General features: G+C 38.7%; 2 protein-coding genes across 7 annotated transcripts; one reads left to right on the top strand and one right to left on the bottom strand.

The window, feature by feature from the left end:
* The first annotated feature begins 15,620 nt into the window (after positions 1-15,620).
* Positions 15,621-61,112, top strand: SUZ12 (SUZ12 polycomb repressive complex 2 subunit). Of its 6 annotated transcripts, XM_038548183.1 has the most exons (17): positions 15,621-15,805; positions 16,066-16,152; positions 18,413-18,459; positions 18,544-18,608; positions 23,020-23,088; positions 33,006-33,055; positions 36,265-36,350; positions 38,806-39,037; positions 39,973-40,066; positions 45,610-45,715; positions 49,719-49,896; positions 52,707-52,798; positions 53,014-53,157; positions 54,006-54,163; positions 54,557-54,755; positions 55,776-55,855; positions 58,739-61,112. In XM_038548183.1, the coding sequence occupies exons 2-17, from the start codon at positions 16,104-16,106 to the stop codon at positions 59,082-59,084; spliced, it is 1,995 nt and encodes a 664-aa protein (XP_038404111.1). In that variant the 5' UTR covers positions 15,621-15,805; positions 16,066-16,103; the 3' UTR covers positions 59,085-61,112. The 6 variants fall into 6 exon arrangements, with proteins under 6 accessions (XP_038404111.1, XP_038404109.1, XP_038404110.1 ...); XM_038548181.1 differs by having other exon boundaries at positions 15,621-16,152; XM_038548184.1 differs by lacking the exons at positions 15,621-15,805; positions 16,066-16,152 and adding an exon at positions 17,154-17,332.
* A 15,354-nt stretch (positions 61,113-76,466) lies between these two features.
* CRLF3 (cytokine receptor like factor 3) lies at positions 76,467-121,950 on the bottom strand. Its single transcript, XM_038548180.1, has 8 exons — positions 121,765-121,950; positions 107,281-107,488; positions 104,029-104,116; positions 103,364-103,541; positions 100,308-100,530; positions 99,294-99,426; positions 79,198-79,310; positions 76,467-77,938 (listed from the first exon to the last, which is right to left on the bottom strand). Exons 1-8 carry the CDS (start codon positions 121,879-121,881, stop codon positions 77,682-77,684), a joined length of 1,317 nt encoding a protein of 438 aa, XP_038404108.1. The 5' UTR covers positions 121,882-121,950; the 3' UTR covers positions 76,467-77,681.
* Positions 121,951-126,687: the final 4,737 nt, after the last annotated feature.

Raw genomic sequence — 126,687 nt, 5'->3', positions numbered from 1 at the left:
CCTTCGGCGTGGGGAGGCGCGGCGGCCTCAGGCTTCGCGGCCCCCGCGGCCCCCGCTGCTCGGCCGAGGCCCCTCCCGGGCCCGAGCGCCCAGGGAGCCCCCCTGCCCCTTCCTGCAGGCTGGGGGCGGGGTCCGAAGAAACCCCTCCAACTTTCCCTCGGATTCCCCCCCTTTAAGTCCTTTATCGGGCCGAGAGGGTCCAAGGCTGGAGCAGTTTCGGAGGGAAATTTCCTTTATGGGGGGTGGGGAGGTGTCTGTTTCGAGCGTATGGTTCATTTTCACTGGCCTTTCGTCGACTGTGCCCCCCCACCCCACACACTCATCCTCCTCCATCCTCCCCAAACCGTCATCACGAGTGGGAGTCAATTTTTTTTTTTTTGGGGAGTCAAATTTTTAATTTACGTTACTACGAATCTGAAAATAGTTTTCACAGTGAGTCTGAGTAATATATTACGATTATATCTCCTTTCCCATCAGGCTTTTAAAAATTCTTTTCCGTGCTGTTAATCAGTCTCGATTCTTTGTTTTCTATGTATCTATCATTAAATTTTCCCAGTGGGCTACCCAAACTGTAAATTGCCATTCATTCAATCTCATCAGGTAATATGTCTGTTGTTTTCTTGGAACTATGCCTCCCGTTCCAATCACGTGTTGCTCAGTAGGCCAACTGCACAGCTGTTGTTCGGGGATTTCCCTTCACCATCATCCTGGGAATATTCTGCTTCATTTTGGGAGTCCCTGTGTCCTTGGATTCTGTATCTTGCTTTTCTCCGTCATTTTGATACAGCACATCTACCAGTAGCTTCCTGAGAAAAGATATCAAAGAGGTTGGGGGTTTGGGGTTTTTTGTTTTTGTTTTTTTGAGACTTTGCAAGTCTGAAAATATCTTTTTTTAAGTTTATTTTTTAGTAATCTCTACACCAATGGTGGGGCTCGAACTCACAACCCTGAGATCAAGAGTTATGTGCTCCTATGATTGAACCAACCAAGCGGCCCTGAAAATATTTTTCACCTCCTCACTTAACTGATGTGATCATTTGTTTGGGTATATAATACTAGGATGGAATTCATTTTTTCTTAGAACTGTGAATTGTCTACCTTCCAATTCTACTGGTGAAATTCTTCTTCCTTTTTTTTTTTTGGTGAAATTCTTCTATACATGACCCATAAGGCTATGTGTATTACCCTATTGTTATTACTATTTTTGGAAGCTTTGATAATCTACTATGTTTGATATTTTGAAAATACACAATGATATGCCTTGATATGCATATTTTCATTCTTTGTGCTAGATATTCAGGGTCCAGGGATGGAGTCCTGCAGGGAGCCTGCTTCTCTCTCTTCCTATGTCTCTGCCAAACTCTCTGTGTCTTTCATGTCTTTCATGTCTTCCTATGTCTCTGCCAAACTCTCTGTGTCTTTCTCTGTGTCTTTTAAAGATTTCATAAAATCTTTAAAATCTTTAAAAAAAAAATTAACTGAGGGTTGCCTCGGTGGGTGGCTCAGTCAGTTAAGCTCTGCCTACAGCTTGGGCCATGATCCTAGGATCCTGTAATCGAGCCCCACATCTCATCAGGCTTCCTGCTCAGTGGGGAGTCTTCTCCTTTTTCTTCTGCCCCTACCCCTTGCTTATGCTCTGTCTCTCTCAAATAAATAAATAAAAATCTTTAAAAAAAAAGATGTAAGTGAACTATAAGCTTCCCAGAAATCATATATATATATATATATATATATATATATATAATATATGTATATATGATATCATAAGATTGGTAATTAGCAGAAGATCACAAAGTTTTCTGACCCAAAATATTTTAGGTTATGATCCCATTCCAGAGTGAGAATACATGATCTAGCAGAATTTTTTAATTGTGTAGAGAAAATAGCCCCAAAAAGTTTCTTTCTTTCTTTCTTTCTTTCTTTTTTTTTAAGATTTTTATTTATTCGTGAGAGACACAGAGAGAGAGGGAGAGACAGAGGCAGAGGAAGAAGCAGGCTCTCGGGGCAGCTCCGGTGGGGCAGCAGTTTAACGCCGCCTGCAGCCTGGGGTGTGATCCTGGGGACCCTGGATTGAGTCCCACTTCAGGCTCCCTACATGGAGCCTGCTCTTCCCTCTGCCTGTTCCTCTGACCCTCTCTCTCTCTGTGTCTCTATGAATAAATAAATAAAATCTTTAAAAAAACAAACAAACAAAAAAGAAGCAGGCTCCCCACTGGGAGCCTGATGTGGGACTTGATCCCAGGACCTGGGGATCATGCCCTGAGCCAAAGGCAGATGCTCAACCACTGAGCCACCCAGGTGCCCCTGAAGTGATTTTTCTAAGGCTACATAGATATTGGCTGAGCTAGGATTAGAGGACCGAGGTGTCCTGACTCACACTTCAGTGTGTCTTTCCTCACAATACCTTCTATATTTACCTAGAGACAAGCTCTGATGTCCGCCAAGCAGTAGAGAAACAACTTTATGTTCTTATGTTCCTTTTTTTTTTTTAATTTTTTTTTTTATTTATTTATGATAGTCACAGAGAGAGAAAGAGAGGCAGAGACACAGGCAGAGGGAGAAGCAGGCTCCATGCACCAGGAGCCCGATGTGGGATTCGATCCCGGGTCTCCAGGATCACGCCCTGAGCCAAAGGCAGGCGCCAAACCGCTGCGCCACCCAGGGATCCCTGTTCCTTTTTTTTTTATTGAGTAGTTCAACAAACATTTATTGGGTGCTGGTCCTACAATAAGCCATAGATAGATGCATAGATGAATTAGACATAAACTAATAGGGTAGACAAGCACATATGCAGTGTGGGTAATTTATTCTATCAAGGAATATTGAGGGATGTTTTTATGCCAGAAATAACATCTGAATTAAAGTGATAAATGTGTAGAATTTTGGCAAGGGAATGGGGGAAGACATTCCAAGCATATTAAGAAGGTGTAGAAATAAATGTTTATGGAATAATGCTGAACCTAGGATGACAGAGAGTAAGCAGTATGGCCAGGAAGAGAAAGAAATGAGATAAGAGGATAGGAAGGACTCTGATTTGCAAGGCTTTTCCCTGAGAAATTAAGGGTATTGATTAACTTTGCAAAAGGCTCTATCACAGTTTTGTTTGAGTCAGGAATCAGTAGCTTAGGCATTTAAAAAAGTGTTCAAACTTATGGCTTTCTAAACCACTTGTTATACGCTATACCTCCCTCTGAAATACTTCTGAATTCACAGTGTCAGGAAACATTTAGCCCAGTATAAAACAAATTCCCCAATCCTGTTTGGCAGTTTTATGGTGAACTCATTCTCTCTGTTCATGTTATATTGTTATTCCTTCTTCTGCTCAGACACTTCAGTAAAATTTTAAGATTTCTAAGCAATTAAAAGTAGCTTCTAATGAGAAAAAAAAGGAACTCTGCCTTAATGGAGTATATACACAACATAATTACAACCATACAAATATAGTTGATAATAATACAATTTTCTAGGGGCCAGTAAAGTGAGAAACCTGAAACATGCCCCTTATGGTGGGGACTTACGTTTAACTAAAAAAGAAGCTCCCAGTCTAGAGAGTGAGCTCTGCCAGTAAGGAGGAGGCATCACTGTTAAATGAACTTTAACTGGGGGATCCCTGGGTGGCTCAGTGGTTTAGCGCCTGCCTTTGGCCCAGGGCGCAATCCTGGAGTCCTGGGATCGAGTCCCATGTCGGGCTCCTGGCATGGAGCCTGCTTCTCTCTCCTCCTGTGTCTCTGCCTCTCTCTCTCTCTAGGTCTATCATAAATAAATAAATAAATCTTAAAAAAAAAATGAACTTCAACTCATTTGCTAACCCCATTGCTTCTCCCTCACCAGTGATTGCTGGGAAGGGCCAGAAGCAGTGCTGTGTATGCTTTAACTTAAAAATTTGGTTGTCATATACCTCCTCCCTGACATTTCAAAGTTCCTGGGAAAATGAAATCAGCTCTTTCTCTTTTTATTGTTTTTTAAGATTTTATTCATTTATTCATGAGAGACACACAGAGAGAGAGAGAGAGGCAGAGACAGAAGCAGGTTCCATGTAGGAAGCACGATGTGGGGACTCGATCCTGGGACTCTGGGATCATGCCCTGAGCCAAAGGCAGATGCTCAACCGCTAAGTCACTAAGGCATCTCTCTCTCTCTCTCTTTTTTTTTTAAGATTTTGTTTATTTATGCATGAGAGACAGAGAGAGAGAGAGAGAGGCAGCGACACAGGCAGAGGGAGAAGCAGGCTCCGTGCAGGGAGCCTGATGTGGGATTCGATCCCAGATCCCAGGATGATGCCCTGAGCCAAAGGCAGACCTCAACCGCTGAGCCACCCAGGCTTCCCCACATCTTGGTTTCTTTAGCATTTTATCATAACAAAAGGAACCAGGATTACTTAGAGAAATGGGTGATGTAGAACTGGGGTAAAGAATATATTAAGATGAGACTGGTACTTCTCAGTACAAAAAAGTAAGGAATTGCTAAAAGAAAAAAAAAAAAAAACAACGATGGGGCTATGCAAAGGGACAAAGGAACCATTTAAAAGATCTCAAAAAAAATAAAATAAAATAAAAGATCTCTTGAAGGCCGAAGAAGGAATAATTTGAACAAAATAATGTAGTATTAGATATAGCCCAAAGTGTCAAATAAACATCCAATAATTCATACTGATACAGATAAATTATTGAATTATAAAACAAAAATGAGGGAAAAGAGAAAAATCTTCTGTATGAAAGAATTGGAAATAATTTACACAGATACTCCCCAATTAGGAAGGTGGAGCTTAATTCACCACCACAATCACTATCACCACACTTGAATATGGGCTACAACTTGGGGACTTGCTTCTAGAATACAATACAGTAAGGGGAGAAAAAGTAACTTTACAGTGGAGGAGCCTGTCAAATACTAAGTTGGTCTAGTGATTAAGATTAATAGCATTAATGACAATCATGTCGATAGGATGTGCCCTAGATATGATGTGATGGGAATGGATCAGAACTTTACATCTCTGATCTTTTGCCCCAAAATCTATAACCCAACTCTTACTATGAGAAAAAACATCAGAAAGGGGTTCCTGGGTGGCTCAGTCGGTTAAGTATCTACCTTCGGCTCAGATCATGATCCCAGTGTCCTGGAATCTAACCCTGAATTGGGCTCCCTGCTCAGCGAGGAGCCTTCTCCCTCTCTCTCTACCACTCCCCTCTGCTTGTGCGCGCGTTCTCTCCCTCTCTCTCTCTCTCTCTCTCTCTCGCTCGGTTAAATAAATACATAAGTAAATAAAATGTTTAAAAAAAAAAAAGGAAAGAAAAACATCAGACAAACCTAAATTGACGAACATTCTACAAGATACCTGACCAGGACTCTTTAAAGCTGTCAAGGTCACCAAAAACAAGGTAAGTATGAGAAACTGTCACAGGTCACAGACCACAGGAGACCAAGGAGACATGAGGACTAAAAGTAATGTGGTATCCTGGATGATAGATGGGTAGATATAGGTAGCCTATATAGATATAGGTAGATATAGGTAGTTGGGTAGGTAGATATAGATATAGATATAGGTAGATAGACATAAATGGTAACCTTTTACCCAGCAGATAATATACATATTATTTAAACATTCAGGGCAGCCCCCGTGGCCCAGTGGTTTAGTGCCGCCTTTGGCCCAGGGCGTGATCCTGGAGACCTGGGATCGAGTCCCACGTCAGGCTCCCTGCTGGGAGCCTGCTTCTCCCTCTGCCTGTGTCTCTGCCTCTCTGTGTCTGTCATGAATAAATAAATAAAATTTTTTCTCTTAAAAAAATAAATAAACATTCACTAAACATTTAAAGTAATCTACCATTTTAGGCCCTGAAAAAAATTCAGTGAATTCTCAAAAACAGAAATTATACAGGCCTTTTTTCCCCTATGACAGCAGAACATGAGATTAAGAAGAGATTGGTTGAGGAAATTATGGAACACAAAAAAAGGAAACAAGAAAAAGAGGCCTAACTAATTTTTTGATGCATCTGGGTAGCAGAAAGCTCATATCTTTTTGTATTCTCAGTATTTTTCAGATATTTTTGTCTTAATTTGTGAAAGATGATTTTTAAATTCTTGCATAAGTGCAATATTAGCTTTCCTTCTTATTTCTCATTCTAAATATTGTGCAGTTCACCTTCTCACTGGGTATTCTGACATCATTTGACATGTTTTGAACTGAATTTGTAATCCCTTTCTGTTCTATTGGAGGAGAGGTAATGCTATTTGCCTTTTGTTTATTCATCATTCAGGAACCAAAAATGGAACCCAAGCTATATACTTTTACAGAAAAGGAATATTAGTATACATTTTTAAAAATTAGTATAAATTTAACTTTGGTACAGCACGAGATTTCTGTGACTTTCTTAGAATTAAAGAACTGTGATAACTTGAACCATAAGCTATATAATTGTTTCTTGATTTTTTTCTCAATGTCTAATTTGATTATGTATGTATGTATGTATTTAAGTAGGCTCCCTACTGGGAGCCTACTTAAAATGCAGGGCTTGCACTCAAAACCCTAAGATCAAGACCTGAGCTGAAATCAAGTCAGATGCTCAAACTACTGAGCCACCCGGGCACCCCTAATTTGATTTTTAAAAAGTTCTTATTCCCCTACCTCTGAAATTTATGTCTATCTCTCTAGAAGGATGTGTCTTAAGAACACTGTCTATCCGAACATCCACTAATGAAGAACTTTGTTTTCAGTGATTATAGTGTAAAAACAATAGATGATTTTGTTTTTGCTTCCCAAAAATAAAATTATAATGTTGGATATGATTTTCCAAATTATACATGACCCATCCTCAGCTTCCAGGGATTCTAATATGGGCAAAATCAGTGATCTAAATCAAACCTTCATTTTAGATTTGAGAAAACTGAGGTCAGAGAAGTTAAATAACTTTCTCAAACTCACTATGAATTAGTGATTAAGTCAACTCTTGATTCGTAGTACAATATAATGTTCTTTCTCCTAAGTTTGTTGCAAAGTGGAACTTGAGGAAAAACTTGATTTTAAAAATAGAAATAGAGGCAGACTAATTTTTCTCGTACTAAGAGAAATCTCTTCAAAGAAAGCCCAACCAAATAAAAATTCCTTTGGTTTCTCTGTGTTAATTTGATCCTGACTCTGCAAGTTAATTTAGAAAATTAATTTATCTTGATAGAAAGTAGAAGTTGGGATCCCTGGGTGGCGCAGCATTTTGGTGCCCGCCTTTGGCCCAGGGCGCGATCCTGGAGACCCGGGATCGAGTCCCACGTCAGGCTCCCGGTGCATGGAGCCTGCTTCTCCCTCTGCCTGTGTCTCTCTGCCTCTCTCTCTCTCTCTCTCTGTATGACTATCATAAATAAATAATAATAATAAAAAAAAGAAAGTAGAAGTTCTACTCCTCCAATCCCTCTTTCTCTTTACAGTGCCTCAGTGATAGAAAATGGTTACAGAATTCTGAGTTCTATTGTTGAATGATTTTATAATCTCAAGGAATTTCTTCCAGGCACATAGAGTACAAACTATCCTAGTGACAACATATAACCCGTTGTCCTTCTATCAAAAATAGTTAGTAAATCATCCTGCGGTCTCTTCTGTACACCTCTTATTCAGCTCAGTCATGAAGGTGGAAACTTTCTAAAACTAGTTACATGAATAAGTTGTTAGAACCTCCCATGCTAAAAATTAGGTTCAAGTGCTAATAAGCTCAGGCAATATGGAATGACAATGCGTTTTAAGGATTCACAGCAAAAAAATAAAAATAAAAAAATAAAATAAATAAAATAAAGGATTCACAGCAAATTTCAAATCGCTACAGGGTCTAAGGAAAAATCTTCCTACAGATTACAATTAAGAGATAGGAAGCCATGAGTATAAAGAAAAAATAGTTTACCAGTAATAACAGCCAACATTTCCCCAGAACTAGTTCCACTGAATAGCGTGTAAGCAGTAATACAATCCTGAATAGAGTAAGGTGCCTGAAGGTGTTTTTTGTATGAAGCACATGAAACATCTCAAAGAACATTGGATTTCTAAGCTAGGACACAACTCTTCCACAGATTCTCTTTCAACATGTACTTTTTTTTTTTTTTAAGATTTTATTTATTTATTCATGAGAGGCAGAGAGAGACAGAGAGAGAGAGGCAGAGACACAGGCCGAGGGAGAAGCAGACTCCCTGCAAGGAGCCTGATGTGGATCATGCCCTGGGCCAAAGGCAGATGCTCAACCCCTGAGCCACCCAGGCACCCCTCTTTCAACATGTATTTAACCTCTGGTATGATCTTGGCAAATTACTTTAAATTCTGGGATTTCTTTCTTCAAGTGTATGGAGGCTTAAACTAGATACTATCTAGCCAGAAGCATTTCAAATATAAGAAATTAATTTTTAAACAGTAATTGCTAAATATATCCTTCAAACAAAAATCACATCATGGAAATAACATATTTGTAGTAATAACTAGCTAAAAATAAAGGTCCCTCTCATCTCTGAAGTTGTTCTGACTAGCAGTAGTAATTATAATAGTGAAATGAAAATGAATTTATACTTTAAATGGAAATGCAGACTCCAGCAGTATTATAGAAGTGATTATAAGACCGAGTTATACTGACATGATTTATGGAGGACACCTATATAGTAATGCTTTTTTCCTCAGAAAAATTTTTAAAAAACCATTTATTTTGGAAACAATAAGCTTATACAAAGATTAGAGGTAATAATAGCAAGACATTTTTTTTTTTCTGGGCAGAGCATGCATAAGATATTCACAGACTGATTTTTTTTCATCTATATTTAATTACTATGAAATGAAGTAATCGCCATTACTCTTATCATAGGTTTGTTTTAATGCTGTTAATTTTTGAAGTGAATATAGCCCAGAAATACATTATCAGTGCCACTTTAACTTATTGTTTCTTTTTACCAGACTTGGAAAGACAGCATAGTATAATGTGATGTTTTAAAAAAAAATTTTTTTTAAACAACCGCAACCATTTTTTTCAATTAAATTATAAAACAGATAAAAGCAGAATAGCTGGCTTGGGTGCAGAGCCTGCGATGCTGCAGTCTTGTCTTTTCCCTGGGGTAGCATCTTGAAACTCTGGGGTTTTATTGTACTAGAAAACACATGGGTTTTTGAGTCCCCTGTAACTGCGTTCAAATATCAGCTGACTGCCTTACAAACTGTGGGATGATGAGTTAATCTTTTTGAGATCCAGTTACTTGTATGTGAGGTCGAAGATAGCAACTAACGTTACTGCTTATGAGTGCTATAAGGGTAAGATGCTCAATAAATATCAGTTCACTTCTGCTTTTGTCTGAAATTAAACAAACAACAACTTATTCCACCATTTAAAAAAATGGAAATAGCTGTCTCCAGATTCAGCTATCCCAAAATTCAGATTTAGATATTTACAATTTGTCTCAGGCGGATTTTCCTCCCTCGGGTTATTAGTGTCAGGTTTCTTCTTGTCCCAGGGGTTCTAACTATGGCCTACTACCATCCTTATTGTACCTAGTTAACTCCTAGATAAACACACACATTCAAATCAGCAGTTTGCTACAAAAACTCAATAGTACACAGTGAGCACTCCATGGTTCTCATGTTTTCCTTTTCTACACAAAGGAAACAAAAATTAACTTTTGATTTTTGACTTTAAATTTCAAGTAGAACTGTTAAAATTATTCCTTTACACTAACTTTTATTAGGAAGGCTATTGCCCCATTTGCAACAACATGGATGGAACCTGAATGTGTTATGCTAAGCAAAATAAGTTAGAGAAAGACAAACACATGATTTCACTCATATGTGGAATTTAAGAAAACAGATGAATATAGGGGTAAGGAAAGGAAAAATAAAAGTGGAGAGGGAGGGGGGATCCCTGGGTGGCGCAGCGGTTTGGCGCCTGCCTTTGGCCCAGGGCGCGATCCTGGAGACCCGGGATCGAATCCCATGTCGGGCTCCCGGTGCATGGAGCCTGCTTCTCCCTCTGCCTGTGTCTCTGCCTCTCTCTCTCTCTCTCTCTCTCTCTGTGACTATCATAAATAAATAAATTAAAAAAAAAAAAAAAGAATTGCTAAAAAAAAAAAGTGGAGAGGGAGGTAAACCATAAGACTCTTAAACATAGAGAACAAACAGTGTTGCTGGAGGGGAGGTCGGTGGAGGAATGGGCTAAATGAGTGATGGGGATTGAGGGCACTCATTGGGATGAGCACTGGCTATTACATGTAAGTGATGAATCACTAAATTCTGCTCCTGAAACCAATACTACACTATATGTTAACTAACTTGAATTTAATTTTTTCTTTTTTAAAAAATATTTTATTTATTTGAGAGACAGAAAGAGAGAGTATGAGCAGGGGGAGGGGCAGAGGGAGAGGGAGAAGCAGACCCCCACTGAGCATGGAGCCCTACAGGAGGCTGGATCCCAGAACTCCGAGATTATGATCTGAGCAAAGGCAGATGCTTAACCATCTGAGCCACCAAGGCACCCCTTTCTCTAAGAACTTATCAGCAAATACAACTTTTTAGTTTCCTTAAAGCAGGATTTAAACATTTTTTTCTGATACAGTATTTATTGGCTTATCTTAATAGTCTCAACACTCAACCTTAAGATGATGGGAATGGATTGAGGATAGAAAGATACTGTACAATTTAAAAAGGAAAGCTGAGGGGATCCCTGAGTGGCACAGCGGTTTGGCGCCTGCCTTTGGCCCAGGGCGCGATCCTGGGGACCCGGGATCGAATCCCACGTCGGGCTTCCACTGCATGGAGCCTGCTTCTCCCTCTGCCTGTGTGTGTCTCTCTCTCTCTGTGACTATTATAAATAAATAAAAAATTTAAAAAAAAATAAATAAAAAATAAAAAGGAAAGCTGATATCTAGGTTATTTTTCAGCAAATGCATTCAATACTGATGATTATCTCAGCAGATCAGAGGTAATATTTACTGATCTTTCTTGACCTAGAAATGACATGTGCAGTATATCTCTAAAACTCTAGTTTCATGGCATGATGGTCAAGAGGGAGGGCTCTGGAGATAGGCTCTGGAGATTCTGGGTTAGAATACTAGCTCCATTACTTACTTTGGGCAAGTTATTTAACAAATCTTGCCCTCTTCCCCATCTATAAAATGGAGATAATAATAATTGCCTACCTCAGAGAGTTGTGTGAGGATTGAATGTGTTAAGAATGTTAAAGACGGGCAGCCCGGGTGGCTCAGCGGTTTAGTGCCGCCTTCCACCCAGGGCATGATCCTGGAGACCCTGGATCGAGTCCCATGTTGGGCTCTCTGCATGGAGCCTGCTTCTCCCTCTGCCTGTGTCTCTGCCTCTCTTTCTCTCTGTGTCTCTCATGAATGAATAAATAAAATCTTTATTAAAAAAATGTTAAAGACTTAAAATACTGGGGCGCCTAGCTGATTCAGTCAGAAGTGCCTGTAACTCTTGATCTTGGAGTTGTAGGTTCAGGCCCTATGCTGGATGTAGAGATTACTTAAAAATAAAATCTTAAAAAGAAAAAAACTTAAAATATTGTCTCACACATGATAAGCACTCAATAAGTATTAGTTATTTATATTGTGCACTATCTATATTTGTGCATTTGTCTATCTTCATTCATCAAAACTCATTGGATGAACCCCTATTTAATGCCAGGCACAGTGATAGACACTTCAGTTATTAAGACAAATCACTCATCATCCCTACACCTGAGAGCTCACAGCAAAGCAGAAAGAAAAAGACTTGGTGCTTAAACACAGGGGTTAACTTGAATCAGATTCAAGGAGTCTCTAACTGAAGATAGTATTTCCTTCAACTACTAATATCAATGACAAATTGCAGTAGTGTTAGCAGTGCCTGTGGCTTTGTTTCCAAGGAAATTACAGATATTTCCATATCAACTTACAGTTCTTGCAGGTATCTCAAAATATTATTTGCCCTCATTACTTTGAATAATGGCAGTTATTAGATTGATCTGCTGCTAGATTTTAGCTAGTGCCTTCAAAAAGAAGCACCTACAGGGGCACCTGGCTGGCTCAGCTGGTGGAACATGAGATTTTTGATCTCCAGGTTGTGGGTTTGAGCCCCACATTGACCATAATGCTTACTTAAAAGAAAAAAAAAAGCACCTACATCACAACTTTATTACTATTTTGGTAATGGTGTTTGTAATTGACCTTCTTTATAATCTGATAGATATTTGTGCATTTTTATTTTTATTTTTTGCATTTTTATTTTTTAAAAGTTTTATTTATATTAGAGAGAGCACAAGAGTGGGGGGAGGGGCAGAAGCCTAATGCGGGGCTTGATTCAGGGCTCAATCCCAGGACCCCAAGATCATGACCTGAGCCAAAGGCAGACACTTAACCTACTGAGCCACACAGGCACCCCATATTTGTACATACTTAAAAAAAGAGGCCCATAGGCTTCATCAGACTGCCAAAGGGTCCATGGCAAAAGAGGTTAAAAATCCCAGCACAGAAGTCTGTGTACTGAGAAAGTGAGGGCACTAATGAAAGAGTACACAATAGGGAGGAATACAAAACAATTTTTTTTTTAAGATTTTATTTACTTATTCATGAGAGACACAGAGAGGCAGAAACAAAAGCAGAGGGAGAAGCAGGCTCCATGTAGGGAGCCTGATGTGGGACTCGATCCTGTGTCTTCAAGATCACACTCTGGGCCGAAGGCAGGTGACAAACCACTGAGCCAACCAGGCATCCCACCAATTCTGTTTTGTAAGAGAAGCTAGGTGGCCCTCATTTTTAAAACAAACTTCAACAAAACCCAGTCAACTTTTGAGGTACTAAGAATAACTTTCTTTTGATTTCGAAGGTACACAGAAATTAGAGTTTAAAAACCTGCATTCAAGTCACAGCCCTGCCACTAAATGAACATGTTATTTCTCTGAGCCTATTTTCTCATCTGTAAAATGAAAATAATGCCAGCTTCATAGGATCGTTATGAAAAAATGAGATAATATATGTAAAAGCATGGAGTTCCATGGTGGCTCAGCAGTTGGGCACCTGTCTTCCGCTCAGGCCATGATCCTGGGATCTGGGATCAAGTCCCGTATCAGGCTCCCTGCAAGGAGCCTGCTTCTCCCTCTGCCTATGTCTCTGCCTCTCTCTCTCTCTCTCAGTCCATATCTCTCCTGAATAAATAAATAAAAATCTTTTAAAAATACATATAAAAGCATATAGAAAACTATAAAGGCTAAAACACTTGCTATTCTTCTTTCCTTGCCCACATATCTAATCCTGTGCTAGAAAATATATAGACATATATATAAAATATATATATCACACATATAAAGGACGATGGCCTTTGCTTTTTAGGATTTTACAGTTCAATTCCAGATATGGCATGAAGGCAAAAAAGAAAACCCTGGAAAGCAAGTTCAGTATGAGGTAGGGGACTATATATATATATAGTACATATAAACATATATATAGAGGGAGGTACAGATATATATATACATACACATATGTTTTTATATATGTCATTTATATAACACCACAAAACAAATTAGCTGGCCACAAAAACAACTGTGTGATGACCTCTAAACATTTTACCTATGGAACAAAATGTAAGCGGGCTATAAAAGATAACTCATCAATTAACTCTACCTTGTCTGAGGTAATAGGATATTTTCAGTATCCTACGTATATTCAAGACAAAGAAAACCAAAAATTAAAATTTGTTACTATGCCTCTTCCACAGATGGTTGGCTTGGATTCTCATGACCAGTACTGGTTAACTACTGTACACCCAAACCGTGCCCATGCCGAAACCAAGAATGCTAACATGCAGTTCTTATGTGAAATACCCTTTAAGAACATCCCAACTCCCTTAGCTCCATTTCTCTGTTTATCAAAGACCAATGATGACCTGTGACTTGCTTTTTCTTGAACTGTACCTGTCCCCCACACTCTCCTCCAAAGGGAAAACCCTGTATAAGTGATGGATCATTGGCTGGGTATATTTATTGTTAATAACTTTGCATTCTGCTTTATAACTTGATTTTTTTGTGATTTGTCTGGTGTGATTTAATTCTCCAGAACCAAATGATGAAACCTCATTTTCTAATCCTGCAGTGCTTAGCTTGAGTTTACCAAGATCTAAAACTCCACAAACCTCTGTGGGGTGGCATTAATCAGGAAAGGCTTACTTCAGAAATCTAAAAGAGAAAAAAAAAAAAAAAACACTTTTTTGGGGGAAGGATGCAAATTTTTTTTTTTTTTTTTTTAAGTGGAGAGTACAGAATAGTACAACAAATGAGCGCATTCTGGACTTTTTAATCTGACTGAAAATATAGATTATACTTAAAAATCAGCAACAGGTATACCTTATTTCGGTATTCCTGAAATGGCAAATTTTATCTTAAACCCATTATTTGTAGAGCTCATTTTCTTAAGTAGCAAATGCCTGGATTAAAAGCAGTACCTCAGATGTTTGACTAACTGTCCCAGAATCACTGGTTTTGTAAACAGCGTTTGCAGTTCACTTTTATAAAGGTCCCAAAGCAGACGTTAGAAACATGTTAAAGTATGATATGGTTGTGTTTATAGATTGGGATTTTTGAAGATAATGTTTCATTTTAATGCAATATAAGATCACAGTATTTGAACTGTAGGAACATCTTAGAGATCACCTCGTCCAACCTGAAATTCAAATCTTTAGGAGTGTTAGCTCAACTCCAAACCTGTCTGTTACGAGGAGACAAAACCGGGCCTAGGCATCTATCTTATTGAGCAGGACCGGCAAAACAACGGATTCCCTCTTAACTTTCGGAGCGCAAAATGAATAGGTTGTCAAGGTTATACGTACTTTAAAGAAATCGTCCACTTTTCCCCTCTGACCACTCCTACGGTGCCCGGCGGGCTGAAGGGGGTGGGGATCAGATATCTAGGTTTTGCTTCCAGCACGTTGAGAAGCCACGACTTTCTCAGTAACGATCCTGAAGCTTCCAATCACCCACCAAAGTTAGTCTTCCTCGTTTTATAGGCGATTCCTGTGACATGGAAATCGCTCCCCTTGGTGGAGCCCGGTGGCGTCCGAGAGCAGCAGCCGCAGCTCCCCGGCGGCCGCCCTGTCCTCTCAGGGGCTTTGCGGGCTGGGATCGGGCCAGGGGTGGCTTGGGGCACGTGGTGGCGAGGGGACCGGAGATGGGTCCCCGCCCCGGGATCCCCTCTGCCGAGAATCGACCCATCCAACTCCCGGCCTGGCCCCTTCCTGCGAAGTTAGAGACTCGATGGTCGGTAATGGATCTGAGTTCATTGAACAGGCCCCGCGCCCCCAGTTCCTCCGAGGCCCGCCTCTCTTCAGAGGTCCTGTACCCCCTTGGGGGCGGCGACTGACGACGCTCAGAAGGCGAGAAACGGCTCTCCAAGCCGCTCGCTGGGTCCCTCTATCCCCACAATGCACCGGGGCCAGCAGGAAGGCCGCTCCGACCCCTAATTTTCCCGCGAATTCAGTTCAAAGAGGCGGCCGGGCCCGCGATCGGCAGCGCGCACGGGCCAACCAAGCCGCGCCTCCGCGAGAAGCGCCTCCGCGTGACTGACGGGAGAATCCGCGGGCCAACGGGCTGGGCGGCCGGGCGGCGCGCGCTCCCGCCGGCCAATCAGGACGCCGGGCGGGGGAAGTGGGCGGAGCGAGGCCAGGCTAGGGTGAGCGGCCTCCGGAGCGGAGCGGGGCTCTCAGGAGGAGACACTTTTTTTTTCCTCCCTCCTTCCCTCCTCTCCTCCTCCCTTCCCTTCCCCTCTCCTCCCCTCTCTCCTCCTTCCCCCCTCGGTCCGCCGGAGCCTGCTGGGGCGAGCGGTTGGTATTGCAGGCGCTTACTCTCCGGGGCCGCCCGGCGGGTAGCTGGCGGGGGGAGGAGGCAGGAACCGCGATGGCGCCTCAGAAGCACGGCGGTGGGGGAGGGGGCGGCTCGGGGCCCAGCGCGGGGTCCGGGGGAGGCGGCTTCGGGGGTTCGGCGGCTGTGGCGGCGGCTACGGCGTCGGGCGGCAAATCCGGCGGCGGGGGCTGTGGAGGCGGCGGCAGTTACTCGGCCTCCTCCTCCTCCTCCGCGGCGGCAGCGGCTGGGGCCGCGGTGTTACCGGTGAAGAAGCCGAAAATGGAGCACGTCCAGGCTGACCACGAGCTTTTCCTCCAGGCCTTTGAGAGTGAGTGTGTTTGAGGCTTCGAGGGCAGGAATACCCCGTCTTCCAGCATTAGGGGGCCGGGACACTCGTACTGGGCCCCCTTCCTCGCCGGGACCCGACTTGATTGGGGAGTGGAGGGAGGAATTGAGGGTGCCGGTCCCGCTCGAGGGATTACGGTCAGGGGGGCCCCAAGTCGAGGTAGGGCCTCTGGGGTGCAGGTGAGGTTCTTGACTCCCCGAAGATTAGCGCACGAGCTTGGGCAGTGGGGCCCCACGTTAAGAGCAGCCTCCTTTTAGATGAGAAGGTTACAGTTGGACTGAGGATGCCGTCAGATCCCAAGACTAGTTCTTGATTTCTTTCATGTCTCTTCTTACTCTGGAAGTACAAGTGTTTCGGTTGTAGGTTTCGAGGGGCAGAATTAAGCCTGTGAAGTGATGAGTGCAGTAAAATCGACCAAATTGTCATTTGTCTGAAATGCTTTCGCACTAACTTGGTGCTGCATGTTAATATGGCACCTTTTGATGCTTCAGAACCTTTCAGATCTATCCGCCCATTCCATGAGTACATAAACTGAGTCCGGTTGTGCTTAAGCACCTTATCTTGAGACGACCTCGGAAATCTGCCCGTTGTACTTGTCTTAATTACGGGACGTTTTCTTGTGTCAGTTTTGGCTTTTAAGGTCTTGTTTAAGGGGCGAAACTATGACTTGATTTGGAAAGGAAGCCAAGGTGTCTGGAAACAAACAATAGAATTTATTAAAATCAGCATGACTGTAAATAATTTCAGCTGTCCTTTAATGAGAATTATACCCTGATTGTTTTCCTTTTTGCTTTTGTGTACGTTTTATAATTTGAATGATCGCTAATAGCTAAATAACAAACTTGGAGAAACTCGGCTTTACCGCCGAATGTCTTTATTTACAATTTTATTGTGGCATATGTTTAAGGCATGGTATCAGCTGTGCTTGAAAAGACGTATTACATTGTTTAATACCCTTCTTTCATTCTCTCTGATTAGTGCTTCATGAAATTCTAATTGGAATTCAATACAAGGAATTTCAGTTTTTATTGAAACGAATATTGAACCTGCTTGAGAGAGATTCACAGTCTTTCTTTTGCTTAATCTACTTTGAAAAATCTGGAGTGCTTTAAATTGGAAAAATGGTGGAGAACTGAAGGCAGTGATGACAATAAACATACATGTTTGTACCCCTTCTAAGTTATCTTCTCCTTTTCGTTTGACAGTAAAAACTAACTGAAGATTAAGTGGAAATTTAAACATTTCTTTCTGTTATGAGAAGACAAATCTGCCAAGAAAGTTTAAGCTATTTTGCTTTCTGATGAGTCTACCTTAGAGGAGTAAGCTGTCCTTAAGTGCTAGATTTTGTCAACAAAACAACTTGATTCTTCTCTAATATTAATCTTAATTTCTGGGAAATTAAAATGCTGTTTACTGATATAGTCAGTTATCTTTAGTTCATTTTGATACTTCTTTATTTAGAGAAATGTAATACTGCTAAATCATTAAGGGAACTGGTATTGTATTTGTATATAAAATATATTTTTTATGTATAAAGGCAGAGGAACTTTAAACAACATTAAAAAGCCTAGGAATCTGTCAATTAATTAAAAAATACATGTTCAGGTAGTGTTTACGTATTGGAATATATGTAATATATTCAATATAAGTATTGAGCAAAATAGATAAAAACTTCAAGTATAACTAAATATTCATTGGAAATTTAAGCTACAGTTTGCATCGCAGTTCTTTCAGTATGGATTCACAATCATATCTGCATTAGGACATCTAGGAAACTGTTTTATTCTGTTTTGGCTTACTACAAATTTTTTAAAAGACCAGTTAAAAATCGAAAATATCATTTTGTTGTTTAGCATCAATAAGTTCTTTTGCTGAATCCGGCTACCTTGTTTCGGCTACTTTTTGGGAGAAGATGAGTAACAGTTTAAATTAGCTAAATAATCAGTGTAATTACTCTTCAGTTCTGCATACAGACTAGTTTAAAAAGTTAGCTACCTTAGAAGTGCAAGGCCTAAGCACAAGATTGAGGGAAACCTTTAATTTAAAATAAATGTAGATGAGTTTTGTGAATATAAGACATAGATTGAATGTTTTTTGATCTTACTGTGCGTACCAATTTTCTTGATGTCAATATTTAGTACATGATTTTCATACAGGTGATTGGTTTACATTGGTTATAACACTGACTGGACTGGTTATTTTCTTGAGAACTTAAGTAATCCTTTTGTTTCCTGTTACCTAGAACCAACGCAGATCTATAGATTTCTTCGAACTCGAAATCTTATAGCTGTAAGTAGTCAATAAAATTAATGAATATTTTTTTCATAAAATTTCATGCATTTAATTTTAACATTTCTAAAACTTTTTTTATAGCCAATATTTTTGCACAGGACTCTTACTTACATGTCTCATCGAAACTCCAGAACAAACATCAAAAGGTACATTTTGTGAATCTTATTTTGAGTTGATCAAATGATATTAAAGTTGTGTTTTAAAGTACTGTTTCTAATTAAAGATTAAATATGAAGACTGAGGTGAAAAAGTGGTTGAATTGGTTGCCAGGTGATTTTTTTTCTAATAGTATCATTTTTATAAATCCCAGTTTATTACCATTTTTTTTTTCCTAATAGGAATGATTTAGTAGTGGAGTGAATGAAGTAATTTTACTGAATAATGTTTTTACTTTGTGCTATGAGTTACTTTCAAGTTTGGTAGAAGTTGGGGGTTTAAATATTGAAGGGCTCAGGGAAATATCTTGAATAAGTAAATTTAGGTTAATTTTTAAACATTTCCTATATGTTCTAACAATAAAGAATTTGCTTCTATAATGATAGGTTCAGAAAGTTTCATTTTATGTCTTCGGTGGTGATCTTTCTAGGAAAGGAAATATTTCTGAAGTTAGTAAGTTGTGAGTGTCCTTAAAAAACAAGATAGTCTTAATTATCTAGTCTTCAAGTGGAGTCTGGAAGTGTCGATCAGAGCTTATTTTTGTTTGTACATGTAATATGTAACCATATATAATTATGGAATGCTGGTTTCTTACCCTACATGAAAGATTATTGAGTATATCAAATGAACAATTTTAAGTTTAAAGGAGAGAACTTGTATTAAGCATTTGGTATTGTTAGTCTTGATTCACTAAAACCATTAAGCTATCCTGATAGACTTCGAAACCAAACTCCTTTGGAGACTCCTACTGATTACTAAGCATCATGTTTCCATAGCAAGACTTGGCTTAGCTTTATAAATATACCTAGGTGTATTTTGAAGGATTAAAATGGTAAAACCATTTGTCTTCTGGTAATCTTTCTGAACAGGGAGAGTGTGTGCGAGCGATTGCGTGCTTGTGTGCATTACATTTAATAGATGAAGCTTGCCAAGAGCCTAAATAACTAGGAATAAGGTGATGGATTAGGCAAAAGAATTAAATTTGTCAGCTTTTTGCCTGTCTGTGCCATTATTTGATCAATGCCAGGGTTTAGCAGACTTTTTCTGTGAAGGACCAGATAGTAAAGGACCTTGTGATCCAGGAGGCAGAATTCAGTTTATTAATTAGAATGTAGGTAGGTACTTATGCAAAAAAAGAGAAAACAAGTGTCTACAAATTTTTTATTGATGAAATTCAAAATATAATAATTGAGTACAGTATTTTGTAAGATCTGCCCACTAGTGAGAAGTGTGAGATTCTTATTTTTGTAGAATGGGAGGAAATGACATTTACCTTACTTGGGGTTTAGAGTTAGTGTTCTCTATCAAATCAATTGCAAATATTTATCCATAAAAATGATTCTTAGCTCACGGCTATGCAGAAACAGACAGTAGGCCAGATTTGGCCTATGGTCCATAGTGTGCTGATTTATTCTATAAAACTAGGAGAATTTTATTAAGAGGTAGTTAACTCTTTTCTCTAGTATTTTTAATAGGGAAGATCAGTTATTTAGGATGCCGCCTGACTTCAGTTTAAAAGTGATTAAGTTTTTTGGGGGGTGGCTGGCTGTCCGTAGAGCATGCGATTTTTTATCTCAGAGTTGTAAATTCAAGCCCTATATTGGGTGTAGAGATTAAACATTTTTTTTTAATGATTAAGTTTTTTTCAAAGTAAGTTTGAGTTAATCCATAAATTAAAGAAATACATTTAATGTATTAAATTAACATAAGTTCATTATTTTCCTGTCATGTTTGTTTATGGGGCTATTTGTCTCATTGGATACATTTCCGTTGTCTGCTCATATAGGTGGAGACAGTTTTAAAAGCTTGGTAGCAGAGATTACTTTTCTTAATTTATTGCTCCTTAGGGAAAAAATTGTCTTCTGCAGAAATTTTGCAGCAGTTTACCAGACAAGAAACATGTGAATCCCATAGTTTATTTCCATGCAAAAATGCATTAGGAGTCACTTAATACTTTTGTTATATACTTGGCTTATAAAAGACATTAGAACTAATTTTTAACAATTACACAGCTTGCATCCTCAAATGAATGCTGTTCTTTTCAAAGTAGTTGGTGACTTCGGAAGGTGGTGAATTTAGCCTAGTGATTGTGGTCTTCGTTAAACATGTTTTTGGGACTCCTTTTATAAAGTTGCTTTTAATACGATCCTTTTGCTCAAAATGATTTTTGGAACTCCGTTTTTACTGTTATAACAGCATAATACCCGTTGTTGGAATAAATATAGCATTCCCTTTGAAATCATCCACTCAGTTGTGATATTAATTCTGGTATGTTTATTAAACTCTCCTTGTACTTTAGTTTCGCTTTATAGAGGTATTCAAATTCTATAGACTAACACAACATTGATACAGTGGAAATATTTGTGAGGAGAAGGCCATCTTTTATTGAATCCATTTTACTAGATTTCATGTAAACTGTTCCTGAATCCTCCGAAGAAAATTTCCTGGAATTTCTTGGATTTTAAACGTATTCTCCTTTTTTGATTATCTTTTAATAATCATTTCCCTTATTAAATCTGGGACTGTTGCAATACCTTTCTAAAGAACAGACATACTTGGTGCTGAGAGTGAGGCTGCTTTTGTATAGTTGCTTATGTGGTTTTGGTTTTTTCCTAAGGAAGACTGGATTGCCTTTATGATCTTACCTATTTCACATGGTTGTTAATATTCAACTTTCCTGTGAACTTCTCCTATGCACACCTCCATAATTTTGGAAGAGATGAACCTTGTGACTTAGAGTCTTAACTTTTCTTTCTACAGGCAGGATTTCTTCTTAATCATTACATAAACATAAACATATTATTCTTAAAAGTTTCCAGTGACTTCACAACCTTCCTTAATAGTACATTTTCAGTATTTATAATGTAACGTTCTTTGCAACTAGCCTAAAATAATTCTACATTTTCCTTCTTTCTTCTCTCTTATCTGTGGAGAATGAAAAATGTATTGCCATCCTTCCTAAAAAGTACTACTTACTATGCTCTATTGGATGAAACTTTAATATTGAAGTTTTCAGTAACTCTAAAGGTAAAGAGAGAAGCTTTTTAAAAAAAAAAAGATCCTTTGTTAATGGAGGCTGATTTTTCATCTGAACTGTAGATTGCATCTATTCTGCTCTTCCTATTAGTATTCTACTGTAGTTTATTTACATTAACATTTCTCTGTGGGTGATGAACATAAGGAGGGCATGTGATGTAATGAGCACTGGGTATTCTATAAGACTGGTGACTCACTGACCTCTACCTCTGAAACCAATAATACATTATCTGTTAATTAATTGATTTTAAATAAACTTCAAAAGAACATTTCTCTACTGATAATTTTTTATAATAGTAGTTGAGTACAATAGTTGTTATTGAGGAATGAGCATATTAGTAATTTCTAGTATCTGAATTCAAGCTTTATAAAGTAATTTATGTGCAATACATTAAGCTATTCATGTCTTAAGTTTGAAGAAAATAAGTATAAAAAAATACTCGTTTCCAATTAACAAATGTGGGTCTAGATTTCTAGCCTCTGTCTATAGGACAAGTATAATAGACCACCGTAAGAACTAAGATAAGGCTTGTTTTAGAGTCAATTCATTCTGAAATTGCTTGGGAGCATGTGGAGGTTATTAATTTAAGTTTCTATTTTGTGGAAAATGTACTTTTTTCCTCTTAAACTTGTAAAGTTAAAAGCCAATAATCGTATGATTTGATGAGTATTACCCCTAAACTTCAAAATTTTTCCATGATGGTTGTTGATATAGCCATCTCTTTAATATGACATATCATTTAATTTTAGCCATTGCTAGTAATCTTTGGCGATTTCTGTTAACTTCAGATATTTTTAATAAAATATCTTTTTTATGTAATCGTGCAACCACATATTTTTGTCAGCTTACTTAATAGAAATAGATGAATGTTTCAAAATATATATGGTTTGCATTTGTTTGGTTCAGTCCAACAGATGCTTGAATACTGTTCAAATGTAAGGTACTGATGCAAGCACTATGTGGCTTTCCTTGAAGAAAAGCAATCTCTGCCCTTCAGGAACTTAGAGTCTAGGAGGAGAAATACTATATTTATGCAAATTAACATTAATGAGACTAAATGTCAAAATAAATATAAGCCAGGTGTCATAGGTAAGGGGAAATCACTCTGGTTTGGGAATAATTACAAAAGGTTTTATGGAAAAGATAGCATTTGAGATGGGACTTGAAGGCTTGTCTACTGTATTATAACATATACTGTCTCAATGTAGTATTCATTGTTATGGCTAATCATCCACAATTTATCTTATTAAAAATAATCAAAATCAGATTTCCAACTTGCCTATTACGGTGACAATGAAGTGTAATCTTTTTTTTTTTTTTTTCCCAGTTGAGAAGTGATTATTTTGTTTATCTGTTTCTTTCAGGAAAACATTTAAAGTTGATGATATGTTATCAAAAGTAGAGAAAATGAAAGGAGAGCAAGAATCTCATAGGTAAGATAACCTATCAGTTTACATTTAAGTGACATACTTGAGGAAAGAGGAAAAAATTATAGTGATCATTTCTCTAGTGATCACCCCAATATTGTAAGGAGTTAGAAGAAACCTTAGAGGTCAGTTGGTCCAAACTCATACATAAATCAGGAATTAATAGTTCTCTAGCATATATGGCAGAGATCCTTAAGCCTCATCTTGAATACCTCCAGCTCTGGGGACTCACTTTTCTTAGGCAGTTGTGTTCATTATTGTTTATCTCTATTACCAGATTCTTGCATTTTGACTCAAAATTTCTATAACTTATGCAGTTGGTATTAATCCTACTACCTCATGTAAGGAGGGATGGAGACTCATATTTATGGTACACTTACTCTATGCTAGATGGTATGCCAGATGCTTCACAACATGACATTTCTTCTAAATAATTGTCTTCAAATCTGAAAGAGCCTCTCATTCCATCTTGTCCTTCCCCATATTTATACCTTTCAGTCAAAATATTCCTAACTTAATATTTGAAATATGTTCATCACATAAGTTTCAGAAACTTGACCCTTTGGACAGAATCTATTTATTGTATGTTTTCAAATGTAATAACTCAGAACTAATCCCTAAAAGTTCTGACTAGCCTACTATCTGCCTAAGCTAGATAGTGTGCTTCCATTTTTTCTTTGATAAGTAAACTGAAGAAAGTTGAGTATCATTCTAAAGAGATACAGGAACTTGGGTGGTATTTGTTTATTCATTGACAACTTTCAGGGAGAATACAAAACTAAAAGTACTAGATTTTTTAAAAATGAAGCTGGTAAAATTGCCGTAATAGATTTTTGTCTCTTGAAAATTTAAATCATACTTTACCAATTTAGACAGGATGTACGCTGACTTGATACTTCATTTATGGTTTCTTATTTTAGTAACTGGTATAAGATGTCATTTTTGCAGTTGCTTATATTTTAAGTTTGGCTTTTGAATTCAGTTATTTTGTTACTTGAATTGAAAAATCGCATTTTTAATTACGTGTCTTGCATTCTTGTAGGACTGAACTGTAATTTATATTTCCATATCTAGGCAGTCTTGACTTGTAAATAAGCTATGATGGTCCATTCTAGAAGCTGAGATCCCAAATCTTTACCTAATCTATTACTGCTCAAGGAGTACCTTACAACATAGGACTGAGAATGTTGTCAGTATGTGTACACTCTGTTGCTTGAATTTCTGTTCCAGATTCCTTGTCTGATCACCTACCCTAGACAGATCTCTTGGGATCCTCGGGGCCTTTTTTACTAAAGTATAAGCTGTAGTCAGAACCTGATCTCTGAGCTTTCCTAATTCTTTTCTCCTGAACATTTTAATAGTTTGACCTGTAGGTCTTTCAGGGTTTGTGTAGGAAGGAAAAATAAACCAAGAAGAAAACTTAGCCCTTTTCTTGATCTTCCCCATCAAGGTTCTATCATTATCACTGCTAAATCTACTACTATCTCAGTGGGACGTTGGCTTTAATAAATACTACTTTGCTTTCCTTAGAATGTGTGTTGTGAGGGAAACACGTAATACTGGTCGGTTCTCTGTGAATAATCACTCACTAAATAATTTTGTTCCTTTTGACCCGGTGCGTTCAACAGCTAGGCCAGTATTGTAACAGGTATTTTTAACTCAGAAGTTTCAGAGGGTTGCAAGAATTCTTTCCTGTAATTTTGAAAAACAACTTTTTCAGTCTTCAGGATCCAGTTGAGATTAGTGAATTGGCCATTTCAACCCCCTAAGATTGATCTCTTTCTCTCTGTCTCTTTCTCTTAAAATAAATAAATAAATAAAATAACAGCCCTAACTATGTTGGAGCTGACCATGCTTAATGCCCAAGAAGGCACTTTAGGCTCCAGAGGTGTTGAGTTATTGTGCTAAGTGCTTCAGCATCCCCCCACAAGATCTTTTATGAATTTCTCGGTGTCACTCCCAGAGTCACTAAAATGAATTGGGAGATTGCTTCATTTTAAGTTTACCCTTAAGGCTCTGTATTATTAAATTACTTCAATGTATTTTTCATCTCCAATTAGGCATAATCCTGTTGTTCCATTAAACTTATCACAGGATTGTAAGAAGTTCCCTAGACACCCAATATGTCATTCTGGCACTATAAAACTTTAAAAAAAAAACTGTGGTCAAATTCTCTTACAAGAGGACAAAATTAATCTTTGTTTTTCCTGACATCAATTAGTAGAAGTTAAATCATGCACAGAACATATCTGTCTTCCATGTATATTTTTTATTCTGTACCATCTCCGATCTTAATTCAATTTAGTTGGATCCTAGATTTGTTCAACAGCAATAGTCTGGGAGTCTTCCATTGGAACTCATATTCTTTGAGCACTTCCAAATTTGTAATATCTTTACTCCTAGATCCCATGTATTTCATTCTCCAGAGTTCAGGGAAGTATCGAGATATACAAATGTAGTACTATAGCCCCAAAGTTAGAACAATCAACAGCCTGACCTATTTATGTCATTTGTAGTAACTTAAAAACCAGATCAAATTCCCAGCATTATCTGTGCAAAATGAAGTTGGTGTTCAAGGATTTTTTATTATTTTATATTCTAGAGCTACTATTGTCTTTGCTCATCACAGAAATGGGCAGAACTTATTAGGAGAAGCAACTGATGGAGAAAAAGGGACATTTCATAGTTTTTATTTCCTTAAGATGTCAGTCAATTTGTGGCAATAAGCCATATTTGACATTTGTAACCCTACCATCTATGAAGATTATTTCGTTTCTTGAAGAGAATGGCTTTCTGAAAACTTCATACCCAGTTAGATTTTAGAAATTCATAGTGGTTGTACCTTTAGTCTCAAATTTTTCCTGCTGTTTCTTGCTTTTTGGTGTGATAGGGTATATTTCAAATGTCTTTATTTTCTTTTTAGAATGTTTGGTGTAATTCCTCTTCAGTTCTTATTTCTGGCATTCCAATTTATTGTGGGTTTCAAATTTATTGTGGGTCTTGACCAAGTACTATGGCTTGCTGGAATAAATCACTGGTCTGTCTGTAATTTTTTATCCTAGCAGGATCCCAGGAGTCTTTTGTGCTATTAGTACTACCAGTTTTAGAATTCTGTAGTCATAACTCCTTTAACTTCAAAGTGCATGAGCACTGGTTGAAAGGTAGCATGAAGAGATTTCCAAATTGGAGTTGCTTCCAGAAAGTATTTCCTGGGGCCAAGTGAGAAGCAAAATGTCTTTTCTCTCTTCGCCTTAATCATCATCCATTCCTGGTCCTCTGTTAGCAGCTAGAAAAATCCCCTCAAAAGATACCAGCACTAGAGCTTTTACTAGGGACATTTTCAAGCCAGTATTTTAGTAGATAACATAAATTGCCTTTCATCACTTCTTATTGTTACCACCAAAGCTTTTGAATTAATAATCTTTATTTTCTAAGCATCTTTTGTATAAAGAAGTCCAGATCTTTTTTTTTTCCCCTAAGAGTCCAGTTTTTTTTAGTGTACCAGGTCCAAAACTCTGTTAAGTGCTGGGGATATAATAGCAAAACTCATGAAGACTTTGCCTTTCTGGAGGAAAAAGATAAATTTCATAATATGTACAATTGTAAAATAATTGCTAGGAAAGAAAAATATAGGGAAACAATGTATGAAGCAGGTGCACCAGCTCTTGTTTGAGATGTTGGATTTGGGAATAGTGATGGTCAAGAGCGCTTCCTTAAAAAAAGGAGCTGAGATATGAAGATGAATATAGGAGTAAAATGGGGACCAAGAGGGTGAACAGATAGGTGATTCTAAATAGACTATTTCAGGTACGACATTTGAGGCCAGAGTAGCCGAGTAGAAAGAATAAGGAGAGTGGCATTAGATAAGGCTAGAGCAGATGGCCATGGCCAGATAATGCAGAGCCTTGTAGGCTATTTAAGCATATTCGTCTTTATCCCAAGAAAGTCATAAATTACTTTAAATAGATATATTGAATTAATGGCATTTCCCTACCATTCTCTTTTGTAGATTTAGCTGCATTTTTTAAATTTAAGGCTGCTTCTTAATTGTATGTCTTTTCTACCATTCATAAGATCTGAGATGTTTCTCCCCTTTCTTTTTTTTTTTTTTAACAATCTTGTATTGGACACAGGTTTTGAAACTATTTTAAAATCAGCATCTTTGGGCAGCCCTGGTGGCTCAGTGGTTTAGCGCCGCCTTCAGTCCAGGGCGTGATCCTGGAGACCCGGGATCAAGTCCCACATCAGGCTCCCTGCATGGAACCTGCTCCTCTCTCTGCCTGCATCTCTGCGCCCCCCCCCGCCCCCGTCTGTCTCATGAATAAATAAATAAAATCTTTTTTTAAAAAATCAGCATCTTTTCATGTTTGAGTTTTAGTTGTTTCTCTTTCAGAACCTGAGCTATGGATTCTTTTTACATACTTACTCCTAAAGGTGCCTTATCAGTTGCTACTGAGCATGTCTGATTCTTAAAATCTTAAGTGTTTAAAAACAGGTTTTTATGATGTTTCTGTTTATATAATCTTTGGGTTTACAATAATTCCTTTATGTTTTGTCTTATTATACTTCTAGAAAGGGATTTATTTATTTGTAAAGGACTCCCTCCCCTCATTCAACTTTATCTTCTCATTACAAAATGTTTCCCATTCTTGTGTCTGAATCTTGGAAGAGAGGCTGGATTCCCAGAATAATGGGATTGAGGTAGTCACCAATTTCTCCGTTTATTTATTTATTTACTTATTATTTTTTTAAGATTTTATTTATTCATGAGAGAGAGAGAGAGAGGCAGAGACACAGGCGGAGGGAGAAGCAGGCTCCACTCAGGGAGCCCAATGTGGGACTTGATCCCGGGACTCCAGGACCACTCCCTGAGCCAAAGGCAGGCGCTAAACCGCTGAGCCACCCAGGCATCCCAGTTTCTCAGTTTTATGCATGATAGCATTAAATGTATAAGAAAAGTTAGGTAACTAACTTCTAAGAGTGTAGACGCCAAATAGCTTATCCTATTTTGAAGTAATAGAGCCATAACTCTAGAAATGAAGCCTTAGATTAATGTGTATAAATTAGAGGCACTAGTCTTGGTCTCTTTCCAGCCTGAAAACTTGGTCTTTCAGTGAGATCTGGCTATTCTTAAAATTTGAGTTTCCTCCATGGATGTCATCTCAAAATATTAGTCCCTTATGAGTTTAAATTTACTTAACCTCATTCTGCAGACAGCTTTAGAGTTGTTAGAAGTTTATGCTTGGAATCTTACCTCAAAAGTTTAGATTCCTCGCCTAGTTTCCTGTTGCCCCATTGCTTGCTTTCTCAGAAGATATGGATAGGGAATATATCACAAAGATGAACCAAATCCTTATCTGGTATCTGATCTTGATGAAGTTAGATCACGTGCAGCCTAAAACCAAATAGGCCTGACCAGTCTTACGTGTTTCTTTGCCTTCCATTCTAATTCAGCTTTAACAATTAAGATGTGAATATGGTAGCCACATGAGAGGGAAGATGGTAAATCAGAAAGGGAAAGAAAATTGCCCTTTTTTCTTGAATGAAGCCACCCTGGAAGAGAGCAGCTAGGCCTCATTGTTAGATTTTATTCTAGGTACTTTTAGGAAGGGGAGTTAGAGGGAAAATTGTGCATAGTAAATCACATTCACAAAGTTGTTTTTTAAGTTAGTTAATTGAAGTAGGAATTAAATATATATATTTATACATGAGAGACACACTGAAAGGTCTGGAGACATAGGCAGAGGGAGAAGCAGGCTCCCTGCGGGGAGCCCCATGCAGGACTCAGTCCTGGGACCAAGGCAGAGAGACGTTCAACCACTGAGCCACCAGGTGTCCCTGGAATTCCTTTCCTTTTCTTTTTCTTTTCTTTTCTTTTCTTTTCTTTTCTTTTCTTTTCTTTTCTTTTCTTTTCTTTTCTCTTTTCTTTTCTTTTCTTTTCTTTCTTTTCTTTCTTTTCTTTCTTTTCTTTCTTTCTTTTCTTTCTTTCTTTCTTTCTTTCTTTCTAGACAGAGAGAGAGACAGAGACACAGGCAGACAGAGAAGCAGGCTCCGTGCAGGGAACCTGACATGGGACTCGATCCCGGGTCTCCAGGATCATGCCCTGGGCAGAAGTCGGCACCAAACTGCTGAACCACCCGCCTGCCCAAAGAATTCCTTTTCTTAAAGAAAGTGTTAGAATGATAGCCTAATGTGCTTTTATCTCTTTTAACTTAGAACATACCATGTAAAACTGTGTCTCAAACCACCTGTGGTGAAGGACCTTTGTGTTTAATTTTCCATCTTTCATAGATCGGTATTTTTGTAAATATACTTACTGATCACAAGCTTGGATGTTATGGGAATGTTAAATTTCTATAAACTGTTTAAGTCTTACTCTTAGCTTCTTACCTTGTTGTGGAGTGGTAACACGTTCCCCTAGAGACCTCAGTTTGCTGACCACATGTTGAGTGGCACTACTTTAAATTATTTTCTGTGGTAGATCAATCTAAAATGCTTCTGGCATTTTAGAGTTGGAGCTTAGAACCACATTTTCTATAAAAACAATGTAAATAATACTATAAGCCCTACAGTGTAATGGCTCATGATCCCTGACCTTAAAAATCTGTTACTCTAAGAGCACCTGCCTGGCACAGTCGGTAGAGCATATGACTCTTGATCTCTGGGTCATGAGTTTGAGTCCCACATTGGACATAGAGTTTAATTTAAAAAAAAAAAAAAATCTTACTCTGGGAGGACATCGCTATTCTTATGAAAAGTATTTGTTGAGTGCCTTTGTGTAAAACACTGCTAGGTATAGGGACACTGATGTAATAAAAAGATTGTCAAAAGGGAATATGTGTAAAAAAGTGGTAAATACAAGTACTTGAGATTAAGCTGTGATCATTAAGCTCTGAAATGTTTGGGGATGGGGCCATTATAGAAGAGGGAGAGAGTACTTTGATGGATACTTTATTATTTTATGCAAGCCTGATAATCTTAAGAGAGGTCATTTTCTCATTTTATAGATAGAGGTCACAGCTACTAACTGGAGCCAGAACTTAAACTTGGATTTTTCTGTTTTACCATTCTGTCCTGTTTTCCTCTGTAGGGCTTTAGGAGCCATATTATAGATACCAATTAAAAGATTTGGCAGTTGGGGACTCACTGGAAAATTTGAAGAGAGGAGTAATACATACAGAATGGGGTTTTAAGAAAACCTGGCTGCGGTATATAGGTTTAACTCAAGCAATTAAGAATAGGATAGATTGGTTGTGACTAATGGATTGTCTTCTAATATGTGGAAAATACAGAATGTTCCTCTTTGTCTTCAGTTATGTTTTGGAGTTTTGCTAATTCTGCTTTGTAAGATGACATTTATGGAACTATTTTTATAGGAGAACGCTAGTCATCTTTTAGTAAATGGCATGTAGATTTTGTAGATGGCAGATATACTTTTTATTTATTTTTATTTATTTTTAAATTTTTTTAATTTATTTATGATAGTCATACAGAGAGAGAGAGAGGCAGAGACACAGGCAGAGGGAGAAGCAGGCTCCATGCACCGAGAGCCCGATGTGGGACTCGATCCCGGGTCTCCAGGATCGCGCCCTGGGCCAAAGGCAGGCGCCAAACCACTGTGCCACCCAGCAATCCCCCAGATACACTTTTTAAAAGCAGCTTTGGGTATAACTAACATTCAGTAAAATACACCCACCTTAAGTATATAGTTAGTGGGCTTTTTTTTTTTTTAAAGATTTTATTTATTTATTCATGAGACACAGAGAGAGGGGCAGAAACATAGGCAGAGGGAAAAGCAGGCACCATGCAGGGAGCCCGACTTGAGACTTGAGACACAGTCCCGTGCCAGAGGCGGGGCTAAACCACTGAGCCACCCAGATTCCCCTATAGTTACTGTTTGGACAAATGTATACACTTATATAACCATAACCAGAATCAAGATATAGAAATGTTTCCATCATTTTGAAAAATTCCTTTGGGCCTCTACAGTCCGCTTGATATACTTTTTGAGGTATGAGTTATATGCGTTTAGATTCAGTCTCTTTGGTTCTGAGTTTTGACAACTGCACACAGGTAACAACCACCACAATCAAGATAAAGATTTCTAAAAATTTCCTCATGCCTCCTTTTATGGTCAACTCTCCTCTTCCCCACTTTTTTTTTTTTTTTTTTTTTTTAAAGATTTTACTTATTCATTTGAGAGACAGAGCAGGAGCAAGAGGAGGGGCAGAAGGAGGGAGAGGAGAAGGAGAAGCAGACTCCCCGCTGAGCAGGGAGGCTGACAATGGAGCTTGATTCCAGGACCCGTGGATCCTGACCTTAGCTGAAAGCAAACCCTTAACCATCTGAGCTACCCAGGTGCTCCCCTTCCCACTCCTTATGTTTTTAAAAAATATATCTGATTCATGTCAAAAAGTAATATATATGAATTTCCTGTTTTTAAGAATCCCATTGTGTGGGCAGCCCCGGTGGCGCAGCGGTTTAGCGCTGCCTGCAGCCCAGGGCGTGATCCTGGAGACCCAGGATCAAGTCCCACGTCAGGCTCTCTGCGTGGAGCCTGCTTCTCCCTCTGCCTGTGTCTCTGCCTCTCTTTCTCTCCCTGCATCTCTATGAATAAACAAAATCTTTAAAAAAAAAAAGAATCCCATTCTGTACCATTTTTATTTTGTTGATGTTTAAGTTCCAGTTATTCTTCATTTTCCCTCATACTTACACTTTCAAAACCCTGCTTAGCCCTTTCCATTTCCACCCTCCCATAGTCATTTTGTCCTCTGCTAATATCCTAGTGTGCGTTTCTTAGTACTGTTCTGGAAATGCCCTTTGAGACCCCCTATCCTGTAGTTTTTTTAGCGTGCAGTTCTTAGCTTACCTGAGTAAGAAGATAGAGGCACCGTCACATCTTCTGTTGAAGGATCATTGTCTTCTCTAAGAAAGAGAAGGATCTTGGACAGAGTTAGAAAGCTAACTTCTTTATAATATATTCTTATTTTCAATCATTACTTGCTCCTTAAAACTCTCTTGCCTCAATGTCTTTACATAACTCTTCCTCTCTGATTATAAGAATGACTAGATTGTCACCATCATTTTAAAAAGTACAGAACCGTACCCTTATTGATCCTTACTGCCTTTTACACTAGTACATGTTTTAAGTGAGAAATCAGTATTGCTTCCATTTCCCCAACATCTGTTCTCTCTAGACCTCTATAATCTGACATCTGTCTGTATCACACAGCAAAAACTATGTTCTGGAAATTTATGAATGGTTCTTGATCAACTAATAGATTGCTCTCTTTTGCAGTTTAAAGATACTACAGAAGCCTGTGGATGTTTCTGCTTATTTTGTCTCATCTTAATAGTTTTTCCATTGTTAGTTGATACTTTTCAAAGCAAAAGGATCCATGTAATTTATGCTTCATTTTCCATTGCTTCTAAAACTTAGTGAAAATGACATGTTGAAACAATAGATCACAAATCTATAGCAGATCTCGAATTGTATATTTCACCCTTAATGGAAGAAGAAAGTGTTGATTCCTGCATCATTTGCTAGAGGATTGAATTTTCATAGCTTTAAAATATTTAAACACTTTTGCCTGAATTCAGCTACCTTTACCAAAATTTTCTTTTGAGATGTGAGAAGGGAAATGTTTCCACTTTTTATATGTAGAGTACTAAAGCACAGTAAATTATCTTGCCTCTCATTTGGTGATCTCTTTTTTTCTGACTGACTTCTTTGGTTTTTTTTGTGTGTTGTAATGTTTTGTTTTTGTTTTTGTCTGTAGACTACATGGAGTCATAGGCTTGCACAGAGTTGAGAATAAAAAGATGAAGCATTTATAAATTAGCTGAAGTAACTTAGATTTAAAGTTTAGGGCTATTTTTATTATAGAACATTAAAGTGATAACTGTTTTGTTTGTTTTTTTAGCTTGTCAGCCCATCTGCAGCTTACATTTACTGGTTTCTTCCACAAAAATGGTATGTACTTAAAAGTAAATATATTGGCATTTTAACAGCAAAATGCCTTTGCGAATATAAAAAAGGAAATTATTTTTTTGTGTGTAAATTTATAAAATTATACTTAGTGGGAAAAAATACTGATTCTGATAATTCAGTTTCTCTTTAGTTGACTTCAACAATTCCAGTTATTGCTTTATATAGTCAGCGATGAGATGTGGAAGATGTAACTTTCACCTCTTTCAACTTTTAAAGTAGTGTTCTTAAATTTTAGTGTGTGTAGAAACATTCTGGCAGTTTGTTTAAAATACTATACCTGGACACAGATTCGGATCTAGTAGGGTTTTGGTGAACCTTAGGAGTCTGCATTTTAATAAAGCACCAGGATAATTCAGAAGTAGTTGTCTGTGGAACAAATTTTTAAAAACTGTCTTTAAAGGTTTTTGTAGCTGGACCTTATACATAAAATCTTGATATAGCCCGGTTTCCTTATTGCTTTCCTGCTATTTAAATTTTAAGTACATTTTGAAATTGTTAAAATTATTCGGTGTTGTGTGTGATCATTCTTGAAGGTAATTGTTTGCTGCATGTGGCTTATATCTAAAATGAAATTCCAACTCTTATCTCTAAACCAATACTTTTTATTTTTGAGGACACTAACTTGCTTAAAAAAAAAAAAAAAAAGGCAGCTACATAACATTATGTTACCCAACTCAAAGTCCTTCCAGAGTTTATAACTTAGAAACTATGGGAAAATCTTTTCAGTACCATTTCTTAGATTTTGCAATTTTTTATTTCCAATATTTTTAAACTTTAAATTAATTGTCTTAGAACCTGAAATAGGTGAATTCTCCACTGAGTAGAATCCTTTCTGTATGAACATTTTTAGTTGATGGTATTGCATCATATATATATTTTTTAATACAGTAATAAAACAATACAAATAACCACTGCTACCAATGGGATATATCAATATGTTAGATATTTCACAAAGAAAAGTTGATACTTAACTAAAAGAGGTAAAACCATGCTAAAATCAGTTGGTTTCAGAATGGAGAGAAATGCTACCTAATCCATCTTTAGTTATCATTTAATGGAATGAAATCTTTTAAGAAAACATGTCAAGGTGATCATCCTTAGTATTTAGTAAGAAACAAAGTTTAGTAATAATATGGTTATATTAGAACAATTTAATAACTAGTCAGGTTTTTTATGTAAGAAGTTTGAAATCTGGTTATCTCTTAGCAGCTAATGTAATGTAACTTCTAGTTTTGCCTTAGATTTGATCCATTTTTATATAGAAATAAATTGAACAGCATTTTTATGTCTTTTTCTAAATTACAGTCGTTTTATAGAGTCCTTATTTCTAATCATTTCTTATACTTAGTTTTCTGTGGTACTTTTAAAGTACATGGACTCTAATACTTTGAAGCTTATAGTTTGAATATTATAGGTTCATTAGCCTTTTGTTCCCAGGGATGTACATAAAACATATGTAAGTTATCCATAACTGAAATTGATGATGGATATTTATTGAATATTTACTAATTAATATTTATTGTTACTTGATTAATATTTAAGTTGAATTAATTTTAGTTGAAGTAGTTGAAATTAATTGGAGAGTAGTCTGATCAATTTTTTTCCGTCTACATGACAAAATATAGAGTTCAAAATTGCTCAAATTCACTTGAAGTTCTTATTTTTTCTTGATGTTACTGAAGTAAATGAGAAAGTAAACTCTGTTGATACTTCTGTTTCCAGAAAATAATTTCCCATTATAACTTTGAAAATTAGTGGAAGTTGGGAAGAAGCAGCTATATTGACTCTCTTGTCTAATCAAGGTATATTTGTAGTTTTTTTTTTAAGAAATAATATTTTTAAGAAATCAAGATAGAAAACCAACATCAAGACCCCTAAAATCTGATTATTTTTCCTTTTGTTTTTAAATGAAGACCTTTGTTTAGCTATTACTACTTGAAACTGCTTAGAAATAATACACAAAGATTATTAGGGTACTATTTTTGTGGTGAGTATGGTTTGGAGAGTATTTTTGTTACTGCATTTTATTTTTTTATTTTATTTTTTGTTACTGCATTTTAAATACTGAATTTTTTTTTCCCCTGTATTAAAGTTCTTTTTAATCCTGAATACAACTTTCAAAGAGACTGATTCAAATGTATTTTATGCACACACCTTGATACAAAGAATGGTTTTAAGTAGAAAAAAGCATCCAAAATCTCAGAACAAAAATTATTTTATTTTTATGTTAGTGGATTTATCTACTGTAGTAGTTTTATATATTATTGAAACCTAGTGATGATCGATTAAATAGTTTGAACTATTAATAATACCTTTGGGATTAAAAGCAAGTTATAGAGAAGTACTCTAGAACTTAATTTGCAAAAGCTTTTGTCAGTAAATTGATAATTAAAATTAAAATCCATAAACTTTGTAAATCGAGAGATTCCCCTAGGTAGTAAATAATATCCTAAGCTTAGCTGTCCTGCTTATTAGGCTTTAGAGAAATTCTAGGGAAAAGATAAAAAATTAGCTACCTTTCTTATGAAATGATAATATAATTGTTTATGTAACTTTTGCATGAAATCCATATTTTAATCCCTTTGATCACAAGTCCTAGTCAAATCAAATAACTTTTTGGTTTGATACCAGTGTGCGTTCAAAATGAAACATACATAATAGTGTAACTAGTTCAATTTACGTGTATCTTAAACTAAGTAATTTTTCTAATAGATTTTGGGACAAGGAAAAAAATATAAATGTTTATTTTGTGTATGGTTGTCTTTCTTGAATATTTCATTTGTGTTTTCTGCCAAGAAGCTTTAACTGTATTTGTCAAAAATACTTTTGACTGGCAGTTTATTATAGTCTTATTATCATAAATGTTAAATCTTTATAGCCATGTAATCAGTAAATGTTTTTAGTGTTAATTAAAATAATTGGACATCTTATTTGATCAAAAGAAAATCACAGTATTGTAGGAAGGTAATTATAGTTGTATCGTGAAAGGTTTATTTAAATGACTTTATATATAAGGACTTAAAGAGTTTGCTGCAAATTTGGAACTGATTTGGGGGGGAAAAATGAGTAAACTTCTGAGAAGTCATCATAGGAATAGGAAGTCTTTTTGTTTTCCCAGACTTCTTAGGAAAATGAATACAACGTTTATATTTTTAAACAAAAACATTTTAAAGTATTGATTTTCTATTTAGATAAGCCATCACAAAACTCAGAAAATGAACAAAATTCTGTTACCCTGGAAGTCCTGCTTGTGAAAGTTTGCCACAAAAAAAGAAAGGTAACATATACAATATTGGTAGATTATGTGGAATAATTTTTTAATTATGTTCATGCATATATATTGTGATTTTAAATCTTGAAAGCCTTTTTTTAAAAAACAAATTTTTTTTTTTTTTAAGATTTTATTTATTCATGAGAGAGACAGAGAGAGAGAGGCAGAGACACAGGCAGAGGGAGAAGCAGGCTCCATGCAGGGAATGCGATGCGGGACTCGATCCCGGGTCTCCAGGATCACACCCTGGGCTGCAGGCGGCACTAAACCGCTGAGCCACCGGGGCTGCCCTAATTTATGTATTTATTAGAGAAAGCATTTTGGAGGTGAGGACAGAGGGAGAGGGTGAGAAAGAGTCCCAAGCAGACTGAAACGAGCACGGAGCCCAAGGCGGGGCTTGATGGCACAGCCCTGAGATCACAACCTGAACCGAAACGAAGAGTTGGACACCCAGCCAACCAGCTGTGCACCTGGGTACTCCAAACCTTGAAAACTTTTAAATATGTTGATGGCTGAAATTTTAAAACTGATAGTCTTAGTGCTCCAAACCTTGAAAGCTTTTAAATATGTTGATGGCTGAAATTATAAAACTGATAGTCTTTTTTGTCAACCTCCCAGATCTTCGTGTTTTTTCTGGACTGGCTGAGGTATCTGCATAAAACTTTGTCCTATAGGAGTTTGATGATGAAGGGAAGAAGGTATCTTTTAGCATATTAAAACATAAATTCAGTTGCATCCCTGTCACTTCAGTCTCTTAGCTTATGTTTTAGCAATTTGTACCAATTAAAATGTAAATAAGGGCTGAGAGTTTTTCCCAAAAGGATTACCTTTTGTAACATTACTCTCGGGCAGAGAAATTCTGTTGCCATTATTATCAGCCATTGACCTATTAATACATTGCCTCAGATTTTTACTTATAAGGTGAAATCATTTCACCATAGAAACACATGTTAGGGTAGTTAAATTTCCTCACCAACCCACTAAACCCCACAGATCTACTTTTAGTAGCCTCATGATCTTGGGTATTTTAAGATTAGGAATGACCTGTATAGGGGCACTTGGATGGGTCAGTTGGTTAAGTGTCTGCCTTTGGCTCAAGTCATGATCCCGGGGTCCTGGGATTGAGTCCTGCGTCAGGCTCCCTGCTCAGTGGGGAGTCTGCTTCTCCTTCTGCCTTATGTGTCTGCCTTTCTATGTTTCTTATGAATAAATAAGTAAAATATTTAAAAAAAAAAAAAAAAAGGAATGACCTGTATAGAGGTTCCTGTTGCTGATGTTCTTCCAAAATCATAGTAAAGTAGCACAGGGCTTGAGCACTTTTAGAGCACTGGTATAGAGTAGACTAAGGTGATGATAGACAACAGCGTAAGTATATATTTAAAATTTCAAAGTTAAGAAATACCATTCCCGACTCCCATGCAATCCCCATACAGATGATAAGCAATGATGGTGAACATTCTTGAAGATGCAGGCAAAATAAGTGAATAAAACTATAATGTCCTTTTTGTGTTTCAAAAAATAGGTGTAAACATTTGCTTGGAAGGATATATACAACCAGCTGCTAATATTAGTCATCTTTGGAGTATAGGACCTAGGGGAACTGGGGGAAACTTTAAATATTTCTCGTTTTATACTCTTGTAAAGTAGATTTTTTTTTTTAGATAATAAGAATGTATTCTGTTTTCAAAAAGAAGCTACCATTTGTTATAAAGGTCTTCACATCTTCCAGTTTTTCAGCTCTTTAAGCATAACTACAGTTCTGTAATTACAAAACATTCATAAGATGAACATAATTGCTTCTATTAAACATTTAAATATATGGATTTACCGTTTTATAACATTGATAGTAGTGTTATTATAATGCTTTTCATTTCTAATGGTCCTATCAGTTATTTTGTTAAAATAGAAAATTTAAGGCAAAATATTATTAATTTATATGATCTTAACATTTTAAGCTTGGTGTTAATTCCATATTTCTAATTTAAAATATTTCAAATGGACCATCAGCTAAATATTAGATACACTGTATCATTATTTTCATTATGTTGGAGAAATCTTCAATTGTTAATATTTGAGATATAGCTATTCCAAATTTTCTTTTTGCTTTGTCACAACTTTCAGAACTATAGTTAGGATTTTATTTTATTTTTTTAAGTTTTATTTTTTAAAGATTTTATTTATTCATGAGAGACACAGAGAGAGAGAGGCAGAGTCACAGGCAAAGGGAGAAGCAGGCTCCATGCAGGGAGCCCGACGTGGGACTTGATCCCAGGTCTCCAGGATCAGGCCCTGGGCCGAAGGCAGACGCTAAACTGCTGAGCCACCTGGGCTGCCCTATGGTTAGGATTTTAGCATACTATTTGGTTAATGATGTTTCCTATATCTGTGATTAGAAGTTTTATTATAATTCTTATAATAATTGCATATGCACAAATATAATTTCGTAATCTTTGCCTTGCAGGATGTAAGTTGTCCAATAAGGCAAGTTCCTACAGGTAAAAAGCAGGTGCCTTTGAATCCTGATCTCAATCAAACAAAACCTGGAAATTTCCCGTCCCTTGCAGTTTCCAGTAATGAATTTGAACCTAGTAACAGCCATATGGTGAAGTCTTACTCATTGCTATTTAGAGTGACTCGTCCGGGAAGAAGAGAGTTTAATGGAATGATTAATGGAGAAACCAATGAAAATATTGGTAATTTTTATTTTAATAGTTTTATTTTAAATTTTGCTTTTCTAAGGAAGAAATTGGTGCAGAGCTAGAGGTAAATTGCATGCATTCTGAAGTCATGAAATGACCTTTATTTGCAAATCCTTTAAAGTCTGATGAGTTAATTAATTTTAGGGTAGATTACTCTGAATCTTAAACAGTTGGCTGTTGTGCTGTACTAAGTATTTAATCTGTAAATTTCTCATTGTTACATGATGAAACCTATTTCATGTGGTAAAAAAAATATCTTGAACACTGGATGGAGAAGACTAGTATTTCAAATTAGTCTCTCAGCAAAACAATGAATTCATTTCCACACACACACAACATTTATTGTGAAAAAATTTGTGTGTATATGGCTGTCAGAAGAGTTTTATATAGTGAACATCTGTCTACCCTACCACTTAGATTCAGTAATTAAGATTTTATTATATTTACATGTCATATATCTATCCCTCTCTCTTCCCAGCAGTTCTGAATCGACCTTTGACATAATCATTCAACTAGCATATAAGTGCTAGGAATACAAAGATCATTAATACATCCAGTCCTATCCTCCAGAAGCTCACAAAGCCGACCTAGAGTGTAGAGATAAATATAAATAATTAAAGAAAAATGATGAATAGTATAATAGAGTTATATGTGAAATTCAGTGGAGAGGCACGTGGTGGAAATAACGTTTGAGCCTTGAAGTATCCATTGAAGTTCTAGAAAAGTAACTATAAATATGGATTGTTTTTTTCTTCTTTGCCTAGTAAGGACATACACTTATGATAAAACATAAAATTGAAGAGTGTAAGTCTGGACATTGTATCACAACTTAATTGTATTTTGTACCTAATTTGGGATAAGAGACCATGTCATAAATAAGACCTTTTTGTCTGAATATTTGACTGATGAGAAATGTTTGTGAAATTCAGATGTCAATGAAGAACTTCCAGCTAGAAGAAAACGAAATCGTGAAGATGGGGAAAAGACATTTGTTGCACAAATGACAGTATTTGATAAAAACAGGTAATGTTGGACAAGTGAGGTTCCCATAACATTCTAGAAATGTTTTTGTTCTGATGTGTAATATAGTGGTGATACCTCTTTGCCTTTGTTTCTTTTTATGCTTTAAAATGAAAAAAACAAGTTTGTAAATACTGAATTCTTCTGTCACATAGAAAGCAATAAACATAGATGAGTTGCTATTTGAATGGCTCAGTTAAGATTGTTTATTAGGCATGTATTTTCTCAGTGTCTACTCTCTGTCAGACACTGTTCTAGGCAGTGATAAGGCAACAAGATCCCTGCCTTCATGGAGCTTAATTTCTAGTGGAAGAAACAGACCACCATCCGAAAATTGTATCAACTAATGTCACTCATTGGTGAATGCTCTGAAGAAAAATAAAGAGAACAAATGGTTGTTGTATAGAAAGGTCTAGGAGAAGATAGTATTTCAAAGAGACCTGAATGAAGTGGGCCCTGTGCAAATCTTGAGGTTATGTATTATAAAATTAAGGTAGAAATCTGTGTCGTCACAGAGGAGCAAAGAACACCTGAATTTGTTCTCATCTCTCCCACATCCTAGGTTTCACTGGGAGTGAAGCATCTTAGTGACAGTAAAAGGTCTAGGAGGCAAAGGCAGCATTCTTTTTTGAGGAGATCAGAGAATGGATCCTGTAATGTGCCATGAGTTCTTGTTTCAGGCTACTTGCTGGTAGTTAACACAGTTCACTGATAGGTATAGGAGAAAGAGGCAAGTAAAGCAATTAGTACATTCCTCCTACTTTTTAAAAAGTATGAGATGTTGCTTATTAGCTACTAGATAAAGTTACAAGGCTTTTAATAGGAAAGCAAAGATGGTTAGGAATAATGCCATAAATTCTGGCTACGTATTGCTGTATTGTCTTAGAATAAATCCTTTAACATTACTGTTAGAATATATGACTTAATATTGAACCAGTATAGTGTCTTTTAAAGTCAGAAATTTATAGGTCAGAGATTTATTTATTTTTTTAAGATTTTTAAATTAAATTTATTTATTTGAGAGAGTGACAGAGCAAGCATGAACAAGGTTTTGAGGGGATAGGCAGAGGGAGAGGGAGAAGCAGACTCCCCTCTGAGCAGGGAACTGATGCGGGGCTTGATATCAGGACCCTGGGATCATGACCTGAACCAAAGGCAGATGCTTAACCACCTGAGCCACCCAGGCGCCCCAGGACAGAGGTTTAAATGGAGAACAACGGAGACATGTTCTAGGAGATTGTAGTTAATGTCTATGGGAGAAGCAACTAGGATGTGACACAGTGGGCTTCATTGTGTTCATCAGTGTTCTATTTTAGGCAGCATGAGGGGGAGTGTTGTGTTCTTTTTTTTTTTTTTTTTTAAGATTTTTATTTATTCATTCATGAGAGACATAGGCAGAGGGAGAAGCAGGCTCCATGTAGAGAGTCTGAGGTGGGACTCCAAGACCACGCCCCTGGCTGAAGGCAGGCACTAAACCGCTGAGCCACCCAGGGATCTGCGTGTTGTGTTCTTTTTAAAATTCTTTCTACCTTACATGTATTAGCATATTCCTTATACCTATAAAATATTGGTTTCTAATTAATGAATAAATGTGCCAAGAAGAAACCGTAGTAGAATTTTTCTCCAATGATTTTGAAAATTTCTAAACTATGAAAAAGTCAAACAGTATAGATCATTGATACCCACATGCCCTTCACCTAGATTCATCAGTCATTAACATTTTACCACATTTGCTTTATTTGTGTGTATTTTATTTTTGTGCTTAACTGTTTCATTGTGACGGTCTACTTCATTCCTCCTAAACACTTCAGTATGTATCTCCTAAAAACTAGGAATTTCCTTCATAACCACAATACACCTGTCATACTCACGAACTTGAACGTAATGCAACAAAGACTATCCCCGGTTGACCACAGTAATGCCCCTTACAGATGCTCCTCTCCACCCCACCCCAAAGGTTATGATCTGTAGCAAGTCGCCCTATCTATTCAGTCTTCTTCAGTTCTCCAAAATTGGGATAGTTTTCCATTCTTTTATTTCTCTCTACCTTTTGTGACGCTTTTTATTGTTGTTAATTCATATATTGCCTTTATTTTTTTTTTACATTGAAGTATAGTTGACACAATATTACTTTCAGGTGTACAACATTGTAATTTCAAACATTCCATATGTTGTGCATTGCTTACCAGGATAAGTGTAGTCACCATAGAAACTTATTACAATATTATTGACTATGTTCTCAATGTTTGTACTTCTCACCCCTGTGATTTATTTATTTTATAAGTTTTTACCTCTTAATACCCTTCACCTGTGGTGTTTTTTTTGTTGTTGTTTTGGGCTTTTTTTTTTTTTTTAGGATTTTATTTATTTATTTGACACAGAGCGTGTGAGAGCACAAGGAGGGAGAGCACAGAGGGAGAGGGAGAAGTAGGCTCTCCGTTGAGCAGGGATCCTGACCCGGGGCTCCATCCCAGTACCCTAGGGTCATGACCTGAGCCGAAGGCAGACTGTTAAATTGACTGAGCCATCCACATATACCCCTCTTTCATCTATTATGTTTAACCCCCCACACTCTCCTCTGGCAACCACTTGTTTGTTTTCTGTATGTATGAGTGTGTATCTTTCTCTTTTTGTTATTTGTGGCACTTTTTAAAAGTACAGGACTATAGTTTTACAAAATGTCTCTTAGTTAAGGAGTAGATTTAGGTTAAATATTTTGGGCAGGATACACTGAAGGGTGATGTGTTCTTTGTGTACATCACAGACACAGGTAAAATTGGGTTTGATCACTTACTTGGTTAAGGTGGTGGTCATATTTCTCTATTGTAACAGTATCTTTTCCCTTTAATACATAATCTCTGTGGTAATCTCAGTTTCAACTGGGTCCATTTTCTCCCCAACAACATTTCACCCGGTAGTTTAGCATCCATCAGTGACTCTTGCTTGAAAAAATTATTCGTATGGCAATTGCCAGAATGTTAACATTCTATCATTTCTTCTATTTTTATTGACATTTTTTTCTGTATATTAGAAGAGCATTCCTTTCCTCCACTTATTTATCAGTAATTTAATTAGTATTTTTTTCTTAATCAGTAACAAATTCCATTTTTATCCATTTTTCTTTAATCTGCTCATGTTGTTACTCATTTTAATGTTCAAATTGTTCCAAATTTAATCAGGAGATGCCCCTCTAAACAGGGTCCTTTATGTCTTTTTTTTTTACTTTTATTTACTTTTTGTTTGTTTTTCCTTATTTTCTGAATAGTAAGATATTCCAGGCTTACATTCTCTCTCTCCTACTTCTGCTCTAGAATTGGCCATTTCTTTTAGTCTTGATTTCTTTTTTTCTTTTTTTTTTTTTTCCTACTAAGATTTTACTTACTTGAGAGCATGTGAGTGCATTGAGGGAAGAGCCAAAGGGGGAGGGGGAGAGAGAATCTCAAGCAGGCTTTGTTCAATGTGGTCCCTGACATGGGGGTTGGGCTTGATCTCTGAACTCTGAAATCATGACCTGAGCCAAAACCAACAGTCAGATGCCTAACTGAACTACCCAGGCACCACAGCCCCTCAACCCCCATCTTTTTTTTTTTTTTAAGGTAGGCTCTATACCTAGTGTGGATTTATTTTTTTAAGTAATCTCTACACCCAGCATGGGGCTTGAACTCACAACCCCACAATCAAGAGTCACATGCTCTTCTGACTGAGCCAGTGAGGTGTTCCTAGCTTGATTCCTTTTAATGGAGGAAAAGTATTTACAACCCAAGATCTGAGGAGTTAGATGTGTAAAAAGTTCTTTTTATAATCTCAGAGAAGTTAAAGTCTCCTTAAAGAATGACCACAATTCAAATGCCATATAGAAAAAGTATGAAAAAAATGAGCAAAATTAAAAACGTATTCTGAAAACAATGGAAGTCCTCATAAGCTAAGTAAAAAATAAAATGACAAGGGAGAACTAACTTCAATTCATACTATAGATTGATGTCTCATTTCTTTAATATAATAAGATCATCCTCATTAAGAAAACTACCACAGCCCAATAGAAGAATGAGCAAGAGATAAAAATGGTTACAAAAAAGGAAAATATATGTGATTTTTAAACATTTAAAAGATAAGACATCTAAAACATTTAAAAGTACACTGAGATGTCATTTTTTCACTTACCAGTTTGGCAGAGATCAAAAAACTGATAAAGCACTGTTGATGAGGCTGTGGGGAAAAAAGGGCCTCCTCATGCATTACAGGTAGGAGAGTAAATTGGATTGTAGCTATCAAATGTTCGACTGTAAAATAGAATATTACGTAGCCATGTAAATGCATGAGGGAAGCATCGTTTCAGCTTAGAAATATATGGATGTGTTATTACCTATACAAATACATAAAAATAGCTTTTTAAAATGTTAAGTTGAATAGCTTTACTGCTGTACTGTTGAAGTAGAATAAATTCAAGGTGCACAGCATAGAGACAAAAATTCTTAAGTCTCAAAATCATTTGGTGTTACAATCAGACTCAGAGACATACTACCCAGATTCAGTTGCTAGCACTATTTACTATGTCATCTTAAGGCAAGTTGCTTAATCTCTCTGCCTCAGTTTCTTCTTCTGAAAAGTAGAATACTCTATTTCATCGGTTGGAAAGATTAAATGAAAAGTGAAGTCTTTCAAATAATGCCTGGCACATAGTAAGCACTCAATAAATGTGAGCTGTTATCACCAAACAGAACTGTTCCAAGACTGATGGAGAGAAGCCAGATTCTTGCAACATACAATTAATTGTTGAGCATGGTTGAAGAATGGTGTTTAGGGTAGTAGTGTTACCAGTATTTAAAGGAATGAAAAAAATAATAAGCTGTATGTAAACACACATATATGTACACATACATTAAAACTATATTGTGAAAAAAAAAACTATATTCGTGAGTATGGGCATAATTCTTTGATTCAACTGGTATTTCATTCATTTATTCATCCATGAAATGTTTATTGAGCACCTATATGTGCCAGGTGCCCCTGGGATCTTATTACCAGAATCATAATCATCAAGTTTACTGGTCATGAATGAAACTCAAGAATTCTAGTTCAAGTGTTTTCAATAGTTAGAAATGACAGAGGCATAATTCTTTGTGGTTACCTAAGCCAAGTATTCGAACACTTTTTATCCCTTTTTTTTTTAAAGTATAAAGCTTACACTTGTGCTTTATACTTAATGTTTAAAATTTACCAAGTTTTAAAAAAATTTAAAAAATTAAAAAAAAATAAAATTTACCAAGTTTTGAGGATTTAGGCATCTATTATACTTTAGTATGATAAATTACATCTGAGTATCTACAATAATGAAATAATTCTTTAGTAATAATAGTTCTTAGTGCAGATCATTAAAATTGCTTTTGTCAGGAATGGAGAGTAGGTATATTTCAAAATTCTGTTGGGTATGTAAGCTAGTTTATAAATTTAATTAACTGCTTTTTAGTATAAATCTAAAGATGTAGAATTTAATGTACTTACAGTAATACACAGGTTACTTTAAAGTGTATGTGTTTGTCTAACAGGCGCTTACAGCTTTTAGATGGGGAATATGAAGTAGCCATGCAGGAAATGGAAGAATGTCCAATAAGCAAGAAAAGAGCAACATGGGAGACTATTCTTGATGGGAAGGTATGGACTGCTTAGAAGGTGGAGCACGTTATAGTCATGAACTCCCATTTTTGATTGATGTTTTCTTTCCCAAATGCAAATTTATGTTGGAAGTAAAAGAGTCCTTTGTTTATATACTTTGAAATACACAAGTAAAAATTACCTAGTCAGAGTATTCAATGGAAAGCACTGTCCTTGGATCCAGACTGCCAGGTTCAAATCTCCACTCCTAGCTATGTGGCATTCTGGCAAGTTTTTTAAGCTTTTGTGTGTCAGTTTTCTCATCTGGAAAACGAGGCATAGAATTGATGGATTAAATGAAATAATGAAATATGCTTACCACCGTGCCTGGCATAAAATAAGTGCTCAATAAATGTTAACTACTATTGTACCTGAAACCAGTACTACACTATGTATTAACTAACTTGAATTAAAAAACAACAACAAACTAAATCCTCTTGATGGTAATAGCAGGCAACATGCAATGACTAGTAATACATTTGTCAAGAAATCTTCAGAAGTTGGATGAATCATAATTAAAGTAACTTTTTAAAGAGACTTGGTAAAGAATAAATACATTTCTTATCTTAGGTAGGCCGACTCAACAGAATCATGATGTCATTTATTTCCAGATATGTGCCATCACAAGCAAAATCCTAGGAGTTTTTTAAGCCTTAAAATTAGTCTCAAATTCATGTAGGCATATAATAGTATGTAATTAATAGTAAAGAATATTGTAGAAGTTTTCTAAGAATGTTTACTTAACAGTAAACAATACTGTAAAGATAAATAGAACTTAAATTGTATGGTATAATAAACATAGGAATAGAGGAAGCATTGTTTTTAAAATAGTTTCATGTACATTTGGATTTTAGTCTGTGATAAAATTGGTATTAGATCTGTGTGGGAAAGACTTCTCATTCATTGTGAAAGAACTGGTCTCTAGCCATCTGGAAATAAACTTAGACCTTATAAATCCCAAAAGACTCATACATGAAATGTAAATATTAACATTACATAACTTCAGAAAAAAATGTAGGTGAATATTAATATAATCTTAGTGTGCAGAAAGCCCTTATAAGTATAATGCAAAACAAGAAAGTGTAAGATAACTTACGAAAGTGAGTCATTTCTCCACTACAAAAATCTAAACATTAAAAGCAAATGATAAGCTGGGGAAAAATTAACATACAAAAAGCTAATACAATGTATCGTTTTATAAACCAACAAGAAAAATAATCTAATTAGAAAAATGGTTAAAGAGCAATCAGACAATTCTTGAGGCAATAATTGTAGATTACTAGCAAGCTTTTAAAAAGATATTCAACCTTATTAGTATTCAAAGATGTGTAAACAAAATCAAAGATAGTACTTTACTGGTTTGACAAAAAGTTTGGCAGTTTCTAGTTGGAGGTGTGAGGATACATAGTCTCACGTAATGCTTCAATGTGAGAATAACTGGGGACAGCCTTACTGGAGGGCAGACTGGCAACATGGATGACATTTTAAATTGTGTGTATAGGCATTAGCAGTTAAGACCATTTCCTCAGTATTGTCATGAGGTGTAGTAACTGAAAAGATGTGGGTAACAGGTCTTGTCAAAAATAGTGAGAAACCAGAAATACCTTAAATCTAAAACAATAGTCTTTAAAAAGAATAATACTTTGACACGAAGATTTCCATGGTATTTAGTTTTTAGTAAAATAAATTAGTAAAAAAAACTAAAACAATTAGTTTTACTTTAATAATATACATATTTCTACTTTTCTAAAATTAATGGTGGTTTCCTCTAGGTGGTGGAATTTTAAATTTATTTTTTTATATACTTATCAATAGTGTTTGAATTTCATGCGGGTGTTCATTGTTTTAAATTTTTTTTTTAAGATTTTATTTATTTATTCATGAGAGACATAGAGAGAGAGAGGCAGAGACACAGGCAGAGGGAGAAGCAGGCTCCCTTCGGGGAGCCCGACATGGGACACGATCCTAGGTCCCCAGGATCAGGCCCTGGGCTGAAGGCAGCACCAAACTGATGAGCCACCCGGTCTGGCCTTAAATTTCTTATTTAAAGTTTAAGGTGTGTGTGGTTTTTTTTTTTTTTTTTGGTTTTTGGTTTTGGTTTTGGTTTTTGTTTTTGTTTTTTGCTGTTGTTTTTTAAAGATTTTATTTATTCATGAGAGAGGCAGAGTCACAGGCAGAGGGAGAAGCAGGTTCCATGCAGGGAGCCTGACATGGGACTTGATCCCGAGACTCCAGGATCACGCTCTGGGCTGAAGGCAGCACTAAACCGCTGAGCCAGGGATCCCTGGGTGGCGCAGCGGTTTGGCGCCCGCCTTTGGCCCAGGGTGCGATCCTGGAGACCCGGGATCGAGTCCCACATCGGGCTCCCGGTGCATGGAGCCTGCTTCTCCCTCTGCCTATGTCTCTGCCTCTCTCTCTTTCTCTCTCTGTGACTATCATAAATAAATAAAAATTTAAAAAAAAATTTTAAAAAAATAAAAAAATAAAAAAAAATAAACCACTGAGCCACCCGGGCTGCCCTAAAGTTTTTATTCACAAGAAAATAAGTATTCTATAATGTGAGTTACTGGTTTTTCCCAAGAAATTGAAGGAATATGAAATGGATATCCTTTTAAAGTTAGAGCATTTAGATTTTTTTTAAGAAGCTTTGTGGTATTCTTCTAAATAAATGTCCCATAATTTACTAAGTAACTAATGCTATTTTAATGGATAATTCAATTATATTAATTTTTTTACATTTTCACAAATGTAAATATACTAGTACATGTATCTTTATGCATTGTATTTTTTTCAAAACTAATTTATAAAAACACACTTTTATTTCATCCCTGTCCAAAATTATAGTTTAAAAAGAATGATTTGTAATAAAGTTGTAGGAATTTAGGCTTGTATGGCAGTAAAATAAACAGGTTTCTGTGGAATAGCATGAATGCAGACTTTCAGAAGATTATTGGATTATTGAAGATTTATTCTGTATGAATTGAGAAGTAAAAATAGAAGGAGGAGAGCTGCTGAGATACTTTAGTAATAAGGTAGTAGAGTCTACCTTATCTATACTTAGTGATTATATAAGAGAAACAAAAAGAAAAATAGGGGCCAGATGTAATTCTGAAGTTTTTAGGTTAGAGTCAATAATAGGAATGATAATATGAACAAAATTAATTATACCTCGGAAGGAAAGAAAATAGATTCATGTCTAAACATATTTTAGTTCAAGGCAACATTAATGTCACTCAAGTGGCAATGTCCAAGAGGTAGTTGAGGTACAAAGTTTTAAAGCTTAAGAAAAAAAAAAAAGTTTTATAGCTTAGGTATAAAAGAATGGAGGATCAATTTGGAATCATCAGCCTAATAAGGTACATCCATGGATAGGTGACCAATTAGGGTAGATGGCTAAATGTTACCTAGGAATTAAGGAGACCATGAGTAGAGTCTTATCATAAGTGATTAGAGGTTGAGGTGGAAAGCCAAAATAGCTCAGAGTCCCAGAACCCAAACAGGAAGAACAGGGGAAGTTGTCATTGAAGCTGAAGAAGTCAGGGAAAATTACTAATTGCTCTTAGTGTTCAATTTACAAAAACAAAGTAGTCATCTAACTGGCAGGCTTTGGTTACCACAGGTTTTTTTTTTTTTTTTCTTTTTAAAGCCATTTCTCATTGATTACCAACATGTAAGAATAGGAAGGTCTCCCATGTGAACTTGGATTCCTGACTTCTTTTGAAAAAAATTCTGAAAATCTGGCTATGCTGGCACTGTTTGCACATGGCGACAATTAATCCCTGCTGTTAACTGTCTGCCACTTTAGGCAACCTGAGCTCTCCAGTACTTCAGTCTGTCTTGAGCCCATATATGTGCTTTCCTTCCCTGGCCATATCTGTAGGCATTGTAGGCTTTCAAATCCACATTAATTTATCATAATAGATATCAGGAGGTTTCTTTTGTTCTGTAATTTCTTTCAATTCATTATGTGAAACCTTCACTCTTTTCATGTTTTCTTTTTTAGAGGCTGCCTCCATTTGAAACATTTTCTCAGGGACCTACATTGCAGTTCACTCTTCGTTGGACAGGAGAGACCAATGATAAATCTACAGCTCCTATTGCCAAGCCTCTCGCCACTAGAAATTCAGAGAGTCTTCATCAAGAAAACAAGCCTGGTTCAGTTAAACCTACTCAGACTATAGGTAAGAAAACATTGCTATCAAAATAATGCTTTGCAGGGGCACCAGCTGGCTCAGTTGAAAGAGCATGAGACTCTTGATCTTGAGATTGTGAGTTTGAGTCCCACATTGGGTGTAGAGGCTACCAAAAAAATAAACAAACTTTATGATAATAATAATAGTAGTGCTTTGCAGAATTAGGACTTGGCTTCAGATTCATTTGTTTTCCTTTTGTTCTAATAATTATTCTTAGGGAAATATAAGCAGTTCTTTATGTTTTGTGCAGATGTGTCTGGGAATTTTTTTAACTTTAAAACCATGATGAAATGCATAGTGTATATATATAGTATGTTACGTGTCATGTGTTATATAACCCCTCCAAATGAAGTCTATAGATAGCTTCATGTCAATTTAGGACAAGTTTTTTTCCACCAAATTTCTCTTAAGCTCATGAGAAAAACAGTTGGTTTTCATACCTTTTTAGATTTTGGAACTGCAGATATATAAAGAGTTTTAGAACTGTATGCTTTTTTATAATTCATATAAAGATTTGTATATGTTTTAGAACTGAATTAAGTATTTCAGAGTGTTTTTTTACAGTTTTAGGGCTAGAAAAGTATCATCATAACTTGAATTTTACCAGGTTAAATTTTGCAGTAAATTTTTAGAGGAAAAACACTTATAAATGGAGATAATTCTGCTGAGTTAAGGCCCAGGTGAGCTGTAGTGTTGTTTGTCATGTTGTATCTGCCTCATAAGAACACTGCCTTCAAGTGAGAGCATCTGTATGTTTTTATCCAACTCTATTTAAAGAAGACAAAGTTTAAGACCACTGTCTTGGCCTGGGTGGGTCAGCGGTTGAGTGTCTGCCTTTGGCTCAGGGTGTGATCCCGCAGTCCCAGGATCAAGTCCCACATCGGGCTCCCCTCAAGGAGCCTGCTTCTCCCTTTGCCTGTGTCTCTGCCTCTCTCTCTGTGTCTCTCATGAATAAATAAATAAAATCTTAAAAAAAAAAATACAAAAAACACCCAAGATGTGGGTGCTGAGTGTACTCATTGCCTCTGGGGTGCCACTGCTTTAAAGATTTTATTTATTTGAGAGACAGATAGGGAGAGATAGAGTGAGTGTTAGCATGCATGAGGGGAGGGGCAGAAAGAGAGAAGCAGACTCTGCTGAGCAGGGAGCCTGACTTGGGGCTTGATCCCAAGGCCCTGAGATCATGACCTGAGCCTCCCAGGCTCCCCTATTTGTTTTTAATGAAAGTAGTCATATTTATTGTTTTCACACTCTCTTCCCTGAGCACATATTCCAAGGGGCCCTAGTTGTTGGGGGTGTAATACGTATGTGTTTAATAAGCTTCACCATATTTTAGTGAGAAAACTGATTTCCGGATGCATGGGTGGCTTAGCAGTTGGGCGTCTACCTTTGGCTCAGGGATTAGCCTAGTGTCCTGGGATCAAGTCCCACATTGGGCTCCCTGCATGGAGCCTGCTTCTCCCTCTGCCTGTGTCTCTGCCTCTCTGTCTCTCTCTTTCATGAATAAATAAATAAAATTTTGTTTTTAAAAGAGGGATTCCTGGGTGGCTCAGCGGTTGAGCATCTGCCTTTGGCTCAGGGCATGATCCCAGAGTCCCAGGATTGAGCCCTACATTGTGCTTCCTGCATGGAACCTGCTTCTTCCTCTGCCTGTGTCTCTTCCCCTCTCTCTCTCTCTCTCTCTCATAAATAAATAAAATCCTTAAAAAAAAAGACAACTGTCTTTGACATTGACCACTCATGTCCATTCATTGTGTGCAATTTTCTGTTATGTCAAAGAGACTTAAGAAATGATCAGAGGCACACCTGAGTGCCTCCGTGGTTAAGCAGCTGCCTTCAGCTCAGGGCATGATCCCACAGTCCCAGGATCAAGTTCCACATCGGGTTCCCCTCAAGGAGCCTGCTTCTCCCTCTGCCTGTGTTTCTGCCTCTCTGTGTCTCTCGTGAATAAATAAATAAAATCTTTAAAAAAAAAAAAAATGGGCAAAGATTCCCAAGTAAATTGTGGTCTGGGTACTTCTTAAAATACTCTGTGGCCAAATAGGTAAGTGTTTTGAAACTGAGAAAGAAATTTCATACAAAACTGTACATATGAAATGGTTACTTATGTCAGGGAAAATATAAACATTTTATTTTTAAGTCTGTAATGAAATATACCAAAATTATTAATAGCCATCTTTTGGATTTGGAGTGATACTAATACAATCATTATTTTTTAAGATTTTATTTATTTATTTATGAGAGACACAGAGAGAGAGAGGCAGAGGAAGAAGCAGGCTCATGCAGGGAGCCCAATGTGGGACTCGATCCCAGGACCCCAGGATCACACCCTGGGCTGAAGGCAGTGCTAAACCGCTGAGCCACCCGGGCTGCCCAGAGATGGTTTCTTAAAAAGAAAACATGGCTCCTGCCAGTAAGACCTTAATGACTTGAGGATGAGAACAAAAATTGTGTTAAGTAGGGCACCTGGGTGGCTCAGTCAGTGAAGTGTCTGACTCTTGGTTTGAGCTCTGGTCATGATTAGAGTCATGAGACTGAGACCTGCATAGGGCTCCGCAATGAATGTGAAGTCTGCTTTGGATTCTCTCCCCCTCCAACTTGTGGCACATGTGTGCCCGTGCTCTCTGATTTTCTCTCTCAAATAAATAAATCTTTAAAAATTTAAATTTAAAAAATTGTGTTAAGTACCATAAATAGAATTCTTTAAAAACTTTAATGTTTAATTAGTTTTATAAGATAAATTATTTCACTTTTTATAAGCAGGTATGTGCATTAAATATAAAAGTATATATTTTCAGCTGTTAAAGAATCCTTGAATACAGACCTGCAAACAAGAAAAGAAAAAGATACTTCAAATGAAAACCGGCAAAAATTAAGAATATTTTATCAGGTAATATAGCTGGCCTTACTTTTTTAAGTAATCATGAAATACCTTTGTTATTGCATGTTGCATCTGAAATACTTTGGCATATTTAAATGAAAAGAATGTCTCTAATTTGGTTTTCTCTTTTTAAATTGTTTTAACTATTTCTAAAGGTGATACTGAAATAAAATATCTTGAGATGTTTAAATTGGATATTTGCTGTTTTCTGTTTTTTGTTAAAGTTCCTTTATAACAACAATACAAGACAGCAAACTGAAGCAAGAGATGACCTACATTGCCCGTGGTGTACTCTGAACTGCCGCAAACTTTATAGTTTACTCAAGCATCTTAAACTCTGCCACAGCAGATTTATCTTCAATTATGTTGTGAGTAACCTTTCTTATTTTTCTTACTAATAATATATGACAATCTGAATTTCAGAAACTGCTTCTTGGGACGCCTGGGTGGCTCAGTTAGTTAAGCATCTGCCTTTGGCTCAAGGTTATGAGACTGAGCCCCAAGTTGGTTTCCTTGCTCAGTGGGGAGTCTGCTTTTCACTCCCCCTCTGCCCCTTCCCCTCACTCTTGCTCTCTGTCTCTAGCTCTCAAATAAATAAAATGTTTAAAAAAAAAAAAAATCTAAAAAAAAAACCCTATGTTAAGAGTACGCTTACTATGATGAGCACCAAGTAATGTATAGAAGTGTTGAATCACTGTGTTGTACACCTGAAACTAATACAGTACTGTATGTTAACTATACTGGAATTTCTGTATGTTAACTATACTGGAATTTAAAAATAACAAACTGTGCTTCTGCACAAAATGCCAAAATCTTTGCATTTGATAGATTGCTATTTGCATTTGATAGAATGCTAAATGCATGAATTATAGTGATATATTTTACACATATTTGCATAGTGCACCTGTACTGACTTACATAATCCTCACGCCAGCTCTTTGAATTAAGTAGTAGTTTCTTCTTACTCAAAACAAGAATAATTTGTATAAAGTCACCAAGCCAATAAATGTCATAGCCAGGATTTTAACACAAATATTCTTGACTCCAGATCTTATTCTAACTTCCCTTTCACCATTCCAGTGTGTGTGGCTTATTTTAGTTTTCAAAACATTAAGAGCCACAAATACTTTTTAATTAATTAATTAGAGTGATAGGTATTTAGGGTAGGGATAATTAATATTTCCTTATTCTAAGCATCTTGCCATTTTTGTTGCAGTATCATCCAAAAGGTGCTAGGATAGATGTTTCTATCAATGAGTGTTATGATGGCTCCTATGCAGGAAATCCTCAGGATATTCATCGCCAACCTGGATTTGCTTTTAGTCGTAATGGACCAGTAAAAAGAACACCTATTACACACATTCTTGTGTGCAGGTAGGTTAAAAGGTCATAGAAAAAAAAAAACCTATTATCTGACTTTTATTGATGATGCTGGAGGCACAAAGGAGGGCTAGACAGAGCTGTTTAGGGTGGGAATCATTACTTCAAATTATTATTTAGCTAACTGTCTGGGATGGTATACTGCTTTATAACCCTCCGCAGTCTCTGTAGTGATTTTCTCAGTTCTTCTTTAGAACTTTTTCATGTTTTAAATATTAATGTCACCACTGCTACAGTGGCTAGAAGGATTAAAGAATTCTCCCAGTGGAAGTTACTGTGTGCATGCCTAGGTAGGAACCTGTGCCAGAAGAGGAATATACTCTGAGAGGTGTGAAAAAGAACCCTATCCCTGTCACTTAATGTTACATCAGCCTTTCTTTTCATCAGACCAAAACGAACAAAAGCAAGCATGTCTGAATTTCTTGAATCTGAAGATGGAGAAGTAGAACAGCAGCGAACATACAGTAGTGGACACAATCGTCTATATTTCCATAGTGATACTTGTTTACCTCTCCGTCCACAAGAAATGGAAGTAGATAGTGAAGATGAAAAAGATCCTGAATGGCTAAGAGAAAAAACCATTACAGTGAGTATTACTATTATCACCATTGACTGTGATTTTAGAATCTTAAAATGAAGTGATTCATGTTTAAAAACAATTAAAAAACAATTAGTTTAATACAAATTAAACTCTTGACTTAGTGTAAAGGAGCCTGTTCTAAATGAAGGAATTCAGGAATCCACAATGTTTGTAGTTGTGTCATTTAAACAGCGGAAGGACATAAAGATTTTCTTCTTGTGATTTTATATCATGTTTTTTGTTTTTTTGGAAGTAGGTAACTACTTCATAACTTAGAGATTCCCTTTAAGATTACTACTTAAGGGGCACCTAGGTATCTCAGTCGGTTAAATGTCTGCCTTTGTCCTAATCTTGGGGTCCTGGGATTGGGCCTTTCATCAGGCTCCCTGCTTGGCAGGGAGCTTGCTTTTCTCTCCCCAAATCCTCTTGCTTGTGCTCTCTCTCTCTGTGTCAAGTAAATAACTAAAATCTTTTATTATTATTATTATTTTTATTCATGAGAGACAGAGAGAGAGAGGCAGAGACACAGGCAGAGGGAGAAGCAGGCTCTATGCAGGGAGCCCAATGTGGGACTCAATCCCGGGTCTCCAGGATCAGGCCCAGGGCTGAAGGTGGCGCTAAACCACTGAGGCACCCGGGCTGCCCAAATAATTAAAATCTTTAAAAAATAAAAAGAAAATTACTGTTTAAAAGTCGTTTGAGGGCAGGCCTGGTGGCTCAGTGGTTTAGTGCCACCTTCAGCCCTGGGCCTGATCCTGGAGACCCGGGATTGAGTCCCATGTTAGGCTCCCTGCTTGGGGCCTGCTTCTCCCTCTGCCTGTCTCTCATGCATAAATAAATAAAATCTTAAAAAATAATAATAATAATAAATAAAAGTTGTTTGATTTTGCCACTTTGTTGTATAAATAAGTTGTAATATTGTTATTTACAAAAATTCTGTTTTTGACATTCTGATAATTTTCTTAGAAATACCAATTTTGTTTATTCTATACTAATAGTTTTTTGTGTTTTTTTTTTTTTTTTAAGCAAATTGAGGAGTTTTCTGATGTTAATGAAGGAGAGAAAGAAGTGATGAAACTGTGGAATCTCCATGTCATGAAACATGGGTAGGGTATTTCTAAATTTAAATACTCCATTTCCTTTATGCTCTTGTTGCCACTTCACATTCTATAAATCTATGTTTGAATCTTACTTAAAATTTCATTGGCTTAGGGCTGCCTGGGTGGCTCAGTCGGTTAAGTGTCCAACTCTTGATTTCAGTTTAAGTCATCATCTCAGGATAATGATACTGAGCCCAGTTGTGGGGCTCTGCACTCAGTGTGAAGCTTGCTTAAGATTCTCCTTCTCCCACCCCTAAAAAATAAAATAAAATTCCATTAGCTTAGATACAGTGTGCTGTAAATATTACCCTAATCCAGAGTATTGTAACTGCATAAAGAAAAAAAGTAAAAAAAGAAAAAGAAAAAAGGTGTCAGCTCTAACAATAGTTTCCATTTTTAATAGGAAAAATGAAATTCTTAAAAATAACCTAACCCTTTTTTTAATTACCTAATTTTGATTTCTTTTATTGCCAAAGATTAGACAAATATGTCTCTTGCTTCATGCCTGGAAATCCTGAAAATTACTTTTATCGCACTTTACCACAATTTTTGAAAATTGTATAATTCTGGAGAATAAAATATAATAAGTGCCTTCTGATTTCTTACTACTGTTGCACAGAGGTCATGGTAGAACAAGTTCTTGTGCCATTGTGGCTATCTACCTTCCAAAACATTGTTTTTCCTACAGATCTGCCTCCTTCCCTGTGTAAACTATTTGCCTGTCAATACACAGATTTTTCTTCTATACCTTATTATTAGATATTCATTTAAGGCTTTCTTTTGTAGTGCAAGCAGCCAAGGTTTTTTTCATTTATAATGAAATAAATGAATAAAATAAATGGTAAGAAGCACTTTTGTTTCTTTACTCTTAGGGAGTATGTACCAATTCTTGGTGCATAATTTCCAACCCATCTGAGGTGCATGGGCCATCGCCTTTTTTTGTATACTGCCTCAAGCTAAGAATAGTCTTCACATTTTTAGGGGATTGGCAGGGAAAAAAGGAAGACCACAGATCGTATATGGTCTGCAAAGCCTAAAATGGTTACTTATCTAGCCTTTCACAGAAAATGTTTGCCTGACCCTGGTGTAGTCGTTAAAACTCAGTTAACTGAGTATGTATGTATGTGGAAGCTCAGGTTAAGTCTGTTTTTTCTTTTGTCCTGATATGTCAGCTTTAGATGGAATTTTAGTCCTACTATTATTTATTGAGTTCCATTTTCATTCCTTAATCTAACTCTGTTAGCATAACAATTATTTTGGGTTCATGATATACTACTAGCATAAAGTGGCAGGTAGTTGGGTAAACTTTGAATTTGAAAATATCTGTAGGCAGGCCTTAAAGACTTTATTGGACCCTCAGTTTCAGTAGGTAACTGAGCAGCCATTCTGTTTGGTTTAATTTGATTTTTTCAACTTTTATTCATTGTGGGTACACTATACTTGATTTCTAGCAACACAACCACACTGTACCACATTTGTTGTGACATCTTCAATTTTTTTTTAATGTAGCTTTTTTTTCTGTTTCATTGAAAAATCATTGGCATACATCACACATCACTGTGTAAGTTTAAGGCATGCCATATGATGGTTTGATTTACATCCATTGTGTGAAATGATTACAATAGATTCAGCTAACATTTTCTTTTTTTTTTTTTTTTTAATTTATTTATTTACCCATGTGCAACACAGAGACAGACAGAGACACAGGCAGAGGGAGAAGCAGGCTCCATGCAGGTAGCCCAATGTGGGACTCGATCCCGTGTCTCCAGGATCACGCCCCAGGCTGCAGGCGGCGCCAAACCGCTGTGCCACTTGGGCTGCCCTAGCTCACATTTTCTCATACAGATAAAATAAAAAGAATAAAGAAAAGACTTATTTTCTCCTTTCATTGAGAACTCTTAGTATTTACTTTCTTTACAACTTTCCTGTATATCATACAGAACAGTGTTAGCTATTATCCTCATGTTTTCTGTCCATTATATCCCTAGTACTTATTTATCTTATAACTGGAAGTTTGTACCTTTAGAACACCTTCCTCCAATCTCCCCTTTCCCCACTTTCTGCCTCTGGTACCCACAAATTCTCTTTTTCTATGAGTTTTGTTATTGTTTTTATTTTTTTTAAGTAATCTCTACACCCAGCATAGGGCTCAAACTCATGACCCAGAGATCAAGAGTCGCACACTCCAACCAAGTCACCTGTTTTCAGATTCTGCATATAAGTGAGACTTAGTGTCCTTCTGTTAGATTTATTTGTATAATGCTTTTAAGATCCATCCATATTGTCACAAACGTGGCATCTTCGTTTCTTTAAAGGCTTTCCGTGAACTGAAAATGCAAAGAACACTGCTTCTGAAATAGGAAAATATGTCAGACTAAAGTGTGTGTGTAGAGAGTTAATGAGAGTGGTGCTGGCAGGAGAAAATGCTCTGTATTTTTAATACGGCTATATGCCATTTCATTAGGACAAACAGAAATGACATCTGTTTAAGTTCTGGTTAAATCTCTTTAGAGGTGCCTGGGTGGCTTAATCAGTTGAGTGTCTACCTTCGGCTCAGGTCATGATCCCCAACATCCTGGGATCAAATCCCACATTGGGCTCCCTGTTCAGCATAGAGTCTGCTTCTCCTTCTCCTTCTGCCTCTGCCCCTCCCCGCTGCTTGTTCTCTCCCTCAAGCTCTCTCTCTCTCTCTCTCAAATAAAATCTTTTTTTTTGTTAATATCTTTAAGTTTTTTAAATGGTAAGTCCATTCAAGTCATGGATGGAATTTCAGATTCACTAGTTTTACTAATTGTTAAATCATCACTTACTGGTCTATCATAGTACCATGTTGTATTTGACATGATGCTTTATATCACTATTGATGTTTGTGTTATTTTTATTAAATAGGTTTATTGCTGACAATCAAATGAATCATGCCTGTATGCTGTTTGTAGAAAACTATGGACAGAAAATAATTAAGAAGAATTTATGTCGAAACTTCATGCTTCATCTAGTCAGCATGCATGACTTTAATCTTATTAGCATAATGTCAATAGATAAAGCTGTTACCAAGCTCCGTGAAATGCAACAAAAATTAGAAAAAGGAGAATCTGCTTCCCCTGCAAATGAAGAAGTGACTGAAGAACAAAATGGGACAGCAAATGGATTTAGTGAAATTAACTCAAAAGAGAAAGCTTTGGAAGCAGATGGTGTCTCAGGGGTTTCAAAACAGAGCAAAAAACAAAAACTCTGAAAAGAAAAAACCCAACCCCATGTTATGGACAAACACTGAAATTGCGTTCTAGGGAATTCAGCCTCTAGGAAAAGTTTTGTTTTTGTTTGTAATCATAGGTTTCAAACAGGCACTGTTAGATGAAGTAAATGATTTCAACAAGGGTATTTGTGTCAGGGCTCGACTTCACTTCATCATGCAGCATTATATGTATGTCCATTTCATTGATGTCATTACAACACACTCTGAGCATGAAAAGCAATACTTCAAAGAAAGTATTTTTAACTTCAGCAATTGTCTTATGAAATATATTGAATTGAACTAGGAATTATTTCATATATTTAAATTATAATGTTTTTTGCATTTGTGACTGGCCATTTTTCTACTTTGTAATTGTGAACCTTTTCTTGGGGAGGGAAAATTGGAGTGTGATTCCTTTTTTAGAAATTGAAGATATTTTGAAATTATGTTGCATTATTATTTGCAATCAAACCTTGATCCTTGAGTTTGAAATCATTTATCAATTTGGAATGAGAAATTACAACATTAAATTCTTTACAAAGGTTCATTTACAATTTTAAAATAGCACTTCTTCATCTTATGCCTGTTTGAGAAAATGTCAGTTTTTCATATTGTTGACAGTGAAATGTCATGTTGGCTTACAAGGTTACTGACCATTTTGTTTTTATGTGGATACTTTTACTGCATTGCTCACCCAGTATATTGTTTTAAACTTGAACATTTGCTGTTTTGGGGTGGTTTTTGTTTGTTTGTTTTTTGGGTTTTTTTCTTTTTTCAGTATGGTAATCACATTGAAATTTCAGCTGTCCACATCTTTTCATTATAAACCAAGGGAAGAATGAGTTTGGGATTTTTAAGATGCCACTTTCGAGGAAGGAAATATTTTATAAAAATGAACCAGAAAATGTTGTAACTTTTTTTTCTTGCAAGGATGTCTTTGTAATGTATTCCATGATTAGAATATCCAATACAGATAAGCTGACTTGAATTGTTGTGAGCAATTTTGCCCTGTGATATATGTGTTTTATGCACATATTTGCAGTTGGATTTTCTCCAACAGAAAGTGGTTTCACTACTGGCACATTGACAAGCACCAATAGATTTTTATTCCAACTCCAAGCACTGTGGTTGAGTAACATCACCTCAATTTTTTATTATCCTTAAAGATAATTGCATTTTCATATTCTTTATTTATAAAGGATCAATGCTGCTGTAAATACAGGTATTTTTAATTTTTTAATTTCATTCCACCACCATCAGATGCAGTTCCCTATTTTGTTTAATGAAGGGATATATAAGCTTTCTAATGGTGTCTTCAGAAATTTATAAAATGTAAATACTGATTTGATTGGTCTTTTAAGATGTGTTTAACTGTGAGGCTATTTAACTAATAGTGTGGATGTGATTTGTCATCCAGTATTAAGTTCTTAGTCATTGATTTTTGTGTTAAGAAAAATAGGAAAGAGGGAAACTGCAGCTTTCATTACAGACTCCTTGATTGGTAAGCTCTCTAAATGATGAGTTACAGTAAACTCTGATCATGCCTCTGGATAGTGAATCTTGAGCATTTCTCTCGGGCTTTAATTTGCTAAAGCTGTGCACATATGTAAAAAAAAAAAATAGATTATTTTAGGGGAGATGTAGGTGTAGAATTATTGCTTATGTCATTTCTTAAGCAGTTATGCTCTTAATGCTTAAAAGAAGGCTAGCATTGTTTGCACAAAAAGTTGGTGATTCCCTCCCCCAAATAGTAATGAAATTACTTCTGTTGAGTAAACTTTTTATGTCATCTTATAATAAAAGCTGAAAAAATCCCTTTGTTTCTATTTATAAAAAAATGCTTTTCTATATGTACCCTTGATAAGAGATTTTGAAGAAATCATGTAAGATGATAAAGCATTTGAATGGTACAGTAGATGTAAAAAAAAAAATTCAGTTTAAAAGAACGTTTGTTTTTACATTAAATGTTTATTTGAAATCAAATGATTTTGTACATAAAGTTCAATAATATAAAAGCTGTATTCTGTTTTGGTTTTGGTTTTTATTATTATGCATTGTTAATGTGTGTACTAAAATTTTAATTTGGCTAGGATAGTAAGGATCCAGAAAAAGCACACCCATTGGTCAGAGTTAATAAGAAATTAAAAAATCAATGCAAAAATCCTACTTTCAGTTCTAGTAACATCAGTTCAACTGCCATGTTATTTATGGTAATACTTAACCATTTTTATAGTTCAGAGTAATGTCAATGTTAACCTAACAGCTATCCATCTTTGGTTGTGGATTTTTTTCTTTTCTTTTTAATGAAAAAGATTTTATCTTGGCCTTCACAAAGCTCTTAGAGTGGGATATAAATGAGAATTATAAAGTAAAATGACATTGTATAATAAAGTTATATACAACATTCTGTGAGGTTAGTAGTTGCTGACGTTAACTCTGGAAGAGTTAGGGGAAACTTTACAGAGGAGCTGAAGACACTTGCTTTATTTACTAGTAATAGCATGTTGCCTGTCACATGCTTTTGTGTATTCTTTGAGCTGAGTGCCTCTGCTTCCAAAGCTCACTATATGTTTCTTGAAAGCCATCTCACTGACCTTAGTACTGCCCAATGGTTTTATTTTTATTTTTTGAAGATTTTATTTATTTAGTCATGACAGACACAGAGAGAGGCAGAGACACAGGCAGAGGGAGAAGCAGGCTCCATGCAGGGAGCCCCACGTGGGACTCGATCCTGGGTCTCCAGGATCACACCCTATGCTGAAGGCGGCATTAAACCACTGGGCCCCCGTGGCTGCCCACTGCCCATGGTTTTAGTTGGTGCTTAGGTATATGGTGACATGAACTGAGGGTTTTATTTTTATTTTTTTTAACTGAGAGCTTTTTTTTTTTTTTTTTTTTTTTTTTTTTTAAAGATTTTATTTATTCATGAGGATCACAGGCAGAGAGAGAAGCAGGCTCCATGCAGGGAGCCTGACCTGGGACTTGATCCCAGGACTCTAGGATCACACCCTGGGCCAAAGGCTGCGCTAAACTGCTGAGCCACCCAGGGATCCCCTAACTGAGGGCTTTAAAAGCTGTGCTAAGAGTTGTGATTTCAGGCAATAGGACACCAACCTGTGTTTTTGGCGAGCCATGGCTAAGAATTTGGGAGGGGAAAAGCTCTGCACAGGAAGAACCCATCACTAGGAGAGTGTTGTAGCCTAGGTGAAACCCCCAACTAGTAGGACACTACCTGCCATGAAGTAAATGCCTGAGCAGTCTTCGGTCAGTCGTGGTGCAGGACAAAGGAGCAACGAAGCCAGGAATAAAGTTTCAGAAAGGAAGTAGTACTCCTGCGGCATGGAAAAAGAGGAAGATGGCAGCTTCAGGGTGGTGAGAGGATAGGAAACGGGTATAAAGTGTTGAGTACACGGGAAATGAGTTGGAGAGGTTTATCATGAAGAGTGTGTGAAAAATGGACCCAAGGCACAGAGACCAGCAAGGTTAAGAATTCTGGGGAGAGGGCCACCCATATTGGGCTCCCTGCTTAGTGGGAAGTCTGCTTCTCCCTCTTCCTCTGGCCCTGCCCCTGCTCCTCTTTCAAACAAATGAATAAAAAAATTCTGAGGAGACTGCATGGGAGGATTGAGCATGATCTCAGACTAAGAAGCCAAAGTTATCAGAAAAAGGAATGAGCAAGAACACCCATGGATTCAGCTTGCTGTCAATAGAAAGAGGTTTCACTACTGGCATATTAACAAGCACTCAAAACCCTTCTGGTGGCAAAATTGGTACAATGTTTATTTTTATTTTTTTAATTATTTATGATAGACATAGAGGGGGGGTGCAGAGAGACAGGAGGAGGGAGAAGCAGGCTCCATGCCGGGAGCCCCACGCGGGACTCGATCCCAGGACTCCAGGATCGCGCCCTGGGCCAAAGGCAGGTGCCAAAACGCTGAGCCACCCAGGGATCCCCTGGTACAATGTTTAGAGAGCAATCTGGTACTTTCTATCAAAATCACAATGCATTCGGCCTTTGTCCTAACAATAACATCATTAGGTAGTTATCCTACAGAAAACCAGAACATATACCAAATGACAAATTGTCATCACTGTTGAAAACATTAGACACAAGTCATCGGTCGGGAATTGGATACATTTTTCATACAATCCATTTAAGTGGAATACTATGCAGCAATAAAGGATCAAGAAAGGTTTTGTTGTTTTGGTGAAACAATGTGGAGCAAATGCCAAGATAAAAGGTACACAATGGTTTCTAGTATGCTCCAAATTTAATTGAAAAATTAATATGTGCCTATATTTGCTTAAGTTACAGAGTATGTCTAAAGGATACAGAGCGCAGCTGGGTGGCTCAGCAGTTTAGCGCTGCCTTCGGCCCAGGGCCTGATCCTGGAGACCTGGGATTGAGTCCCATGTGGGGCTCCCTGCGTGGAGCCTGCTTCGCCCTCTGCCTGTGTCTCAACCTCTGTGTGTGTGTGTGTCTCTCATGAATAAATGAATGAATGAATAAAATAATACACAAAAACAGCTGATTTTAGGGAGAATATCTGGAGAAAACAGACGAGAGGTAGGCTTTTCACTTTGCCATTTTTGAGATCTCAATTTACTAACTATAAGAATTTTAAATTCTTAAAGTTTTTATATTTAAAAATTTAATATAAAAAATTAAAACAGGGCAGCCCCGGTGGTGCAACAGTTTAGCGCCGCCTGCAGCCCGGGGAGTGATCCTGGAGACCTGGGATCGAGTCCCACGTCAGGCTCCCTGCATGGAGCCTGTTTCTCCCTCTGCCTGTGTCTCTGCCTCTCAGTCTCTCAGTCTCTCTCTCTTTCTCTCTCTCTGAATAAATAAAAATTTTTTTAAAATAAATAAAAAATTAATCCAGAAAATAGAAAAGAGTTCAAGAAAGATGATGTCCTCACTGTGAAAAAGGCAAAAGGGATAAGTGCCTGGCACAGAGCTTGCAGCACAGTAAATTTCTATTAAGTAAAGCAGGAAGTTCATTGTCAAAAATAGTTTCTAAAAATTCAATTTATATAGTTAAGTAACATAACATTATGCCACTCCTAGAAAAGTGAAACACATGAGGTTCTATTGATTACACCAAGTACCATATTAAAGCAGAGATCTTACCATTAATGGCTTCTGGGTTGTTGTAAGAATAAAAAAAATATTCTTGCTGACCTGATTTCGTTTATCTTTCCAACCTTATCTCATGTACACAGTAACCCCCTCCAACCAGGTGGAGTACCAGGTCACAGCGGAATTCAAGTACAACATTCACTCTGGTGTCCTCAGTATGGAGCCTGTGGTCCAACTCCTGGACAGTCTTCTGTTCCTACGTCCTAGCTCCTAAGAGGGTAAGGTCGAGTTTTAGGAATAAACATCCACTCAAGTACATTCTGAGACAAATAGGAAATTGTTACTTAAGTGTCACATGGGATCGCGCTATAAAGCTGATTCTAGAGAGCGGGGTTGATACTTCTCAGACTACTGCATTTTACCATCTTTTCCCATTTTGGACTGCCATCCTACCCACAGGCAGGTGCCCCATCTATTTGTTTTTTTGTTTGTTTGGTTTTATTTTTAAGATTTTATTTATTCATGAGAGACACACACAGAGAGAGAGGCAGAGGCACAGGCAGAGGGAGAAGCAGGCTCCATGCAGGGATCCCGACGTGGGACTCGATCCCAGGACTCCAGGATCATGCCCTGGGCCAAAGGCAGATGCTCAACCACCGAGCCATCCCAGGATCCCGCCCCATCTATTTGTGTCCAAGATACTCCGTCCTTTCTCAGGAGCCAAAGAGCTTCTATCTGCCCTTCCAGCATGCTGCCCCCTGCAGCCATTCTCCGTCTATTAAATGTATACCAACACTTTGTCCCAAGCACTGGGAATGAGGTGTTGAATAAAAAAGTCTCAGAACATGTTTCAAGAATTCTCCCAGGGCCTCATGGGGTCAAAACCAGGATCACTTTACTCCTTCCTTCTGTCTCTGAATGAACAGATATTTGCTTATAACTGCAGAGAATGGGTGAAGTTATAAAGGTGTCAGAAGGGATCCCTGGGTGGCGCAGCGGTTTAGCGCCTGCCTTTGGCCCAGGGCGCGATCCTGGAGACCCGGGATCAAATCCCACGTCGGGCTCCCGGTGCATGGAGCCTGCTTCTCCTTCTGCCTATGTCTCTGCCTCTCTCCCTCTCTCTCTCTCTCTCTATCATAAATAAATAAAAATTAAAAAAAAAAAGGTGTCAGAAGAAAACCTTTTTATATTTTAACACTTAAATTTATGAATCCCCTAGGTACACTCCCCAAACTACAGCAGGGATCCAATCAATCTTAGTGCAATCTTTCTGCGCTAATCCAACTAAAATTTTCTTTTAGGTGGATTCTGTCTATAATCCTTATTTCTCTTATTTGTGGGATTGGTTCTTCCGTGAGGCTTTGTAAGAGGACCACAGTTACCTAATTAGGTAATTAGGTAACCCTAATTAGGGTTATGGAGACTTATTTTTCATAAGGACTTCCTGAGGTCTTACTATCTTACTATGGCTTTTGCTTTAGCTAGGCATAAAGATGAATAAGCCAGACACTGTTCCTGTCCTCATGAATCTTAAATTCTAGAGAGGGAAACATTCAATCATTTTTCAATAAGCCTTGTTCCAAAGTATCTAATCTCCAGTTTGTGTCCTGGGGGACATGGGATGGTATGGATACTACCCTCTGAGTGGTGGAAGAAGAACTGAGACTTGACAGGCTTAGATGTGAATGCCAACTTTGGTGCTTTTGCAGATTCAAAATGCAGAAAGTTAAATACACGGAGTTGTTTTCCTCAACTGTAAAATGAGATTAAAATGCCTCCTTCATAAAGATACCTAGCGCAGTAAACTGCTCTTGGTTAACATCCCCATTTCCTTTCCTACAACCATACAGTGTTGCCAACTTCAAGTCTCCGTTCTCACCTCCAGAGAGAATCACATGCTGCATTGTATAAGCTTGCTTCTTCAGCTATTTTAAGAACACAGAAGAGAGAGTCTCCGGATATTATATAGACAGAGTCTAATTCTACAAAACAAGTTTTCTAACATTGCCTTATGTAAGATTAATGAATAGAAACGGCATAGAAAGGTCAATTTTGTTTTAATCAGTATTCAATTCCATGAGATTAAAAGCTTTTATGAGAGGTTTGTTTTATTTTACTGTATACAGTTTTTGTCTTTTAAAAAAGACTGGTCTTCGTTGAAAAGAGTTTATCAGGGGACCGCCTGGGTGGCTCTGTTGGTTGAGCGTCCAACTCTTGATTTTGGCTTAGGTCGTGACCATCAGAGATTGAGCCCCATGCTGGGCTCCATGCTGAGCGCAGAGTTGGTTTGTCTCTCTCCCTCTGCCCCCCTCGCACCCCACTCGCACACACGCGTACGTACACTCTTTCAAATAAAAATCTTTAAAAAAATTTTTTTTAATTTTTAAAAAGTATTTTTCAGATGGCCATATATCAGGCAATGTAGGTAGGGTGTTGAGTCGACCTAAGAGTTGTATACTTCACAGACCAGTAATACACATTTTTCACATTTCTGACTTTTTTGTTCTGTCTGGTAAGAGGATTTGCAAACAAAACAGTCAAACCTGATTGACATCTACTGGCATTCTCATTTTATGAAAGTACCAAAAAAAGCAAGAAAGTTTATTATTTCAGAATAAAGGACAGTCTTTTCAGTAGAACACATTTAGATTTGCAGAAAAATCATGGTGGGGGCTGACTCTGAGTTACTGTGGAGCAGCTACTCCCAAATCTGCTTTGGTAAAAAAAAAAAAAAAAAAATCATTTTGTTTCTTAAAACACACACACACACCCCCAAAAAAGAGTGAGCTCCACCGATCCCAATTACATTAAAATTTTTGCTATTTTTAAAAGTTCTCAAAATAAAATAAAATAAAATAGGGGATCCCTGGGTGGCGCAGCAGTTTGGTGCCTGCCTTTGGCCCAGGGCACGATCCTGAGGACCCGGGATCGAGTCCCATATCAGGCTCCCGGTGCATGGAGCCTGCTTCTCCCTCTGCCTGTGTCTCTGCCTCTCTCTCTCTCTCTCTCTCTGTGTGTGACTATCATAAATAAATAAAAATTTTTTAAAAAAATTAAAAATTAAAAAATAATAAAATTTAAAAAATAAAATAAAATAAAATAAAATAAAATAATAAAATAAAATCTCTCCAGGCATTGGTAATGTGCAGCCAGGGCTGCGAACAACTGCCATGGAAGATACTGGACCTCAAGGAGCTTCTAACCTGGCGAGTTGAAAGCCGGGATCACAAACTGAGATACCCACAAGGTCAGCAGGGAAGTGGGTTACGCAGCTGAGTGTTACACCAGCTCGGGAAGACCGGGAATGGATGTTTTCCAGGGACAAAAAAATGTACAACGTGCAAATGAAGAGGCCGCGGAATCGCGTCAGCCTCGGCCGCGCCGCAGCAGGACACGACAGGGCACTGGCTTCCAATCCTGAGGGACAGGGATCTCCCGCCCAGGGTTCTTAGCCAGTCACCACCAATCAAGGGGACAAAACAGTTAGAAGTTTCCAGGTCTCCACTTCTCAAAACTTTCACCCCTTGGGGACTGATTCCCAGGCAACGGAGGAAGCTGCACTGAAACGCTGGAATAAGCCAACAAAGCAGCCCTGGACTAGTTGGGACCGAGGGGTGCAGCCGGGGGAGCCGGCGGGGCGACTGCAGTCCGGGCGCCGCCTGAGGTGTACCGTGTGGCTGCTGCAGCCTGAGGAGGAGACGCGTAAGTGACGGTGTTTCTGTCAGTCACAGTTGTCACAATAGCTAGCTGTTACCAATAACTGCTTGTGTTTCATTTCTTTTTGAAAAAAGAAGTTTTTATTTATTTGAGAAAGAGCCCAAGCAGGGGGAGCAGGAGAGGGAGAAGCAGGTTCCCCGCTGAGCAGGCCCAGGGCCCCGAGATCATGACCTGAGCCCAAGGCAGACGCTTAACCCACTGAGCCACCCCGGCGCCCGTGTTTTATTTCTTGATCTTGGACTAATCCTTCACATATAACAGAGGCCCTCGGATGCTTACTTTTTAACCTCTCTACAGAGAAACCCCTCACAAGGACTGTATTTACTGTTTGTCTCTACTTACTGTTCTATTTTTGTATTTTTGATATTAAAATCTGTGATATAGCTTCAAAATTTATGCTTCTCTGAGAAAATAGAGTACAACATGCTTTCTCTTTTCCTCCTGCTATGCATAACTAAAAACCCTGGAAAGGGGCACATGGGTAGCTCAGTCAGTTGAGCATCCAACTCTTGGGTTTTGGCCCAGGTCATGATCTCAGGGTCCTGGGATCAAGCCCCACACTGGTGCTGTTTAAGTCACAAAGATTGTGGAAGTTTGTGTTGGAAGCCCTAGTAAACTGTAACAACTACAGAAAAGATTGTGTCCTTGGCCTGTCCCATTCTGGCAAGGGCCAAGTGGAGAGCCTAGACTTCTACACTCATGATGCTGTAATGAGACACCCCAACACCTCTGCCAGATAGTGTCAGCAAAGACCAAAGAGGCAAAAACTTTCACCCACTGGGCACCAATGAAACCAACCACTTCCATGGTGAGAGAGGAGCCTAGACCTCCACCCCCACCAGCAGTAATAAGGTTATCTCTCACTTTCTCTGATATGAAGGCCAGAAGAAACCTAGTGGAGAGTCCAGACTTTTACCGCTGCCTAGAGTAATGGGGCCACCCCACTGCATCGTCAGTGGAGATCACACAAGGAATTGAACTCTCAGGCTCATGCAACCAGTAACAAGACATCTCTTCTTGGCTGTCAATGGAGGCCAAGGGGAAGCTACCCTTCCAACTCCACATGGTAATAATGAGGCAGTGCCCTTCCTCCTCAATCTTTTCATGTCGGACAAGTGTCAGAAAGCCAGCTGAAAGATAATGTTTTGTTTTGCTTTTTTAAGATTTTATTTATTTATTCATGAGTGACACAGAGAGAGAGGCAAAGACACAGGCAGAGGGAGAAGCAGGCTCCATGCAGGGAGCCCGACGTGGGACTCGACCCCGGGTCTCCAGGATCATGCCCTGGGCTGCAGGCGGTGCCAAACTGCTGTGCCAACAGGGCTGCCCCAAAACAGAAGGTTTAAATACGATCCAAAGTCTTAGAACATTACACAGAATGTCCAAGCTTCAATAGAAAATCAATCACTTGCCATACCAAGAACCAGAAAAATCTCAAACCTAATAAAGACAGACAATAGATGCCTATACCAGGCTGACAAAGATATTTGAATTATCTGACAAAGATTTAAAAGCACTGCATTAGAGTTCTCCAGAAAAACAGGACAAATAAGTGAATATAGAAGTGGAGAAGTCCCAAGATCTGCTGTCTGTAAGCTGGGAACCCAGGAAAGCAGCTGATGTAGTTCAAAGGCCTGAGAGCCAATGGTATAGATTCCAGTCCAGATATGAAGGCCCTAGAACCAGGAGCACTAAGGGCAGAGATCCAAGTCCTGGCCTAATAGGCAGAGATCAAGGTCAACTTTCCTTCACCTTTTTGCTCTATTTAAGCCATAGCAGACTGGATGAGGCCCAACACATTGGGGAGAGCCACCTGCCTTACTAAGTCCATCAATTCAAATGCTAATCCTTTCCAGAAACACCCTCACAGAACACTCAGAATGATGTTTTAATTAGCTATCTAAACATCCCTTGGCCCAGTGGAACGGATGCATAAGACTAACCATCCCCAAAGTCATGATTACAATGTTTCAACAAGCAATTTATGCACAAGCTTGAAACAGATGAAAAAAGAACCGCCTCAGCAAAGAATATAAAAAGTCTAGCCCAGAAATAGAACATGCAAAGACAATCCAAATGAACATCTTAGAAGTGAAAAATACAATAACCAAAACAACAAAACAAAACAAAACAAAAAACCAATAACCAAAACAAATAACAAAATTTAACAAAAAAATCGGTAGATGGGCCCAACAGTAGAATGAATGTGACAGAAGACAGACTCAATGGACTGGAAGTAGAACAGGAAGTAGAACAACAGGAATCACCTAATACAAACGAGAGAAAACCAACTTCAAACAAACAAACAAAACTTCAGGAATCAGTGGGAATATATAAGAGATGTAAAATTTGTGTCACTGGAATCCTAGAAGGAAAGAAAAAGAAGGACAGGGCTGAAAAAAGTACTTGAAATAATGGCTGAACACTTTCTAAATTTGGCAAGTTACATAAACCTAACAATTCAAGAAGTGGAAGAATCCAAACAGGATAACCTCAAAGAAACCCGTACAGAGATACATCATAATTAAACTTCTAAAAACTGAAGGCAAAAATATATATATTGAAAGCAATTGGGATCCCTGGGTGGCGCAGCGGTTTGGCGCCTGCCTTTGGCCCAGGGCGCGATCCTGGAGACCCGGGATCGAATCCCACATCGGGCTCCCGGTGCTTGGAGCCTGCTTCTCCCTCTGCCTGTGTCTCTGCCTCTCTCTCTCTCTCCGTGTGACTATCATGAATAAATAAATTTAAAAAGGAAAAAATGTTTAAAAAAAAAAAAAAAAAAAAGAAAGCAATTACAGAAAAATGACACTTTATCTACAAGGAAAAACAAAATGACAGTGGATTTTCATCAGAGGACATGGGAGGTAGCATAGTATTTCTCAAGTATTGAGATAAAAGAATTGTTGGGGCACCTGGGTCGCTAAGTGTCTGACCCTTTTTTTTTTTTTTAAGATTTTATTTATTTATTCATGAGACACACACACACACACACACACGCAGAGACACAGGCAGAGGGAGAAGCAGGTTCCATGCAGGGAGCCTGACTTAGGACTCGGGGGGTCTCCAGGATCACACCCTGGGCTGAAGGCGGCACTAAACCGCTAAGGTCCCCCCAACCCCCCCACCCCCGCCTGCCCTGACTTGATTATCAGCTCAGGTCTGGATCTCATGGTCATGAGTTCAAGGCCCACCCCCACCCTTCACCCAAATAATTGTCAACCTTTGATCTCTACTCAGTGAAATATCCTCCAGGAATTAAGGAAAAATCAAGATATTCTCACATAAAGGAAATCTGAGGATTTTTCACCAGCTGACTTATAAAAGAATGGCTACAGGAAGTTCTTGAAAAAGAAAGGAAATGGAACAGAATGAAACTTGGAATATCATGAAGGAAGAAAGAACGCAGTGAGCAGAAATACATATATATACAATAGTCATTTCTTATCTTGAGTTTTCTGAAATATGTTTTATGGTTAATGCAACATTGTCTGATATGGTTCTAAATGTATATAGAGAAAATATTCAAGAAAGAAAATTGTGCTGTAAACGGGGAAGGATAAAGAGTGTAAGGATCATTTCACCTGATCTGATAAAATGATGACATCAATCAACTGTTTTATAATCCCTGCTATCCAAAAGTGGACCATTCCTATGAAATTTTTCACAAGCTGAAAGGGTGTAAAGTTAACAATATCCCCTGCTTTCTGAAAGTTCACATTAGACCATTTCACTTTACAAAAGACCTACATTAGTACCTGTTTTCACAAATGCAAAGAAATCCAAAGAGGACTTCTGCATTTATGAAAAAAGCCATTAGTATACTAATGTAGATGTATGTATACCTACATATATATCTGTATAAATACACACACACAACATATATATGTAATATATAAAATACATATATATCCATTCATGAATATACATATGTGTATATATGGTATAATACCATATATTATTACCATAAGTAATAGGTAATACCTATTGTAATAGGTAATACCTATTACATATGTATATATGTATATTTTATATATTATAATACATGTGTATATTATATATGTGATATATAATATATATATAATATGATTAAAAATACCTAGTATTTTTAATACCTACAACAATTACTAAAGAACCTACAAAAAGACACTCAAAACACTTCAGACAAATCAAAATGGAATTCCAAAATATGCTGAATCAACCCACAAGAATGCAGAAGAAAGAAAACCAGAGAACAGAAAACAAAAAAGAAAAATGGCAAACTTAAGCCCTAATATATCAAGAATAAAATTAAATGTAAATGGTCTAAGTAGACCAAACAAAACTCAGAGACTGACAGAGTAAATTAAAAAAAAAAAAAAAAATGACTCAGCTATTGGCTATCTATAAGAAACTAACTCCAAATATATTAATATAGAGAAGTTGAAAGCACAGTATGAAAAATATATATCATGCAAACCTTAATCAGAGGAAAAGAAAGGCTAGATTAATATCAAATAAAGTGGACTTTAGAGGAAAGAAAATTAACAGAGACAGAGAGGGATATTATGATAAAATGGTCAATCCACCAAAAAGATATAGCAATCCTAAGTGTATATTCATAAGACAAAAGAGCTACAAAAACTGATAGAACTAAAAGGAGAAAGACAAATCCACAATTACAATTGGTGACTTTAACACTCCCCTTTCAAGAACTGATAGAGCAACTAGATGGAAAATCAGCAAAGATATAGAACTCTACAAAATCAAAATATTTTACCCATTAACAGAATATGCAAGTCTTTTTAAGTGCCCACAGAACACATAACAAAACTGACCATCTTTTGGGACATAAATCAATAAATGTAAAAGAATGGAAATCATATAGACTGTTCTCCAAACACAATATAATCAAATGAGAAGTCAGTAACAGAAAGATAAGAGGAAAATTTCCCAACACTCAGAAACTAAATAGCACATTTCTAGGAAATCCATGGGTCAAACAAGAAATCTTGAGCGGGAAAACAGAGTTTAGTAATTCTGCAGGATACAAAATAAACATACACAGACACATTATATATTAGGAATGAGCATGTGGAAACCAAAATTAAAAATACAAGATCATTTACAGTCACTAAAACAAAACAAAACACTTATGTGTGAATGTAACAAAACGTGTAGAATTTGTATGCTGGAAACTACGAAATGCAGATAAATCAAAGACCTAAATTGATGGAGAGACATACTATGTTCATGGATTGAAAAGACTCAACATAATAAGGATGTTGACTCTTCCCAAATTGATAGACAGGTTTAATGCAATTCCTATCGAAATCCCAGCAAGATTTTTTAGAGATAGAAACATCATTCTGGGGCACCTGGGTGGCTCAGTGGTTGAGCGTCTGCCTTTGGCTCAGGTTGTGGTCCTGGGGTCCTAGGATTGAGTCCTGCATGAGATTCCCCGTGGAGCCTACTTCTCCCTCAGACTATGTATCTGCCTTTCTTTGTGTGTCTTCTCATGAATAATAAAATCAAGAAAGAAAGAAGAAAGAAAGAAAGAAAGAAAGAAAGAAAGAAAGAAAGAAAGAAAGAAAAGAAAGAAAGAAAGAAAGAAAGAAAGAAAGAAAGAAAGAAAGAAAGAAAGAAAGAAAGAAGAAAGAAAGGAAGGAAGGAAGGAAGGGAAGGACAAAGAAGGCAGCAGGAAGTAAGAACGCCTTCCGTCCTTCATGGACTTCGAAGCATTAAAGGAAGGAAGGAAGGAAGGAAGGAAGGAAGGTTTTAAAATTTACGTGAGAAGGCAAATAAACTGGAATAGGTAAAACAATTTTTTTACTATGCATTTATGTATATATGTATGATTTTCTAAGTAATTTCTACACTCAACATGGGGCTCAAACTCACAACCCCAAGATCAAGAGTTGGATACTCTACCAACTGAGCCAGCCAGGCATCTCATTAAAACAATTTTTAAAAGGATGAATAGGGCAGCCTGGGTGATTCGGTGGTTTGCTGCCTGCTTTCGGCCCAGGCTGTGATCCTGGACCCCCAGGATTGAGTCCCAGATGGGGTTCCCTGCATGGAGCCTGCTTCTCCCTTGCCTGTGTCTCTGCCTCTCTCTCTCTCTCTCTGTCTCTCATGAATAAATAAATAAAATCTTAAAAAAAAAAGAGATAATGAATAAAAGATCAGTCTACTGGATTTTAAAACCTTATGTGTCTCCAGTAATTATACTGTGTGGTACTGACAGAGGGGCAGACCCATAGATCAAAGTTAAAAACAGAGAACTTAGAAAAAGACTCACATAAATATGTCCAATTAATTTTTGACAAATGTGGGACAACAATGGAGGAAAGACAGCCTTCAAGGGTGTCTGGGTGGCTCGGTGGGTTAAGCATCTGCTTTCAGCTCAGGTCATGATCCCATGGTCCTGGGATCAAGCCTCGTATCAGGCTCCTGCATAGCATGGAGTCTGCTTCGCCCTCCCCCTGCTTGTGTTCTCTGTGTGTGTGTGTAAAATAAATAAATGAAATCTTAAAAAAAATGAACTATTAAAACTTAACAGTAAAAAACCAATCTAATTAGAAAAATGGGTAAAAGACATTTCCACTGGGATGCCTGGGTGGCTCAGTAGTTGAATGTCTGCCTTCAGCTCAGAGCAGGATCCCAGAGTCCTGGGATCAAATCCCACATCAGGCTCCTCGCAGGGGAGCCTGCACCTCCCTCTGCCTATGTCTCTGCCTCTTTCTCTGTGTATCTCATGAATAAATAAAATCTTAAAAAAAAAAAAAAGATATTTCCACCAAAGAGAATTTACAGATGGCAAATAAGCATGTGAAGAGATACTCAACATCATTAGCCATTAAAGAAATGTAAACTGAAACCACAGTGCAAGACCACCACACATTTAGCAGAATGGCTCAAATAAAAAGTGGTGACAACCAATCCAGGGAGGATTCAAAGAATATGTTGCTGGTGGGCATGTGAAAATGGCTTAGCCCCTCTGGAAATCAGTTTGTCAGTTTCAAAACACACAACATGCAGCTTTTCTGCAGCCCTCAGACCTTCACTGCAGCCACACATACCACTACCACCACCATGACACACTGTTCTTACCTCCATCAGACAAGTGCTTTGTCTTCTGCCTCAGAGGACTTAGCAAATTTCCACTCACCTTTTAAGGTTGACTTTGCTCCCTGATCTTCAGGCAGATATGGTCAGCCCCCTTCCTTTCTTGGTGCTACTCTAGCAATGGTAGCACCTTTCTTGGTGCTACCATTGATCCCGTGGTTGATTCTTACCTACACCTGAGGCTGTCCCCTTAGTGTCCACTCCTCCAGGAAGCAGGGGCTCCAGAGTGAATCAGGTCTAGGCTAGGATCTTGACTACACTAGTCACTAGTCATGACCTTACACAAATTAGTTCACATCTCTTGAGCCTAAGTTTTATTGTCTGAAAAGTAGAATAACAAAAACAGTAGGGGATCCCTGGGTGGCTCAGTGGTTGAGCATCTGCCTTCAGCCCAGGGCGTGATCCTGGACTCCGAGGATCAAGTCCCACATCGGGTTCCCTGCATGGAGCCTGCTTCTCCCTTTGCCTGTGTCTCTGCCTCTCTCTCTCTCTCTCTCTGTCTCTCATGAATAAATAAATAAAATCTTTTTAAAAAAATTTTTAAAAAAAATTTAGCATTGTGCCTGGCATATAATAGGGGCTCAATAAATGCCGATTCTTATAATTGCTATAATTCTCATCAGTCAAACACTCTCATCCCTCCAAGCACACAAGCCGATTTGGAATACTGAGCTCCTTTATCTGTTTAAACAAAATGAGTCAGCTGTGAACAAAATCTTAAGTTCACAGTCCAAGGGAAAGAAAGCAGGGGCGGCTGGCTGGCTCAGTTGGTGGAATGTGAGACTTGATCTCAGGGGTTGTGGGTTCAAGCCCCATGCTGGGTGTGGAGACTGTTTAAGAATCTTTTAAAAGAAAGCAATATTTAAATTAGCTTCAGAGGACAAATATTACAATCCATGAATATCTAGAATTAAGTTAGGTTTTAGTCATTTCTGTGAAAAGGCAGATTCTATAGGTATAGATTTAAGATGCAACTCTCCTACGGAGGATAAGAAATAAAGATGTTCAATAAATACTTGACAAATGAAAGGAATGAGATGAAGATGTTCTGGAGAAAATAATCTATTTGCATTCATTCAATGCAACATTTACTCTACACATGTTATGTATCAGGCACTATGCTTGGTATCAGATGCACAGAATATGAGAAAGTATAAGTAACTTGTCATGAGTTACAATGATATCTGCATTAAAATGACTGGAGACAAGGAGTGCCTGGGTGGCTCAGTTAGTTAAGCATCTGACTGAGGGTCATGATCTCAGTTCCTGGGTTCAAGCCCCACATCAGGTTCTGCGCTCATTGGGAAGTCTGGTTCTGCCTCTCTCTCTGTTCCTCCCCCAGTTTGTGTTCTCTCTCAAATCAATGAATAAAATCTAAAACAAAAAACAAAAAAACTAGAGACACAAGAAATCCTTTTCTCCCTCTACTTAAAAGATTAAAATTGGATTCATCAAATCTCACAGAAGAAAAAATACACACATTTAACTTTTAGTTTTTTATTTTGTTTCAGACAGCTGGACGAGGCATCTACATTCTAGCACATCTTCTTAACAATCACTAAACAAATGAAAGACGGCTTACTTATATATAAAAAGGCAAGGGAAAAAGGTCATGATTGTCTAACAGGGAATTTGAATCCCCAAATAAATTATCTTACAAAAATATCAAACTTGCTTTTCCACATCTCTACTGTTAAAAATGAAGGGAAAAAAATTCACATTAAAAAAAGTCTGCAGGCTGGTATAGCAAGATAATCATTTTTACATACTAAGTAAGTCCTTCAAATAAATATTTTAAACAAATTTAAGTTTTTCAAAAAAATAGGTCAAGTATTTACCCTATATTTGTTTGGTCCACCAGAAGACCGTTTATAAAACTGACATTAAACTGGACTGTATGTAGCTCATACCCTATGAGTAGTAACATACATATCACTGAGGCTGGGTATGCACAAGTGCATATTACATATATGTGAATGGCTACTGCTGTACATACTACTTTCATAAGTAGTTTTACCCTGTAAAAATCCTATAGCCTATCACGAATCAAACTGCAAGGAAAGAAAAAAGAAAATACTTTGCCTATTGTAGACACTTGTTCAGTAATTGTTAATAACGCAAAAATTATCACACTTTTGGGACTTAAAGATTACTGAACATGAGATAAAATTCAATACTGCTGACAAATACTTGAATATGGAGAGCATATTCACCACTCAGGTGGAGAGCACACAAGTGAACGTATATTATAGAACTCTGGTGTCTCGCTGGTCTCTTCCTATTGCTTGATCCTAGAGTTTTACATGACCTTGGATCCTTAGAAGATATAAATTTAATCAGATAATGTTAAGTTTTTCTGTTCTAACAATCAACTTTCCAAGAAGTACACAGTGGAAGGATATAGGGCTTTCTGTATCTCCTCATACTTTAAAGGCCAATTTCATTTTTTATCGTGATGCTGTTAATTGAAATTAACACTATGCTACAAGGAAGGCTGACCATACTACACTTTTGTCCATAATAGTCAAATCTCTTATTACTGATATATTCCAAAATAAATCCAGTAAACTATTTCCACTTCCAATGGCTTAACTACGAGATGAATCTAACAATTTTTTTAAAACCAATTACAATTAAACTGAGCTGGGGACAGTACGTTTAAAACCCTGTAAAACCACAGCCAATCACTCAAAAATCTAGAATACCAACACTTTCCATCCAGGATAGAAAAAAGAGCATCCAAAATAAAGAGAACAACAGGACTGCTCAAGTAACCAATCAAAAACCACTTCTCTGTTATTTGAGCTAATAGTTACTCGAAGCTTGAAGTTTCCTCCTTCGTTATTATTGGTGGATCCTAGAGTCACAGCTTCAATGTCAAATGTGACAGTGGACCCAGAGGTAACTGCTGGCAACTGATTAGTCATTTCTTTTCCATTTACAAAAACTGCACCTAAAATGTTAAGGTAAAGAGTCATTTACACATGAACAATAACAAAAAACTGAAACGGATTCAAGATGACTGATATCACAGGTCATTTCCCAACTCAGATCAAGAAAACATTTTAGAGTGCCAACTGGTCAAAAAGAATGCATTTCAATATGATAATTAAACCCCATCCCCAAGGCAGGAGAAAAAGTTAAAGCTTTAATCACTTCTTAGAGTTTGGTCCAGGGTTCTAATGTTTTAGAATAGAGTTCCCCCACATGGACAGCATCAAAAGAAACATAACTCAATTACAAGATTAGATCTTGTGGAATAGCAACATAGTTGAATATGAAATAAACAAGAATCTTGTTCTACTATTGATTGACCCATACCACAAAATATTAACACATCTCAAGAGGGGATTTTATTATTTTTTTTTTTTAAAGATTTTATTTATTTATTCATGAGAGACAGAGAGAGGCAGAGACACAGGCAGAGGGAGAAGCAGGCTCCATGCAGGGACCGCGATGCGGGACCCGATCCTGGGACTCCTGGATCATACCCTGGGCTGAAGGCAGGTGCTAAACCGCTGAGCCACCCAGGGATCCCTCAAGAGGGGATTTTAAACGTATAATTACTGTAGGTGTGACTGGGTGGCTCAGTCGGTTAAGCGTCTGCCTTTGGTTCAGGCCATGATCTCAGGGTCCTGGAAAGGAGCCCTGCTTCGGGCTCCCTGCTCAGGAATCTGCTTCTCTCCTTCCCCACCCTTCTCATACTCTCTCAAGTAAATAAATAAAATCTTTAGAAAAATAAAATTAAATAAAAAATAAAAGTGTGATTACTATAGAGTAAGAGGTCAAAGAACTCTAGGGAGATAGAACAAATTAACTAAACCTTCGTTTCAGTTCATCAATCGATGTTGAATTTAGATGACCTACACACACAGAATCCAGAGACAGACTGCCTGGTCCAAATCTCAACTCAGTTACCTCTAAGCTATGGGAGTTTAAGCTGGTCACTCAACCTCTCTGTGGCTCAGTTTTCATCATCTATAAAATGAGTGTAATACTTCTCCCTACCTCAACAAGTTGTTAAAAGGATTAAATGATTTATTATTTGTAAAGGGAATAGAATAATGCCTGGTACACAGTAGCCATACAGATATATCATAAAGACTTAAACTTTCTCATCTCCTGCTACAAATGTGTGATGTTATGACAGGTTCATATCTTATTACTGTAATTCATGTATTTCAAAAATAACACCAGTTATTTATCTCTTACCATTTGTACTAATGCACACTGCTTGATCACGCTGCAGAGAGTCATATCCATTCTGTTTTTCTGCACACACTCCTATACTGTCTCTTCTGTCTGGCTGTCCCACAGTTTCAACTCTGTAAACATGGAAGAAAGGTCGTTAATTTTTTTTAAAACATGATATCTAACAGTTACTAAAGTTAAAAAGAGTAATCTCATCATAATTGCTCTTAATAATAGCTAACAATGATTCAGTACTTCCTAAATTCCAGGCATTGATCTAAAAACTTGTATCAGTCATTTAACTGAATTCACCGAACAACCCATGAGGTAGGTGTTATTATTACCATACCTCTTTTATACATAAGAAAAAACACGATTAAAAAGAAGCTAAATAACCTGACCCTGAGCACCTAGCTGAATGCTGGACCCAAAATAGGAATTCAGGCATTCTCATTGTAGGCTCTGGAGTAACTACTTACAGCTATGACAATGCATTCCCATTTTATGTTCCAGCTCTAAACAATAGAAAATGTGTCATACTTGCCAATATAGAAACTGTTATAGTTTCTAGTGACTGTTAACTGCCATCACCATTCAATGTGAGAGTCTATGCAGTTGTTTGATTACTGTTATCAAATATTTAAAGTCTTTAAGAATAGACATTATAATTTGTATAAAATGGATAATACAATTATTAACATATTTTGCTTGGAGAACATCATATGTGGAAGGTTTAAACATTTCTTTGTGTTTTAGTCTCAAAATACATCATCACGCACTCTGGAAATAGGAAACTTACATATAGTCAACCTACATCTCTTCTACCAGATGCATCTTTCCCTCTGTTCCAGAAAGCCAGACTTCACAAGGACAGAAAAAGAAAAACTAGCAAGGAACAGAATGTAGCTTTACCCAAGGAAGATGGGATTATTTATACTTGGCATGGCTTCAAAATGTCTTTTGTTGCAAAGTGGCAAACATGCAGGATCAAAATAAATAGTCGGCGGGTTTCTGAAGTCATTTCACTTCTAAACCAGCAGTCTTAAGAAGTGTGCGGAAAAGGAGAGCCATGCCAGCAATCCTCAGTCCCAGTCCTCCTACCACAGAAACACTGCTGTTAACAATGAGATACAGACCACAATGGCTTTATGAGATTCCAGAACCCAGTTAAGAAGCTGCAGTACCCCAGGAGCACCTGGGTGGCTCAGTGGATGAGCATCTGCCTTCAGCTCAGGTTGTGATGTGGGGTCCTGAGATCGAGTCCCTCATCAGGCTTCCTACAGGGAGCCTGCTTCTCCCTCTGCCTATGTCTCTGCCTCTCTCTGTGTGTCTCTCTCATGAATAACTAAATAAAATCTAAAAAAAAGAGAGAGAGAGAGAAGAAGAAGCTGCAGGACCCCAAGGGAGCACAAGCTGAAAACAGTGGCATTGAAATGGGTAAAAAAAAAGATTTCACTTTCCCATGTCAGTCCCTGTCCCAAGCTACATAGCTCAGTGCCTGGTAAGAACTACCCCAGCTTCTGACTTTTCCTTTGGAATGGGGAGAGAGAAAGGAGTGGACCCTGCATCCAACGTTCCAACTCTTCAGAAGGTTGCCTGAAGGGCTGATTTCCGTTGTGTCTGAATGCTTTTAAGACCAAAGAAATGGAGGGGTGGAATCCAACAGCCAGTACGACTTGGTGTGATTAGAAGCAGGTGCATAACTTAAGGCTTCTCTCCTTTGGAAGAAAAGAGAAGAGCTGCATGTGCTTCTGTATCAGCTTTACACAGGGCTGCTCAAGGAAATGGTATCTGTCTGACTGCATGTAGGCACTGCTGGGGAGTTGGCAAGCTCTGGATGCCTGGTAGCCACTGAGTACAAGAGAACAAGGCTGCTTGCTGCTGTCACATCAGAGAACAGGCAGCGCCACACACAGGCACCAGAGGGAGCAAGAGATTACAAGCTCCTGAAAGACCCACAAACCCAGGGAAGTAACATCCTCCCAAAGAAGGTTGCAGAGGCCCCCCACATCTCTAGCTGAGTTCATTTGTAAGGCTCTTTTCCTGTACAAAATCAAGTCATAAAAACTGGGAGAGGGGGCTGTTTTCTCAGATGTATAGAGCCTAACACAAAACTATAAGATATATGGAGAAACAGGGAAACACGGCCCAAACAAAAAACCAAAATACACATAGGGGTGTCTGGGTGGCTCAGTCATTTAAGCATCTGCCTTTGGCTCAGGTCATGATCCCAGTGCCCTAAGATTGAGCCTCACATGGTACTCCCTGCTCAGCAGGAAGCCTGCTTCTCCCTCTGCCTCTGTCTCCCTCTGCTGCTCCCCTTACTTATGCTCTGTGAAATAAATAAATAAAATCTTAAAAAAAAAACAAAACCAACAACTAAAATAGATCTCAAAAAAATTATCCTAATGGGGGTGCATGGATGGCTCTGTCAGTTGAGTGTCCAACTCTTGATTTTGGCTCAGGTCATGATCTAGGGGTTGTGAGATCAAGTCCCATGTTGGGCTCTGTGCTCAGCTCGGAGTCTACTGGAAATTGTTCCCCCTTCCTCTCTCTCCCCACACTTGAGCTCACATGCACTCTCTCTCTCTCTCTCTCAAATAAATAAAATCTTTTAAAAAATTATCCTAATGAAATAGAGACATTTGAATTACCTGACAAGCTATTCAAAACAACTCTCAAAGATGCTCTACAAGCTCAAGAAAATAAAACATGTGTAAAATAAGAATACCAACAAAGAGATGCAAAAACAACAACAACAACACAGAACAACTAAACAGGTATTTTGGACCGGAAGAATAGTAACTAAAAAATTCACAGGAGGAGTGCAACATCACACAATCAAGTAGGAGAAAGAAACATCAAATTAGAAGACAGGTCATTTAAAATTATCCAAGAAAGGCTGCCTGGGTGGGTCAGTTGGTTAAGCATCTGTCTTCAGCTCAGGTCATGATCCCAGGGTCTGGGATCGAGCCCCGCATAGGGCTCCCTGGTACGTGGGGAGCCTGCTTCTCCCTCTCCCTCTGCCTGCTCTTCCCCCTGCTTGTTCTCTTGCTTTCTCCCTCCCTGTCAAACAAATAAAATCTTAAAAAAAAAAGAAGTTACCCAAAGACAGGGACAAGAGAAAAAAAAATGAAAAAGAATGAAGAAAAGTCTAAGGAACTTATGGAGAAGAGAGAAAGGGGCAGAATATTCATTTAAGGAAATAATGGTTGAAAATTTCCAAAATATGGAGTAGGCAATGGACATCTAGATTCAAGAAGCCTAATGGAGCAATGCTTGGGTGGCTCAGTGGTTGAGTGTCTATCTTCGAATCAGGACATGATCCCAGAGTTCTGGGATAGTCTTGCATTAGGCTCCCTGCAAGGGGTCTGCTTCTCCCTTTGCCTGTGTCTCCGCCTCTGTCTGTGTCTCTCCTGAATAAATACATAAAAATCTTTTTTTTTTAATTTTTATTTATTTATGATAGTCACACAGAGAGAGAGAGAGGCAGAGACATAGGCAGAGGGAGAAGCAGGCTCCATGCACCGGGAGCCCGACGTGGGATTCGATCCCAGGTCTCCAGGATCGCGCCCTGGGCCAAAGGCAGGTGCTAAACTGCTGCGCCACCCAGGGATCCCAAAAATCTTTTTTAAAAAAAAAAAAAACCATTTTATTTATTTATTCAGGAGAGAGAGAAAGAGAGAGAGAAGAGAGGCAGAGACACAGGCAGAGGGAAAAGCAGGCTCCATGCAAGAAGCTGGATGCGGGACTCCATCCCGGGACTCTAGGACCATGCCCTGGGCCGAAGGCAGGTGCTAAACCGCTGAGCCACCCAGGGATCCCCCAATACATAAAAATCTTAAAAAAGAAGAAGAAGCCTAATGGACACCAACTAGGATGAACTCAAGAAATCACATTGAAACACATTATAATCAAATTGCCCAAAGTCAAAGACAGAATTTTTACACCATCAAGAGAAAAGCGATTCATCATATACAAGGAAGTTCACATAAGACTATCAGTGAGGGCTTCTGGGTGGCTCAGCTGGTTAAGTGCCTAATTCTTGACTGATTCTGGCTCAGGTCATGATCTCTGGGTCATGAGATCGAGGCCCCGTGTCCATCTCATGACCCTGAGATCCCTGCACTCAATGGGGACTCTGCCTGTTCCTCTCCCTTTCCCTCTGTCCCTCCCCGTTCTCTCTTTCTCTCTCAAATCAATCAATCAACCGATCGATCAATCAAATCTTTTTTTAAAAGGCTATCAGTGGACATCCCAGGTGGCTCAGAGGTTTAGTGCCACCTTCAGCCCAGGGCGTGATCCTGGAGTCCAGGATTGAATCCCTCATGGGGTTTCCTGCATGAAGCCTGCTTCTTCCTCTGCCTGTGTCTCTGCCTCTCTCTGTGTCTCTCATGAATAAATAAATAAAATCCTAAAGAAAAAAGACTATCAGTGTATTTCTAAGTAGAAACTTTGTAGTCAAGAAAGGAGTGGAGTGATATATTCAAAGTGCTTAAAAGGGAAAAAAACTCTGCCAACCAAGAATACAATATCAGGCAAACTGTCCTTAAAAAAGAGGAATAGGGAACCCTGGGTGGCGCAGCAGTTTGGCGCCTGCCTTCGGCCCAGGGCGCGATCCTGGAGACCCGGGATCGAATCCCACGTCGGGCTCCCGGTGCATGGAGCCTGCTTCTCCCTCCGCCTGTGTCTCTGCCTCTCTCTCTCTCTCTCTCTCTCTGTGTGACTATCATAAATAAATAAAATAAAAATTAAAAAAAAAAAGAGGAATAAATAGACATTCCTACAAAAGCTGAGGGAGTTCATCAACACTAGACCTGCTTCACAAGAAAAGCTAGAAGGTAAATACACAGATAAATATAGAACACCGTAATACTATAATAATAGTAGTGGGTAAATCAGCCTAAAATACATTGTTATAGGGATTCCTGGGTGGCGCAGCGGTTTGGCGCCTGCCTTTGGCCCAGGGCGCGATCCTGGAGACCCAGGATCGAATCCCACGTCAGGCTCCCGGTGCATGGAGCCTGCTTCTCCCTCTGCCTGTGTCTCTGCCTCTCTCTCTCTATATGACTATCATAAATAAATAAAAATTAAAAAAAAATACATTGTTATAACTATAAGATGTTTTATGTAAGCTCTACGGTAATCACAAGTAAAATACTTACAGAAGACACACTACAGAAAATGAAAAAGGAATAAAAACATGTCACTACAAAAAAAAATCAATGAAACACAAAAGATGGCAATGAGAGAGGAAAAGAGAAACCAAAAAGCTACAAGATAGCAAATAATGACAAAATGACAATAGTAATACCTTAGCTATCAATAATCTTTAAGTCTAAATGGATTAAATTCCATCTATGTATTAAGCTCTATCTATGAAAGTTAGAATAACTGATAAGTATAAATATTCAATTATATTTTGTCTAAAACAGGCTCACTTGAGATTTAAGGAGAGGGTGGGAAAAGATATTCCAACAAATGGTAACCAAAAGAGAACAGAGATGGCCATACTTAAATCAGACAAAATAGATTTTTATGTCACAAAATAACAAAAGAAGCAAAGACATTATATAATGATAAAAGGGTCAACTTACCTATAAGATACAACAATTATTAATACATATGCACCTAATATCAGATCACTCAAATATATAAAGCAAATATTGACAGAACTAAAAGGAAAAATAGTTACACAATAATAGGATATTTCAATATCCCATTTTTGTTTTGTTTTTGTTTTTGTCTTAAAGATTTATTTATTTATTTATGATAGGCATAGAGAGAAAGAGAGGCAGAGATTCAGGAGGAGGGAGAAGCAGGCTCCATGCCAGGAGCCCGACACGGGACTCGATCCCGGGACTCCAGGATCACGCCCTGGGCCAAAGGCAGGCGCCAAACCGCCGAGCCACCCAGGGATCCCTCAATATCCCACTTTTGATAATAGAACATACAGATAGAGAATCAGTAAGGGCAGCTTGGGTGGCTCAGCGGTTTAGCGCCGCCTTTGGCCCAGGGTGTGACCCTGGAGACCCAGGATCGAGTCCCATGTCAGGCTTCCTGCATGGAGCCTGCTTCTCCTTCTGCCTGTGTCTTTGCCTCTCTCTCTCTATCTGTGTCTCTCATAAAAAAATAAAATAAAATATAAAATAAAAGAAAAGAAAAAGAAAAAGAAAAGAAAAGAAAAGAAAAGAAAAGAAAAAAGAAAATCCGTAAGAACAGAAGATTTGAACAACACCATAAACCAAATGAACATAACAACACCAACAGAACATTTTACCCAGCAGAAGTAGAATACACATTCTTCACAAGCACACGTAGAACACTGTCCTAGACGCATCACGTTAGGTCAAAAATCGTAACAAATTTAAAAATGTTAAAAATCACACTATGTATATTTTCTTTTTTTTTTTTTAATGCTTTGACTCGCTCTTCATCTTTTTTTTTTAATTTTTTTAATTTTTATTTATTTGTGATAGTCACAGAGAGAGAGAGAGAATGAGGCAGAGACACAGGCAGAGGGAGAAGCAGGCTCCATGCACCGGGAGCCCGACGTGGGATTCGATCCCGGGTCTCCAGGATCGCGCCCTGGGCCAAAGGCAGGCGCCAAACCGCTGCGCCACCCAGGGATCCCATGTATATTTTCTGACAATAGAATAAAACTAGAAATTAATGGCAGAAGGAAAACTAGAAAATTTCAGTATTGTCACGCTAGATGGCCATATATCTCTCAGAACAATGGGAGCATCATGTTTGGAACTCCCCCAGATCTTGCCCTTTGGTGGGTTATGATTTATACCCTTTTGCTATAACAAAACTATAATCATAAATGTATACTTTCCTAAGTTCTGTGAGTCATTCTAAAATATTATAGTGTTTGAGGGTGGTCGTGGGAACCCTGGAATTTGTAGCTATCTCTGTAGTTAGAAGTGAGGGTAGGCCCTGGGGACCCCTGAACTTGCAGCTGGTAGCTGAAGTGAGGGCAGTCTTTTGGTGGACTATGCTTTTCTTATCCTTGAGTTTGGCCAACTTGTTGCAAGTACACTTTTTCAGTAAAGATTTATTTATTTACTTATTTAAAGATTTATTTATTTGGGAAGGGGGAAGGGCAGAGGGAGAGGGAGAGAATCTCAAGCAGACTCCCAGCTAAATAGCAGGGCTCAATCTCACGCCCCTGAGATCATGACATGAGCTGAAACCAAGAGTCAGATACTTAACTGACTGAGCCACCCACATGTCCCATCAGTAAACTTTTTACATCAATAATTCAAACAAAATTTCATTAAATCAATTACAAATTGTAAAACAGAAAAGACCTTCAATACAGTGGGAAAAAAAATCCTGGAAAGAAGGAAAAAACCCTCCTAATTTGAATAAATTACAAAGTAATTCCTAAAAGCATCTTTCACCAAAACAGCATGTAATAAATAAGTTGCTCTGAACATGGAATGAACCAGGTAAGTAAATGCTAATATACCTGAGACACAGAAAATTATATTCATAGTTGACTAAGAAATAGAATGGAATTTTAAAATCACTGAATTTTTAAGTTGCAAGACAAGTAGTCAGGACATTATATCCTAAAACTACTGTAGTTGTTCTCTCACATAAAACAAGTTTTGTAAGAAACTACATAACAGGGCAGCCCTGGTGGCACAGTGGTTTAGCGCCGCCTGCAGCCTAGGGTGTGATCCTGGAAACCGGGGATCAAGTCCCACATCAGGTTCCCTGCATGGAGCCTGCTTCTCCCTCTGCCTGTGACTCTGCCTCTCTCTCTCTCTCTGTCTCTGTCTCTATGAATAAATAAAATATTAAAAAAAAAAAAAAAGAAACTACATAACAAAGAAAAATGCTATACAAAATAATTTATGGCAAGGTAGAGTGACTTCCTCTAATGCAAGTAAGTACAACTGAAATGTAATTAATAGAAAACTGACTTATGGGCAAGTTACTAGAAATACATCCACTGCATTAAAGCAAAGGAGTAGAATGTCCTTCGTAATAATTTTTCTCAAAGTAAAATATTCTGAGAGAGAACATGGCCCAAAACAGGAGCAAATCTAAGGCAACAAGAGGTCTAACCTATTATTCCTATTACTCTGCACTTTGGCTAATTTTGATTAGATTTAAGTGACACAACCTCTTTCCTATACAATCTCAAACTTTTACATCACAGCGAATGCTTGCAGCAAAATAAAAAAATTCAGTTGCTTAGCTAATTAAATATATGAAAAACATCCAACTTTATAATAAATATAATAAAATGAAATTTTTATTTTAGCCTAGCAGCTACAGATTTATTAAAAAACAGCAATATTTAATACTGACAAGGATTCAGTGATATCAGTATCCTCACACGCTGCTGGGAAGAGTCTAAAGTGCTTCCAGGAACACAGCCAATTAGACCATGTGTCACTAACAGGAAAACTAGCCCAAGGAATAGAAAATGACCATGTATCAACAAAGAGGGTCATGGCACAGCTTGATATATCAGAAGTAAGAGACAGAAGTACCTTGTCAACTAATGGCAAAGAAGGATTTCCGAAATATATTTGAAATAGAAATACATTGCTTACTATACAAATCCTAAAATAGCTTTTATCCTTTCTCAAAACAAAACAGATAACCTAAATTAGTCCTATATCTACTACAGAAATTGGAAATCTTCCAACAAAGAAAATTCTAGGATGGCAAATTGATTGGTGAATTCTACCAAACATTTAAGGAAGAAAAAATACCAATTTTACACAAACAGTTCTGGAAAGAAAAGAGGAAGAAACACTTCGCACCTCATTTTATAAGGCTGGTCAAAACCAAAAACATCATAAGAAAAAAAAAGAAATATCTCTCTCATCTATAAAAATCCCCAACAAAATATTAAAAACCAAATTTTGCAATATACATAAATAATAATATATGACAAAGTGAAGTTTCTCTGGGGAATGCAAAACTGGTTCAATGTTCAAAAATCTATCATTGCAATTCACCATATTAACAGAAGAAAAATGGTATGATTACCTTAACAGATGTATAAAAATAGACAAAATTAAATATTCACTTATAGATAAAACTCTCAGCAAAGCACAATTAGAAGGAAACTTTTTTTTTAAGTTTTTATTTATTTATGATAGTCACACAGAGAGAGAGAGAGGCAGAGACACAGGCAGAGGGAGAAGCAGGCTCCATGCACTGGGAGCCCGATGTGGGATTCGATCCCCGGTCTCCAGGATCGCGCCCTGGGGCCAAAGGCAGACACTAAACCGCTGCGCCACCCAGGGATCCCAGAAGGAAACTTTCTTAACCTGATAGAAGGTATCTACAAAAAACTTACAGCTGAGGCAGCTGGTTGGCTCTGTCAGTAGAGAATGCTACTCTTGATCTCAGGGTTGTAAGTTTGAGCCCCACCCTGGGGGTGCAGAGATTACTTAAAAATAAAATCCTTAAGAAACCAAAAGAACCCTACACATCATTCTTAATGTGAAAGACTGAATGCTTTCCTGCTGAGATGTGGAATAAGTATGTCTACTTTCAAAACTGCTATTCAGGGATTCCTGGGTGGCGCAGCGGTTTAGCGCCTGCTTTTGGCCCAGGGCGCGATCCTGGAGACCCGGGATCGAGTCCCACGTCGGGCTCCCGGTGCATGGACCCTGCTTCTCCCTCTGCCTATGTCTCTGCCTCTCTCTCTCTCTCTCTCTCTCTGTGACTATCATAAATAATAAATAAAAATTTAAAAAAAACAACCTGCTATTCAGAGTCATACTTTATTTTTTTTTTTTTAACATTTTATTTATTTATTCATGAGAGACACAGAGAAAGAGAGAGAGGCAGAGACATAGGCAGAGAGAGAAGCAGGCCACGCAGGAAGCCCGACATGGGACACAATTCCGGACGCCAGGATCACGCCCTGGGCTGAAGGCAGGCACTAAACCGCTGAGTCACCCAGGCGTCCCTAGAGTCATACTTCTTAGCCAGTGTAATAAAGACAATAGAAAGAAATAACAAAACACTGATGAAAAACATTTTTTTAAAAAACTAAATTAAGGGGATCCCTGGGTGGTGCAGCAGTTTGGCGCCTGCCTTTGGCCCAGGGCGTGATCCTGGAGACCCGGGATCGAATCCCACGTCGGGCTCCTGGTGCATGGAGCCTACTTCTCCCTCTGCCTATGTCTTTGCCCCTCTCTCTCTCTCTGTGACTATCATAAATAAATAAAAAAATTAAAAAAAAATAATTAAAAAAAACTAAATTAAGAAATATACAATATCCATAGATTGGAACAATAAAAATATTAAAATGCCAATTACTTCCAAACTGATCTATAGATTCAAGTCAATCTCAATCAAAATCCTAGTGAAAGAATTTTTCTTAGAAATGGGCAAGCTAAATCTAAAGTTAAATAGAAAGAAGAACTAGAATAGTTAAAAAGAGAATAAAGTTGGAATAATTCTACTTGATATCAAGACAATATAAATCTACAGTAATCAAGATTATAGTTCTAAGAAACAAGAAACACACAGATCAATGAAATAGAGTCCAGGAACAGATCCCACACATACAGTCAATTCATTTTGACAAAGGTGAAAGGACAATTCAATGGAGAGAGGACAGTCTTTTCAACAAATAGTGCAGGAACTATCGAATCAGATACAAAGCAAAACTCAGGGATCCCTGGGTGGCCCAGCGGTTTGGCGCCTGCCTTTGGCCCAGGGCGTGATCCTGAAGACCCAGGATCGAATCCCACGTCGGGCTCCCTGCATGGAGCCTGCTTCTCCCTCTGCCTGTGTCTCTGCCTCTCTCTCTCTGTGTGACTATCATAAATAAATAAAAATAAAAATAAAAATAAAAATAAAGCAAAACTCAATTCAATCCATATTTCACATATTATACTAAAAGTAATTCTAAATGGCTCATAGATCTGAATGTAAAATTTAAAAACATAAAGCGTCTAGAAGAAAAAAAAAATCTTTTGACCTTTCACTAGGGCAAAGATTTCTTAGATACAACTCCAAAATGCACTGGATGTATTTCATCAAAATTAACAACTTCTACTCCCCAAGAGATATTATTAAGAAAATGAAAAGACAGGGATGCCTGATGGCTCAGTAGTTCAGTGCTTGTCTTGGGCCCAGAGCATGATCCCAGAGTCCAGGGATGGAGTCCCACATCCGGCTCCCTGCATGGAGCCTGCTTCTCCCTCTGCCTGTGTCTCTGCCTCTCTCTCTGTGTGTCTCTCATGAATAAATAATAAAATCTTAAAAAAAAAAAAATGAAAGGACAAACCTTAGACTGGTAAAAAACAAAAAACAAAAAAACAACTAACATTTTAGAAACATGTAACAAAAGACTTATATTCATCAAATTTCAATAGCCTGGGTGGCTTAGTCAGTTAAGCATCTGCCTTTGGCTCAGGTCATGACCCCAGAGTCCTAAGACTGGCTCCCTGCTCAGTGGGGAGCCTGCTTCTCCCTCTCCCTCTGCCCCCTCTCCTGCTCCTGCTTTCTCTCTCTCTGCTCTCTCTCTCAAATAAAATCTTTTTTAAAAATTTTTTATAAATAGGCAATAGATTTGAAAAGATACTTCACCAATGAAGATATACAAATGGCCAATAAGTGAGCACATGAAAAGATACTATCTTTGGCTGCCAAAAAGAAAATTAGAACGACAATAAGGTACAACTATATGTATACAGAATAGCTGAAGTTAAAAGCAAAAACAAAGGCCTGGCTAGCTCCATAGGTGGAGCATGTGGCTCTTAATTTTGAGTTCTTAATCCTGAGTTCAAGCTGCACATTGGGTGTAAAGATTACTTAAAAAATAAAATATTATGGGACACCTGGGTGGCTCAGCGGTTGAGTGTCTGCCTTTGACTTAGGGTGTGATCTCGGGGTCCACGATCGAGTTCCACATTGGGTTCCTGCGGGGAGCCTGCTTCTTCCTCTGCCTGTGTCTCTGCCTCTCTCTCTCAGTCTCTCATGAATAAATAAAATCTTTAAAACTAATAATTAATAAAAAGCAAAAACTAAACAAGTGACAATATCAAATGCAGACAACTATGAAGGACAACTGAAAATCTCATATATGCTGCTGGGAATGTAAAATGGTGCAGCTATTCTGGAACACAGTTTGACATATAAACACAATGGGACCCAGCAATCACAATCTTAGATATTCATTTAATCTAAATTTTTTTAAAAGATTTTATTTATTTATTCATGAGAGACACGGAGAGAGAGAGGGAGAGGCAGAGACACAGGCAGAGGGAAAAACAGGCTCCATGCAGGAAGCCTGACGTGGGACTCGATTCCAGGTCTCAAGGATCACACCCTGGGCTGAAGGCGGTGCTAAACCACTGAGCCACCGGGGCTGCCCTAATCTAAATGGTTTAATCTAAAAACTCTCAAATTAGTAAATCCAGCCTGTTTTTCTCCACCGAACTCCTGATTTGTGTATCCAACTGTCTACTCCTCATCTTCACTTGTAGGTCTAACAAGAAACTCAAATCTACTTTGTGAAAGAACAAACTGATTCTTCACCCAGAAATATGCTCTTCCTACACTCTTACATACCTCGGTAAATGACAATTCTGGCCCAATAGTTATTTAGACCAAAAGTCCTGAAGTCACACTGGACTCTCTTCTTTCTTACCTATCACAAGCAATCCACCAGCAAATCCTGTCAGTCCTTTCTTTAAAATATATCCAGATTAAAAAAAAAAAAAATCCAGATTCAGGGGTGCCTGGGTGGCTTGGTTGGTTCGGCATCTGCCCTCAGCTCAGGTCACAATCTTGGGGTCCTAGGATTGAGCCCCATATTGGGGTCCCAAGCAGGGAATCTGCTTCTCCCTCTGCTCCTCTTCCTGCTCATTCTCTCTCTCTCTTTCTCTCAAATCGATAAATAAAATCTTTAATATATAGGTAGATAACTAGATCCATCCATCCAGATTCTGACCACTCATCATTACCTCCACTGCCACATCCTGGTCCAAGCCACCATTAGCTCTCACCAACATTATTGCTATAGGCTCCTACCTAATATCCTGGCCTGTACCCATACCACTTTATAGATTGTTTTCCACACAGCAGCCAATCGACTTGTAAAACATGTCAGGTGATATCACTGGTTTGCTCAATATTCTCCAAAGGCCTTTCACCTCACTAGTCACAGCAGAGTCCTACAGAGCTAGACTGTCAAGATTAGAATCTTGGCACGGATATTAATCTGCACAACTTCTGGCAAGTTGCTTAATCTTTTTAAGTAGGCTCCACCAGCGTGGAGCCCAATACAGGGCTCAAACTCACAACCCTGAGTTCAAGACCTGAGCTGAGATCAAGAATCAGGCACTTAACTGACTGAGCCACCCAGGTGCCCCAAATTGCTTAATATTTTTACATCTCAGTTTCCATATCTCCAAAATGTGTCTACCTCATGAGGATGTAATGAGGATTTACAGACATTTACTCATTAAGTACTTAAGAACTAACACACAGTAAGGTTCCACAAATGTTAGCCACCTATTAACATTTTGTCTGCTCAACTTGTGAATTCATGAAGTCAAAAGGAGAGCATGCCCCCCTTCCCAAAATAATGGAACATAAGCCTGACTTGGTGAGGCCTTTTCTGGGAGGGAAGGGTAGAGGTGGGTCTCTGTTTGCAGTGTCAAATATCCTTCCTGTAAATAGGCACAGGTGACCTCCAAAAGGGTATTTCTTTGAGTAATTAAAAAAGAAATATAGACAGCCTATTCAAAAGTATATCCTACTTTTCTGGGATCCTCTCTGACTATACTGCCTGTCTCCATTAATCCAATCCAGACTCACTACTTGCTGTTTGTATTTTTCTACTCCCTATCTTTGGCTCTTGCTTTGGTTCCCCACCTGAACTGTCCTTTCACCTTTAGCTGCACTAAGCCTTCAACAACCCCTCATCTAGAAGTAACTTTTCCTTCCTCTATATTGCAGAGCAGTCTAGATCTCTCTTTTAAGATTTTATTTATTTACTTAGTTGTGAGAGAAAGAGCAAGTGCATGACAAGTGGGGGAAGGAGCAGAGGGAGAGGGACAAGCAGACCCCGCACTGAGCTCAGACCTGACTTAGGGCTCTATCTCATGACCCTGAGATCAAGACCGGACACACCTTCATGATATCATGTAACCCTCCATCTATAGACAAACTAAAAGCTAAAAGCTAGGGTACAAAATCCTAAAGGAGATCTACTTAGGAAACCAGCAGACTTACCTTACCTAAGTCTATATAATCAAGAGTCTGTGGGGAAAACTTCTGTCTGGCATTCCCCACATCTATCATAATAGCCAAAATCTAACCTGAAAGGACTATACATCATATTTCTAGAGGGGACCACTTTGGCAAAATACAAAACCCAGCAAAGCTGTATTCTTCCCAGAACAATGTGTTCTGTCTCAATATAAGCATAAATCAACAAAATTTCAAAGACCCTAAATTACCTTTTTTAAAAAAATTTATTTATTTAAGTGATCCTTACAACTAATGTGGGGCTTGAATTTATAACCCCGAGATCAAGAGTCGCAAGCTCCTTTAACTGAACCAGACAGGCACCCCAAAACAAATTAACTTTTTTTTTTTTTTAAGATTTTATTTATTAATGAGAAACACACACACACAGAGAGAGGCAGAGACACAGGCAGAGACACAGGCAGAGGGAGAAGCAGGCTCCATGCAGGGAGCCCGACATCGGACTCGATCCCAGGTCTCCAGGATCACACCCTGGGCTGAAGGCAGCGCTAAACCGCTGAGCCACCTGGGCTGCCCACAAATTAACTTTTTAATCCTAGTAGAGGCTATGCCTTATTCCTAAACTTCCCAAGAAAGATTAAATTAGTAAGATTTTTTAAATATGAGGCGCTAACAGAATTGAAGATATATCTAGTATCTGGTAATGACAGAGACCAGCCTTGTACAGAAAAAGAAAGATCTCCTCAAGCTTAAATTTATTCAGGGGGATCCCTGGATGGCTCAATGGTTTAACACCTGCCTTTGGCCCAGGGTGTAATCCTGAAGACCTGGGATCAAGTCCCACATCAGGCTCTCTGCATGGGGTCTGCCCCCCCCCCCAACTCTCTCTCTCTGTCTCTCATGAATTAATAAAATCTTAAAAAAAAAAAAGCTTAAATTTATTCAGAAAAAGTAATGCTAACACTTAACCAAAGGTAAGCATTAAACCAAGTAACCCTTTTTAAAGATTTTATTTATTTATTTGACAGAGAGCAAGCACACAAGCAGGGGAAGGAGCAAAAGAGGTAGGAGCAAAGGAGGGGAGGAGGAGCACAGGGAGAAATAGGTTCCCCACTGAGCAGGGAGCCTGATGTAGGGCTTGATCTCAGGACCCCAGGATCATGACATGAGCCAAAGCCTAATGCTTAATCAACTGAGCCACACAATCACCCACCAAGTGATCTCTAACAATTATCAACCCTAGTACTTCTAAAATAAAGCCCCTAAATTCTTTGACACTTCTTACATCAAGAAGTGGGATCTATGTCTCTTCTCTGGAACTCAGCCACCACGCTGTGAAGAAGCCCAAGAAAGAAACACCCAGAACCAGAATCAATTTGCTAGCTATGTGAATGAGCCATCTTGAAAGTAGATCTACCATTTCTAACTAAATTACTTGCTACTAACACATAAAATCTATCCTTGCCAAGACATGCAAATTGTAGTTTCCTGAGCCAAATAAATGACTATTGTTTTAAGCTTCTAAGTTTTAGGGTGATTTGTTACACAGCAATTGGTAACTGTAACATTAGTTTTTAATGTTCTTTTATTTATTTATTTTTAAAGATTTTACTTATTCATTTGATACAGAGTGAGAGAAGGAGCATGAGGGAGAAACAGACTCCCCACTGAGTAGGCAGCCTGATGTAGGGCTCAATCCCAGGACCCTGGGATCATGTCCTGAGCCAAAGGCAGCTGCTTAACCTGAGACACCCAGGTGCCCCTTACGTTTTTTCATTTTATTTATCTATTTTTCTTCCTTATGTTTTTCTTTTTTTAAAGATTTTATTTATTCATGAGAGAGAGAGAGGCAGAGACACAAGCAAGGGAGAAGCATGCTCCATGCCAGGAGCCCGATGTGGGACTCGATCCCAGGACTCCAGGATCACACCCTGGGCCAAAGGCAGGCGCCAAACCGCTGAGCCACCCAGGGATCCCCCTCCTTATGTTCTTTTAAAGAAAAAGTCTATAACAAAAAACAGCTAGCCTATTGCCCCTTGATTTACCACCTCATGTGACTTGTGGGAGGCAGGTAGCACAGTGGTTAAGAGCACAGACTTGTAGGGCTAGACTGGCAGAATTTGAATAGGGGGAAATCACATGGTCCCTGTACTTTTGTTTCTTCATCTATAAAAGGAAGACAGGAACCTTCTAGGCTCTTAGGATTAAAGAAGGCTGTTGGAAAGGAAGCTATTTTAAAGAAAGGAGGTGGGGGATCCCTGGGTGGCTCAGCGGTTTAGCGTCTGTCTTTGGCCCAGGGCGCGATCCTGGGGTCCCGGGATTGAGTTCCACATCAGGCTCCTGGCATGGGCCTGCTTCTCCCTCCTCCTGTGTCTCTGCCTCTCTCTGTCTCTATGTCTATCATAAATAAATAAATCTTTAAAAAAAAAAAAAGAAAGAAAGAAAGAAAGGAGGTGGTAGCAAAGAGAAGCAAAAATATGGTTTAAAAAAACGGTAAGTAGTCAGAATGGCTGAAATTAACAAGTCAGGAAATGACAGATCTTGGAGAGGAAGTGGAGAAAGAGGAACCCTCTTAGACTGTTGGTCAGAATGCAAGCTGGTATGGCCACTCTAAAACAATATGGAGGATCCTCAGAAAGTTGAACACAGAGCTACCCTATGACCCAGCATTGCACTATTAGTGATTTATCCCAAACATATAAAGGTAGTGATCCAAAGGGGCACCTGCACCCCAATGTTTAGAGCAGCAATGTCCACAATACCCAGATTATGGAAAACAGCTCAGATTTCCATTATCAGATGAATGGATAACGAGGACGTAATACACACACACACACACACACAATGGAATACAATTCAGCCACCAAAAAAATGGAATCTTGGCATTTGCAATGACATGGATAGAACTAGAGTATATTACGCTAAGCAAAATAAGTTAATCAGAGAAAGACAATTATCATATGATCTCACTAGTGTGGAATGTAAGAGACCAGAGGATCATAGGGAAGGGAGGAAAAAAATTAAATGAGATGAAATCAGAGAGGGAGACAAACCATAGGAGACTCTTAATCATTGGAAACAAACTGAGGGTCACTGGAGGAGAAGAGGGTGGGGGGATGGGGTAATTGGGTGATGGCATTAAGGAGGCCATGTGATGTAATGAGCACTGAGTGTTATATAAGACTGATGAATCACTGACCTCTACCTCTGAAACCAATAATACATTATATCATTATACGTTAATTAACTGAGTTTAAATTTTTTTTTAAAACCCACAAAAATGGTAAGATCAGGGAATCTTGGAAGGAAAGGGAAAGTAGGAATGTTCAGAAAAAAATCAAGGAGAGGAATGCCTGGGTGACTCAGTGGTTGAGCATCTGCCTTTGGCTCAGATCATGATCCTGGGGTCCTGGGATCGAATCCCACAGGGAGCCTGCTTCTCCTTCTGCCTATGTCTCTGTCTCTGTGTCTCTCTTGAATAAATAAAATCTTAAAAAAAAAGAAAAAAAAAAAAAAGAAAATCAAGGAGAAGCCTACCAGGAGGGGGTTGCTTAGCAGACCTGGCCACCAAATGAGACTGGGCTCTAGAGACTGACAGAGCTGCCAGGAATGCATTCCAGCAACTACAGCAGGAATAGACTGGGCTGAGCAACAGGGCACTGCCTACAAGAATATAATCTCCCTTCTAACTGTGAGGCCTTCCAACATCCTCAAAAAACTGAATAGTTTACCTTTATTCAAGTAGACTCATCTGCCCCTCCCCCATTCAGCCCCTACCCGCACCATCATCTGACTTCATTGCTGATGCCTGCAGTTCCTTCCAACAAGGAGAGAAGACATTTTCATTCCACATTCAAAAGAAAAATGACAAAAATGCAAAGGTCTGGCTACAATAATAGTGAGCTGAATGAAGATTCAGTTAATCACCCTGCCAAGTGGGGCCCAAGTGGGGCCCAAGTGGGGCCCAGTCAGACATCTTTGGAAGGAGAGGAAGGAACTAATGGTTTATTGAGGCCTACTAAATGTCAGGCCACGGTCCTTAGGTAGCAAGTAGATTCACATCAATTTGGATAATTTCCAAGGTCTTAAATATTTATTGAATAACAGAAGAAACAAATCTAAGTATGCCATTTATCACGCTTGTGGTGACAGAGGAAGTATCTAAAAGCAGGAGAGTATCAGGTCACCATCACTGGGGGGAAAAGGTCATAGAATAGAGAAAAAGAAAAGATCTAAGGATATTGATGCAGAGAAACTATTGATTTCAACACTAACTAGAATCACATTTACTCTCCCATGAAGAAGACAAAAATGATAGAGACTAGCTTTGCCATTTACATGGCTTCGGGTAAGTGATTTAACTTCTGTGTGCTTCAGTATCCTCATCCCTAAAATGGGTAATTACACCTATTTCACTGGGTTATTGTAAGAATCAAATGAGCTAACATAAGTAAAGCACTTAAAATAGGACCTCGTGCGTAATTAATGCTATTTAATTATTGCTTGCAATTATTATTATTACTATGGTTACCATTCTTCTTGTCTGAGATATCTGACCCAAATATATCAACTCAGGAAGACCTATCATTACACAGAAGCACACTGTTCTCAGGAGATTCACTAGTGGCAGTAAAAGCAGAAAAAGGGTTTTTGTAAGCATATAAAACCCATGAATTCCTCTTTGGGGAATAACTAGGTAGACTTCAGGTATTAGACTTTTTTTTTTTTTTTTTTAAGATTTTATTTATTTATTCATGAGAGACACAGAGAGAGGGAAGCAGACATAAGCAGAGGGAGAAGCAGGTTCCCTGCAAGGACCCTGATGTGGGACCTGATCCAAGACCCCGGGATCACACCCTAAGCCAAAGGCAGACAGACGCTCAACCACTGGGCCACCCAGGTGTCCCAGGTATTAGACTCTTTATTTCTCCTTCTCTTCGTTGGTATTTTTCTGGTTATTAAGTCATTCTTCATAACATAAGGGGTGGGAGGAGATGTGAAAAATGAGACAAGGCATAAACGAAAAAAATGAATAAATAAAATGAATGCATAAAGTGCATTCTGAGAACTGCTGACAGTTCAAACAACTTCACTGGTGGAGAACATGGCCACATTAACTTACATAAATACTATCCATACTTCGTATGACAAGGGATTGAGAACGACAGGAACTAGGAACTAGCATTCACCATAAAATCTGATGATCTCAAGGCCTAAAAATGAGAGAAGAGTTTGCTCCCATGCTTTTCCTAATCAAAACTGGGCTTTGGTTTCTAAGAAGAGCTATTCAGAAACAAGACCATAGAGAATACATCTCAGATAACATGAAAACAGGAAATTATTCTAATACAAGAAGAAATGGATAGAGAAGTAGAAAAGAGACTAGTGGTAGGACACCTTGCTTTCAGTTTTATTTTAAAGAGAAGTATACACATATGTCTATAACTATATATTTTACAGAGAATTATATATGTTATGTATGTAATTCTCAGTATGTTTACACTGAAAGGTTGTCTCTCAGAGACCTGCTCACACCGATTCACAAAGGAAAAAAACTCTTGGCCTCTGCTTTTTAAGAGTGACTTTTGAGAGGCAGACTACTTACCTCGATCTTCCAAGAAGAAAAGAGACATAAACATATTAAGTGCATGCTACGTATCAGGCATAAACAAGGCATCTTATATACTTTATCTCAGTTCATCTTCATGATAGCTCTATGAACACTTATGAGAAAACCAAAGCAAAGAGAAATGAGGAACTCTCCCCAACCAACATAACACTACCTATAAATGATGAAATAAACTCAGGTGTACTTTCAATCCAAAGCTCATGTATGTTCTATGGACTTCACTTTACTGCCTAAGGCATGACAGATACTATACTAAACAGATACTATAATATCTACTTGCCTGAATGTCAATGTCTGCCCACAGAAATAAGTTGGAGCACTGGAGTAGAGCACACCCGAGGACTCAGAATCATTCCGGAGGGCTATATTTCTTCGACTACTCAAGCTGTACCCCTCAAAGCCAGCTGTCCACTCTTTAAAAAACAAAGATATTGAAATTAATATCTTTTGAGGAGTATCTTCAACACTGACACATTAAATAAAAGTTGGAAGTGGGGGCAGCCCTGGTGGCGCAGCGGTTTAGCACCTCCTGCAGCCTGGGATATGATCCTGGAGATCCAGGATCGAGTCCCACATCAGGTTCCCTGCATGGAGCCTGCTTCTCCCTCTGCCTGTGTCCCATTCTCTCTCTCTCTCTCTCTCTCGCTCAATGAATAAATAAATAAAATCTAAAAAAAAAAAAAAAAAAGGTTGGAAGTGGAAGAGGCTACTCTTAGGGGTCATGGGCAAGTTCCATAAAAGAAGAGATTCAGTGACAGGGGATCTTGGTTAATCCTAAAAAAAAAAAATCACAAAAAATGTTAGTCTATTCCTGCACAATTCTGGCATGGAAGATCAAGCGAGTGTTAACTCCTAACTAATAAAATCAGAGTGTAGCATGAAAGTTTGAGCTGATTCAAACCTGATTAATAACTAACAAATGAGTCTGAATATTTTTTAAAAGACCAATTTCAAATCATAAGACTTCCATCCAGATACTCATTGAAAGTTTGGAAAATCAGTATCGTTCTCCCCCTTTTTTTAAAAATCAGTATCCTGATGCAACATTTAAAATCTTTGGATTTAGGGGATGCTGATAATCCTGCCTGGCAGTATTTCTGGACTCTGGAGATAAGAACTAATGGAAATTTCTCAAAATCCACATGAAGTAATTTGAATAGGACCTGTTCCATGTTGTTCTCACCAATTCAGGTTTTACTGTCAGAAAATATGGTTGTCAGTGCGCTGCCCTGAGCACAGGTACAAGCATTCTGAGACACAGTTATGCTTCAGGAGTGAGAGGACAACAGCATACCATGAGGCACCAATGTGGAGTGACCCATCTGGGGGACACTCCAAGGACTCCACTCCTGTCGGCCATCTCCTCGAGCGCAAACTCTGAACTGATAATCAACGTTGGGGTCTATGTGCAACACAATGAACTCAGTTTCAGAGCCTACGTATACGTCTTCAAAATGATTTGAAGTGCATTTGCGGAACTGGAGCCTGTAATCCTGGGCTGTAAAGTCGTCATCCACCTAAGGAGAAAGGCTTTGTTAGGTAAAAACCAGGAAATGAATGATTTCTCTCAGCATCATGGCTTAAGAACTCTGAGGCCAAGCAGAGAAGCCCACGTGCTGAATATGGGCTACTCTCAGGAAGGACAAAGGAAATATGCCATAACTATTTCCCTTTATTTCTTTACTGAACCATGTGTTCTATACTTCCTACTCTGGTTTGTAGAACTCTGTTTCCTTTGAAGAAATGCCATGTTTTCTTTTTCTTTCTTTCCTTCTTCCTTTTTTTTTTTTTTTTTTTTTTAAGATTTGTTTATTCATTCTAAAAAGAGGAGAGAGATGGAGCAGGGAGGGCAAAGGGCGAGGGACAGAGGGAGAATCTCCAAACAGACTCAACAAACTGAGCCACCCAGGTGCTCTGATATGGCACATTTTCTACACAATAATGCCAAAGATAAAATATTCAAAATATAAAGATAGGAATCCCACAACTAACTACATCATTCACAAGACCAAGATAATTAATAAACAAAACATATAAAAGACTCCCCTAAAACTTAACAGGAGAGAAACCACCCAATAAGAGAATAAACAAAAGGCACAAATAAGCATCCTATAGAATTAGAGATATAAGCAACCAAAAATACATAGAAATAGTCAACCAAATTTGTAATATAGACAATGCAACCTGAAACCAAAATGAGATACCGTATTGGCAGAAATGTAAAGTCTGACAATGCCCAATATTGGTCAGGATGCAGAGTACCAGAACTTATACACTGCTGGTACAAGGAAACACTGGTACAAAAAAAAAGAATTTGGTATTTCTAGTAGAGTATAAATCCAATACTCTAAGACCTCATAATTTTACTGGGTATATACCTGAGGAAAAAAAAATCTTATATGTGTAAACAAGGGAACATGCATAATAATGTTTATAGCAAAAAAACTGGAACTCTAGGCCCACTGACAGTCAAAAGAATAAAAATGATAAGTCTTGGGCAGCCCCGGTGGCACAGCGGTTTGGTGCCGCCTGCAGCCTGGGGTATGATCCTGGAGACCCGGAATCGAGTCCCGCATCAGGCTTCCTGCGTGGGGCCTGCTTCTCCCTCTGTCTGTGTCTCTGCCTCTCTCTCATTCTCTCTGAATGAATAAATAAATAAATCTTTAAAAAAACAACAACAAAAAAATGATAAATCTTTGTTTTGAACCAACACAAACATCTCTACTTCTTTCTTCTATAACAAGCTTTCAGGGATCCCTGGGTGGCTCATTAGCACCTGCCTTCAGCCCAGGATGTGATCCTGGAGTCCCTGGATCGAATCCCATGTCAGGCTCCCTGCATGGAGCCTGCTTCTCTGCTTCTCTCTCTGCCTATGTCTCTGCCTCTCTCTCTCTGTGTCTCTCATGAATAAATAAATAAATAAAATCTTTAAAAAAAACAAAAACAAAAAACAAGCCTTCAGTGAAAACAATCCACTTAAGGGGTGCCTGGGTGGCTCAGTTAGTTAAGCATCCGACTTGGTTTCAGCTCAAGTCTGATCTCAGGGTCATGAGATCCAGCCCCATGTTGGCTTCCATGCTCGGCAGGGAGCCTGCTTGAGCTTCTCTTTCCTTCGCCCTCAGCCCCTCCCCTTTCTCTCTCTCTAAAATAAATAAGTAAATCTTTAAAAAGAAAATTCATTTAGGGGCACGTGGGTGGCTCAGTCAGCTAAACATCTGCCTTTGGTTCAGGTCATGTTCCCAGAGTCCTGGAATCGAACTCTGCATGGGGCTCCCTGCTCAGTGAGGAGTCGGCTTCTCCCTCTCTCTATGCCCCTCTCCTCTGCTCATGCTCTTTCTCTCTCTTTCTTTTTTTTTAAATATTTTATTTATTTATTCATAGAGACACACAGAGAGAGAGGGGCAGAGGCACAGGCAGAGGGAGAAGCAGGCTCCATGCAGGGAGCCCGACGTGGGACTTGATCCAGGGTCCCCAGGATCAAACCCCGGGCTGCAGGCGGCGCTAAATCACTGAGCCACAGGGGCTGCCCTCATGCTCTTTCTCAAGCGCAGTCATGCTCCGTCTCAAATGAATAAATAAAATCTTTTTTTAAAAGTCCATTTAAAGGGATGCCTGGGTGGCTCGGTTGATGAGTGTCTGCCTTTGGCTCAGGGCATGATCCCAGCGTCCAGGATCGAGTCCCACATCAGGCTCCATGCAGGCAGCCTGCTTCCCCCTCTCCCTGTCTCTGCCTCTCTCTATATATATATCTCTCATGAATGAATAAATAACATATTTTTAAAAAGTCCATTTAAGAAAAATCAATCATTTCTGGAAGCTGAGCATCCACTCTGAATGATGTATTTGTCAATAGCCAAGACACTAATGACTCATTTGGATATGGTTTCTATCTATAATATGGTAACTTATTTACATAACATGATTTAATACAGAAAATTCTCAGCAATGCTGAGAATGTAAAGAAACCACAGTTTAGGATTTTATTTCAGAATTATCAGTTCAGTGTGAAACAGAAAATATCAGACACCCAGTATTTGCTATCATCTTTTGACTTTTGTAATAAACAGAAACGGAAGAGATCTTCAACTCACTAATAGTTAAGTCTGGGAAATCTGTGATGGGAAATACTGCTGTGATACAGATTTTTAAAGGTATTTTTTAGAATTATTTATATCAAACTGGAAGACCTACCTTCATTCAAGTTCCCTGTAACTTTAATCGTAAAGGAAGAGGGACTTTTGTTTGTGAAGAGAAGAAAACGTTCAAAGATAGTTAATAAGAAAGTCTAAAAGGCCCTCAGATCTCAAATGCATCATATTGAAGCCATTTCTACAATTCTTAATTACACACCTTACACCATCGAACAATGATGCCTCCAGGTTTCTCTATTAGTTCTTCTATCTGTACTGGTGGGCGAGATGCTACTGTTCCATGCTTGAAAATGTGGTCTTTCACTATGTTCAGAATTGAGTCATCCAACTGAGCAGACAAACAAGGCACATCAACCAGTAAAGGCACTTCTGGTAAGCTGAGGAAACAAAGTTCATGTGTTTATGAGACTTTTAATTGAGTGTTAAAAATATGAAGCATAGCTTAGATCAGTCACATACTATAATGATGCTGAAGCCCCCAGGAAATAATGCTAAAGCCAGTAGGGGCTTTGTAAAACATTACATAAAGATTCTCTTCCCAAATAAACATAAGTAAGAAAAGAGAAAATTGGTAGGATCACCACTGTCGAGTTTATACCAAAAGATCTGGTGTGCTCAGTTCCCGTATAGTCAGAATTTCTAAAATTAAACAATTCTTTTACATGTTAGAATTGAAGAAAATCTATAGTCAGACTATACCAAAAAATATTAGCACAACTATTTCATACCACTAATACTGGTATTGGGCAGTGAACCTTGAAATATATATTCTCTATCTCATTAACTCAGAGTCTTAAAGGGGGGGAGGGGAAGCAGGCAGTTTAAATGTTTAAAACTAAACCTGAAAGGTGCTAACTCCTTTACCTGTCCAACTGAATGTGTGAGGCCTTTTTGGTAAAGTTCCACAGTTTTTCATTCTGTTCTCCTATGCCACCAAGAATGGCAATCTCCCCTACAATCAGGAATGAGAGAACAAATACAGCAAAAATGGTCACATTATAAAGTAATCATTATAACCCATGTCTAGGTGGGTCACTGGTTTTCTTGCAAACAATTCTCAAGTGATTCCACAGTCAAGTTCCCAAAAAGTAAAAGCAGAAACTATTTTAGAAGTGACTCTATTGTGAAGCTCACAAGGAAAGGGGGTACATAATGGTAACATTTTACCAGAGACAAAAGATTCTGCTCTATACAAAGAAATCTAGTTTGTTGACCAGTTTTATACAAAGAAGAAGATCCATGTACTTTTTTCCATCTTTCCTACAGAATCTTTATTTACAGAACAAACAATCTTTATTTACAGCTCCAACAGGAGCTTGTACAGATATTACCCTGACAGAAAAATAGGGCTTTTTTTTTTTTTTTAAGATTTTAGATTTTATTTATTTATTTGAGAAAGAGAGAGAGAATGGGGGGAAGGAGAGAGAGAGAGAAGCAGACTCCCTCTGAGCAGGGAGCTCAATGTGGGGTTTGATCCCAGAACCCTGGGATCATGATCTGAGCCAAAGGCATCACTTAACTGACTAAGCCACCAAGGTACCCCACGGGCATGGGGTCTTATAAAGTCAAATGGTATAGCTGTCTTCAAAAAAAAAAAAAAAAAAAAAAAAAAAAAAAAAATCACTTATCGGGAATTATTCCACAGAAAAAGAAAAAGAAAAAGCTATATAAAGGCATTAAAAAAATTACGAACTTCTATGTCCTTTCACAGCCCCAAAGAAACACTACTAGAACTCTTTTCCATTTGATATGCCCTGGAGTAATTCAAGTTTTGGGGGACCACATAACATGATATTCTCTCTCACCAAAAGGAAAATAGGAATATTGAACACTGCCTCAAAGTCCTCAAAATTCCATAAGTAAGTTTTTATCCCTTGGGAAGTAGGAAAGAGACTGAAATTACAAAAAAAAAAAAAAAAAAAAAAGTATAAAAATTTTTAAGCATCAGATGCTGTAACAAACAAGTTTGTGCCTCAAAGGATTTATTTTCTAAAATAAAAACATTTCTCAGTCCTCGGGGTGATGGGTGTACACTCCTGACCTGTGAACTGTTTCTGGGTTTGTTTCCAAATGCAAAGCCTCTAGGGAAAGACATTCTGTGGTCCCACTAAAAAGAATTCTCTCAAAGGCACAGTTAGGGTCAGTGGCAAATAAGCAGTTCTCACTGAAGAGAAGACAAAATGTAATTAGCATGTAAAGATAACACCATACCACATTCTAAATGGGACTAAATAAAAGGGAATGAATTTCCAGTTAGAGCAACAGACTTGTGAGCCATGTACCCTTTTTATCCCATGCCACTCATAGTACTCAATGCAGAAGGGTAGTGGTATTTCAGTCTCCTTCTCTGGCTTTTTCCTTACTTGTCCTTTAAATTCTGGCATCCAGGGCACTTGGATGGCTCAGTGGTTGAGTGTCTGCCTTTGGCTCAGGGTGTGATCCCGGGGTCCTGGGATCAAGTCGCGCATTGGGCTCCCCAGAAGGAGCCTGCTTCTCCCTCTGTCTATGTCTCTCTCTCTCTCTCTGTTTCTCATGAATAAATAAATAAAATATTTAAAATAAATAAATAAATGCCAGCATCTTCTGCCACCCTCTCTTCTCGCATTAGCTTTGGAAGATTTCCTTACTCCCATGGATTCAGACATGATATGTACACCATCATTTGCCATACTGACATACTGATCTCTCTCCTAAGCCACATGCCACATTCCCAACTCCTTTGGGGCATCCTGAGCACCTCACACTCAACATGCCCCAAACTGAAGGCCTAACTACCCACTGAAGCCCATCCTTCTTTGTTTCCAATGTCAGTAAGACAGCACAACTCACCTGGTCATCCAAAATTAGGCTGGTTTTTGTCTTCCTAAATTCCTCCCTTTATTCTTCAACCTATCTCCAAGCAATGACCAATAACTAATACTCATTGGTAGGTAAAATCATCAATAATTTTACCTCTGAGAAGTCTTCAAATCAGCTCCACTTCATCTCCACCTGTCACTGCATTCATTATTTCCTGTCTGGATCAGTGCTAGAACTTCCTAATTGGCCTTTTTTTTTTTTTTTTTTTAAGATTTTATTTATTTATTCATGAGAGGCACAGAAAGAGAGAGGCAGAGACACAGGCAGAGGGAGAAGCAGGCTCCATGCAGGGAGCCCGATGTGGGACTCAATCCCAGGTCCCCAGGATCACACCCTGGACCAAAGATGGCGCTAAAACGCTGAGCCACAGGGGCTGCCCCCTAATTGGCCTTTTTTACCTCTAGTCTTATGACCTCAAATATAGTCTCCAAACTGCAGGCAACATCGTGTTTTTTTTTAATGCAAATCTGATTGTGTAACTCTGCTGCCTAAAATACTTCAATAGACCCTTGATAAGCCATTCACTTCACTCGTGATGTTACTTCCACTACTGCCTCAAATCATGCTGTTACTTTCTTTTCTTCTGTTTAATGAATTCCTTCAAGCCTCTGTGGAACTCCTCCTACAGAGAGCTATCCTACACTCTCCCACAGTTAAGTGCTTCTCCTTCTGTGCCCCTGTAGGTCTTAGATCTCTCTCAGCATGTATGCCTCTTACTGTGCTATGAACCCCAAAGGGCACAACCGTTACCTTTTTATTTAATGTACTTGACAAAGATCTATGTGAAGGGAGGAAGGTGGATGTGAAGACAGGAAGATAGCAAAGCAAGATCTGGGCATGCTTTAAGCACAATAATTGGCTGCAGACAGGTATATAACCACTACAATTTCAGAAGTAAACATCAACCAGTTTTTAAGCTTCTAAAACTAACAATGGAATTAAATTCTATGAACACTCGGAAAAATATTTGAAGAGACTCATAAGGACCTCGAAATCACTGTGTTACAAGTGAATTAAGATACTATCATAAAACCATTTGAGAAAAACCATTTACCGCTGGTTTTGTAAATCATTATAATTAACACTTTAATTGCACTCATCCTGAGATATCTCACTGTATATCTACTATCCTATCTATCCTGAGGTAGGAACTCTCTAAGCATTCCACAGATGCCAAGAAGACTGCCTGGTACCCTGAGAAATCAGCAAAGTGCCCATCTGAATGTGCCACACTTAATAGGCTCCTTGGACTCCCACCTTCTTGGACTAAGTCCTCTGCAGTATTAACTCCATGCTCTATGAGCTTCTGGCAGTCATCTAGAGGTTTAATGGTTTCCTGTTCAATGGTATCCACCTCTTGCAAAAGGGTTACCAATCGCTCATCCAGGAGCTTCCCAAGAGTTCCCTTTAAATCATTAAAATGCTGTTTGAGGACATCTCTTGTCTGTGATGCACTCTCTTTGATCTGAAAAGGAAGAACATAAAAACTCAGAATAAGAATCCTAGAAAAGGCTAATCCACGGGCATCACCTAAAATCTCAAGGCACTACACAACAATCATCTTCCATTTGTTGATAAATGGAATGAGATTCATTTGCACAAATTTGCAGAAATGCATAGTACTGGCCTTCAGATATACAGAATGGGTTCAAACCCTGGTTCCATCGCTCACAAACTACATCAATTTGGTCATGTTAAGTAAGCACTTCACACCTCAATTTCCTTACTTGTCATATGAATATGCTTACTTCATGGAGTTGCTGTGAAGATTAAATAATCTATGTATTATACTTGGTAAAATAAGTGGCACATTGTTGTTCCCAATTTAAAATGTCAGAAAGTATTATTATCTGCATAAAGTAGTTCTTGGCCAGGATGAGCACTGGGTGTTATGCTATATGTTGGCAAATTGAACTCCATTAAAAAAATGCACCAAAAAAAAAAAAAAAAAAAAAAAAAAAAAGTAGTTCTTAGCAACAGGTTTCAGTACAAAAACATTTTTTAATTAAAATTAAGAGGGGATTAAAATTTATCTTGATAAAGGCAGTATATGGTAAATTAGAAAGCCATAATACAGGGGTGCCTGGTGGCTTAGTCGACTGAGCAACTCATTCTTACTTTCAGCTTGGGTCATGATCTCAGGGTCATGATATTGAGCCCAGCCCTATGCTGGACTCATACTGAGTGTGAAGTCTGTTTGAGAGTCTATCTCTCCTTCTCCCTACCCCCTGCTACTCCGCACTTCTCTCTTAAAAAAAATCTTAGCCATAATACCAAAAAAAAAAAAAAAGAATCACCTAGTGGATAAAATGCCCTCATTATGCTAAAAGAAAGCTAGGAATTTATTTAAAATTCAAAGAGGCTCATAGAAGGCATATGACTCTTTTTTGAGTCCTGTTCCTCTTTGCAAATCTCAATGAGAGACTTACAAACCCTCTCTTCCCAGTAAAACGAAAAATACATATCTTTAAAAAATTAATTTAATTTCAGAAGTTACAAATTCTTTCATATCTCAACCATGGTTTGCCTGCAGCAGTAATTCTGAAACTTGGTTTGCAGAAGAATCATGTAGGCTGCCTGATATAATTTAGATTGCAGGGCTCCATCAGACCTACTGATCTAGATCCTCTGAGGAGGGCTGGAGTGTATGGATGGAGTTCTCATGTTTCGCAAGAACACCGTGATTTTGTAGCCCATACTTTGAGAAACACTGCCCTCAGGTCCACAGAGCCCAGATTAACAGCTGCTGTTCTGTGAGATATGATAGAGAAATCTTTACAGGTCACACATATTTTGAAAACAAACCAGTTGTCTACACAGATACAACTTTTTTTTTTTTAAAGAATATAAACATATAATTCACTCTCACTTAACAGGAAAATTCTAACAAAAGCCAAAAAGTTGAATCAAAATAAACACATACTTTACTTTGTAGATATTGTCATATTAGTTTCATAATGACACATCACATTTACTACTCTAACCCTTTTGCTAACTTTATCTAAGAGTGCTTGAAGTCCAAGAGGATCCACAAAGCACAGAACTTTAACAGTTAACAGAGAAATTTAGAAATTTTTCTATTTATTCTCTAATACTAAATTTATTTTTTAAAGATATTATTTATTTATTCATGAGAAATACAGACAGAGAGGCAGAGACATAGGCAGAGAGAGAAGCAGGCTCCTCACAGGAAGCCCAATGTGGGACTCGATCCCTGGGTCCAGGATCACGCTCTGAGCCAAAGGCAGATGCTCAACTGCTAAGCCATCCAGGATCCCTCTAATACTTTTTTTTTAAAGATGTAATTAATTAATTCATGAGAGAGAGAGAGAGAGAGGCAGAGACACAGGCAGAGGGAGAAGCAGGCTCCATGCAGGGCGCCTGACGTGGGACTCGATCTCAAGTCTCCAGGATCACACCCTGGGCTGAAGGCAGCACTAAACCACTGAGCCACCCGGGGCCGCCCCAGGATCCCTCTAATACTAAAGTTAAAAAGCAGAATACAAAATTGTTTTCCAGAAATGTTCACAATCATATAAAAACAAAAGAGGTCTATGCTCAAGGAGTACAAAGAAATACAGAGGGGAAAAAAAGGAAACAGTCTGGCTGAAGTGACAGGATCAGGTAGCATGGATGACTCAGTGGTTTAGTGCCACCTTTAGCCCGGGGCGTGATCCCTGGAGACCCAGGATCAAGTACCACATTGGGCTCCCTGCATGGAGCCTGCTTCTCCCTCTGCCTGTGTGCCCCTCCCCCCCGGATAAATAAATAAAATCTTAAAAAAAAAAAAAAAAGAAGTGAGAGGATCATGGAAATAATTTTTTCTCCTTTTGACGATAAGTTATAATAGTGTGTGTGTAGTAAATGAAGGAATTCCTTAAATCAGAGCGAAAAAGAGAGACCCTAATATAAGTTTAATGAACTAGTCTCTATATAATTACTAGGGTACTTCTATGAAATAAACCCCAGACAAAATTTAAAAAGAAAAGGGTTGGGGGCTGTACTCAAAATGTTTAGGTTCATTACTCACCTATGGGGTCCTTAAAAATTAGGCCCTAACATACACAGCACCTGGCAAGTAAATGTTGTTGAATAAAAATGAAGTTAATTGTGTACGTTTTTAAAACCTTTTTTAAAAAACCAGGGAGAGGGCAGCCCGGGTGGCTCACCGTTTAGCACCGCTTTCAGCCCAGGGCCTGATCCTGGAGATCCGGGATCGAGTCCCATGTCGGGCTCCCACATGGAGCCTGCTTCTCCCCCTGCCTGTCTCTACCCCCCTCTCACTCTCTCTGTCTGTCTCATGAATAAATAAATAAAATCTTTGGGAAAAAAAAAAACAAACAAACAGAGAGAGGGCATCCCAGGTGGCTCAGTGGTTCAGCTCTGCCTTCAGCCCAGGGCATGATCCTGGAGACTCAGGATCAAGTCCCACATCAGGCTCCCTGTATGGAGCCTGCTTCTCCCTGTGCCTATGTCTCTGCCTCTCTCTCTCTCCCTCTCTCTTTCTCTCTGTGTCTTTCATGAATAAATAAATAAAATCTTAAAAAAAAAAAAAAAAAACAGGGAGAGAATGCTTTATGATTTTGATACATCACCCAGAATATTGTTAGAAATGCAGATTGTGGGGATCCCTGAGTGGCTTAGGGGATTGGCACCTGCTTTTGGCCCAGGGCGTAATCATGGAGTCCCGGGATCGAGTCCACATCGGGCTCCTTGCACAGAGCCTGCTTCTCCCTCTGCCTGTGTCTCTGCCTCTCTCTCTCTCTCTCTATCTCATGAATAAATAAATAAAATCTTAAAAAAAAAAGAGAGAGAAATGCAAATTGTTAGGTTCACCCAGGACTACTGAATCAGAACCTACATATTATTTATTTTTTTAAAGATTTTTTTTAAGATTTTATTTATTTATTCATGAGAGACACGGGGGGGGGGGGGGGTAGCGGGAGACACAAGCAGAGGGAAAAGCAGGTTCCACGCAGGGAGCCTGATGTGGGACTTGATCCTGGGTCTCCAGGATCAGGCCCTGGGCTGAAGACTGCACTAAACCTCTGAGCCACCCGGGCTGCCCCTTTTTTAAAGATATTTATGTAAGTATGTGACAGAGCAAGAGAGCACAAGGAAGGGGAGCTACAGAGGGAGAGAGAGAAACGGGCTCCCTGCTCAGCGGGGGGCTCAATCCCAGGACCCTGGGTTCATGACCATAACTGAAGGCAGACGCTTAACCGACTGAGCCACTCAGGCACCCAGAACCTACATTTTAAACAAGACCCCCAGGTAAATTATGATAGACCTTACAGATACCAAAATAAATGAAGAGAACATGTCAAAGCACTGTAAAACAGTTCACACTCCCACCACCAAGAGGAAATTCTGCAGTTGAGAAGTATACCAATGAGGTCGTGTCTCACTCTAACGGATACGGCACACACAGGAAGTGCATTGGTTAGGTAAAGTCAGTTTCCTCTTTAGAAAGAATTCAAAAGCTCCTTCAACAGTTTCAGAGATCAGCTATGTTTTGTTTTTGTTTCAGAACCTCAGGGAAAAAAAAAAAGGAAGTATGTGAACATAAAGCAGTGAGAGGGCCAGCGGAGGGGAGACTACATTTCCAAATCCACCTCCTACATTTCCAGTGTAAACGTAGTCCCTTTTGTTCATTGAATACCAACCACTGCTGTTTCATTTGCTTGGCTTTATGAAACTAAATCATGCGGACTTCAATGCTGAGTGGTTTCTTCTTATTTGATGTGGTACCATGGTCTATGTGTTCACTGTCAGCTCACTAACTTTTTTTTTTTTTTTTTTTTTAATTTTTATTTATTTATGATAGTCACAGAGAGAGAGAGAGAGAGAGGCAGAGACACAGGCAGAGGGAGAAGCAGGCTCCATGCACTGGGAGCCTGACGTGGGATTCGATCCCGGGTCTCCAGGATCGCGCCCTGTGCCAAAGGCAGGCGCCAAACCACTGCGCCACCCAGGGATCCCTCAGCTCACTAACTTTACAATGACTCCTGGAGGTGGGTCTCTACTGTCTACATTGAAGAGGGTGAAACTTAAAAAAGTCAAATAACTTTCTCAAGGCTTCACAGTACCAGAAACAGTCTGATTCCACTTTTCCCATTTTCAGGAGTTCCCAGGCAAACCTATCAATTATGTACTGACTGCAAACACTTCCTGCTATAACTTATATTTCTTATCCTTGCATCAAGAATCCTGCAGTTGGGCAGCCCAGGTGGCTCAGCAGTTTAGCGACGCCTTCAGTCCAGGGCCTGATCCTGGAGACCTGGGATCCAGTCCTATGTCGGGCTCCCTGCAAGGAGCCTGCTTCTCCCTCTGCCTGTGTCTTTGCCTCTCTCTCTCTGTTTCTCATGAATAAATAAATAAAATCTTAAAAAAAAAAAAAAAAAGAATCCTGCAGTAGACAACTGCACAGCCCTAATGCTACCTAGCCAATCTAGGGCAAAACAACTGCGATCATTAGTAACAAAGTAGATTTATGTAGAATACAAATGATATACAACTCAAGGTCTCAAAAAGGAAACTGTCATATACACTGCTTATGCTGATTAATAATATTCAAACCAGGGATCCCTGGGTGGCGCAGCGGTTTGGCGCCTGCCTTTGGCCCAGGGCGCGATCCTGGAGACCCAGGATCGAATCCCATGTTGGGCTCCCGGTGCATGGAGCCTGCTTCTCCCTCTGCCTGTGTCTCTGCCTCTCTCTCTCTGTGACTATCATAAATAAATAAAAGTTAAAAATAATAATAATAATATTCAAACCAGGGATCCCTGGGTGGTGCAGCGGTTTAGCGCCTGCCTTTGGCCCAGGGCGCGATCCTGGGGACCGGGGATCGAGTCCCGCGTCGGGCTTCCGGTGCATGGAGCCTGTTTCTCCCTCTGCCTGTGTCTCTGCCTCTCTCTCTCTCTCTCTCTGTGTGTGTGACTATCATAAATTAAAAACAAAAAAATAATAATAATAATAATATTCAAACCAGTTTTCCACTAAAACCTCTATTGTAGTGAACTTTTAAAACTTACTTACTGGGGCACCTCAGTGGCACAGTCAGTTGGGCTTCTGACTCTTATTTCAGCTCAAGTCATGACCTCAGGATTGTGAGATTGAGCCCTGCATCAGGCTCCGCACTCAGTGCAGTCACCTGGGACTCTCTCTCTCTTTCTCTCTCCCCCTTTGCCCCTCCCCACTGCCCTCACTTGTGCTCTCCCTCTCGTTCTCTCAAATAAATAAATCTTAAAAAAAAAAAAAAGACCTTACCTCTACTGCAGTTTAATCTAATCCCTAAGCAACTGTATTTTAAAAGTTGTAAAAGGAGAGTGAGTTCATAAAATGCCAAAAAGTAAACAAGTTTTACACATCAATACTAAGGCTTACAAAAAAAAGCCTAGTAAACATATACTTCATACCCTTTCAAGACAACAATGCCTGACATACTGTCCTCCAGAGTTAGCTACTAAAAAGGGTAGCTACTAAAAAAGTCATAAAGAGTTTAGCTACTAAAAAAGTCATAAAACCTATGTAGAATTTGACTTAAAACATCTGTAGTCTTCAGTGGCTAGACAGTTCCTATATCAATACAATATAATATAATAGCAAATTTTAGGAAATTAACCAGACTCTCCTCTATCTCCTGTAAAACATGCATTTTTTTGACTTTATAGAAGAAAATAATTTTTATCCTCCAAGTTTAAGAATTGATTTTCCCAATTGGTAATAAGAAACTAAAACTATTTTTTAAAATATTTTATTTATTTATTTGAGAGAGAGAGTGAGCAAGCACAAGCAGGGGGAGCAGCAGCAGGAGAGACAGTAGGCTCCCCACTGAGCAGAGAGCCCAACACAGGGCTCAAAACAGGACTCCAAGATCATGATCTGAGCAGAAGGCAGATGCTTAACCAACTGGAGTTACCCAGGCACCCCTATACACTGGCTTGTTCGTTCGTTCATTCATTCATTCATTCATTCATTCATTCGAGACACAGAGGGAGAAGCAGGCTCCCTGTGGGGAGCCTGATGTGGGACTCCATTCCAGGACCCCAGGATCAAGACCTGAGTCGAAGACAGACACTCAACCACTGAGCCACCCAGCCCCTAGACACTGGCTTTAAATGCTAACGAGAACACAATGATAAAAAATAAAAGACAAAGTAAATATACAAAGTAGTCAACTGAAATAGAAAAACCTAACTAAAATGTTTCTTCTCAGTTTGTGTGAAATGTACTGCATTAGCTACTTGTCTTCACACTGACACCAGGACATTGGTCACTGAAGATAATGATGATGATGATGGCAATAAAAATACAGCAATAGCTGTCATCTACCAAACACCTACTACCAAACACCTACCAAACACGGGTGCCAGCTATTTACACCCGTGGTCTCATTTAAATGCTACCACAACCCTATGAAGAAAGCATCTGTAGATGAGTAACATACTGGAGAGAGAGATAAACATGCCCACATCAGGAAGCTAGTAAAGTAACAGAAAATTTGAATTGTATGACTCATTTATGAACCTATAAGTGCTGCTACATTTGCTTCTTGCCTTTCTTACGGTTAGGCTTTTTTTTTTTTTTTTTTTTTTTTTTTTTTTATAATGCCCATTTGAAGACATTCAGAAAGAAAATCTTTATTATATGATTTGGTAGTCTGATACATTAGTGGTCCCCAGTGAACCATGAACCACATGTCCTGATACTCTATCATTGTGCAGTCCTCTCCCAAGAATATAGTTGGGCTGTGAGGAGCACTTGCAGGCACAAGTGCATAGTTGCTAAGTGGAACAGATGCTGTGGCAGTTCTGGGTCTCAGCCTTCAGAAAACCTAGCAAGTACTGCTTTTACACTTTTGTAAAAAGTGTAAAAAAGTGTAAACATTTAACACTTTTTAATTTACACTTTTGAGGGTCCTGGCCCACCACGTAAGATGTCTGGCTACCTTTCTGGAGAGTGGAAGTAGGAGATGAGTGGGAAGGGTGTGAGGATGGGAGGGAATCTGGCATCCAGGCCCCGCCATGCCAGCATTCCAACTGAGTTCAGCTGTCACTAAGTCTCCAAACAGGTAAGTGAACATTCTTTCTTGAACATTCCAGCCTTAGCTGCCATCTGATTGCAATTACATGAGTGTTGCAAGCAAAATCAGAACTGCCTAACCAAGCCCCAGTCAAGGCCCAGAATAGTAAGCAAATAAGAGTGCTTTTTAGTAATAACGCTTTGGTACAGTTTATTATGTGGTAACAAATAATCAAACCATATGATAAAATGAAAGTTTAATTCTTGATTATCTGCATTAACGAATAGGGTGCATATAATCAAGACCACAAACAATCTAAAAAGAATGCCTACAAAGTTACACCCACAACATTCATAAGGGCACTTATTCTATATTTACTGAGGTCTAGTATATGCCAGTAGCTGGGGTTATAAAGATGAAGAAAGCTTGGGCCTAACCTCAAAAAACTGTCATTCTGGTAGAAGAGATAGTTGCCTGCAAACGTAACTACAATAAAATGTATTAAGTTCTTACATAAGTGGCATAGCCACAAACTGCCATCTGAGCTTAAAAAGGACATTCTTCTGGGAAAGACAGTAGGAGAAATTTAAAGAATAAGTTACCATTTGGAGAAGTAGATGTCATCCTGAATAACAGTAATAATTATTGGTTTTATTATAATACAATAATATGTAATTATATATTATACTAATTATATAAAATTAATATTATTATGGCTAATATTTATTAAGTGCTTTGTATGTCAGGCATGGTACTAAGCATTTTGAATACATTTCTCATCCTATTATTTTTCTTTTTTGAAGATTGTATTTATTTGAAAGAGAAAACACAAGTGGGGGGAGGGGCAGAGGAAGAGGAGAAGCAAACTTCCCACTGAGCAGGGCCTAACTCAGCTTGACCCCAAGACTCCAGGATCATGACCTGAGAGGAAGGCAGACACAATAGACTGAGTCACCCAGGTGCCCCACATTTCTCATCTTAATTCTCACATTAGTCAAGCAAAGCAGATACTATCCTTACCTTTACCGTATAGATAAGGCAAGAGAGGATCAAAAAAGAGAAGCTACTCAAGGTCTCATGGCTAATAGGAGCAAATGCTAACAAAGTAAAATAATTGCAAACATAAGTGGTTTGTTTGACGTTTTAGATCATAAATTACCATGTGATTCACCAGATTTATAGTAATAATAGTTTTTCTCTATCAAAATTATATGTATACTATAATTACAATGAAAAAAATATCTACACAGAGAAAACCTGGTACCTCTGTGACATCCACACACTTTTTAATTAACATCACTGATTTTGGGCAGCCCCGTGGCTCAGCAGTTTGGCGCCGCCTTCGGCCCAGTGAGTGATCCTGGAGACCCAGGGTTGGAGTCCCACATCGGGCTCCCTGCATGGAGCCTGCTTCTCCCTCTGCCTGTGTCTCTGCCTCTCTGTGTCTCTCATGAATAAATAAATAAAATCTAAAAAAAAAAAAAAAAAAAACCACACGTCACTGATTTTCATATTACTGATTCAGAATGCATGTTTTAATTCTCATCTATATCTTTTATATTTCAAGTGAGTTTTGGACTCAACAGGCAGCTTTCAGAGCGCCATGTTTAAAGACATTTGTTAAAAGACTTGAGAAAAGATTATTGTAGAGCCAATGTAAACATGTGGTCCTCTGCACACAAATATTATGTGCAGCTTTTTCTTCCCCTTGTCTTGGCTATTGATTATTTAGTTTTGTTTCTAGAGCATTGCTTCCAGTATTTCGGCATACCTAAATCAATATATCTCAGCTTACCACCAACAAATGCTCTGTAAGTTACTAAATGCTCCATATAATACTAAACAAAAGAAAAAATATGGTTATGACATTGCATATACAGTAGTCCCTCAGTTTTGCAAAATAATATGTCTGGAAGGATACACCAAATGTTAACAGTCGTTGTCAGTAAGTAGTAGAATTATAGGTTATTTTAAAATTATTTCATCTGTTCTTGGTTTTTCCCCAGCTCTAGATTTAACCTTTTCTTAGGACACTACAAAAAGTACTACTGCAGTAACATCATTTTCAGACAGATTTTTGGACTGTTTTGAAAATGGGTAACAGAAGGGGAAGTGGGAGATAAGAGAAGCAATAATAGCTCTTTTTTCTTTGCTGAGCTACTAAGACTTCCTGCCTGGCTTTCTGAAATAACTTTTTCCCCCCACTGACTACTAGATCTGTCCCAGTCTTTAACTAGTATGATATGTTTTCAAATCCTGTGGGAATAATGATCTATAGGATACATGATATCATATATTAAGAATATCAAGATTGCTAGTTAAATCTTCAAAAAATTGTCTGAAATCAACTATTAAAAAATTGAAAACAAAATACTATATAGACAAATGGTCACATTACAGATGTTATGATATGTTAGGATAAGCACTAGCTTGAGATTATCAATTAGTCATTTGTGTATCATATAATTATCTAACAAACATGATATTTCAAACTATTTTTTTGAGACTTTTTTTTTTTTTTTTTTTATTCATGAGAGACACAGGCAGAGGGAGAAGCAGGCTCCACACAGGGAGCCCGACATGGGACTCCCCAGGATCAGGCCCTGGGCTGAAGGCGGCGCTCAACCACTGAGCCACCCGGGCTGCCCCTGTTTTTGTTTAAAGGAGGCTCTAGTTCTAACCCTGGGCTTAAACTCACAACCACAACATCAAGATTGCATGCTCTACCAACTGAACCAGCCTCTCAATGTTTTAATCTTGAGGATAAATGACAGCAATTTTTAGTAACACATTTATGGTTAAACTATAGAAATCAGTAGAGCTGACAAAATGGTAATGGTATACACTAAGGCAGTGTGCCTCAATTTTTAATGTGCATACGTATCACACTTGACTATCTTATTCAAGTACAGATTATGATTTAGTAGGTCTGGCCTGATTCTTACATTCTTCACAAGCTCTCAGGTCACAGACCACATTTGTGGTAGCAAGGATCAAAAGGACACCACTGGCCAGATGGAGGGAGGCTCCTCACCAAATAGTATCTTAATTAGGTAACAGGATCTGGCCCTTTACTCTGAAAGACAGGAGACTTGCTTGCTCTCATCAATGCCCCCAAGAGACACTGATTCACTCTAAAAGGCACATGAAGGCCAACACATTCATTTTCTGGTGTGAATTATAACTGTACACAGACTAGAACATTGGTATTTCTCACTTTAGGCACCTCCAGTACCTCAAACTAATCCCCCTTTGATAATGTACAAAATGGAGTTTCTGGATCTGCAAAATTTAAGGATTAGGCCCCAGGCAATGGCAATGTCATCAAGGTAATGTCACTCAGTGAGGCAAGTCTGACTGGCCAGTTGACATCACTATGTGACATCTTTATCAGCTATCTCTACTTAAAAAGAGCAGGAAAGCCAACCCTGTAAAAATAAACAAGTAATGAAAACACAATGGAAGTGAAATCTAAAAATGAATACACAAGATTTAGGTTTTTCCTATCTGTTTTGTTTTTAGGAGTAGTAGTAGCCAATGACCCACAAACAAAGGGAAGAATAAATCCATGAAAGCACTGGTCTATTTCCCTCACCATGGTATTTCTAAGACCTAGAAGTATCTCTGACCCATCCAGTAAACATTTATTGGATGAATAAACAAATGAGTATTTAAGGAGGGTGTTAATTTCCTTGGTATTTACATCTTAATACCAAGGATTCCGGAACTATAGAGAACTATTCTTAATTATTTCAACACCATTTAGGCCAGACTGGCTGTAAACATTATCTGATTTCCTGAAGACAATGAATGTATCTCTCTAGCCTTTAACTTATTTACACAGTAGGAGTTATAGACTACCCTTGCATTCCTACGCAGAACTTCCTTTTTTGTAAAGACAGAGGGCAGGGCCTAAACTTAACCACAAGAGAAGAAACTACTACATGCTGGCAGTTGTTTTTGACAGAATAACATAAAACATTTTTATTCTTCTTCCTTCTAGATTCCCATAGACATGGTTTAACATGAGACAAATTTCATGAGAGATTTTTCAAGGGTAAGAAACAAAAGCAAAGACAAGAAGTATGCTGAGTGCTCAAAAGGGTTAAACAATGAGTTACCATACAACCCTGCAAATCCTAAGTATATATACCAAAAGAACTGACAACATAGCCACATAAAAACTTGTACATGAATGTTCCCAGCAACACTATTCAAAATAGCCAAAAAGTGAAAGTAATCCAATTGGTTATCAATTGATGAATGTATAAATAAAATGTGGTTTATCCATGCAACAAATATTATTCAACCATAAAAAGGACTGAAGTACTGATACATGTCACCACATGGATGAACCTTGAAAAGATGCTAAGTCAAAGAAGCCAGTCTCAAGGGAGCCACATATTGTATGACTCCATGTATACAAAATGTTCAGAATTTAGGCAAATCCAAAGAGAGAAAGTCATTTAGTGGTTGTCAGGGGCAGAGGGAGTGACGGCTAATGTGTACGGGATTTCTTTTTGGGGTGATGAAAAACGTTCTGTAATTAGTAGTGAAGGTTGCACAATTTTGTAAATATGCTAAAAAATGCTGAATTGCACATTTTAAGGCATGAATTTTATGGTATGTAAATTATGTATGAATAAAAAAATCACATGCCAAAAGGAAATAAAATCAGCAAATAAAAAATATACACAAAGGGGAGCATCTCTCCTTTCTGCTCATCCTTCCCCCATGCAGTCTCTGACTATAAAGTCAAATTTTATGTAGCTATTCTGCAAATGACTGGAACCCTAAAAATATCCTAACCACTACACAAAAGCGGCTGCTTATTTTGATAACATTTTTGTAACACAGATCTTCCTTAAAATCCAAGTTGACAAAGGACTTATTCTACAAACCCAATCGTATACAATCCACTAGAATTAGCTTTGAGGGGAGGTGCCTTATAACTGGCACTGGCACAAAACACATTTCAGTTCACAAAAGAAAACTACACTATTAGTCTAGTCAGGAGGCAGTATCATCGGGGACCTAACTGTGATGGATGTTCTCTTGGTGTTTTCGGTCTCAAGCCTGAGACAATGGGCCTCAAAAACAAAACAAAACCCCATACTGAACTACACTAACTCATAGGAAAGTATGTCCTGTGTTTACATAAAGTGAATTCAAAATTACACAAGAAATTAGTAAGTACTACTCCCAGGTGCTAAACTCATTCATTTAGTGTCAACTTTGCTGCTTCTTAGTTGCAGATGCAGTTAAATAAAAGTCCTGCTCATACACAAGATATCTTATCCGGCTGAAACATTAGTCATAGAATAAGAGATACTTTAATCTCTTCTGAAACAATGTCCTAGTTTAGAACCTCTATTTCAAAACAGCAGAAAGAATAATGCAGAGGTTTTCAAATGGAAATCAAGATGAATACACTGGAAGGCCATGAAAAGCATTCACCGAATTGGATTTTGCTCCCAGTTTGCTACTAAATAGTGCCTGGCCTAGAGGAGCTCTACAAGGTTTTCAAAATACATAAAACCTAGAACAACTACAACAACAACAACAACAAAAAACCCTAGAACATGCCAAGAATTCTTAATGATGAAAATATCCAAAGGCACTGTTTTCACAACACTATTCTATCAGTTCTACATTTTCAGATTCTGTGCAGCATGGGAGTTACTAGAATGACAATATAGACCAAGTGCCGGTGCCTGGCTGGCTTAGTTGGAAGAACATGCAATTTTTGATCTCGGGTTTGGAGTTCGAGCCCTACATGGGATGTAGAGATTATAAAGAGAAAATCAAAAAAAAAAAAAAAAAAAGGTTGTGATATATAGAAAAATCCCATTCACTCAAATGATGGATTCGTGCTCAAACGATTCCACTCAGGTGGAACCCTACTCAAAGAGACTTCATGAAGCCCCTGTATTAATAGTTGCTTGAGGATTATCTGTCTTATTGCACATCGGCAGTGGGTTCTATCTTCCCTCTGTATATGTTCCGGGGTGTTCCTTTACCTTTGATAACCATGTCCCCATAGAACAGATAATGCTGTCACTTGAAAGTATAGTTAGCTTTATAACTTCATAGCACTCCTTTCTTTAAATCTGTTTTTCCATTTCCCTACACTTTTGTATTCTCAAATGTGCGCTCAAGAGTATTTCAATTTCCTTCTTTTGCCCTTCCGACACAGCTCCAACTTCAAATTCTAAAACATCTAGAATAGGGTTAAATGTTTTTTTTTTTTTTTTAATGCACTCAAGATTACATGGGACCACGAAGTACGACTTTCAAGCATTAATCCCATTCATTTGGTGTTAACTCTGCTGCTTCTCAATTGCCCTGCGTCTGCCTCTAGTCCTCCCCTTACAATATCCCATGCAGGCCCTCTAAGGGCAGGTCTCCGCGAAGAACCCCCACCTCCTCCACCTCCCCGCAGTGCTCAGCGCCCCGGGTGAGGCCCTGGCTGTTTGCTCTGCTCCCTCGCTCTCCCCACCTCCACCCCAGCCCCATCACCGCCCCGCGCGGTTTAGGGGGCGCCCCTCACCCTCTCCCTGGAGCCCCCAAACCTGTCTCTTCCCCTTGAGACTCCTCCCCCGCCCCGCCCGCTGGGTCCCCTCCCTCGTCCCTTGGGAAGCCCGGGCGCCCCGGCCCCTCGGAGCCCTCGGAGCCCTCCTAGCCCTCCGCCCCGCCGCCGGGCGCGGCCCTCCGACCTGCCTCCGCGCCTCCCGCAGCCCCTGCAGCCTCTGGCCCAGCTCCCGCCGGTAGCTCTGCGCCGCCTCCACGCTCTCCCGGGCCTCCTGCAGCAGCAGCTCGGGCTCCAGCTCCATCGCCCCCTCGTCCGGCCGCGCGGCCGGCGGCTGCGGGCGCGGCTTCCCCACTGCCCCGGGCGCCGGCGAGCGGGGCCGGCGCGACCACGCGCAGGCGGAAGCACCGCCCCACCCCGCCCCACGGCCGCCTGATTGACAGCCGCGCCCGCTCCTGGCGCGAGCCGCCTCCGGGTCCTAGCGCCGACCTCGCCGAGCCCGCGCGGCCGTGGCCTTGCTCCCGCGCAGCGCGTGAGTGCGGGGCTTCTCTTCCAGACACGCTCGGGGGCAGGGAAAGATCGGTAACTACGCCCCGCGGAGCGCTGCCCGCATCTTCTCTCGTTCAGGCCTCACTACCAGCCCCCCTTGCGTCTCCATTTCACGGAGCAGGAAACACAGAGGGGGGAGGTATTTAAACCGCAGGTATTTAAACTCAGATGGCTTTTTTTTTTTTTTTAAGATTTTGTTTATTTATTCATGAGAGACACAGAGAAAGAGAGAGGCAGAGACATAGGCAGAGGGAGAAGCAGGCTCCATGCAGGGAGCCCGATGTAGGACTCGATCCCAGGTCTCCAGGATCAGGCCCTGGACACCTAAGGCAGGTGCCAAACTGCTGAGCCACCCGGGCGTCCCTCAGGTGTCTCTTAAATCGTCGCTGCCGTACCTCCCTAGCAAAGGAGGGTCCTTGAAGCGGCAGGCGTCTCAGAAGGTCACTGTGAACCAGGCACCCCGCTCGCAGGGTCAGGCAAGAGCTCACCACCCAGAAGGTCGCAGTCCAACGAGGGAGCCAGGACGATGACCAGCAGAGGTACAGCAATCTGGCCAGAAGAGCAAGCTGGGTGTTAGCAAGCTTTTCCTGTAAGGGGGCAAGTGGTAAAACTTGGGAGCTAGGTGGGCCTCCCGTCTCTCTTGCCTCGTCGGAGGTAAATGAGCGTGACCCTGTGCATATAAAACCTTATGGATACAGATGTGAACTTCACATAATTTTCCTGTGTCACAAAATATTCTTAGCACCTTTTTAAAGCTATTTAAAAATAAAAATACGGGGATCCCTGGGTGGCGTAGCGGTTTAGCGCCTGCCTTTGGCCCAGGGCGCGATCCTGGAGACCCGGGATCGAATCCCACGTCGGACTCCCGGTGCATGGAGCCTGCTTCTCCCTCTGCCTGTGTCTCTGCCTCTCTCTCTCTCTCTGTGACTATCATAAATAAATAAAAAAATAAAAAATAAATAAAAATAAAAATACGGGTTCCTGGGTGGACCAGTCAGTTAAGCAGCTGACTCTTGATTTTGCTCAGGTCCTGATCTCAGGATTTTGAGATAGAGCCCTGCAAAGGATGCTCAGAGGGAGTCGGCTTGAGATCCCCTCTATCACTCCCTCTCTCCTTCCCCCCACTTGGGCTCTCTCTCTCTCTCTCTCTCTCTCTCCCCCTCATAAATAAAATCTTTCAAATAAAAAAAGCAGTAGGTCAGATTTGGCCAGGGCTGTTGTTTCCTGACCCCTAGCCTAGGATGTTAGAGCTGAAAGTTGGCTTAGCCAGGAAACAGAGACAGAGCGTGTTTTGCTAATTTTACACAACAAATCTGTATTAAAAGCTAGATTGCAGTTTTCCTGGGCAGAATAAAGCTCTTTCTACAACACTGTTTTGTGCTAAGTAAATGACACTTGGAACTAGAGAAATTTTAAAAAGGGAAGCACTACTGGAAAAAATGGGAAATTAGCTTTATCTTGAAGGTAAGGTATTTGAGCACTTAGTAAATACTCAACAAATGCCTGTAGAATAAATCAAGGTATTAGCTAAACAAAAGGGATGTGGAATGGTACTCTAGATAGGACAAAACTAAGGAAAGGTATAGGTCTTGGTAATAGTAATATAAGTGGATTCTTTAAGAAAGAAGGGACAGACCACTTTGGGGAGGTGAAACGGAATAACGTACTGGGAGATGAAGTTAAAGAGAATAAGGGCCATGGAGTTCAGGTTAAGAAGTTTTGACTTTAGGCATTCCAGGTGGTTCAGCAGTTTAGCGTCTGCCTTCAGCCCAGGGCATGATCCTGGGGACCCAGGATCGAGTCCCACACCGGGCTCCTTGCATGAAGCCTTGCATGGAGCCTACTTCTCCCTCTGCCTGTGTCTGCCTCTCTGTCTTTTGTAAATAAATAAATAAAATCTTTAAAAAAAAGTTCTGACTTTAATGAATAGACATTAAATGTTTTTGCAAGTGCATTGACATTTACAAAGCAATGCTTTAGGAAGATAAATGATAGGGATGGCATTTGGGTGTATCTAAAGATAAAGTAGGGGAAGGGGTGCCTGGGTAGCTGTCAGTTAAGCATCCAACTCTTGGTTTTGACTTAGGTCATGATCTCAGGGTCGGGGCCCTGTGATGGCTCCATGCTCAGCAAGGAGTCTGCTTGTTCCTCTCTCTCTTCTCCCCTCCCCCAATCCCTCTCTCTCAAATAAAGAAATAAAAACTTAAAAGTAAAGATAAAGTGAGGTTAGCAATAGTAAATTCTCAATAAATACTTGTTCAGTGAAATGAAAATACATAGGAAAGATGGATGGAGTGGTAAACAAGGAAAGACCACAGGCATTAATTAGTCCAGCTATGATAGGATAGAGGCTTGAATTAGGATGTTGACCTTTACAGAGGTTTGACAGTAAAGCAGAGGAAAAGATAGTTAACTACTTCAAGGGAATAGGAGGGTTTAGGCAAAGAAACAGGATTTACTAAATGATCTTGAACACAGTATGTTCTGTGTGCTCTCTAAAGCTAACTGAATAGAATTGGATCCCACCCCGGAAGACTTTACTATGTGAAATTTTTTTTTTAATTTTTTTTTTAAGATTTTATTTATTTGTTCATGAGAGACAGAGAGAGAGAAGCAGAGACACAGACAGAGGGAGAAGCAGGTTCCATGCAGGGAGCCTGATATGGGACTTGATCCTGGGACTCCAGGATCATGCCCTGGGCCAAAGGCAGGCACTAGACCGCTGAGCCACACAGGCATCCCCTATGTGAAATTTTAAAAAAAGAAAAAGAAAGAAAGAAAAATTGGGAGCCCCTGACTGGCTCAGTCAGAGGAGCCTGTGATACTTGATCTCAGGGTCAAGAGTTCAAGCTCCATGCTGGGTATAGAGATTACTTAAACAAACAAACAAACAAACCAACAGAGGTACCTAGGTGACTCAGTCAGTTAAGCTCCAACTCTTGATTTTGTCTCAGGTCATGATCTAGAGTCCTGGGATCGACCGCCGCATCAGGATGTACACTCAATGGGTAATCTTGAGGATTCTCTCCCTTTGACCCTACCTTCTTTGACTGTCCCGCTCTCCACTCAGACTCACATTCTATCTCTCAAAATAATCTTTTTATTTTTTTTATTTATTTATTTTTTTATTTATTTATGATAGTCACAGAGAGAGAAAGAGAGAGAGGCAGAGACACAGGCAGAGGGAGAAGCAGGCTCCATGCACCGGGAGCCCGACGTGGGATTCGATCCCGGGTCTCCAGGATCGCGCCCTGGGCCAAAGGCAGGCGCCCAACCGCTGCGCCACCCAGGGATCCCTAAAGTAATCTTTTTAAAAATAAATAAATAAGCTTTTTTAAAAAAAGAAAAATTAAAAAGAAAATGTCTGTAAGGCCAAGACATGAATTTTGGTCTCATTCAACTTCATTTCCTTGACCTGATAGGAAACAAGAAATATGTATGTATATATGTATGTATGTATGTATGTATTTAAGGTTTTATTTATTTATTCATGACAGACACACAGAGTGGGAGAGAGAGAGGCAGAGACACAGGCAGAGGGAGAAGCAGGCTCTGTGCAAGGAGCCCGATGTGGAACTCAATCCCGGGTCTCCAGGATCCGGCCCTGGGGTGAAGGTGGTGCTAAGCTGCTGAGCCACCCCGGCTGCCCAAAAATATGTATTTAATATAGCCACATTATACAGAAAAATGATACAAAGAAAACTGAAGAAAATCTTGTGAAACCACTCCTCACGGGCTTAAAATTTTTGGATGTTTTGTTTTAGACTTTAGAGCAAAGTAAATAGTCTGGTCAGTAACTGGAGGATTGATCTAGAGGTGGCAATGATAGAAGCCAGCAGGCCAGCAGGCAGAGTTTTACATAGTTTTTTTTTTTAATATTTTATTTATTTATTCATGAGAGACACAGAGAGAGAGAGGCAGAGACACAGGCAGAGAGAGAAGCAGGCTCCATGGAGGAGCCCAAAGTGGGACTCGATGTGGGACTCAATCCCGAGACTCCAGGACCACGCCCCAGGCCAAAGACAGGTACTAAACTGCTGAGCCATCCAAGGATCCCCAAGTTTTACATAGTTTTATCTCCTTTGCATCACACTGGTCTAGAATTGACTTTTCAAGTTTACCCAGAGGTGAGCAGGTTCAGGGCCACAAGCTTCTCCTGCTAATAAGACTTGTAAGAAACAAAGCAACTTGCTTAGTTATTTAGTTACAAGCATGATATAATTGCTTGGAAGATTACAACAGCTGGAAAATCAAGTTGTAACCAGAGAGTTGTTTGGTAAACATGGGTTCAGTCCAGAATACTTTGGTTATCTGGTCAGCCAAGCCTTCCTCTCCCCTCTCTCCAGCCTTTGCTCAGAAAGCTTCTAACTGTATTGGGCACACTGACATTTTTCTTAGTCTCTTAGCTCCCCTGTTTGCACACTTAAAACTATTAACACATTCTTTAGAATCAACTGGCTGTAATTTTTCTTTAATTTTTTTTTTAAATTTTTACAGTCACACAGAGATAGTCACACAGAGAGAAAGAGAGGCAGAGACACAGGCAGAGGGAGAAGCAGGC

The sequence above is a fragment of the Canis lupus genome, chromosome 9, assembly GCF_011100685.1.
Source record: "Canis lupus familiaris isolate Mischka breed German Shepherd chromosome 9, alternate assembly UU_Cfam_GSD_1.0, whole genome shotgun sequence".
In the NCBI taxonomy this organism is placed as follows: domain Eukaryota; kingdom Metazoa; phylum Chordata; class Mammalia; order Carnivora; family Canidae; genus Canis; species Canis lupus.
This window is presented reverse-complemented; position numbering and strand designations above follow the sequence as displayed.

What these genes read in the sequence shown, in the direction of transcription:
- SUZ12 (XM_038548181.1), top strand. Translation starts at nt 15,879, where the DNA reads ATGGCGCCTCAGAAGCACGGCGGTGGGGGAGGGGGCGGCTCGGGGCCC. An exon ending in TCCAGAACAAACATCAAAAG is followed by an intron (nt 18,609 to 23,019) that starts GTACATTTTGTG and finishes TGTTTCTTTCAG; the next exon opens with GAAAACATTTAAAGTTGATG. An exon ending in ACAGTATTTGATAAAAACAG is followed by an intron (nt 40,067 to 45,609) that starts GTAATGTTGGAC and finishes TTTGTCTAACAG; the next exon opens with GCGCTTACAGCTTTTAGATG.
- CRLF3 (XM_038548180.1), bottom strand. Translation starts at nt 121,881, where the DNA reads ATGGAGCTGGAGCCCGAGCTGCTGCTGCAGGAGGCCCGGGAGAGCGTG. An exon ending in CTCCACATTGGTGCCTCATG is followed by an intron (nt 99,427 to 100,307) that starts GTATGCTGTTGT and finishes TGTTTTTTAAAG; the next exon opens with AGTGGACAGCTGGCTTTGAG. An exon ending in GGGCAGACATTGACATTCAG is followed by an intron (nt 79,311 to 99,293) that starts GCAAGTAGATAT and finishes CCATGTTTACAG; the next exon opens with AGTTGAAACTGTGGGACAGC.